General features: G+C 48.3%; 1 long non-coding RNA gene across 1 annotated transcript; it reads right to left on the reverse strand.

Annotated features, from left to right (window-relative positions):
* Positions 1–11,237: 11,237 nt before the first annotated feature.
* Positions 11,238–118,229, reverse strand: LOC140409609 (uncharacterized). Its single transcript, XR_011940426.1, has 3 exons — positions 118,121–118,229; positions 98,476–98,567; positions 11,238–11,713 (listed from the first exon to the last, which is right to left on the reverse strand). It is a non-coding gene; the product is annotated as an uncharacterized lncRNA (long non-coding RNA).
* Between the last annotated feature and the right edge of the window lie 25,950 nt (positions 118,230–144,179).

Here is a 144,179-nt window from a genome sequence, read left to right on the forward strand (position 1 = left end):
TGCACCACAGGCGTGGAGTTCTGTTTGAGTAGGATCTTGTAAGTATATGGGAGCGTGCCCATGCCTTCGAAGACATCGCGGTGCTGGTCGATGATGGCGTCGAGCTGCGCCCTGAAGTCAGCGTCCTGGAAGGCAGACGTGTCATCAGGAGAGAGACAATGCACTCTCTGAATGAGGTTCAACAGTTTGCATGCCTGTGCGCCAAGCAGGGAGTCTTTCGAGGAGCCCACGATCTCGAAAGGGAGGATGGCTTTGCGTGACCTGTGCGTCACTTCAAGTTGGCATGAGCCGCTAGCAGGAATGACGTTGCCATTATAATCCAATAGCTGGCAGGCTGATGGAAGGATGGCTGGTTTGACACAAAGGCTTTGGAAGTCAGACCACGCCATGAGATTGGCGGAGGCACCAGTGTCCAGGCGGAATCGTATTTGGGACTGGTTGACCGTCAGGGTGGCACACCACTCATCGTCTGGATCGATGCTGTATACCGACAGCGGCTGGTGTCTTTGCTTCGGGGACAGCCTGTTTTCGTTACGACACCGACTCAAAAAGGCGCTTTCGGGTCCTCGCTGTCACTGCCGTGTGGGAGGTCCGCATCGGACTCGGTGACCATGGGATGAATTGCCCGAACATTCCTGCGAGGCTGGCTGAAGCGATATGAAGTAGCAGGCTGAGCTGCTCTGCAGAAGGCAGCATAGTGTCCAAGTCTGCCACATCGTAGGCATTGTCGAGATTTTGTGGGGCTTTGCCGCTTTAAATGGGCGGAGCCACAGTTGCCACATGTCGGGACGTCAGCACGTTCGCTGCGCCACCGCGCATGTGCGGTGCGGTCGTGCATGGTGCTCGCCTGCGCATTACGTTCCTCAACGTCGCCGTCCCCTCGTTTGGTGCACACAGGCACGGGAGTCCGCGAAAAGCGCCCGAAATGGCTGCCCTCATCCAGGCTGAGGCCCTGGAGTTGCTCAGTCACTTGGACCCGTTCCGCCTCGTGGGGACCTTGCCGTGCCGTTTCAGCCGCTTGTATATGGGAGTACCGACTCGTGGCGTTTTCATGTAAGACACAGGTCTCGATGGCGGTCACTCGGGTGAGTTGCTTTACTTTGAAGAGCTGCTGGTGTAGGGGGTCCGACTGAACACCGAAAACGATCTGGTCGCGTATCATGGAGTCGGAGGTGGGCCCGTAGCTGCAAGATTGCGCAAGGATGCGGAGGTGCGTGAAAAAGTATTGGAAAGGTTCATCCTTACCCTGCAAACGCTGCTGGAACACATAGCGCTCAAAACTTTCATTCACTTCTACGCTGCAGTGAGTGTCAAACTTGAGGAGGACCGTCTTGAACTTCGTTTTATCTTCATCATCCGCAAAGGTGAGAGAGTTGAAAATGTGGATGGCATGGTCCCCGGCCGTGGAGAGGAGAAGGGCAATCTTTCTGGTATCCGAGGCACCCTCCCTGTCTGTGGCTTCGAGGAAGAGCTGGAAGCGCTGTTTGAATATCTTCCAGTTGGCCCCGAGGTTCCCGGTGATGCGGAGCGGCGGCGGCGGGCTGATGTTGTCCATGTTGCAGGATGACGGAATGCTGGCGGAAGGCAGATCACTTGCAGATAGGTCTTAAGAAGTGCTAATATCCCTCAACTCCTGGTATCATGATGTGTTGGGTGTTCTGGATCACATACAGGTCACCAACACTTGAAATAGTGCAACACTACTTTATTGAATCATTAACTGTTTAAACATACTCAGACTGTGGGTTAATACGATACTAGCTTTAACTAAAGACCTTTGCCTTGTCCTAACCAGTCGATGCACTCAGCACATGGTGAATGTCTGTGTCACAGGCTGTGATCTCTGTGCTCCTAGCTAGCTGCAACTTGAATGAGCGGGAACTCTGATGCCCCCTGTCTTTATAGTGTGTGTACTCTCACTGGTGATTGGCTGCGGTGTTGTGTGTGTTGATTGGTCCCACTGTGTGTCCATCAGTGTGTGTTTGCACCATGATATACTGGTGTATATTATGACAACGTTTATTGCAGACTGGCCGTTTAATAAGCAGTCAGAGAGGATATAATCAGAGGGTCCATGCTTTTAAACTGCCATTGAGCATTTCTACTTACATTGGAAAGATATTGGCAGAAGTTTGGAGACCGGGGGGATGGGGGGGGGGGGGGGGGGGGCTATGTGGGGGCGGGGGGGGGGGGGGGGGAAGAAGCATAAAATGTAACAGAAAAGTTGTCAAAAAATGCTTCTGAAGAGTTTATCAAAATGTTATTTGTTTTTTCAAAAATTTACCACATTGGCATAACATAATCTTGTCATCTTTAGCTGCATGTGGCAATAGTTTGGAAGTTAAGGTGTCGGAATAATAGTGACTAGGTTACAGGAACATTGGGGTTGAATGTCTGCTCCTGCACACGTAAGGCATGGATGTGTCTTGGGGACATTGCGGACAGAAATTGCAGAGGACAGAGCTTCTGTGAGATTGCCGTGGAAGTGTCAATTGGAGTTTTCCAAACAGATAGTACTTGGAGTGTTGAATTGTTATTAACCTCTAAAAAGTACTGAAATAAAGTCGGGACCTGCTTGTCCTGCAAATCCTGGTGGTTTGTGTGAGCAATATGGGTCATGGCCACGCACCTGCAAAAGCAGCACTGGCATGATTGGGTGTTGGTGGTTCTATGCCTTCTATACCACTCAGCAGGTGCAAAGCTAATGGTACTATCTCTGCAATTCTTAAATTATTCCTCCCAGGGATATTTCAAGTTGTGTTCCTTTGGGTCAAGAGTACACATAGAACAGGCAACATTGAGCAGGAAGGGATCATTTGATCCCATGAGATGAATGGTGCAGCTGGGTAACGTTCCATTATTACCATTGGATGCTGGTTGGAGTGGGATAGGGTCTGAGAGAAAGAGAATATTTGGATTATTAAATGAATAACAGACTAAAAGACTAACACAGGCTTGTGGAAAAGTACTGCTTGGACAGGGAAACAGATGCACATGAGGAAGTGGAAATAATGAAGAAGTAGGTATAGCTTTAACAGAAGAGAGAATAATAGGTCTGAATATTGAGCAAGATAGATTGGGGAATGCTTAGCAAAATAGATGAGTGGACAGTCTTAAAGACATAAACAAGTCACTGAGGCTGCGCAAATGTCCAGGGGGACCACCCACTGGACAGAAAGAGTACGTAAACGTGAACATATAATGTATGATGAAGCATGAATACTGATATGTAATGTATGATGAAGGCGTATAAGGAAGAATGTGAACCTCAGTGAAACCTGATCCAATCAGGAGGAGAGGGCAGGAGAATGATAAACGAACAAAGTGTATATACACAGACGAAAAAAGCTATTTGGTGTGCTCCTGTCTAGGAGGCACCCGACTCTGCAGACTTGTATAAGGATAAATAAAACTCTAACTTGCTTCTAGTATTTTTGTCCTCAGTGTCAGTGATTGTGAGCACACATTCAAATCTCACAGGGTCGCAGTGTTCAAATCTCTGAATGAGATGAGGACATATTTTGATATTTTGTAGCCTGTGAGTAAAGGAATTTGTGCTTTTTAAAGGAGAAGGTAAGATTTCGAGGAAATGCTGTTTGCACCATGTTTTACCATTTAGTGGCATATCATTGGCCTGGGAGGTACAGTTTAAGAGTTGCGGGAAGAGAGGGCCATTGGCTTTGCACCTGCTCAGTGGTATAGATTGCACAGAACCACCAATCATGGTGATGACATTGCTCACTCTAAGAGTGGCACCTTTGGCAAAAGGAAAACATTGCTATGGTGCAACAACTGACCTTTCTGAGTTTGGGGTCAGAGCATGTGTTTGTTCAGAAGAGGGAGAATCTTATATTATTTCAGTAACTCATTTAATTGCTTTTCCTGATATATATTAATGATCTAGATCAGGGGCCAGTTTCAAAGTTTGCAGATGATACAAATGTTGGAAGTATCGAAAGCTGTGAGGTGGACAGTGTAAAACTTTGAAAGGACATAGACATGTTTTTGGGGTGGGCAGATCGGTGACAGGTGAAATTCAATGCGGAGAAGAGAAACATGACACATTTTGGTAGGAACAACATGGAGAGACAATGGCCTGGATTCTTCGCTCTGGAGGCTGAGTGCTGTCGCTGGTGGAGATTCATGGTAACTGCACGCTGCCGCTTGGAGCTCTGGCGAGGAGCGATTCATGTCATGTAAATGGGCCAACGAGCAGCCCGTGTGCAACCCGCCTGAGTCCTGGTCCCACAGGTGTGGATTAGCTGGGGCCGGGAATTGCGTTCAGAGTCTGACAAGCTGAACAGATTTTAAGTGTTCCACTCACACAGACTGTCATTCCAGCCAAGAAGATGGCAGCTAAAAGATCTGTACCAAGGTTCCTAGAATGATGACATTGACCGACTACTGGATACGTTTGAGGAAAGGGACACCCAGGGTGGGGGTGGAGACTCAAGCTCGCGATGATGAATGAGGCCTCTGGAGTTCACTCCGGCCTCCCCTCCATCCCATAGAGTAATCCAGGGGACAAAGAGCACCCCGAGGGAGGAGGAAGTGATGGGGCCCACCGAATCCCCACCACCTGATACAGGTGTATCTGCTGGGCAGCGGGCAGAACTGGGTGACACGTCGCCCCTGTGACACCAAAGGACGGCCGGGCCCATAACCCCAGGCCATCCAGAGGATGAACACCAAGGGCACCACAGGGCAGAGGGCGAGACAAGCAGCAGGTCACCTCCATTCCTGATGTACTGTCTGGGGAAACACACAGAAGAAGCAGTAGAGCACGAAAGATAGATAATGCTTAAGTTGGCTCGGACGTAGTAGAGAGTAGATGGTAAGGGCACACATGTTGTAAGCAGTCACCATTAAACACTTTTGCACCAGCAGTGTGATCTGCCTCTAACCTCTGTCTACTGGTGTGGAGGATGGGCTTGGGCTGGTGTTGTGTGGTGGCCAGGTGGGGTGGAGCGGTGGTGGGTGGGGGGGGGGGGGGGGCCAGAGGCGCCGGTGGTGGTTCAGGGCGCCGATGACACATGAACACCCCACATGTTGACACCCTCATCAGGAAGTGGCAGGAAATGGGAGCAGCAGTGTGAGCCTGTCTTGTATAACATCATCCCCAGTGAGTGACCCTAACCATTCATCATCCCCCGCTAACCACTCCCCCACCCGCACCCCCACCCAACACATCTGGCCCCATGAGAAAGAATCACGGTCACACGTACAGGGATCACCCAGGACAGTGCTATGTTATCTTAGAGACGGAGTCAGTCTTTGTCAGACAATGAGGAGTGTCTGAGCTCATGTCACAGTGAGTCACCATCATCCTCTGTCCTGCAGGCAAGACCCGCTGATTCTGCCCAACCAGGTCCAACAGCCTGTGGTGATGCTGGTTGGACCCGCAGAGGGGGGAGGGGCGTGGTCGTGGTAACGAGTGGAAGGTTAGGGGGATGATGGGGTGGAAGTGCTAAGGGAGAGAGAAGGGTTGAGAGGCTCAGAGAGGCTCAGGCGGCATGGTGGCACAGTGGTTAGCACTGCAGCCTCACTGAGTCAGGAACCCAGGTTCAATTCCGGCCTTGGGTGACTGTGTGGAGTTTGCATGTTTTCCCAGTGTCTGCATGAGTTTCCTCCAGCTGCTCCAGTTTCCTCCCACAGTCCAGGTTAGGTGGATTGACTATGTTAAATTTCCCCTTAGTGTCCAAAAGGTTAGGTGGGGTTACTGGGTTACAGGGATAGGGTGGAGGTGTGGGTCTAGGTACGTTACTCCATTAGAAGGCCTGTGCAGACTCGATGGCTGAATGGCCTCCTTCTGCACTGTAGGGATTCTATGCTTCTATGAAGATGTAGTTTGGGTGGGGTGGGGGAGATGGGGGGGGGGGGGGAGGGGGGGGAGAGGTGGGACAGACCGGTGAAGCTGCTGGTGGCCTAGCCGCCTAGTTGGTAAAGCAGGAGGTGGTGAAGTTGTCCCATGTGTGGTGGCCTTGGATCACACGTTGAGCGGCCTGCCTTGCCAGCTCTGGAGCCTCACCTGGTTCCTCCGGGACACCATCAGCATCCTCCTCGTCAGATGAGGACTTCTGTTCTTCCTCCTCCTCCAGCGTATCGCTCTGCTGCTCTGCAATGTTATGGAGGCCACCACAATGCTCAAGACCTTCTCCAGGCTATATTGGAGAGCCCCACCAGAGTGGTCCAGGCATCAGAAGCCCATCTTCAGAACGCTGCTGCATTACCCGAATGCCGCTCCTAGTTGCTGTGTGAGTGTCGTTATAATCATAGAATCATAGAAGTTACAGTGCAAAAGGAGGCCATTCGGCCCATTGAGTCTGCACTGGCCCCTGGAAAGAGCACCTCACCCAAGCCCAATGGGAGGAAACCAGAGCACCCGGAGGAAACCCACGTAGACTCGGGGAGAATGTGCAGACTACACACAGACAGTGACCCAAGTCGGGAATCGAACCTGGGACCCTGAAGCTGTGAAGTGACTGTGCTAACCACTGTGCTACTGTGCTGCCCAAATGGTTCTACCCCTCGGTCTGTGGCTCTGCACAGGTGTCATTTGCCATTACCTCAGTGGGTAAGCCTTGTCACCTACTAGTCAACCCCTCATCTGAGGGAGCACCTTGAAGGTGCTGAGAACCGACGAATTTGCTAGGATGTGCATGATGGTGGTTGCATACCAACTGCACATTCATGGAGTTGAAGCCCTTCCTATTGATGAAATGTACTCCTTGTCGATCCAGTACTCGGAGGGCAACATTTGTGCCATCGATTGACCCCCTGGATCTGGGGCATGCCAGCGATGGGGGAAAATACAGCAGCCCAGGGATCCTGTTGGACCCTGAATCACGTTGAAGGTGATGTATGTAGATGACCAAGCACACAGGACATCTGTCACAGCGCAGATACACCTGTGCATGGAAATTTGCGAGATCAGGCGCAGATACCTGCTCAAGCCCTGGAATGAGCCAGTTGAATAGATGTTGAGGACCACCATCACCTTGACGGCCAGTGGGAGCAGGTATCCTCCTCCAAAGCCCCTCCCCCCCCGCAGTGCCAGGTGTGTCACCATTTGGCATAGATGACACATGGAGCGGGATTCTCCAACTCCCCGCCGGGTGGGAGAATCGCCGGGGGTTGTCGTGAATCCCGGCCCTGCCGTCCTCCCAATTCTCCCACCCCCCAAACACCAGTGTGGCGTGAGTCGCTCCGCCCGCCTCGGAGAATGGCGGGGTCCGGCGCGACTCAATGGGCCGCAGGGCTGTCCGGATTCTCCGGCCCGCGATGGGCCGAAGTCCGCCCGTTCTATGCCAGTCCCGCCGGCGTAAATTGGAGATGGTCCCTTACTGGCGGGACCTGGCAGCATGGGCGGGCTCCGGGGTTCTTGGAGGGTCGCGGGGGATCTGGCCCCGGGAGGTGCGGGCCTGGCCCATGGTCGGGGCCCACCGATCCGCGAGCGGGCCTGTGCCGTGGGGGCACTCTATTCCTTCCGCACCGGAGGCCGTGTACATCCGCCATTCTCGGAGCGGAAGTGATTCCTTGTGCGCATGCACGGGGATGACGCCAGCATGGGCTGGTGCTCCAGCGCATGCGCCGACTTGCGCCGGCCGGCGGTGGCCCTTCGCCGCTAGTTGGCGTGGCGCCAGGCCCCTATCCCGCCAGCCGGCGGGCCGCCAACCACTCCAGGGCGGGCCTAGCCCCTGAAGGTACGGAGGATTCCACACCTTTAGGGTGGCCCGATGCCGGAGTGGTTCACGCCACTCCGTCCCGGGTTGGACCCACCCATGGTCTCTCCGCTGAGCGGGAGTCAGCAGTGGCACATTCATCAGCTCCTCGAATGACAAGTGCCGATGTGGCGCCGCCTTCACACCTCCTCCTAGGCCTGGTGATGAGCCTCATTTTCTGCTGTTCTGGGGCAGGCGTCTCTTGTGCAGAGTCCTCCTTGGGATGGACGGTCGCTCTTGCATCTGCGGCGCCAGCAGCGGCCAGGTAGGGAGCATTTCTGGCTGTATCCAAAATCCATGACTCAGTGGGTGGAGAGATAGAGAATGTTAGCAAGATGAGGATTCCTTTGGCCATCCAATGCCACCGGATAACATGGTCACCCTGATTTGTACAGCTGCGCCACCCTCAACATGGTCCCCCAACCTCCAGCCCCTTCAATATTACATAGTCCGCACTGCATCCCTGTCCCCATGAGTGACTGGCGCCTGGCCTGTGATGTGGGGAGCCTCTACCCTCACCACCCATGCCTGCCAACTGCTGCAACTGGTGTTAATAATAGGCTCTATGGCCCCTGTCCTGTTTCTCCGAGTGGGGTGTATTGTGGGTCACCTCACTGGGTGAGCCTTGTGCTCTCCCACCGGAAAGGTGGCAACTGGTTGTATGGTGGACACAGTCATACTGTGGAGGCATGTGGGTCTAACCTAAGAGACTGGTGTGCGGACAGATCCTACAGATGGGGCTGAGCAAGGGATGTGTGCCTTTTGCTGGGAGCTTGGCTGCAGTGCGATGTGGAGCCTTAGTTCTACAAATAGGTTGAGGCAGGGTGCTGGTCATGTTTCCTGGCTGGGGATGGGATGGACGGGATTGGGACACAGTGGACAGGCAAGGCTTGGAGACAGCTTATGATCCTCAGGGATGGGCTAGCTGATAGTGTCATTAGTGAGGCTTATACTCTGGGAGGGGCGATGTGCCAGGGAGGGCTCCAGTGGCAGCGGTGCATGTGTCCTTTGTTTGGGGAGAGCTCTGCTAATCGCTTGCGTCCTCTGTGATTGAGAATGGCCACACCCATCCCTTTTATAATACTGCTGGGATATGAGGGTGTCCAGATGGGTGGCTGGGTGGGTTGCCACATGACCAGTAACCCTCAGAGCATTTGTTTTTTCACATAATAATAATAATAACCTTTATTATTGTCACAAGTAGGTTTACATTTGCACTGCAATGAGGTTACTGTGAAAATCCCCTAGTCGCCACACCTGTTCGGGTACACTGAGTGAGAATTCAGAATGTCCAATTCGCCTAACAAGCATGTCTTTCGGGACTTGTGGGAGGAAACCAGTGTACCCGGAGGAAACCCATGGAGCCACGGGGAGGACGTACAGACTCCACACAGACAGCGACCCGAGCCGGAATCGAACCTGGGACCCTGGCTAACCACTGTGCTATTGTGCTGCCCACATAGCGAACGGTTCGGGTCTGGAATCCACTGCCTGGAAGTGTGGTGGAGGCAGATTCAATTGAGGCATTCAAGAGATCATTAGATGATTATTTGAATGGAGACAACATGCTAGGGTATGGGGAAAAGGCAGGGGAGTGGTACTAAGTGATAATTGTCATGTGAGAGTACCTTTAAGAAATGGGTGTTTAAGAAAGGTACCTTTAAGAAATGTTTGGCTGCTCATGTTACTGCAGTGATGTCAGAGTGTGGGTGGAGCTGAGCTCTGGTTCTGCTTTTTAGTTTCACTTTGAGAAAAGCTTGGGTGTGTCTGTCTTTTTGGTTTCGTTTTTCAGCGTGTTGCAGCTGAAGTCAGCCAAAGCAGCTGTATTGTTGAGCTCTCTGCCATGAAGGACTATCTCTTAATCATTTGGTGAATTCAGAATTATAAATGTTTTCAGTATTGAATGTAAACCCCGATGTGCTTCTGTTTAAAGGTTTGTTAAGTCTTTTGGGTGTAAAAGGACAGCATACAGGTCACTTAGTGTTGAATTCTTTGGGGGTTATCTGTGAATTAATGGTTGCTAAGATATTCACTGTTTGTTTTAAAAAGGTTAACTTGAGTTCATAGAATAAACATTGTTTTGTTTTAAAAAATATTGTTCCATACCTGTAGAGTGAGCCGTGTGCTCCCCATACCACAATCTATTAAAAGTTGTGGGTCAGGTGAACTCCATGATACATTTTGGGATTCTCTAAACCCTGACCCATAACATAATGATCATTTGGAGATCCAGTGCAGAAATGATGGGACTATTGGCCTCCTTCTGCGCAGTAACAATTGTGTGAAACTGCAATTTAAATCCTTCATCCATTCAATTACCAACAGCTCATTTTTTCACTTTTCCCCTCTCACATCATTCATGACTTTCCTTCTGATTCCAGCACACTAAAACTAAAAGCAAGGAACATGAAATATTTCTCCAGAACATATGCACACATAAATAATTCTCATATTCCTTTAATTTTAGTCTGCTAGCAGGAAATTACCGGGGACAGGAATCCACTTGCTCCGAATGGCCGAAGGGATAAAATACAACGAATGCTCCACCTCGCACCACTGGTAGCAGAGTTACCGATGAGACAGAGAATCCAGCAGCGGTGATCCATTTCCAATGCCTAGGTCACCTGCATTGCCAGCGGGAGGATGCAAGTTAGTCATTGAGACCTATTTGCATCGACTTAACGGGCCAGTCACCATATTCTCCAGGCCCGGGTGATTCTCCGGTCCTCCAGGCTGGGAATCATATGGGTGAGAATTACGTCTGGTCCTGACAAATGTGGCCCTGACGTGGTGGACCTTGCAGTGGGCCAAGGGGGTAACGCTTTAAGGTAGTCTCTTTATTTAGGGGTCTCTGGTGGGCGGAGGGGGGGCGGTCTGGTAGGGGTGGGATGGACAGCTCTTGCGTTGTGGGGGTGGGGGGTGGGGAGAGGATGGCCCTCCGATGGACTTCGGGGGAAACTCCCTTAAAGAGTTACCTCCTTGACCCACCGCAAGGTAAATTTATAAATTTTTCCTCCAGTGTTTAGTAAATAGCCCCTGATGTTTATAACCTGGGAGCATATCACACTTGAACATGTTCCATGGACCTGACAACCTTCACTTCGATTGACGGAAACTTTAGTCTTTCACTCTTCCCAAAAATGAAAAGAAGATAACAAAAGGAGATTTATTTCCTATTTGCTTACATCCTAATTAGTAGCTTAATGCACCAAAAGAAAATGCCTTTGAAACTGGGCTGTGCACATCAGAGGATACCACTTGCCCTCAGGAAGTTTGCTGGAAGAATGCACTGATAAGTTGGGCTGTTTAACATCAGAGGATGCTTCACTGCTTCAGGGGGACTCTAAGTTTTGTGGAGCAGAAAGAGACCATAATCATACAACCTTTATATGGCTTTGAATCCTACTTTAAATCCTCATAAAACAAAAATCTGAAATAATGCAAAATAAATTGAAATGGAGATTGACAAGAGAAGCATACACGTGTACAATTTATTCAGTGTTCTTCCTTCCCCGTTTACCATTACCTCTCTGAAGGCACTAATTTATGTTGAGATATAGTTACATCAATGCCAGCAACCCCTAGTGACTATTCTTTGTATGTGAGTCTGGATGAGTGTCATTGAGGAAGTGCCAATATTTATTTATTTTTAATAACATTTGTTTAAACTTGAAGCATGCATACAATTTTTAAAAACAAATATTGTTATTATCCTAATACTGCTCTACCAAAGGTGTGCAATCTCCACAACACATTAAATACATGTTTTTATTTGTAGCAGAATTCACACTGCGTACATGTTACACAGTCAAGGAGACTGCTTGTGTCTAACAGCAGGAACAATCATATCCTCCAGAAGGTTGTATTTTCTTTGTCCCGTTTAGATAATCATTTAATCTTTATTCTTCTTGCTTTATCACCTCCACTAGTTGCCTTCTTCTCCCTGGAAATCACCACAGTTTGAACTGGGAATATCTTCCTGCTTGCCAACCCTGCTTAAGGGAAAGAGATTGTTTTGTGATGAGGTCACATTTACTGGAGGGGAGATGGGTTGATGTCCTGATAAATTAACAATACAAAGTGTGTACGTGCCAGAGAAAGTAACACTTTTCAATTTTTTTCTCACACAGTGGACAACTCAACCAAAACATAAATTATAATCGCCATTTATTTTTGCCCCAAATGAGCAACTTCTGCAAAGTTTCAGTGAAGTTTTACATTTTAATTCCTTATCTCGTTAAAATGATTAACCTCACAAAGTTGTACTTGAAATGTTGATGTTTGAGGGTTAATTCCCCATGGCTCTTTGATCCATTCTCAAAGGTACGCCTGCGAAACCCATTGTGGGTGAGCATATCTTAACTTCTCCACTTTGTGCTGTGGCAGTACAACGTAACATTTACCTCATTTGCAGATGGGCCGTCAGGGAAGGCGCAGAGTGGATGTGAGGCATTTCCCCGAGGAGGGGAAGCGGAGTTACAGAAGGGCAGTCACATGGTCTCCCTTGCAAATCTCTGAGTAGCCAGTGACACGGTAATAAGCCAATTTGGCAGTGCTAGCCCCTGACCTCCCTTTACTGAGAGGGCCAAAATAAAATGGTGCCTAAATACATGTTCAACCTAAAATATACACAGTTTTAACATGAACAAGTGTGAATACTAATTTCAATCCTTTGTGTCATAAAAACATGCCTGCATAGAATTATGTACTTTTTTGCCTGAGGTCATATGCAGCCTTAAGGTAGATATTTTCTTTATTTTGAATATGTAAAAATCTAGGAATTTAATAAATTGTTTCAGGTCATCTGGAGACAAGAAAGGCAAAGATGTTTTTCAATATTTCTTTGGAGAGAGTGGCAGGTGCATGTCAAGGGGCATGCCCCTCAGGAGGGCCCAAGGGTAGGCCAAAATAGTGCCAGTTAATCATCCAACAAAATGCATATGACAGATGGGAATAGAAGCTTAACGTTATTTTCTCATGATTGCTCTGCTAATTTTGCCTTTTAAATTTGCTAACAACATGTCACACCATAGCTCATCTCCCTAAGGTTCATAACATTACTGACATCCAACATTCAAGAAACATTTAGTGGCAAAATGTGTGTTTTTTTTTGGATTGTTGTAAATTGCATTCAATTAACTATAGTAGATATGTAAATTAAGAGATTAAATTCTCCTGACAAGCAGCAGAAAATGTATAAAATAGAGTCAGTTGTCCCGGCTGAATTATTTGACAATTTGGAAGTGTGTTTAATGATTAGGTCAGACCTCTCCCTTCAGAGGGTAATTTGTGCTGGTTTTTCATTCATGCACTCTAATGCTGAAATGACCGCGACTATTTATTCACTTGTTCCTTCCTCCCCAATCTCTTTTTACAAAAAATTTGACTTACTTTCCCACTTCTGAATCAGACCATCCTGACTTTAAAAAAAAAAGATTTTTCCTAAAAAGATTTATCAGTAACATTTTGTGAATAAACATGTAAAGAGTTTGCATTGAATTAGAATCTGGGCCTCAAAACAGAACAGCAGCTTTAAAGAACCAGTTTTCCAGCAAATGAAATATCTAGACATTCAAGATTTACCTGCTTATGACCAACAAACCGATTGCTAAAGAGTCGTGTGTACAAGTTGGTCCTCAGTTTGTAAGAGACTTTGAGGTGAGTGCAACAAAACATTTCTGCAATAGTGCTGCACTGCTCCTGACCCACTGTTCAGCATTCTGCTGGGGCAGATTGGTTCTTTCCCTCCATCTCGATGCTGAGCTGTTCTTCATGGGCAGCACCGTGCTATTGGACCCATGGACACCCCGAGTCACCGTCTTGGTTCAGTACCTGATAGAGGTCTACAAAATTATGAGGGGCATAGACAAAGTGGATAGTCAGAGGCTTTTCCCCGGGGTAGAGGGGTCAATTACTAGGGGGCATAGGTTTAAGGTGCGAGGGGCAAGGTTTAGAGTAGATGTACGAGGCAAGTTTTTTACGCAGAGGGTAGTGGGTGCCTGGAACTCGCTACCGGAGGAGGTGGTGGAAGCAGGGACGATAGTGACATTTAAGGGGCATCTTGACAAATACATGAATAGGATGGGAATAGAGGGATACGGACCCAGGAAGTGTAGAAGATTGTAGTTTAGTCGGGCAGCATGGTCGGCACGGGCTTGGAGGGCCGAAGGGCCTGTTCCTGTGCTGTACATTTCTTTGTTCTTTGTTCTTTGTACTGTACCTGGAGTTAGGAATACAGGGCTCTCCTTCCCCACTGGTGCTACTGCAACAAAGGTCCAAGTTCAACCACGGGGCACGGGGGTGGGAGGTGGGGGGGGGGAATGGAGGAGGAGAGTGCAGGGTAAGAGGGAGAGGGTTGCAGTGGTGGCATGGTAAGGGTACTTCCTGATGATTCCCTTATTTCACCTCTCTTTATTTTTACTGTTATCATTTGGATCCATGGGTGCTTAATGGACATGTACCGTTAAGTCAGGCAGCAGAGAGAATGAGGAATTAAAAAAATTGCAACATAGTATTTGATACTAGTGTTCAAACAGGAGCACTCAGGCTTTGTGGCACCCGCGAGGTGGGGTGGGACTCAGTTTGATTGGTTGCCTGGTAACAGGTGGTGATTGGGTTCTACTCGAGTGGAACTATTTTGAGTCCTGAACACTGAGAGATAAGGACCTGCTCCCTCGTCTCTCTCTCTTCCCAGAAAGGCTGTGAGTGACTGTATTTCTGAAACTGCAGAGACCTGAATGAGTCTACAGTGAAAAACATCTGCTGGGAAGGAAAGGAACATAGGAATTAAGCGCAGAAGTAGGCAATTCAGCCCTTCGAATCTGCTGCTCCATTTAATCAGATCATGGTGGATCAGAATAAGGAGCCGACAATTAGTTTATCCATTTAGGGGTGAAATTACGAAACACTTCTTTACATGAGGGACCTGTAATTCCTGAAAAACACTGTTGAGGCTACGAAAATGTTGAAATTCAAATTGTTAGATTTTCATTAGCTAAGAGTAGTATAAGATATGGAACCAAGGGACCGGGTGCTGATTTTTAAATGCCTAAATGCTCCTCTCACCCACCCCAAATCTTCCCAATTGATGCCAGTCCTTGTGTGCCCCCAAACTAAATTTCCTATCTCTTTCTTAAAAGGTCTATATTCTGCACAACCTACAGAAGGAGCATTTGATTCCTGTTCCCCCAATTATTGGCTGCGCGCTGGTGCCCACTGTAACTGTTCTAACTAATGGCAACCACAAAAATGGTTTGGGTCTTTCACTGGTGTAATTGGACAGGCAGTGCCATCCGTCTGCCAAGCTTAACCTGATACGCTACCAAATTGAAAGTCAGCTCCTGTGAGTCCTAATTTTGTCAACAAGTCTCCTTCATCCTATCTTAATCTATGGGTAGATCTTTCTCCTTCCTACTTCTATATGGTGGCTTTACTGCAGATTTAATGCAGACTGAAAAGAGACACTGGGGGAGATTTCCATTTCTGTTTTCAGGGGACGGACTCAACGGTGGGGGAGCAGGAAATCCCACTGGAGTCCTAAACCATATTTTGTGCCTGCAGGATTTCCCATAGCTATTGTCCCTGCCCCCTGCTTTTATGGTTAATAATCAGGGGCAGCACGGTAGCCTTGTGGATAGCACAATTGCTTCACAGCTTCAGGGTCCCAGGTTCGATTCCAGCTTGGGTCACTGTCTGTGCAGAGTCTGCACATCCTCCCCGTGTGTGCGTGGGTTTCCTCCGGGTGCTCCGATTTCCTCCCACAGTCCAAAGATGTGCGGGTTAGGTGGATTGGCCATGATAAATTGCCCTTAGTGTCCAAAATTGCCCTTAGTGTTGGATGGGGTTACTGGGTTATGGGGATAGGGTGGCAGTGTTGACCTTGGGTAGGGTGCTCTTTCCAAGAGCCGGTGCAGACCCGATGGGCCGAATGGCCTCCTTCTGCACTGTAAATTCTATGATCATCCCCCCAAGTGCAGCCCCCGTCCAACATGCTCCCTCCCCACCATTAGATTCCCGCCATGAATCATGGCATGTACCTGTATTTGTATTGTGTATTTGTGTGTGTGGGGGGGGGGGGGGTTCAGTGGGGTCCTGGGGTGTTCGGGAGATGGGGTGGCATTTGGTGGGGGGGGAGGAGGGGTTCTATGTTTAATATTTTGCATCAGGGTGCCCTTTCAAACAGGCACCCCCGAACATTTAGAACCTAAGTTCTGGTGCCAGCATCACATTGTGGGACCTGTCCCATGGAATTTTCCTTTCACTGTTCCTAACAATATAGCGGAGAGAGGTACAGTTGGGACTGGCGGCTTCCATGACATTTTCCCCACCTGCTGCCACGCTCTGCAAAAAAAAAGCCCACTGAAACTAGTTCCAGAGCTGTCCCTGAACCTATTCTTGTGACTGCACATGACTGCACCTGTAGAGGGCGCAAGAATGTAAATTACATGCAAATGAGCTGAATGAATGCATCAGATCACCTTTAACAGCACCAGGTGTTGATGAAAGGCAGGCTGCCCCCCAGAAAAACCGAGCATGATTAAATCCTGGGTGACTGTCTAGGTGCTTTCCATCTTAAAAAGACAGTTAGCATTCCCAAGAATCATGATGCACTGAAGGAACCCATTATAATCCAGTGTGCCTGTGCTGAGCTCAGCAACATGCACAGCAACGTCAAGATTTCTGCGATTGAGTCAAAATGTGCGGACATCAGAAGTTGCAGCCTGATTTAATATAACTGTGAATGCTGATAGCCTACCCGTTATTCCTGTTGCAAATTCCGGGCCCAAATATCCAATTTGCTTCTGAAAGTTATGATTGAATCTGCTTCCACAGCCCTTTAAGAAGTGCATTCCAGTTGAGAAAAATTTACTGTCCATTAAAAAGTTTGATTATCTAACAACCAAAATACTTCCCCTCCCCACCGTGATACTGTTATAACCTGCTTGCTTACCACTGGCTGGGGACTAATGGCAATCCCACAATCCTTTGGGAGTATGAGCTTCCCCAATGAGGGGGGGAGAAATCATTAGCAGATTCCCTGCATAAATAAAGCTGGCCAGTTTGAAACGGGCTAGAGGAGAGTGAGCAGCAAGGAGTTGCATATATATATATATGTACGTTATTGTAAATAAATGTTATTTCTTTCTATCCTTCAACTCGTGCTGGATTCTTCGTGGCTCTGACAAAACTGGCGATGAGGATTAAAGTGAATAGCTGTCTACACTGCTGAAGCCACCTCCCTGGATTTTTGTTGGATACAGGTTGGAAGTTGTTTTCTATTACACCATGCCCTCTGTACGGACGTTTGGATGTTTTTGATGCTGCGCTGGATATCTGGAACCAGTACACACAACGGATGCGTTACTATTTCCAGGCAAACAACATCACCGAAAACGAGTGCCAAGTGGTCATATTGCTCACCGCCTGTGGCCCGCATACGTTTGGGGTGATTAGGAGCCTTAGGTACCCAGCTGCGCCGGACACCAAAACGTTTGATGAACTTGTGAACTTAGTGGGGCAACATTTTAACCCAACTCCGTCCACGATAGTCCAGCGTTACTGGTTTAATACCGGGGAGAGGACTCCAGGAGAATCCCTTGCTGATTTTCTATCCAGGCTACGCAGGATTGCAGAGTACTGTGACTATGGTGAGACCTTGTCAGAAATGTTACGTGACCGTTTAGTTTGCGGTATTAACAATGCGGCTACCCAGAGAAAGTTGTTAGCTGAGCCAAAATTGACTTTTCAGCAGGCCATTCAAATAGTATTGTCCTGAGATAGCGCAGAACGGGGAGTGCAGGAGCTACAGGGAATGGAGGTGCATTGCTTGGGGCGCGTCTCCCCGCACCCCTGCGGTACGTTGGGCGAGGCGACGTCCGGATCGACGCCAGTGGCCGTCGGACATTCCTCCCCGAAGGGAGCCTTCTCCAGAACCAACGGATGAGGAGCCATGTCCATGTCAGACTTGTGGGCGCCGACCCCGTAGCGGATGCCGGTCCAGGGGGTGCCAGAGGCGCCATCGTTCCGACAGAAACTGGGGCCAGCCCAGAGGCCGAACCTTACATTTGGATGAACCTGCGGCGACTACTCCTGAGGATGACTGCCTGCAGCTGCATTGTGTGGCAGCTCCCCCTGTGGCCCCCATTAGGATGACAGTACGGTCACCCGCTTGAGATGGAGTTGGACTCTGGCGCAGTGGTCTCCGGGATTGCCCAGAGGACATTCGATCTCATCAAGCAGGGTATACAGACCCTTACAATAACAGACACACAGGCCAGGTTGGCCACCTATACGGGGGAACCATTGGACATTGCAGGAACTACGATGACCCTTGCTGTTTATGGGCACCAGGAGGGGCGTTTCCCACTTACCGTGATGCGCGGCCGCGGGCCCAGCCTGTTGGGTCGGGACTGGTTGCGCCATTTGTGGCTGCAGTGGCAGCACATCCTCCATACAGTTTCTGGAGGGTTAACTGAGTTGCTAGGATGGTACCCAGATGTATTCCAGCCCGGTTTGGGGAAAATAAAGGGGCCGTAGCCCATATCCAAATTGAATCAGGAGCCACGCCACGCTATTTCCAGGCGCGCCCGGTGCCTTACGCCTTGCTCGAGAAGGTAGAAGGGGAGCTCACTCGTTTGGAGAGTTTGGGTATTATCAGGACTGTCCGTTTCACTGACTGGGCAGCACCAATTGTACCTGTAATGAAGCAAGATGCCACAGTTCACTTGTGCGGCGACTATAAACTTACAGTGAACACGGCTTCCCGGCTCGACCGATATGCAATGCCTCGCATAGAGGATCTCTACGCGAAGCTTGCAGGCGGACACTCGTTCACAAAATTAGATATCAGTCACGCCTACCTGCAGTTGGAGCTGGACCCTGCCTCCCGCCCATATGTAATGATTAATACACACCGGGGCCTGTATGAATGTACACGGTTGCCCTTTGGGTATCCTCTGCCTGCGCTATTTTTTAATGCGTCATGGAGGGCATTTTGAGAGGTTTACCACGTGTCGCAGTCTACTTAGACGACGTTTTAATACAGGGATGTTGGAGCAGGAATATTTGGAAAATTTGGAGGCTGTCCTTAGACGCTTTTCAGAGGCTGGAGTCCGTTTACGTCGCACAAAGTGCGTCTTTCAGGCGAAGGAAGTAGTCTACCTGGGTTATCGGGTGGACCGCGAAGGTTTGCACCCCGTCGCAGAGAAGGTACGCGCAATTCAACAGGCCCCTGCCCACATCGTCTGGGTTACTAACCCACTATGATCCTGGAAAGCCTTTGCTCATCACATGTGATGCATCCCCGTATGGTATTGAGGCCGTCCTGTCCCACAAGATGGAGAACGGGGCCGAGCGGCCGATAGCTTTCGCCTCCCGCACATTGACTGCAGCGGAAAAGAAATACGTGCAGATCGAGAAGGAGGGCCTGGCGGTGGTCTTTGCGGTGAAACGCTTCCACCAGTACATGTATGGCCACCACTTCACTATAGTGACTGATCATAGCCTCTGCTGGGACTTTTCCAAGAGGATAAGCCAATACCGCCCATTGCTTCCGCACGGATCCAGCGCTGGGCTTTGTTGCTCGCTGCCTATGAGTATTCTCTGGAGCACAAACCAGGAACCCAGATAACGAATACCGACGCACTGAGCCGACCCCCATGACCGGTGAGGTGGTTGCAACCCTAAATTTTATGGACACCTTGCCTGTCATAGGATCGCAGATCCGTGAGTGGACCCAGACGGAGCCAGTCCTGTCAAAGGTTCGGCACATAGTCCTGTATGGTGGGCAGCATAGACAGCTCCTCGGCGAGCTGCGGTCATTTTCCTCCAAGCTGTCAGAATTTAGCGTGGAAGACGGTATCCTCTTGTGGGGTATGCGTGTGATTGTCCCGGAAAAAGGACAGGGGCTGATACTAAGAGACTTGCACAATGGGCATCCGGGTGTGACCAAAATGAAAATGTTAGTCCGGAGTTGTGTCTGGTGGCCAGGTCTCGACACCGACATTGGGAAGGTGGCCCAAAACTGCTCCATTTGCCACGAGCATCAGAAGCTTCCCCCTACATCACTGTGAATGGCCAGGGCGGCCTTGGGCGCGCTTGCATGCGGATTTCAAGGATCCATGTTCCTTCTATTAATCGATGCCCAGTCTAAATGGTTAAAGGCGCATAAGATGGTAGGCACAACATCCTGCGCATCAATCGAGAAGATGCCTTTGTCTTTCAGTACGCATGGCCTCCCCGAGGTCTTGGTCACGGACAACGGCACTCCGTTCACAAGTGAGGAGTTTGTGAGGTTCATGAAGATGAACGGCATAAGCCATATCCGCACCGCCCCATACCACCCGGCTTCAAATGGGTTGGCGGAGCGCGCAGTGCAGTCATTCAAACAATGCCTAAAAAAGCAGTCTTCCTGGTCGATGGACACGAGACTAGCTCATTTTTTGTTTTCATATAGGACCACCCCACATGCGGTGACTGGGGTAACTCCCGTGGTACTCCTAATGGGCCGGAGACTTTGCACCCGCCTTAGAATGGTTTTCCTGGACATTGGCGCAAAAGTACGCCGCACACAAGAACGGCAGGAACATGGTTTTTCTCGCATTGGCCGATTCGGCAGTTTGCGCCCGGTGACTCAGTGTTCGTTCGGAATTTTGCTGTTGGTGCCCAGTGGGTCCCTGGCGTAATCTTTCGCAAAACGGGCCCTATCTCTTACCAGGTGCAAGCCCAGGGTCGTCTCCAGCGCAAGCATGTAGACCACGTTCGGTCCAAAGATTCCCAACCCCCGGAGCTCATTTCTACAGCCACAGAGACCAGACACAGTGGAAAGTATTCCTCACAACCTTCCTCTGGTGCCGCACTCAAAGCCTGTGCAGGTCGTTGCAGAACCGCGTTGAGATAGAGACGCTGAGATGACGGAGGCAGCGGACTCCCACTCCGAGATGGAGACACAGGCTGCCTCAGAGGGGGAATCCTCGGGCCCACGGGCCGTGGGTGTACAACCATTACGCCATTCATCACGGAAGCACCGTTCTCCGTCTCGTTACATGCTGCCCAACCCAGCGCCTCGTGCAAATAGTGACCGGCCTGCGGCAAAATGAGTCCGACGCCCTTCACCAGGGTCTTCGATGGATTCCTTGGACTTTGGGGGGGAGGGATATTATAACCTGCCTGCTTACCACTGGCTGGGAACTAATGGCAATCCCACAATCCTTTGGGAGTATGAGCTTCCCCAATGAGGGGGGCGGAGAAATCATTAGCAGATTCCCTGCATAAATAAAGCTGGCCAGTTTGGAACCAGCTTGAGAAGAGTGAGCAGCAAGGAGTTGCTGCTGCTGTTGTATATAGATGTTATTGTAAATAAATGTCATTTCTTTCTATCCTTCAACGTGTGCTGGATTCTTCGTGGCCCTCACAAAAGATACTTTCACCATTTATCTTAAATCTCTTTCCTGTGGTTACCAACTCATCTGCCAGTGGGATTGATTTTTGTTTCTAGAAACAGTATAAAAGGGAGAACTATATATTTGTCTTCAGCACATCAATAATGGTTTGATGCTTCTAAACGTGCTGCTGAAAGCTGCTCATGTTTCTTACATCTAATGAAGGAGATAGTGTTCACCAATAATTGCTTATTGTCACAAGTAGGCTTCAATGAAGTTACTGTGAAAAGCCCCTAGTCGCCACATCCGGTGCCTGTTCGGGGAGGCCGGTACAGGAATTGAACCCGCGCTGCTGGCGTTGTTCTGCATTACAAGCCAGCTGTTTAGCCCACTGTGCTAAACCAGCCTCTATCATCATTATGCTGCCTCCTTTGGTAATATGGCTTAGTCATAACCATAGGGTTATAGTCATTGGGCTGGATTCTCTGGTGTCGGGATTCTCCGTTACACCGACAGCGCACCCACGCCCTGGGATTTCCTGACGGCGTAGGGCTCCCCACAATGGGAAACCCCATTGTCCGGCTGGCGGGACGAAGAATCCCGTTGCCTGCGGGGGTGCATCACACCAGAAAACTGGTGCAGTGGGATGGAGAATCCGTCCCATGGAGTTTTAAGCACAGAAAGAGGAAAGTCAACCACAAGCTCCCTTGAAGAGGTTCCCTTTCTTGAGTTACGCATGAAGCAGGAATCCTCCCTTTCCTGACCATATGACTATTCATGATCATATGACCAGATGACCAAGTTGGAGTCACAGACTAGCGATACAGACTCTCGTTGGTTGGGGCAAGGCTGAAGCAACATAACGGGCTACAAAGCGAAGCTGAGCCGAATCTCCGTCCGCAGCGCACCCCTCCCTGATGAACTCAATGCATTCTATGCTCGGTTCGAGCAGGAAACCATTAAACCTCTGTCAACTACCCCAGCAGCCTCGGACACACCCAGACCCACCGACACAGCTTCCGAAGTCAGATCGGCCTTTTGTAATGTAAACCCTGGAAGGCGACGGGTCCGGATGGTGTCCCTGGTCGTGCACTCAGATCTTAAGCGGACCAGCTGGCAGATGTATTCGTGGACGTCTTCAACCTCTCCCTACTCTGTTTCGATGCCCCCATCTGCTTTAAGAAGATCACCTTCGTACCTGTGCCAAAGAACAACCAGGAAACGTGCCTCAATGACTATCGTACGGAGGCCTTGACACCGATCGTTATGAAATGTTTCGAGAGGTTGGTCATGAGGCACATCACCCCATACTCCCAGAATGCCTAGGTTCACTGCAATTCGCATACCGCCACAACCGGTCCACACCAGGCACCATCTCCCTGGCCCGACACTCATCCCTGGAACATCTTGACAACAAGGACTCCTACATCAGACTTCCATTTAGTGACTACAGCTCCGCCTTCAACACCATAATCCCAGCCAAGCTCATATCAAAGCTCCAAAACCCAAGATTTGGCTCCTCACTCTGCAACTGGATCCTTGACTTCCTGACCCGTATACCACAATCAGTAAGAATAAACAACAACACCTCCTCCACGATAGTCCTCAACACCAGGGCCCAGCAAGGCTGCGTACTTAGCCCCCTACTATACTCCCTATACACACACGACTGCGTGGCAAAATTTGGCTCCAACTCCATCTGCAGGTTTGCTGACGACACGACCGTAGTGGGTCAGATCTCAAACAACGAGGAGTCAGAACACAGGAGGGAGATTGAGAACCTAGTGGGGAGTGGTGTAACGACAATACTCTCTCCCTCGATGTCAACAAAACTAAAGAGGTGGTTAAGCTGTAGTGAAAATATTGCAACCGGCTTCCGGGAGTGAGTAAATATTTTGCCAAAGAAAATTAAATGGGTGCAAGCAAAGGAATGGGGCTTTTGGGTTACTTCATTCAGAGAGCTAGGACATGGTGATGGGCTGGATAGCTTCTTTCTTTTTTAAAAATAAATTTGGAGTACCCAATTCATTTTTTCCAATAATCAGAGTATCCACCCCCCCTCCCCGTACAATGGTACTGATGAGAGGGCACACTGTTTCTCCAACACAAAATTAGTGTTTGTACCGTTTGGCCTTGTATATATTTTTTACTGTTTTGATAAAAAGATATGGCCAATCCACCTACCCTGCACATATTTAGGTTGTGGGAGCGAAACCCACGCAAACACGTGTAGAATCTGCAAACTCCACACGGACAGTGACCCAGAGCCGGGATCAAACCTGGAACCTCGGCCCCGTGAGGCAGCAGTGCTACCACTGCGCCATCATGCTGCCCGTGAATGGATTCATTCAATGATGCAAAATTCCATGATGCTATCATTTGTAACGACTGGCTTCTAATTTAAAGCCAATGATGAAGCACTTTTGATGAGATGCAGACTTGCAGCAATATCTAAATCCAGTGCTGTCTTAGAGTTTCCTATGCCTAATTTTAGATCATTAAACATAAACCTGAACTAATCACAGATCCTCCAGCTAAGTCACAAAGGCCAACTTATTTTCTGACAATCAGGGAGATTGCACTCATCAAAATCAATTGTAAAACCCTTGCACATTTCAGAGGTCTTGACATCTGTCTCTGTTTTCTTCAAGCCTGATTCAGTTATTCTGTAAATTTCTCTGAGATGAAAACTGATGTGTCGTGTGTCAAATTTAGGCCAGTTTGTAAGCAGAGTCAAGTCCACTGGAACCGGCGTTCAATTGTTTAAGCTGAGATTTACTGTGGACTTTCAACACAAGCAGTATCAGCATACGAAGTGCAAAGAACAATACATCACAGGATCAGACCCTTCGGCCCTCCAAGCCTGCACCAGTCATGATACTACCCTTGGCCTGAACCCTCAGCACTTCCTAGTACCGTATCCCTCTCTACCCATTCTATCTATGCATTTGTCGAGATGTCATTTGAACGCTGTTAATGTATCTACTTCCACAACCTCCCCTGGCAACGCATTCCAGGCACTCACCACCCTCTGTATAAACAAAATCTGCCTTGCACATCTCCTCTAATCGTTGCCCCATAGACCTTAAACCTATGCCCCCTGGTAACTGATCCCTCCACCCTGGGAAAGAGTGCCTGCCCATCCACTCTATCAATGGCCCTGATAATCTTGTATCAGGTCACCCCTCAACCCCTGTCGTTATAATGAAAACAGTCCGAGTCTATTCAGCCTCTCCACATAGCGATAACCCTCCAGACCAAGCAACATCTTGGTAAACCTCCTCTGCATTTCATATGCTTTCTGACTACCTTGTCCACTTGGGTTGCCACTTTCAAAGATCTGTGTACCTGCACGCCCAGATCTCTCTGACTTTCTATATTCCTATGAGTTTTGCCATTTACGGTATATTTCCCCTCTATGTTAGACCGACCAAAATGCATTACTTCACATTTGTCTGGATTAAACTCCATTTGCCATTTATCTGCCCAAATCTCCAACCTATCTATGTCCTGTTGTATCACCTGACAGTCCTCAACCTTATCTTCCACTCCACCAACGTTTGTGTCATCCACAAGTTTACTAATCAGACCAGCTGCACTTTCCTCCAATTAGTTTATGTACACTACAAACAACAGAGGCCCAAGCACAGATGCCTGTGGAACACCGCTAGTCACAACCTTCCATTCAGAAAAACACCCTTCTACTGCTACCCTCTGCCTTCTGTGACTGAACCAGTTCTGTATCCATCTTTCCACCTCAGCTCGGATACTGTGTGACTTCACCTTTTGTACCAGTCTGCCATGAGACACCTTGTCAAAGGCTTTACCGAAGTCCATCTAAGCAACATCCATCCCTCATCAATCATCTTTGTCACCTCCTCAAAAGACGCGATCAGGTTAGTGAGACATGACCTCCCCTTCACAAAACCATGCTGTCTAGCAATAATGGCTGGGATTCTAACCACTGTGCTACCGTGCTGCCCATGGAAGGGCTAAAGCGTCATTGTCCCAAAAAGTTTCTTCTTCTGCTGGAAACAGAAGATCTCGGAACATGGACCACTAAAATGCACAAAGTAAATTGTCCTGAAGGATCAATTCTAACTGTTGCAGTCATAGGCCTCCATTGGAATAAATTCCTGGAATCACATTCTGCATGTTCACATTGAAAACATTACACACAAGGGGCAATTTTAATCCTGACCCTGACAGTTCTGATGATGAGTCATACACCTGAAATGTTAACTCTGTTTCCATTTCCACAGATGCCATCAGACCTGCAGAACATTTTCAACATATTCTGTTTTTATCATTGAGTTCAACAATTTCATACAATAATTTCAGACACCATTTCAATTCCTTTATGTTTGCAAGTCTTTGTTTTACTTCAGTATTTCTCTTTGTTTTGCTTCTGGATGGCTTTTGGATGGCAACTATTGTCATGATAGGTAAATATCAGGAACTTGGTCCAGAAATGGAGTCCGAGGGGCAATTTAGGGGTTATAAAGACTGCTAGCAACAGACTCAGAGGGATACGCCCACACCTGTCTGAGTCACATGGTCCCATTCAGACTTAAACTCATGAGGGAATGCATAAGGTTGTTCACCTGAGATCCATCCTGCATGATCAGCCATTACCCTATTACAAAGCCTGGTGACCCATTTGTCCGTTAATGGAAGGTTAGGTGCATGTGGATGGCGCAGCTCTGGTCATAGCTACCGTGCTGCCTTTGTGTAAACGGGAGTGGGCAATCAAGCAGCCCAATTACAGTTGATAAATTCCAGTCTGGACATTGAAGCGGAGGACCTTTGTTTGAAGGGCTGGATGGAACTCAGTGAGAGAGAAAGAGAATCAATTTGGAACAAGCAAAGAAAGAAAGGATGTAAGCAGCTATCAAAGAGGTCATGAAAGAGAGAAGGCTTTCGCAAATGGTTCTGAATGAATGTCCCTGGCAGAAGAAAAATTGCTTCCTAAATGTAATGTTGCCTTTGCCTGAATGTGTAAGTGGAATGAGAGCTGTATTTTCATGCAAATTGTTGTTTGATGGGAACTAGTGTTAAGATTAAGAAACTGCATGTAATCTGTTAGTGTTAGAACTGTGAAGTAAAAGTTTAAATATTGTTTTCTTTGCTTTTCTTTTAATAAATTTTGTTTATAATTTTTAAAAAAATGATTTATGGGATGTGGGCGTCGCTGGTTAGGCCAGCATTTAGTGCCCATCCCTAATTGCCCTTCAGAAAGTGGTGATGAGTTGCCTTTTTGAACCGCTGCAGTCCTGAAGGTGTAGGTACACCCACAATGTTGTTAGGGAGAGAGTTCCAGGATTTTGCCCCAGCGACAGTGAAGGAGCGGTGATATATTTCTAAGACCGGGTTGTGAGTGACTTGGAGGGGAACGTATAGATGGTGGGGCTACATAGAACATAGAACATAGAACATAGAAAAATACAGCACAGAACAGGCCCTTCGGCCCATGATGTTGTGCCGAACCTTTGTCCTAGATTAATCATAGATTATCATTGAATTTACAGTGCAGAAGGAGGCCATTCGGCCCATTGAGTCTGCACCAGCTCTTGGAAAGAGCACCCTACCCATAGTCAACACCTCCACCCAACACAAAGGGCAATTTTGGACACTAAGGGCAATTTATCATGGCCAATCCACCTAACCTGCACATCTTTGGACTGTGGGAGGAAACCGGAGCACCCGGAGGAAACCCACGCAGACACGGGGAGGATGTGCAGACTCCACACAGACAGTGACCCAAGCCGGAATCAAACCTGGGACCCTGGAGCTGTGAAGCATTGTGCTATCCACAATGCTACCGTGCTGTCCTTAAGAACAAATAAATCTACACTATATCATTTTACCGTAATCCATGTACCTATCCAATAGCTGCTTGAAGGTCCCTAATGTTTCCGACTCAACTACTTCCACAGGCAGTGCATTCCATGCCCCCACTACTCTCTGGGTAAAGAACCTACCTCTGACATCCCCCCTATATCTTCCACCATTCACCTTAAATTTATGTCCCCTTGTAATGGTTTGTTCCACCGGGGGAAAAAGTCTCTGACTGTCTACTCTATCTATTCCCCTGATCATCTTAGAAACCTCTATCAAGTCGCCCCTCAAACCTTGAAGTAGTTGCTAGGGAGAGAGTTCCAGGATTTTGCCCCAGTGTCTTGTTCCCAAGTATCTGCTGCTCTTGTCGTTTTAAATGGTAGTGGTCGTGTGTTTGGAATGTGCTGACTACGTAACGTTAGTGGGGAGTTACTGCAGTGCATCCTGTAGCTGTTACACACGGCTGCCACTGTTCATCAGTGGTGGAGGGTTTGAATGTTTGTGGAAGGGGGAGCAATCAACAGGCTGCTTTGTCCTTGATGATGTTGAGCTTCTTGAATGTTGTTGGAGCTCCACTCCTCCAGGCAAGTGGAGACTATTCCATTACACTCCTGACTTGTGCCTTGTAGATGGCGGACAGGCTTTGGGGCAGGGGGAGGCAGGGGGAGGGGTGTCAAGAGGTGAATTACTCGCCGTAGGATTCCTAGTCTTTGACCTGCCCTGGTAGCCACAGCATTAATGTGGCTAGTCCAGTTCAGTTTATGATTAATGGTAACCCCCAAGATGTTAATTGTTGGGGATTCAGTGATGGTAATGCCATTGAATGTTGAGGGGCGGTGGTTAGATCCTCTCTTGTGTTATGGGCCAGGGTTTACAGAACCCCAAAGTGTATCATGGAGTTCACCTGACCCACAACTTTTAACAGATTGTGGTATGGGGAGCACACGGCCCACTCTACAGATGTGGTACAGCAGAAATGGAAAAGTATTTTTTAAAGCAAGCCAATGTTTATTCTATGAACTCAAGTTCACCTTTTTAAAACTTACAGTGAACATCTTAGCAACCATTAATTCAAATACAACCCCCAAAGACTACAACACTAAGTAAACCTTTAAGCTTTCCTTTTAACATCCATACGAGTTAAAAACAAAACCTTTATCAGAAGCACATCAGGTGAAAGTCACTACCGAAAACATCTATAATTCTGAATTCACCAAATGATCAAGAGATAGCCTTTTGATGGCAGAGAGAACAGCAGCACACCTGCTTGGTCTGGCTTCAGCTCCAACACTGAAAATGAAACTAAAACACACCCTGCAGCCTGCTCAAAATCGAAAGTAAAAAGCTGACAGACAGCCCAGCTCCACCCACTCTCTGACATCACTGCAGTAGTAAACACTCATTTCTTCAAGGTACTCTCACTACAGATATTTATATACACACCCATTTATAAACACCCATTTCTTAAAGGTACTCTCACATGACACTTGTAGGAGATGGTCATTGCCTGGCACCTATATAGCGTAAATGTAACTTGCCATTTGTCAGCCCAAGCCTGGATATTGTCCATGTCTTACTGCATTTGATTTGGAGATGCCGCTGTTGGACTGGGGTGGGCACAGTAAGAAGTCTTACAACACCAGGTTAAAGTTCAACAGGTTTGTTTCGAATCACTGGCTTTCAGAGCGCAGCTGGTCAATGCCAGCCAGAGTGCAGAGATGAGGGAGGCATGGTGAGGGTCTTTGCGGAGGTGATCAGATTTGCAGATATGGGGGTGGTGGGCAGTTGGGAGGGTTGGGGGTTCTCTGATTGCTGACCCACAGGTAGCGTTGTGAAAACCACCTGTTAGGCCTGGCATTTCTTGGCTCTCTTCAGCTGTCCAGTTTCCCATCCCTGCTAAACATAGGGTGCGATTAACCTGCCGTGTCCCACCAGAATCAGGATTGGACACAGCCGATAAATCCCACGACAGGACTCTTCCGGGATTCCTGATGGTCGTTACGCCCTGTGATATCTCTCGAGACGTTGCAATCTGGATCCTGCGCACAGTGGGTGGGATTGGGATTTGAGTAGTTAAGTGAGCTTAACTACTCAATTAACTATGCTTACACCAGAACTAACCAGCCGCCGGATCTATTGGTCTCGCCGAGGAGACTCCAGCCGTGCACCATTTAGCACTGGTCTCCACAAACAGTGATAAGGTGCGATGGGCGTTTTGGGGGGGGTCTCCCAGGTGATTGTTGTACCCTGGCACTGCTAATGCCACCCAGGTGCTGTGACACTGCCAGCCTGGCACCCTGGCAGTGCCAGCTGGGCACCCTGGCAATGCCACCTCGATTTCAGCCTGGTACTGCCAGGGTGCCCGGGTAGCACTGTCAACTTGGCTGAGGCACTGTCAGGGTGCCAGGATGGCAGTGCCAAGGTGCCCGGCTGGCATGTTGCAGATGCTGGGGATCAGGCCCGGGGGGTGGCCCTGCCCTTATGAGGTGAGGTGCATGGGGTGCTCGAGGATACCCCAACAGGTGAACATAGAACATAGAACATAGAACAATACAGCGCAGTACAGGCCCTTCGGCCCACGATGTTGCACCGAAACAAAAGCCATCTAACCTACACTATACCATTATCATCCATATGTTTATCCAATAAACTTTTAAATGCCCTTAATGTTGGCGAGTTCACTACTGTAGCAGGTAGGGCATTCCACGGCCTCACTACTCTTTGCGTAAAGAACCTACCCCTGACCTCTGTCCTATATCTATTACCCCTCAGTTTAAGGCTATGTCCCCTCGTGCTAGCCATTTCCATCCGCGGGAGAAGGCTCTCACTGTCCACCCTATCTAACCCTCTGATCATTTTGTATGCCTCTATCAAGTCTCCTCTTAACCTTCTTCTCTCTAACGAAAACAACCTCAAGTCCATCAGCCTTTCCTCATAAGATTTTCCCTCCATTCCAGGCAACATCCTGGTAAATCTCCTCTGCACCCGTTCCAAAGCCTCCACGTCCTTCCTATAATGCGGTGACCAGAACTGTACGCAATACTCCAAATGCGGCCGTACCAGAGTTCTGTACAGCTGCAACATGACCTCCTGACTCCGGAACTCAATCCCTCTACCAATAAAGGCCAACACTCCATAGGCCTTCTTCACCACCCTATCAACCTGGGTGGCAACTTTCAGGGATCTATGTACATGGACACCTAGATCCCTCTGCTCATCCACACTTTCAAGAACTTTTCCATTAGCCACATATTCCACATTCCTGTTTTTCCTTCCAAAGTGAATCACCTCACACTTCTCTACATTAAACTCCATTTGCCACCTCTCAGCCCAGCACTGCAGCTTATCTATATCCCTCTGTAACCTGCTACTTCCTTCCTCACTATCGACAACACCACCGACTTTAGTATCGTCTGCAAATTTACTCACCCACCCTTCTGCGCCTTCCTCTAGGTCATTGATAAAAATGACAAACAGCAACGGCCCCAGAACAGATCCTTGTGGTACTCCACTTGTGACAGAACTCCATTCTGAACATTTCCCATCAACCACCACCCTCTGTCTTCTTTCAGCTAGCCAATTTCTGATCCACATCTCTAAATCACCCTCAATCCCCAGCCTCCGTATTTTCTGCAATAGCCTACCGTGGGGAACCTTATCAAAGACTTTGCTGAAATCCATATACACCACATCAACTGCTCTACCCTCGTCTACCTGTTCAGTCACCTTCTCAAAGAACTCGATAAGGTTTGTGAGGCATGACCTACCCTTCACAAAGCCATGCTGACTATCCCTGATCATATTATTCCTATCTAGATGATTATAAATCTTGTCTCTTATAATGCCCTCCAAGACTTTACCCACTACAGACGTGAGGCTCACCGGTCTATAGTTGCCGGGGTTGTCTCTGCTCCCCTTTTTGAACAAAGGGACCACATTTGCTATCCTCCAGTCCTCTGGCACTATTCCTGTATCCAATGATGACATAAAAATCAAAGCCAATGGTCCAGCAATCTCTTCCCTGGCCTCCCAGAGAATCCTAGGATAAATCCCATCAGGCCCCGGGGACTTATCTATTTTCAGCCTGTCCAGAATTGCCAACACCTCTTCCCTACTTACCTCAATGCCATCTAATCTATTTACCTGGAGCTCAGCATTCTCCTCCACAACATTATCTTTTTCCTGAGTGAATACTGACGAAAAATATTCATTTAGTATCTCGCCTATCTCTTCAGACTCTACACACAACTTCCCATCCCTGTCCTTGACTGGTCCTACTCTGTCCCTAGTCATTCGCTTATTCCTGACATACCTATAGAAAGCTTTTGGGTTTTCCTTGATCCTTCCTGCCAAATACTTCTCCTTGCTCGTCTTAGCTCTCTCTTTAGATCCTTCCTCGCTACCTTGTAACTATCCATCGCCCCAACTGAAACTTCACACCTCATCTTCACATAGGCCTCCTTCTTCCTCTTAACAAGAGATTCCACTTCTTTGGTAAACCACGGTTCCCTCGCTTGGCACCTTCCTCCCTGCCTGACCGGTACATACTTATCAAGAACACGCAATAGCTGATCCTTGAACAAGCTCCACTTATCCAGTGTGTCCAAAACTTGCAGCCTACTTCTCCACCTTATCCCCCCCAAGTCACGTCTAATGGCATCATAATTTCCCTTCCCCCAGCTATAACTCTTGCCCTGCGGTGTATACTTATCCCTTTCCATCCTTAACGTAAACGTCACCGAATTGTGGTCACTGTCCCCAAAGTGCTCACCTACCTCCAAATCCAACACCTGGCCTGGTTCATTACCCAAAACCAAATCCAATGTGGCCTCACCTCTTGTTGGCCTGTCAACAAACTGTGTCAGGAAACCCTCCTGCACACACTGAACAAAAAACGACCCATCTAATGTACTCGAACTATATCTTTTCCAGTCAATATTTGGAAAGTTAAAGTCTCCCATAATAACTACCCTGTTACTTTCGCTCATATCCAGGATCATCTTCGCCATCCTTTCCTCTACATCCCTAGAACTATTTGGAGGCCTATAGAAAACTCCCAACAGGGTGACCTCTCCTTTCCTGTTTCTAACCTCAGCCCATACTACCTCGGAAGATGAGTCCCCATCTAGCATCCTCTCCGCCACCGTAATACTGCTCTTGACTAGCAGCGCCACACCTCCCCCTCTTTTGCCTCCTTCCCTGAGCTTACTAAAACACCTAAACCCCGGAACCTGCAACATCCATTCCTGTCCCTGCTCTATCCACGTCTCCGAAATGGCCACAACATCGAAGTCCCAGGTACCAACCCATGCTGCCAGTTCCCCTACCTTATTTCGTATACTCCTGGCATTGAAGTAGACACACTTCAAACCACCTACCTGAACACTGGCCCCCTCCTCCGACGTCAAATCTGAGCTCCTGACCTCTATACTCTCATTCTCCCTTACCCTAAAACTACAATCCAGGTTCCCATGCCCCTGCTGCATGGTGAGTTGAGGGGTTGGGGGTATCCAGGGGTCATGTTGAGGGGTCGTGAGATCAGGGCACCATTTAAGAAAGGCTTAAAGAATCTCTTCCTGCACTGGCGAGTGGAGCCCTTCAATGCAGTAAATGCACCAAGGCCCGAAAAAATAAGAGACCTGTTCGATAGCGGGACTGTAGAGCCGGGAGCAATCCGCTAAACCCGCCCAAAATGGGACATTACATCGCGCCCATACTCTGCAGTCTTAAGTCTAACTAGCAATGATAATTTGCAACATTTGACATTTTCATATTACAGACCCTGCATTGAAGATTAGGTTAGGCAGCAATCCATTACCAATAAAATCGAACTTGGAGGCACTCCTCACTTCATTTCTGCCTGTCCTGGAGTTTTAAAACATCCCTCGCTCACCACCCTACTATCCCACCATCAATCAAAGCTTGGATAGCTTTCTGCACACTATTGAAGATGTGGAGATGCCAGCGTTGGACTGGGGTGAGCACAGTAAGAAGTCTTACAACACCAGGTTAAAGTCCAACAGGCTTGTTTCGATATCACTAGCATTCGGAGCACTGCTCCTTCCTCAAGGTGCCCGGCTGGCATGTTGCAGATGCTGGGGATCAGGCCTGGGGGGTGGCCCTGCCCGGCCACCAGAAACATATATATAGACAAATTCAAAGATGCCAGACAATGCTTGGAATGCGAGCATTAGAAGGTGATTAAATCTTTACAGATCCAGAGATGGGGTAACCCCAGGTTAAAGAGGTGCGAATTGTGTCAAGCCAGGACAGTTGGTAGGATTTCGCAGGCCAGATGGTGGGGGATGAATGTAATGCGACATGAATCCCAGGTCCCGGTTGAGGCCGCACTCATGTGTGCGGAACTTGGCTATAAGCTTCTGCTCGGCGATTCTGCGTTGTCGCGCGTCCTGAAGGCCGCCTTGGAGAACGCTTACCCGGAGATCAGAGGCTGAATGCCCTTGACTGCTGAAGTGTTCCCTGACTGGAAGGGAACATTCCTGCCTGGTGATTGCCGCGCGATGTCCGTTCATTCGTTGTCGCAGCGTCTGCATGATCTCGCCAATGTACCACGCTTCGGGACATCCTTTCCTGCAGCGTATGAGGTAGACAACGTTGGCCGAGTCACACGAGTATGTACCGCGTACCTGGTGGGTGGTGTTCTCATGTGTAATGGTGGTATCCATGTCGATGATCTGGCACGTCTTGAAGAGATTGCCATGGCAGGGTTGTGTGGTGTTGTGGTCACTGTTCTGAAGGCTGGGTAGTTTGCTGCAAACAATGGTTTGTTTGAGGTTGCGCGGTACATTGGAGAGACCATGCAGACGCTGCGACAACGAATGAACGGACATCGCGTGACAATCGCCAGGCAGGAATGTTCCCTTCCAGTCGGGGAACACTTCAGCAGTCAAGGGCATTCAGCATCTGATCTCCAGGTAAGCGTTCTCCAAGGCGGCCTTCAGGACACGCGACAACGCAGAATCGCCGGGCAGAAACTTATAGCCAAGTTCCGCACACATGAGTGCGGCCTCAACCGGGACCTGGGATTCATGTCACATTACATTCATCCCCCACCATCTGGCCTGCAAAATCCTACCAACTGTCCTGGCTTGATACAATTCACACCTCTTTAAAAACCATCTCTGGATCTGTAAAGATTTAATCACCTACTAATGCTCGCATTCCAAGCATTGTCTGGCATCTTTGAATTTGTCTATATATATGTTTCTGGAACATACCTCTTCATTCACCTGAGGAAGGAGCAGCGCTCCGAAAGCTAGTGACATCGAAACAAACCTGTTGGACTTTAACCTGGTGTTGTAAGACTTCTTACTGTGCTCACTATTGAAGGTCAAGTTTCATTTAGTAAAGATGATCATTCTGCTTAATTTATTTTCGGATTTACTTCGAACTTTGGCTTATGTACAGATTTCTTCATTTACTTTTCATTCTGCTTTCAGTAAAAACCTATTAACTGGCACCACCCTTCAAATAAATATTTAAACACTGAGATTTGGTCCCCTATGCTAAATATTTCCATAGATCCCACACGTTAGCTGCATACCTACCTGATCGCCGGTGACATGGGGTGAAATTCTCCCCAAACGGCGCGATGTCCGCCGACTGGCGCCCAAAACGGCGCCATTCAGACGGGCATCGCGCCGCCCCAAAGGTGCGGAATGCTCCGCATCTTTGGGGGCCGAGCCCCAACATTGAGGGGCTAGGCCGGCACCGGAGGGATTTCCGCCCCGCCAGCTGGCGGAAACGGCCTTTGTTGCCCCGCCAGCTGGCGCGGAAATGACATGTCGGGGCGGTGCATGCGCGGGAGCGTCAGCGGCCGCTGACAGTTTCCCGCGCATGCGCAGTGGGGAGAGTCTCTTCTGCCTCCGCCATGGTGAAGACCGTTGCGGAGGCGGAAGGGAAAGAGTGCCCCCATGGCACAGGCCCGCCCGCGGATCGGTGGGCCCCGATCGCGTGCCTGGCCACCGTGGGGGCACCCCCGGGGTCAGATCGCCCTGCGCCCCCCCCCCCCCCCCAGGACCCCGGAGCTCGCCTACGCCGCCTTGTCCCGCCGGTAAATAGGTACTCTAATTTACGCCGGCGGGACAGGCAATTTATCGGTGGGGCTTCGGCCCATCCGGGCCGGAGAATCGAGCGGGGGGGCCTGCCAACCGGCGAGGCCCGATTCCCGCCCCCGCCGAATATCCGGTACCGGAGACTTCGACAACCGGCGGGGGCGGGATTCACGGCGGCCAAGGGCCATTCTCCGACCCGCTGGGGGGTCGGAGAATGGCGCCCAGGGTATCAGTCTGAAAAGTGTTTTGTACTGTTGACTTATATTTCTGAGTAATGACAAGGCAAATATGGTCAACACCTTGAAAAATGATCAGGGTCACGAACAGTTTCAAAGAGTTCAGAAATGGGACGACGTGTGGGGGTGGAGTATAAGTTGATTCAGGCGCTTTAAGCACAGATGCTCACTGATTCTAGGTCTGCCAACTCAACAACAGAAAAAATTCCAAAGTGAAAAACAGTCCCATTGGGATGTTCTAAAGGAGGGAATGTGTATTTCATCCCACAGACAAATGGGGCTGGATCCTCCGTTTTGGAGACTAAGTCTCCACACCAGCGTGAAAACAGTGTTGTTTTACGCCAGGAAAACTGGCGTCAAAAGGCCACCGAGTCCCTGTTTTGCTGAGGGCTAGCAGGGAGGCAGGCTAGAGCTCCCAGCTCTAGCTGCCGATGCGGCCGCCAGCACTTCCGGTTCAGGGGCCGCGCATGCACGCGATGGTGCCCATTTTCTGCTGGTGGCGCCCTCTTTTGGATGCAGTGTGGTCAAACAGGAAGAATCCGCACCCTGGAGCCTGCAGCCTTGCCTTGTGGATTGGGCACAGCACCCGCCATTCCCCCCCCCCGCCACCCAACGTTATGGTGGCCTTTAAGTGGTCATGTATTGCCCATTTAAGGGCCACAATTGGCCCAGGAACAGACAGGCCACTCAATACCTACCCCATTGTTACTAAAATACCAGGGGAGTCAGGGAGGCAAAAGGCATGATGCCCCTGCATCCCATCCGATTTTACATTCTCCCTACTTTCCAGGCTGCTTTCAGTGTGTGTGTGTGTGTGGTGTGGGGATGGCGGGAGAGAGGTTTGCAGCACGGGCATAATATTCTGGTCATTGTTTCTCTTCTGCATTGAATAAAATCATCTCAACCGGGAAGTAGTTGTAGCACAAGACTTGTCCTTCACTCTGCTGAGCTAAGGAAACTATTTCTCCCGGAAAATGTAGTGGAGATCTTGATGGAACCAGGATTTTCCACAGTAAAATGTCCAGAAATTCACTACACACACAAATGAAGAATGTCACTTGGTCAGAAACTAGAAGAACCTAGGGTGGCAATTTGCTCAGTGGTTAGCACTGCAGCCTACGGCACTGAGGACCCGCGTTTGAATCCCAGCCCTGGGTCACTGCCCATGTGATGTTTGCACATTCTCCCCTTGTCTGCATGGGTTTCACTCCCACAACCCAAAGATGTGCAGGTTCTGTGGATTGGCCTCGCTAAATTGCCCCTTAATTGGAAAAAAAAATAATTGGGTACTGTAAATTTATTTAAAAAAAGAAACTAGAAGAATCTATAGGCTATGCATTTTTAATACATATTTTAAACAGGCAGTCAAGGTTGATGGATAGGACGTAGGATTTGAAGTTAGGGTTGAACCTGGATGTTAAATATTCATGTGGTTGGTTTAAACGAAGCTAATGTTCAGCAAGTAGGTCAAAGTGAAAGGCAATGGGAGTGGAGTTTGTGAAAAGGTTTTATTTTCATTTCTTCAAGGGACGTGAGCTTTTCTGGCAAGGCCAGCATTTGTGCCCATTTGTAATTGCTCTTGAGAGCAATTAAGAGACAACCGTCTTGCTGGCTGGAGCCACATGTAGGCCAGGCCAAGTAAGGATGGCAGATTTCTGTTCCAGCTGGGTTTTTCTGACAAGCAATGACAGTTTCATGGTTATCATTACTGAGACTCACTTTTAATTCCAGAGTTTAAAGTTTGAATTCCAGATCTTTCCAGTTTGAAAACATTGGCTTCAAACCTCCCAATGTTGAATTGGAGGGACCTGTGACAGTCGGGATTTGACGTAAGACACATAAAGGATAATTGCAGCATAAATGCCCACCTGTCCTCCCACCTCATAGGAATAATTTCTCCTCCTTCCCTATTTTTAGGTCAGACATAGGAGGTTAGCCCACATGCCCCAGAGAAGTGGGATCCTAATTGAAGAGTCATATTCAACTCAAACCCAACTCTGGTTCTCTCTCCATAGATGCTACCAGACATGCATTTACTGCTTTTGTTTCAGATTTTCAGCATCCACAACATTTTGCTTTTATTTTAATGGCAACATGTAATCCTGATTAGATCACCTGGCCGCACACGCCATTTTAGTTGCTCAGACATGTTGGGCGGGATTCTCCGATCCCCCGCCGGGTCAGAGAATCGCCGGTGGGCGGCGTGAATCCCGCCCCGCCACTCCCACACCGGCTGTCTAATTCTCCGGTGCCAGTTATCGGGCGGGGGCAGGGATTGCGCCGGCGCAGTGGCCCCCCCGGCAATTCTCCGGTCCCCGATGAGCCGAGCGGCCATCCGTTTTCAGCCAGTCCCGCCGGCGTGAAATGGACATGGTCCATCCTGGCGGGACCTGGCGTGGAGGGCGGTTAGCGGGGTCCTCAGGGGGGCGAGGGGTGTGCGGCCCCGCAGGGGGCCCCAACGGTGGCCTGGCCCGCGATCGGGGCCCACCAATCTCCGGGCGGGCCTATGCCGTGGGGGCACTCATTCCCTCCGCGCCGGCCTCTGTAAGGCTCCGCCATGGCTGGCGCGGAGAAGAAACCCCCTGCGCATGCGCATGAAACACGCCAGCAGTCCTGCGCATGCGGCAACTACCACCGGCCCGCAGCGGCCCTTCGACGCCGGTCGGCGCGGCGCTAACCCCTCCAGTGCCGGCCTAGCCCCCCGAAGTGCGGGGGATTCCGCAACCTCCGGGCGGCCCGACGTCCGAGTGGTCCGCGCCGCTCTTGGCGCCGGCACAGGCCGCCACGCCAATTGCGGGAGAATCCGTCGGTTATTTGTAAGTCTCGGACAGCACTAATGAAAGTTGATGGAAGGTAAAATCCTGGCCACAGAATGCCCCAGGTATGTTTACCTAAAAAGCTAGTCAAAAACATCAGCATGGTGTAACATCTAGCGTTTAAGGTTCACTGTTACTATATGGTTGGACACGGTATCCTATTAGTCAGACAGATTTGTAAAATTACCCTTTTAGTGGCTGGAATTTTCTGGGTGTTCACGCTGACGGGATCTTACAGTCCTGCCGACGGTGTACCCCCGCCATGGGTTTTCACAGCGGCGAGACGTCCATTCAACGGCAAACCCTGTTGACATCAGCAGGACCAGAAGACCCTGCCAGCCGATGGTGGGCCACCTCCTCCATCACAACAACCCCGTCCATTTTAATGTCTTACAATATAGGATCGATATAGGACCTTGGATTCATGTCGCATTACATTCAGCCCCCACCATCTGGCCTGGGCTTGCGAAATCCTACCAACTGTCCTGGCTTGAGACAATTCACACCTCTTTAACCTGTGATTATCCCTCTCTCCAGTTGCTCCGCCTGGACCTGTAGACTTAATTACTTGCAAAGACTCGCATTCAAAGTATTGTCTTGCATCTTCAACTTTGTCTATATATGTTTCTGGAACCCACCTCTTCATTCACCTGAGGAAGGAGCAGTGCTCCGAAAGCTAGTGATTCGAAACAAACCTATTGAACTTTAACCTGGTGACTTTAACTTCTTACTGTTACAATATAGAAGTATTAGTAGTTAAAGATCACAATGATTTGGACATCAACAGGTGAGCAAACATCAAAGGACTGAAATTCCATGAGGACTGCTCCCCCGCCCTGATCTAATTGCCAGGAATCCTCCATGCCTCACACCACCCTGCTGAGCCGGGCAGGCTTTCTCAGGTTGGGCAGGAGACCCTCCTTTGTCCACCAATGATGTTTTGCCGTGCCACTTGGGGTACGTTTTAATGACTGCCAAGGAAGATCCCAATCTGTAGCTTAAGTGTGCCAAATTGGAATGTCACCAACCCTCCATCTCGAGAATCACACACCAAAACCCTGCTGGCAATCTGACAAGTATCTGCTCAGCTTCTGTGAGGCAAAGGGCATTGACACAGGGAATCAATGCTCTCACTGCACTCCATCTCTTCCCACACCTTTGTTCAGAGAAGAGTAAGGCTTTTCCCCTTGCATGGCTATAAAGAAATGGCCACATGGCTCGGACCTGGATACGGCTTATTTGCAGTAATTCTGGGGGTGATTCTCCGAGCCCCGCGCCGGGCCGGAGAATTGCCGCAACCGTGCCACGATGCCCCGAGGCCGGGGCGCGATTCTCCGAGATGCGGAGAATCGCCGCCAATTGCGCTGGCGCGTTTGACGCGGTGCCGGCCGCAGGCCGCTGGAATTGGCGGGGCCGCCTATTCGCCAGCCCGGCTGATCTGAGCGGCCGCGCAGATACGACAGAGTCCCACCGGCGCCGTTCACCCCTGGTTGCTGCCGGCGGGAACTCTGCGCGAAGGGTCAGGGGACGGCCTGTGGGGGGGGGGTCCTCCGGTGGGGTCTGGCCCGCGATCGGGGCCCACCGATCGGCGGGTCGGCCTCTCCCCCCCCCCCCCCCCCCCCGACTGCCCCCTCTCCCCCCTCCCCGGGCCTACTTTCCTGCGCGGCCGGCCCCTGAACAGCGACGCCATGTTGAGTCGGGGCCGGCGCATGTCAGAAGTCCCCCGCGCATGCGCAGATTGGCGCAGTGCCCATTTGGCACCGGGAAGGGAGGCTGGAGCAGCGTGAACCGCTCCAGTGCCGTGCTGGCCCCCTATGGTGGCCAGAATCGGTCAGCCCCGTGCCCGTTTCGCGCCATCGTGAAACGCGACAGTGTTCACGACGGTGCGAACACTTGGGCACCATTTGGGAGAATCACCCCTCTATTTCTCTGTTCTACCATCTGTCCAATTTAGAGCTTGACAACAAGTAGCAACCTAAACTGGAAATACCTCTTGATAGACGGATAGGAACCTCGAAGCTGTCTGTCATTTCAGAAACAAAACCACAACTGAGAAACATTGTGTATTTGATTCAGACTGCCAATCTCCCCAGTTCCTATAACATTTTGGTATTCCTGTATCCAGCAGGAATAATCCCCATGAAGGGAACCTTTCTGTGTACCATATTCCTTCTTATTTTCTCATTTGTGAAAAGCAGTGAATGTGCTTCTCTGTTATCACATTACTGACAAGACTATGATTACTTTCTCTGTTTTATATTAAACCTGGGAAGAACAGCTGATGCTGAAAAAACTAGACTGCTGTCTCCCACAACAATATTCAAAGTGATTAGTTTACTGTGCTGTCACGAGTCCTAGGTCACCACCTCTCTTGGAGATCAGAAAGAACATTTAATTTTCAAACATGAATTCCATCAGTCCCTTCTCCTTTCCGCTGTCTGTCTGAGTGTCTGTCTGTGTCTGTCTGTCTGTCTCTCACTCCTTCGACCCCCACCTGGTAGTGCATTACAATATATGTTCTTTCACACTGTTACCAATTGAAGTACACTGTAACCTCTCCAGTCTGGAAATTCAGAAATGGCTTAGTTCCAGAGCAGCACGGTGGCGCAGTGGTTAGCACGGCTGCCTGACAGCGTCGAGGTCCCAGGTTCGATCCCGGCTCTGGGTCACCGTCCATGTGGAGTTTTCACATTCTCCCCGTGTTTGCGTGGGTTTCGCCCCCACAACCCAAAGATGTGCAGGGTAGGTGGATTAGCCACGCTAAATTTCCCTTAATTGGATAAAAATTGGGTACTCTAAATTTATAAAAAGGAAAAGGAATGGCTTAGTTCCGATATTGAAGACTGGCGAGGTTACGATGTATTGCCGCAAGCAGATATGGAGGGCATGAACAAAGTCCCCTAGCGAGCGCGTTTGGCCGCATGTTTCCCGGCGCTCGCAATGTTGAGAAGCGCATGGCTGTTCAACGCGATTTGTGTTGTGTAAGGGGCATCCAAGGGGAAGGCGTGACTGAGGCCGCACATAGCTCTGTTTTGTACAGCGGGGAGCTCCGCTCGCCATAACTCCCCAGTGTAGCGAGAGATCACAACACCAATTTTAAATGGGGTCCCAATCCCCGACCTGCTCCTCCAGCCCAAATGCATCCAAACCCACCCCCAAACACCCATGCAGGGCACCCCCAGTCCAATCATGTGCCTGCAAGAAATGCCAGCTTGCTAGTGCCCTTGCCAGCTGGCAATGCCATCTGGGCACCTTGGCAGTGCCAAGCTGGCACCAAGGTGGCACAGCCAGGGTGCCAGGCTGACACCAGCAGTGCCAGAAAACCATCCTGCCCAAAGGGCATGCAGCCGAGGGCCTCCAATCCCTTGGGAGACCCCCCCATCAGCACCATTCCATCAGGAGACCAGTATTCAACAGCGCTCACCTAAGGTCTCATAGCTGAAGGATATGAATCCCAAAGCCTCAAGTAGCTCGGGAATCTACACATTCGAGTGAGGCTAGCTGTCTTGCTCTAATATGCAGATTTGTCAAAAGGTGATCCTGCCCATTGTGGGCGGGATTTACATCACAACGTCTCACGAGGTTGCATTAGATCTCGCAATGCGTTGCGAGCCGGGTAGATCCCGGGAGCAGGGTCTCCTGGCTTTTATCGGCCATGCTGCAGGTATTCGAGCGGAGTGTGGCCATTGGGTCACGCCCGGAATGTTTGAGGCGTATTTGACTTGAACAGATACTGAAGTGAATTTCAGCCTTATCATTATTATTGCTGAAAAGAGAGACACATTGCTGAATTATTTTGTCTTGCGATCATCAGGACAATTGTCAGAAGACCAAATTTTAAACAATCACAGTGATTTATGCTCCAGGAGAGAAGGAGGCTGATTGGTTAACAAGTTGGTTCTGATTGGCCAGGGCACGGCCATGGGGAAAACAACATGGAACTATAGGCTCCCCAAAATCCTGAGTATTTCAAAGAGGCACAAGGCTTGAGCCAGGAAAGGTCCCTGAATATGAGTGTATGTTATTTCTAACAAGTGTGATGGAGCTACATTACGAGCTCGACCTGTTAAGACTAGAGAAGAGCTTCCTAACATCTCAGTTAAGAAGAGGAAGCCACCAGCCACGCAAACAAGTCTATCTGCCTACCATTCTTTGTGATCAGTAAACTGTTCTCACTGATCACAGACCAAATATATTTTCTCTCTATTTAGTTTATGCATTATATTTAAACAGCTGCTTCTTAATAAACTATTTTAAAATCACTTATGGACTTGACCCTCATTTTTTGGGTAAGCTAGGACTCCAGAACTCAACCCTTACAAGTTGGTGTCAGGAATGGGATCACAGTGGCCAAGGTATCATAGGCTTGAGACTTGAGATGCAATAGTCCTAAGTCTTAGTTAAATGCGCATGGCGAGTAATTAAGTGAAGTCAGAAGTTACAGAGGCATTGGTATATGCTAGGAGATGACTGATAAGGGAGGTTGACAGAGAAAACGTGTGCATTGGGATTGAGAAATAAACTGGGGATTATAGAAGAGTGTGGTAGGGACCACAAGTGTCTCCTTGATAGGCTTTCTAAAGAGGTTCAGAAAGACAAAATTAAGTTGAAAAAGCCTCAAATAAGTTGGCCTACGGTGCATACACAAGTGCACTGTAGCCAAATAGAAATTACAAGAAGTTAAGGGAACAGGTAGATAAATTGCAAAAGGAAAACAATGTGACTAGTGCCTTGCATGTTGATTGATGGCATCCCCTAGAAAGAGCCCTAGAAAATAAAGTTCCTGCCACTGGCAGTGCTGTTACTTGCCCTGGAGTGTAGCTACAGGTCTCTTTGCCAGACGTTGCACAGCTGTCTAACTTTGCCGCATGAATCAAAGCCTGTAAATGCGTTGGCCCTCTTTGAGGTAAAATGGCAGGTGTGGGAAGGTATCTGCTTTATGTCAGGACGTTTAACTAGAAATTAAAATGTGGCACTCACTACCATGGGCAGTAATTGAGGTGAATAGCAGAGGGAAGTTATGTCAGCACACGAGGGAGAAAAGACCAGAAGAATATGTTGATGGTATTAGATGGTGCTCTGAATATCTTGTAATACTTTGTAAATTCTCTGATACCCAAACGTGCTTCTCCCTCCTCCTCCCCTTTCTTCAGTTAGCACAGTATGAAGATAGGCTGCGTGCTCTCCCGCCCAGCCTCCACATTGTGCTGAGGGAACGCCATTGCTGCAGTCAAGGGAACTCCCACCCAAGTGCAACTTCACCGTACAATTTACCTCAGTGACCACAAATTGATTTTCACTCGGATTCCCAACGTTTGTCACACCTGCCTCTTTAATTTCCAGGATCTGAAATGTAGCCGAGAGAACCTGACTAGCCAGTTTGTTTAGGAACAGCCTGCACATGACGAGCGCCCAGCGGAAATAAAGGAAACCAACACACAGGCCACAATGACATAATCTCTGCCTCATTAAAATAAAATGTATACAGCAACATCTGTTTCAGACACAGTGGAGCGGTCTCCATCCGACCAGCAGCCAGAAGTGCACATAAAGTGCAAGCAGGCAGAGGCCTAGTGGACTGGCTCTCTGCCCCTTTCACTTTGCGTGGTAGTCCAGGAAGAAGTAAACTATGGGTCACAATGCAGTAGAAAATCAGTCCCAATCAGATTCCAGCATCCGCAGTAATTTGCTTTAATCCAGTAGAAAATCAGCCCCATTTTCCTTTTACTGGGCTATATTATTCTTGGTTACATAATACGAAGATCAATATTAAATTTGTCTTATTGGTGAGTAATGAGTGCTGCCTTGATTCTAATAATATTGGGAGCTTGCTTCGTACAGATGTAGGTTTAATTCCCTCCATATCATTTTCCTGTGAACCACAATGTCTTTCTTTTAAATGTGTTTCATACTTTACTAAAAATATACAGGCAAGAATTCATGGAAGTGCCCTGCCGGGGTGCTAAACAACAACAGCCCAGGAGAATCTTGTGGTGTTCTTTGTGTAAAACTCAGGATGGATAAAGGTTGTAGTGTGCACAAAGAACCACAAAGCTATGTTGAATTAACAAAGCTAATTCTATTACACTCGTCTCAATACAGTTCGAACACTATTCCTAAAGCTAGCAACACTATATATAATACAATTACTATCTACACAATAACTAACTACTGTCTCTAACACACTCAGCGGGATTCTCCATTCCGGAGAGTAAGTCCCTACGCCGGCGGGAAAACCGGCGCCAACGACTCCGGCATCAATGGGCCCCCAAGGTGAGGAGTTCTCACCTGTCTAGGGGGCTAGGTGAACGCCAGAGAGGTTGGCGCCGCTCCAGCCGGCGGCGAAGGGACTGGGCGAGTTCGCGGTTGCGCGGAACGGCAGGGTTCTCTTCTCAGCGGCGGCCATGGCGGAGCCTTACAGGGGCCGACGCGGAAGGAAGAAGTGCCCTCACGGAACAGGCCTGCCCACAGATCGGTGGGCCCTGATCGCGGGCCAGGCCACCATGGGGCCCACCCCACCCCCCCCGGGGTCGATTCCCCCCCCCCCACCCCGAGGACCGCCCCCAACGACTTACATGCCAGGTCCCGCCATGTGGGACCATGCGTAACCCACGCCAGCGGGACGAGCCAAAAATGGACGGCCGCTCCGCCCATCGGGGCCCGGAGAATTACCGGCATGGCGTGAATCCCGCCCCCACCCGAAAAACGGCACAGGCAGCCGGCGGCGGGGCGGGATTCGCGTCGCCCCCAGGGATTCTCCGACCTGGCGGGGGGTCGGAGAATCCCGCCCACTGTCTCTTTAGCTATCTCTGGACGCTCTGTTCACCATCTGCTCTCCCACTACACTCTCCCAGAAGTCTGAAAGGCATTTCCTTTTTTAAGTCTGCTCCCCAGCTCCATTTGGTGGTAGAATAAAGTATCACATTAACTCTTAATGTGCCAGACATTACACATCATGTCACATCCGCTTTCTTTGAAAACATTTTCAAACATGCATACATCACTACAATGAAGTATGTAACTGAGAACAATATAACAAGACACTCAGCCAACAGTTCATAAGCTTGTTCTTGCCGATCTTCTTAATGCACGGGGTTCAGAATCAGATATGTCCTGTAGCTTGTCATTTTTTAGATCAGACATGAATGTCTCTGGAAATCTGACATTGTCGAATAGTGAGCCAGGTTGTGCTGGAGGTAGGTTTTGTGTATTACTTTCAGTAAGGCTCTACGATTTTATCGCGATCTGGTCAGTAGTGCGAAGATTTTCTTCAATCCTGTTTGCTATATTCTGACCAGCTAAACTTTGCTAAGCTTTTAGAAATCACTCCTAGGTACCATGGGCGGGATTCTCTCATCCCACGGCAGAGTGTCCACGCCGTCGTAAACGCCATCGTGTTTTACGACGATGTGAACTGACCGCTCCCAGGACTAATTCTGGCCCCTACAGGAGGCCAGTACGGTGCTGGAGCAGTTTACGGCCCTCCAGCTACCGATACCGGTGCAAACTGGGCGCCGCGGGATCCGTACATGTGCAGTGGCGCCGGCGGCAACGCGCATGTACAGTGGCCTCCTTTAACGCGCCGGCCCCGACGCAACATGGCGCAGGGCTAAAGGGGCTGGCGCGTAGGAAAGGAGTGCCCCAGCCAGAGAGGCCAGCCCGCTGATCAGTGGGCCCAGATCACGGGCCAGGCCAAATCGAAGCCCCCCCCCCCTCCCCCGGGATCGGACCCCCCCTCCCCCCACAGGCCGCAACACGACCCTTCAACGCCGAGGTCCTGCCGGCTCAGAGCAGGTTAGAACTGCGCCGGCGGGACTCTTTTTTTTTTACGGCCGTCTAGGCCGGAGAATCGCGGGAAGACCGCATAGTTCGGCCGCCGACCGGCGCCGCGTTGACCACGCCAGCCCCAATGACGCTGATTCTCTGCTCTACATCCCGCCGCCCCATGTAGTGTTCTTTGTGTTTGTAAAACTCAGGGTGGATAACGGTTGTAGTGTGCACAAAGGTGTGCACATTTTATTACACTACTCTCAATACAGTTCGAACATTGGACTGGATTCTCTGTCCCGCCACGCCACATTTCTGCCTCAAACCGCAGGCAGGATTCTCCATTGTGGGGCAGGCCCATCTCCGTCGGCAAAACAGAGAATCCCGCCGGTGGGGAATCCCGCCCAAGCTAGCAACACTATATAATACAATTACTATCTCCAGTACAACTAACTACTGTCTCTAACACACTGGGCGGGATTCTCCGACCCTGCACCAGGTTGGACAATCGCCGAGGGGGCCCACCGAATAATGCCAGGCTGCCCCGACACCGGGACGCGATTGTCCGCAGAGCGGAGTGTCGGCACCATTGGGGCCAGCGTGGGCGGCCGGTCTACGCAGCCACCCCGCAATTCTCCGGCCCGGATGGGCCGAGCAGCCGTAATTAAAAAACGGGTGGATTTCTCCGACCCCGTTCTGGGTCGGAGAATCACTGGGGGGCCGCACGAACTGTGCCATGCCGCCCCGACACCGGGACGCGATTGTCCGCAGAGCGGAGTGTTGGTACCATTGGGGCCGGCGTGGTCGGCGCGGTGCCAGTCGGAGGGCCGGTCTACTCGCCCCCCCCCCCCCCCCCCCGCGATTCTCCAGCCTGGATGGGTCGAGTGGCCATTTTTAAAAAACGAGTCCCGCCGGCACAGTTCTAAACTGCTCTGAGCCGGCGGGACCTCGGCGTTGAAGGGTCGGGTGGCGGCCTGTGGGGGGGGGGGTTCCGACCCCAGGAGGGGCCTCCAATGTGGCCTGGCACGCATTAGGGGCCTGTCTGCCTGGGGCCTCCTTTCCTACGCGCCGTCCCCTGTAGCCCTGCACCATGTTGCGTCGGAACCGGTGCGTTGAAGGAGGCCACTGCGCACGCATCTGCTTTTTTACCTTCAACACAACTTCCAAGTTCATTTCCGTGTTCCCACAAATGTCACATTCACTGATGCTGCACTGAAAATCATGTTGTATGAACTAAAATGAAGCAGATCTGTCTTCAGAAGGACATCCTCCATGAAAAAGAACTGGCTCAACAAACCTGGTAGCAGATAGTTGCCAGAGTGAATGTTGTCTAGGGCGCCTTGAAATCTTGGATGTATAAGTATAACTGGCGCCCAATTTTTGCAGCAATAATGTTGAGGGTAACAGCGCTCGCTGTTATTAAAGTGTAAATCCGACCGACAGCAGTGGCCACACATGTGCAATTAAACAGACATTAGGAAGTTGCAAGCAGTTATTTTATACATCCAGAAGTTTTACAGTAGCTCTCTGAAGTTTGTTTACTTTTGCGAGAAGTGCCACAAATACCAGATAAAGTAAGGGCTTGTTCATTCCAGTGCATTGAAACTTAAGGATGTGTTAAGTCTTAATTATTGCCAAACAACCTCTCCAGCATTAAAATGTGACTTAAGTGTGGAGTCACTTTCTTTTAGACTTTTCCCTCCCTTCATTTTGTTTTCTGCCTATGAATTGGCATTGGATTCCTTTTCTAATTTACTCTTTGTTGTTCAGACTCGGTGCTGCTCAGTAATAAATCTGATTAGTAGCTAGCTCAGTTCACAGTGGAACCAGGTCTTTTGTGGAGGGTATTGTGTTGAAATGGCTTGTATCACTGCAAGTTCCAGCCCAAAACATTAGAGAAAGTCTTTGGACAAGTGTAAGGGCAGTAAACAGATGGTACCAGGATTCTCCATTTCTGACAAAGTGTTGATGATGACGCAGAATTCGTGGACTTTCTCGACAGCAAAATTGGCGCTGCACCTGACCGATTCCATTACTATTAAGGGGCTAGCACCGGCGCCACGTGGAATACAATCGATTCTAATGAGAAACGATGCCAGATTCGCCGTTTTCGCGATTGACACTCAGGGGGCTGACAAGCTGCATATACACACTTCACTCCCCACACACACCAACCCAGCCGACAAGATGGCAGCGAGGAGAGCAGCCCCAAGGTTCATGGATGCAGAGCTTCAGACCCTCCTGGATGCCGTGAAGGAGAGGAGGATGAACCTATACCCCAGCCCGGGAAGGAGGCTGCCAGCTGCCACCATTCGCCTGGGCCATGAGCAACGTTGTCCAGACCAGCTACCAGTGCCGCAAAAAACTGCACAACCCCCTCGGGGCAGCCAGGGTGAGTAGACAGCACTGTGCCCCTGGCACCAACCCCCATCCCACACACCTGTTGCGTATCTTCCCACACACCTGGTTGCTGTATGGCCATTGTTTTTGCGGTTGTCCACATTGTTCTGTGCCCTCCGGATAGGTGTCATCAACCTCGACTGCAGTAGGTGACCCCTGTTACCTAGGAGCCAACCCCCAGCTGAGGAGACATCTCGAACATGTCAGGAATCGTTAAGTGTACCAGGATGAAGGTACATCCTTCATCTGTACACTGCCCGGGTATCGGGCACAGACGTGTATGATGCACAGTTGATGGTCACATATCAGCTGCATGATCATAGAGTGGTTCCCCTTTTGGTTGGTGTAATGTGGCCTGTCATCTACAAGTGCTCGTAGGGGATTGCATCCCGTCGATCACCCCCTGGAACCAGGGCATTTCAGTGAACCCTGATGGCCGGGCAGCCTGGTGGGCCCTGTCCACATTAAAGTGGATGTATTGAGCCGTCTGGGCATATTGGGTGTCCGTGATGGTACGGATGGACCTGTGCACCATGTTCTGTGAATCCCAGACACCACTCGGCACCTGGAAGGAGCCTGTTGCATTAACGTTCAGGGCAGCCATCACCTTGATGGCCACCGGGAACGGGTGTCCCCCCCAATGCCCCCATGCTGCCAGGTGTGACATCATCCGGCAGATATGTCGCACTGTCTCTCTGCTCAGCTGGTGTACTCGACTGCATGCCCGGTCTGCCAGGTCCTTGAATGACAGGTGGTGCTGGTACATACGAGGCTTCATGTGGCGCCTCCTTGGCACGTCCTCCTCCTCAGCCTGTTGAGTGGCTCACTCACTATCCTGGGCGGCTGCCTCCTGTCCCTCTGCAGCATGCTCCACTGTGGCACGCTCTGCTGCTGCAGGTTCCTCCTTGAGCAGCACAGTTCATGCGGCCGCAGGGCATCCCCCAGGGCTGCGGCGACTAGCAGGAAGGACACCAAACTGGTTGAATTACAATATCCATTGTCTGCAGGGGGTTAAAGGCCGACATGTTAGCATGGTGTGTACCCCTGTGCCCAACCAGGTCCAACGGGCTACATGTTGGCCCCGGTTGGCAGTGCGGGCTCTGCCCTGCATGTTCCCCACTCTCCCATCCTCGCACTCCTGGCACCATTGGTGACTGGCACCGTGGAGGTCTCTGGCACCTGTCCCTTCTGCCAGCGGTAGCATCGGTTGGCATTGCCCTTGCCAGTGGTATGCTCCGCGGGCCCCGCCCAGCAACATCATACGGGGTTGCCCTTGGTGGGCCACTGGCGGGTGGCGGCCAGGTTGGGGATGTATGGCAGAGGGTGGTGTTGGGTGGGGCAGTCTGTATCCGAGTGCATTGAGGATAAACTTCATGGCGGGTTAATTTTGGCTTTGAGTGAGAGTGTAAGACAGGCGGTTTGGTTCCATTCACTGATTGTACATCTCTCCTCATTTCAATGACCTTGATAAGCAACGATTTATGATGCTAACATTGGGCGAGATTCTCCGGTCCGCCAGCCACGTGTTCCTCGGCTGCGCGCCGTTCGCAGGCGCCGGGATTCTATCTTCCCGGCAATTGTCAACGGGATTTTCTATTGTAACCACCCTATTCCGCCGTGAAACCCACTGGCGGGGCTGCGGTGCCGGCGAGGAAATTGAATCGCAACGTCCGGAGAATTCCGGCCAGTATCTGAAAGCTTCCACAGAATAAATGGATGACTGTGGAAGACCAGACCAGGGCCGTCCTCTGAAACTAAGAACCCATGGCCAGATTGAGTAATCCTGAACAGTGGAGGAACAAGCATGCAATGGGTTGCCTGCCTCACCTGGAATTGTTGGCAGGTAAAAGTTAAAGATTTTGCAGTTTCAACATTCAAGCAAAGCATTCTTTCCAGCCAGCAAAGAATTATTCCCAATTGTCATTTTTGCTGCATGCTGCTGCACTTTGTAATTCAAGGAGGATTCAGGGTGCAGCAAGATGAGAAAGAAGTTTACCGGTCCGAAAATTAAAGTTGAAATTAAGGCAATGCATATGTTGAAACATAGGAACAGCTTCCTAGCTGAGTACTATAATCGTATTAGAATCCTCCAGAACGTGAATGGGCAGAAGTTCAACCTGGGCCTAAGATAATGTCAAACCCGCACCAATGTATTTCTATTTTGAGTCCTAACATTAAATTTCAACTCATTTAACCATCAGTCATGCACATCAGGCACAGCATGTATAAGAACCTAAAATCAGGGAAGCTTTTCCATTTTTAATGAGGCTTATATTTATGCCTTAAAAATACACTAAAAGAATCAGAAAATATGGAACAGTGAGGAAAAGGTTTTGGAAGGAATAAATCGAAAAGTTGCAGCCAAAGGAATATAAAAACATTTGTTTTCTGCTGCACCTGACAATCTGTAATGTGAAGAGTCCCTGTGAAGACGCACTGATGGAGGATACTCATTTTTGCTAGTTAAGGATGGATACTCACTCAGACCGAAGTGGCCGGATGGAAAAAGTCAAGGGGGCCTTGGATGTATTGTAGTTACGTGGATAATTAACTTACGTCCCAAATTCAAACCTTTTGCACCACATCATTTGTTTACTTCCATATGAGGCTCAAGATAACTGAGGAGATGAAGGAATTATTTTTAAGCATGAGTTGTAACCTGGAATTCCCTGTCTGAGAGGGTGGTGGAAGCTGATGCAACAATAACTTTGAAAAGGGGATTGGATGTAAAAATATAAAAACATAAGAAATATGAGCAGGAGTAGGCAGTTCAGGTTTTTGGCCCTGCTCTGCTATTTCACAAAAATCATGGCTGATGTTCCAGCTTAACTCCACTTTCCTGTCTTGTCGCCATATCCCTTGATTCCCTTCACATATGCAAATCCGTCAATCTTCGTCTTGACTATACACAACAACTGAGCATCCGCAGCCTATTGAGGGAGAGAATTGCAAAGTGAAGACATTTCTCCTCATCTTAGTCCTAAACAACCGACCCCTTATCCCAAGACACTGACAATTCAAGACTCTCCAACTGAAGGAAATAGCCTTTCAGCAAATACCCTTAAAGTACTATATATATATATACTTGGAAAGGTAAAAAAAGGAATTGGGGAAAAAGGAGGAGAATGGGACTAATTGCAAAGTTATTTCAAAAGCTACAGGGGGATGATGGGCTGAATGACACCCTCCATGCTGAAGGATTCTATGGTTGTCAGGTGCTACTGGTTGTACAAATTTAGTTGGCTGAATAGGAAGCACAATTTATATTTCACAGTATTTCCATTTTCTCCAATTCGTAAAGACGACATTGAAATTTAGATTAAATCAGATTCCCTTTCTTAAAACAAACAACTTGTATTACTTTGCAACGATACTTTGCATGTTAAAACATTTGAGAGAGTAATCCCTGTAGTGTCGTTATACAAATCCATTCCATGTTTCCTGCCATGTAAGGTTTATTAAATGATTGGCTGGGGTTTATTAAGTGATTGGTACAGCCATGGTGTGAGCTCGGAGTACATGACTAAAGAAGAACATGTAATGAATGGTATATGCAAAACAGGTTCACTTCCTGAGAATTATTGTATTCCAGCAATAAATTAGTTGAGATCACTTCATGTCAGCTCTATTCTTAGCTCTACCAATGAGCCCCTGGGAATGGCCAGAAGTGGGGAACAAAGATGCCCACATGTAGGTTGTGGGTGGTGAACAGTCCACTGTATCTGAAGATGTATCTATATCTGCCATTTCCCAATCGAGTCAGATCAGGGTACAAGCTCAGGCCTCCAAAACAGAGACCCTGGATAACCATTTGCACATGTAGGAATCCTTCTCGCTATGATCTGCACCCAGGCTCATATATCTCGGCAGAACTCTATCATTCAAACATGCAGCTAAACAATTATCCATGCTCTTTCTAACAAACGTCACTCGCATCCACCCCAAGAGGAGCCAACACAGTGAAGGTGAACATATTCCTCATCACTTAGGCCTCTAGGAGATGCTGTTCACCGTGCTTCCAAAGAAGTGCAGGTCAGGTGGATTGGCCATGCTAAATTGCTCCTTAGTGTCCAAAAGGTTAGGTGGTGCTACTGGGTTACAGGGATAGGGTGGAGGCATGGGCTTGGATAGAGCAGGCGGAGACTCGATGGGCCGAGTGGCTTCTTTCTGCACGGTTAATTCTAAGATTCAATGATTCTATGCTGAAAGAAATTAAGGAATTTGCTTTCAAATTATAATTTGCTGAGTTACAAAGGTAATATGAACCTTCATTTTCAAAAACAACTTTCAAGAAAACAAAAAAAAACTACAATTATATGACAAAAAGTTAAAAATTCAATTATAAAATGGCACTTGAAAATATGAATTTTATATATTATACTTGAATAAAATTAAAAGTGGATGTTTAAACAGTTAATGCATCCATAATTATAAGCATAAAGAAGCACAACTGAATTGAATTAACAAATATCAATGCATTCATTGGCAAGTATAATGAGTCTACTGAACACTTGCATTTAAGAGGTTAAAAGTTTGAGGTGCGAAAAAAGAATCTAACCAAAACCTGCCAGCTAGTTTGGACCAAAGTCCCGAATCAGTGAACTGCTCTTCTTGGATGCACTGGGTAATCAATTTGACAGATTGGTGTTGATGTAAACACTCTAAGCCTATGGCACAGCACTGGAACAGATCTTCTCCTACATTCCTCCGAAAGCATTCTCTGGGGGTTGAGCGAACTCCTAACACTGCCTATCAAAGACAATCGTTAATTACTGAAGGATAAAAGGTACAAATTCATTAAAACAATGCACTGACCTGTGAGCCTGACATCCTTCTCCAGAGAACATTACAGTAACTGACAGACAATTTGCTTTTAGACACTTAAAAATAATATGAGCTAACATCTTGACAAACATTTACCCCCTAAAGAACTAGTGGAAGCATTTTAGAAGCCCTGTCATAACAACATGAATCAAGTAAGTCACTAAGACGTGGCTTTAGGGGGGGAGGAAAAGGAGGCTGCCATGGAGGGAGGTTAAGAATAAAGAGGCGTGCAGCCCGAATTGGACCACAATGAAATGGAATAAGAACATTTTAAAAAGTGAATTTTCTTTTAAAATCAGCTTATGTGGACTAAGTGGTTCATGAATGGGGTATGGGCTGTTGAACCCAACGATGTTTACTGACATGTCAAAGACCTTCGGCTGGATTCTCCCGTCGCCGACGCTGAAATCGCGGTTGGCGAACGGCCGGAGAATCCAAATTCCCGCCGAAATCGGGGGCAGCGCCGCTTTCGCGATGCTCCGCCTCCTCCAAAGTGGCGTACTCGCGCCACGTATCGACAGCCTCAGGCCATTGCCTGAGGCCCGCCCCCCCCCCAATGCTCCGTCCCTGACTGGCCGAGTCACCGGTGGCGTGGGTCCCTCATGGTCTCACCCGTCGGGAACTCAGCGTGAGGGCTGCGGACTCAGTCCAGCGTCGCCCAAGTCGGGGGAGGGCCGATCCGCGGGCAGGGAGCACTGTGGGGGAGTGGTCCGGGGCGCGTCAGCCAGCCAAAAGGGGGGCTATTTCACGGGCCAGGTCCGCGAGCGGCCTCCGCCATGAAGCACGGCGAGGCCGTTGCAGGCCGCCGCCATGCGCATGTGCAGCCACAAACCCAGCAATTCTCCGGCCCGTATCGGCAGCCAGAGCCGGGTGCTCTATGCTGCCGCCCTGCTAGCCCCCAGCAAAACGGGGAATGGGTGCCCGTTTGGCGCCAATTTACCTGGGGTAAAACACCACCCTTCTCATGCCGGCGTGGGGACACAGCCCCAGAATTGGAGAATCCAGCCCCTTAGGTTCCAATTGACACAAGGGGCGGGATGCCCCGGCCGTGCCCGCCCGGCGACCGGAAATTCCAGCCTGAGGTCAAGGATCTTTACACAGTCCGCGTCCCAACCGTGTCGATCTTGCGGCAGGCAGGGCAGAAAAATCCAGCCCAAGGCCTTCACTGATTCTGCAGTGCAAATTCAGCAGGACACTTGAGGAAACCAAAGGAAACAAGGAAGAGTCAGTTACAAAACTTCGAATCACCCAATGCAAATCAAACAACTGATTAGGGAGGGAGGGGCAAGAGGCAGGAACTCTCTAATCCGATCAGAACTAGTAGAGATTGACCGGCAACTAACCTGAAAATTGTTAATGATCCCTTTAACAGTACTAGTGGGGGATTCTTCCTGCTGTTGCATGCATGTTCAGCTGTGCGTGTTTAAGAAAGGCCGTCAGCTGGAATGTGAGTTTAAAAATGGCAGGGCTGACATCATAGAAACATAGAAAATAGGAGCAGTATTAGGCCATTTGGTCCATCGAGCCTACTCTGCCATTTAATGTGATCATGGCTGTTCCTGTCTCAACACTATTGTGGTAATACCAGGTATTGCGGTACCAGAGAGAGGAATAACCATTGGCTAGACCGCGGGGTCTACCATTGGGCAATGTACATAGCCCCGCCCTGAGAGGCGGGGTATAAGAACATGTGCCGTACCCAGCAGCCTTCACTTCTGTAACTTCGCTGATGGGTACAGTTCTATCTGATTAAAGCTGAATCGATATGACTCCACGTGGACTCAAGCGTATTGATTGTGCATCAACTATACTCCTGCCTTTTCCCCATACTACTTGACACCTTTAGTGTCTAGAAATCTATCTATTTCTTTCTTAAATACATTCAGTGGTTTGGGCTCCACAACATTCTGTGGTAGAGAATTCTACAGGTTGCCCTCCTACTGAAGAAAATTCTCCTCATCTCAGTCCTAAATGGCCTATCCTGATCCTGAGGTCATGACCCCTTGTTCTAGACACCCCCTAGTCCAGGGAAACATCATCCCTGCATCCAGTCTGACCAGACCCGTCAGAATTTCATACGTTCCAATGAGATACCCTCTTATTCTTCGAAACTGCAGTGAATGCAGGCCGAGTCGACCCAATCTCTCCTCATATCACAACCCTGTCATCCCGGGAATCAGTCCGATAAACCTTCGCTGCAGTCCCTCAATGGCAAGAATACCTTTTCTCAGGTAAAGAGACCAAAACTGCACACAATACTCCAGGTGTCTTCTCACCAAGGCCCTGTATAGCTGTAGTAAATTAGTGTTACACGCTGACTAACATCACAAACTGCCTATACTCTGCATACTTTTGATGCACACTAATAATGCCCATGCTAACAGCCTCGCCAAGGTAGCAATTAGTATGTGTCATGCTGCAAGAGAAAGAGTGCAGCACAGACACCATTTTGATTCCAAAATGGCACCTCAAGTGTTGATTGCAGGTGCCACACAGCAAATTTTGAGGCCAATGATTTTTGGTCTTTTCAATGTTAACGATAGGAAATCTTAACTCATTTAATATTAGACAAGCAGTCTGACAACACGAGGAGCTTAGTGGGCAGGTCAAGAGAGATGATGGAGAGATATAGATGGTAGAATAAGTCAGGAGGCTGACCCTGTGTCTGCAGTTGACGAGGCCAAGGGACAGTTAGGAGATAGGTCACAAACCAGCCCATGATCACAATGAATAGCAGAATATGCTCAAGGGACTAATGTTCTACTCCTGTTCCTCTGTTTTCATGCTGCTTGGGGGAAGCATATAGATGAGAAAAAGAAGGCAAACCAAGGTTAGATCTTTAGGGGACTGCAGAACTAATGATGTGGGGACAAGAAAAAAGGCGATTTTGATTGCTCCATTATTTATATTCATGTTTTAGCTCAGATGTGCATGGTAGCACAGTGGTTGGCACTGTTGCTTCACAATGCCAGGGTCCCAGGTTTGATTCCCAGCTTGGGTCACTGTCTGTGCACGTTCTCCCTGTGTCTGTGTGGGTTTCTTCTGGGTGCTCCGGTTTCCTCCCACAAGTCCTGAAATGAAATGAAAATGAAAATCGCTTATTGTCACAAGTAGGCTTCAACAAAGTTACTGTGAAAAGCCCCTAGTCGCCACATTCCGGCACCTGTTCGGGAATTGAACCATGCTGCTGGCCTGCTTGGTCTGCTTTAAAAGCCAGCGATTTAGCCCAGTGTGCTAAACCAGCCCCTGACTTGCTGTTAGATAATTTGGACATTCCAAATTCTCCCTCCATGTACCCGAACAGGCACCAGAATGTGGCGACTCGGGGCTTTTCACAGTAACTTCATTGCAGTGTTAATGTAAGCCTACTTGTGACAATAAAGGTTGTTATAAGATTTTTTTTTGAATTATAAAGCGTGTTTTCCATTCCATTTACAAAAGCAGCTTTACTTTCAGTTGCTGGTCAGATGCAAATTCAGATGCTGGAAGAACCTGACCTGCGTTGGGTCGGTTCGCCTGATGGTTACTTCCAACCAGCACAGTGTCTAGTGCTGATTCACTCATTCGCTCATTCACATTGGTCATCAACAGTGCAAAGAATATGAGATGGAACTTCTGTAAAGCAGATGGGCCAAAATATAGCGAGGCCTTGGACCGCACCAATGTAACTCTACCTATTCATAATATATCTGTGGGGGGATATAAGTGCTTTTGTAGTACCATGCGTAATGATGCTTGCACAGCCACCTCAAGTCTCTTGACCCATCTACATCCCAGGCCTTGATCCAGAGAGTGCAGCAGTTCGAAAGGAATATCAATCAACTGTTGACCTTGATATAGCAGGCCATCTCATTGAATCTCTCAAAGCTGCACATTACACCAGGTGGGAGGAAATGACAGCAGGAGTCAATTTCACTTATTCCAGCCAGAAGTGCGGGACCTAATTCACTGTCTTGGAGCAGCTCGACAATCACTGAGACTAAATCGCCTGTTAGTCACCCTGAACCAGGTTGCCAGTCACCTGCTCTATGTAATGAGGACGTCACTGGAAAATAAAATAAAAAGCTTCACCTCTAACAAACTGAAAAAGACACGCCAGCATCATGCTGAACACAACACTTCAGATCCCAGAACTGGAGAAAGCATTAAGCGTTCTGAAATGTGGCTAAGTAGCAGGATATGACAGAATTCTTGAGACATCTTGGTTCCTGTGCTCATGCCTTTTTGATTCAGTTCTGCACAAGAATCATCATCTCAAATGCACTCCCAAAAGTGTGACGTATGGCAAGAATCATTGCCATACCAAATCCAGGAAAAGATCTCACATCAATGGCCAGCTATTGACCGATTTTGTTGTTTACTGTATGCTTTTACTCTTTGAGTGGTTTATCCTGCAATGCATATCTCCGGAAGTCAGACCATCCTTAATTTTGACAAAGCTGGTTTCCTTAAGGGACACAGCATGTGCGATTACGTTTTGGCACTCACTAGCTACATCAAAAGTGGCTTTCATAAAACCTGAAGACAGGCATAGTACTACTGGACTTCCCAGCTGCCGAGGATAGAGCATGGCACATTGTGTGGCTCTTAAAGCTGCCCAGTGTGCTTCCAATCTGGGTCAGGACAGCTGTTGAAACAATCCTTTGCAACAGATGACTCAGAGTCCAGATTCAGAATACGTGGAGGAGACAAGCCAATGGACTTCTACAGGTCTCAGTGCTATAGCCCCAACACTGTTCAACATATATACAAATAACCTGCCAGCCACCACATCCCACAAGTTCATCTATGTTGATAACACCTGTTGTGCCACCCAAACTCCATCCTCTGCACTCTCAACCAGATCCTTAACAAAGATGTTACAAAGTTTTTTAAATTTTATTTTATTTTCCCAATTAAGGGACAATTTAGCGTGGCCAATCCACCTACCCTGCACATCTTTTGGGTTGTGGGGGTGAGACCCACGGGGCGAAGGTACAAATTCCACATGGACTGTGACCCGGGGCCGAGATCAAACCTGGGTCCTCGGCGCCGTGAAGCAGCAGTGCTAACCATTGCGCCACCGTGCCACCCTTACAAAGTTGATAGATTACTCTCATGTTACATCCCTCTAAAACTATATCCAATGTATTCCACAATGCCAAAAAAGAGGTGCGTATCTACATGAATGGCCAGAGACTAAAGCATAATCCCAACCCAACAGACTTGGGAGTAACTCTGGATAGGACACTGCCCTTCCAGGGACAATTGAAGAAACTGCAGTAAAGGTCAAAACCAGAAACAACCTACTAACAAAGCTTGCTGGATCTACATGGAGCATGACTGCCATAACGCTTCAAAGAACAGCACTTAGAACCATAGAATTCCAACAGTACAGGAGGAGGCTATTTTGCCCGACATGTCTGCACTGACCCCCTGAAAGAGCACCCAACCTCGGCCCACTCCTCTGCCCTAGCCCTGTAACCCCATAACCCCACCTAATCTGCCCATTTTTGGACTGTGGGAGGAAACCGGAGCACCCGGAAGAAACACAGACAGTCACCCAAGGCTGGAATTGAACTCGGGTACCTGGCGCTATGAGGCAGCAGTGCTAACCACTGTGCCACTGTCCGCCCATACTTTCCCTATCATACTCCGCAGGAAACTGTTGTGCACCTAGCAAGCAAAAGGTCATCACATATACACACACAGACAGTCAATTGAATGCAACAATGCCCGTCAGAACTGGAACTCTCCGCTCAACAGCCCTCCCCCAGCTCCCTGTCCTCGCAAACGTCACTCCCCCACAAGCTAGCTAAAACTATCTGCTGCACCTCACTTACCAACTCCATGATGACCTGTTCACAGACCTATCTTCCATCTCAGCACCATGTATAGTGCACCCTTGCTGAGCAACATCTACCAGCAGACATACTTTGGATCACGGAATGGGAACCATGGATCCCTTGTGATAAGCCCCATCAGTTGAATGGCAGGATTTAAACTATCAAGGCGACAGTAGTCATTGCTAAATAGGTTCAGGACAGCCAGCACTTTGTGCAGCCAACAGGGAAACAGAAAAGTGAGGAGTAATTATACTTACAACGTTCAGCACCTAGGAGACAAATGTATAACCTAATCATACTTATGCACTTAAGTGTTGTTGCCTCCTCCAACCCATTCACAAGCATCTTACATCATGAAGGCAGTACCTCTTATTGACTGTGAAGGTAACCACCCAATTATATACTCCGACAATACAGGATCTTTTCAACTCCCCGGTGGAGACATTTGCCAAAGTTCTCAGTTGGCTATTGTAGCCACCTGGGATGGCCACGTCCCGATTACAAAATGGACACTTGCAAAGAATGCAGGGAAAATTGGACAATACCGAAAAAGCAAGCAGGTGCAAGGTCTATCTGTTGATTAGAGCTATAGCTCTCAGACAGGACCGGTACTGCAGAACCATCTACATACTAATGAGCCATCCCCAGGAACAAAAGGCAACATTTAGGTAAACAATGCTAAGACAGATATCCCGGCGGCGCCAGAGGAGACTAAAACAAAGCAAACCAACGGCCACCTAGGACACACCCAGCAACCAGGGAACCCACCCTCTATTGGAGGAAAATCGATAGGACGATTGGGAAATGGCCCAATTAATTGGGGCCAAGTTCAAGGCCTGCCCAAAAGCTCGCAAAGCCCTTTTTGGGTATAAAAAGGATTTCCCAAGAGAGAATCGCTCTCTTGGCCTTGGCTCTCAGCGAGGAGAGACCTGCCAAAGCTACGCCAGACCAAGTATGTTCTAAGTCAATGCATGCTATGAGATAGACGCTCCTAGTTGCTATCCTGTAAACAGCTCAACCCAGCAGCCTCAGAACCGAGCAACGGCCATTGTTCCTCTGACTGAGTGGGCACCCGAAGCTAAGTATAGACTTTTAGTGATAGTGATAGCTAAGGTTGTCGAGTTTTATGCATGAGTAGATTTGACTGTGTGTAAATAAATGAGCATTGCTTTTGAACTTACTAACTGATGTATCGAGTCTTTGATCAGTATTCGGTTTTGAACCTTGTGGCAGTATCGAAAGATACCTGGCGACTCTTGAGCAAATGTAATTAAACAGAGCCAAATTAAGAGACAACAGCAAGTTAGCAACATTTACTGGCAACATCTGACGAGACTCGACTTAGAAGTGGCCTAACCACTCCAAGAGAACCCAAATTTGAATTGAGAATCCAATTGGAAACAGAAAAACCACAAGCGTAAGAACAATACTGTTCAAGCCTCCGAGATTCGGAAGTGTGTTAATGCATGCGTACTAACAGGGATATAAGGTAAACCTGAGAGATTTTGTTGTGTAAAACTGTCGGGGGTTTTGTAGGCCGGAAATTAGCGTAAGCCGTACCCGTGTTTACATCACCGCTTTATCACCCCCTGTTCCCAAATTCAGTAGAGAACCTAGATAGACAAAATGGCAATGAAGGCAATGGAACGCCTTATGAACCCCAGGAATTCGAGGTCGCAGCGACCAGTAGAGGAGGACAGTGTCCCGTTTGGGAAGATGAGATCAGGAAATATCTCAAAGGGAAAGGATGGCCCCTTTGGAGTGAATTCTGCGCTAATGAGAAAACAGGTCCCGGGAGTATAGGACATACTTGGTGGGAGAACCTGTCAGAGATCCACAAGAAGAGCTTGGGGAAAGCTCGCAAGCCGATGGCAATCATGTCGTGTTCGTCTCAATTGCGAGGCACAGAGGAGGCTGTTAGGACGCTCTGTAGAGAGATAGAGGAGAGAGACAGAAGTAGTGAGGTAGTCGTGAGCGAAGTAGAGAAGGAGAATAGAGATTTAAAAGAGCAGCTAGCGGCGAGGGACAGAGAGGTGGATGATGCCAAGTGGGCACACCAGTCTTGTCTCGCGCAGTTGAGTAGTTTCCAAACGCAATACGATAAGGCCTACCAGGACACACAACATGCGGTCTTGTTGTTGAGACCGAGCAACAAGTTGAGAAATTGCAGAAACAGTGCAATGATTTGAAAGCAGCCCTACGAGCACTCCATACTTCCACGATGGAACAAAGGCAGAGTTCAGTAGACCACGCAAAGTGCTGGAAGGAAATTGCAGAATTGCAATCTCTGCTTTCCGTTCAGAACGGGTTTCAAAGCACATTCGGACCCCAGTTAGATCAGGAAAACGGCCCCGATTGGCAGGAATTGAACAAGACTGCCCATAGGTACATACATGGGACATGTACGCAGGAGAAACCCCAGAAAAGGAAAGCACCCCAACCCCCAACCGAACAGGCAGAACAACCCCCCCCCCCCCCCCATGAATCCTGTAACCACACACCGCAGGGCCACAGCAGAAGGAGATGCAGATTTCCTTTACACAACCCCATTAACCGTGACCCAATTACGGGACGCGTGTGGAAAAATTACACCGTTCCTTCCCACATCAGACCCCCACCAATTTTTTGCGAAAGTCAAACAGCAGGCTACCATGTACGGCCTGAACGAAAAGGAGCAAATGAAGCTCACAGTTTTAAGCCTCGACCTTTCAGTCATGGCAGCCCTTCCCGACCCACAGAATGTAGGAAGAGGCACACTCCAAGAGATGCAGACAGCGATCCTTGATGCGATCGGCTATAACAGAGGAGACTCCGTAGAAGGCCGAACTAACTGTAGGCAAAAGAAGACAGAGCACCCCACAGCGTTTGCTGGACGCTTGTGGATACATTTCACAGCAGTTTTCGGAGAGTTAGCCCGCGCCCATTTATCCCCAGATAATATGGCCAAATGGACTCGAATCCTAGTCTCTCACGCGACAGACGCAGGACAGAAAGCTTGTGTAAATTATGACCCCTTTGACGAGGCCCACAATGAGGGTTTTGAAGAGATTGTCCCGCACTTGGGAGCTATCAGTCCAAAGCAAAACAACATTTATAAAACCCGATGAAGAGCAGGCAGACATGAATCCAGCTAAAGCGCACCAGAACCCCGCATGGGGCTAAATAAAGAGATGTAAACCTCTGTGTCTGACTGCCAGGCCAGAGAAATCTGTTTGCTACTATTTTGTACATTTAAAATGTTGTAGATTATTTTTGATTGTTTGAATGAGGATAGTTTATTGAGGATAGTTAGAGGTTCCAGTTTTTTAATTTTTCTGTAATGCATGCATTAATGTCATAGCGCCCGTAGTTTTATAATAATGTATGTATTTAAAATGATTTAGGTAAAATTGTGTTTCATAGGATAGGGCAGAGTAGAGTCTGATTATGGGTGCCCCGTTTGGTCAGAGGACGAAGACGACGCAGTAATGTGATCCTTCACGCTTCGCGTTGAGGATCACAAGGAGGGAGTGTAGCCATCTGGGATGGCCACGTCCCGATTACAAAATGGACACTTGCAAAGAATGCAGGGAAAATTGGACAATACTAAAAAAGCAAGCAGGTGCAAGGTCTGTCTGATGATTAGAGCTGTAGCTCACAGACAGGACCGGTACTGCAGAACTATCTACATACTAATGAGCCATCCCCGGGAACAAAAGGCAACATTTAGGTAAACAATGCTAAGACAGACATCCCGACGCCAGAGGAGACTAAAACAAAGCAGACCAAGGCCACCTAGGACACGCCCAGCAACCAGGGAACCCACCACTCCATTGGAGGAAAATCGATAGGAACGTTTGGGAAATGGCCCAATTAATTGGGGCCAAGTTCAAGGCCTGCCCAAAAGCGCACAAAGCCCTTTTGGGTATAAAAAGGATTCTCCAAGAGAGAATCGCTCACTTGGCCTTGGCTCTCAGTGAGGAGTGACCAGCCAAAGCTACGCCAGACCAAGTAATTTCTAAGTGAACGCACGTTACGAGATAGACGCTCCTAGTTGCTATCCTGTAAACAGCTCAACCCAGCAGCCTCAGAACTGAGCAATGGCCATTGTTCCTCTGACTGAGTGGGCACCTGAAGCTAAGTATAGGCTTTTAGTGAGAGTGATAGTTTAGGCTGTAGAGTTTTATGCATGAGCAGATTTGACTGTGGGTAAATAAATGAGCATTGCTTTTGAACTTACTAACTGGTGTATCGAGTCTTTGATCAGTATTCGGTTTTGAACCTTGTGGCAGTATCGAAAGTGACTCTTGAGCAAACGTAATTAAACAGAGCCAAATTAAGAGACAACAGCAAGTTAGCAACAGTATGCATTGGTGCCTAAAACAAGTGACAGAAGACTTTAGTCCCAGGGAAGTGCTTTCACCTCTTTCCAATGAAATGGAAGCACACAAACAAGAGGACACGATGGGGCGATGTTGAGCTCGCACTAACTCTGCGCCGGATCGGCGACTTTGGCACAAAATCCAGAGAGATTCGTGTTTTCTGATTTTCACCGTCTTTCATTGGCGAGTTCACGAAGTTCACTCCCACAAAGGGAGGGAACCTCATGCAAATAGGGTTGAATGCAGTTAAATATTATTATTATTTTAAAAAATATATATTTTTATTCTCCATTTTCACATTTTCTTCAGAATTTACACCCCACCAACAAACAGTAAACGGTAACGAATACAATGTCAATCCCCTTATTAACAACAATGATCCCATCCTCCCACCAACCCCCAAACAACAGCCCGCATGACAATATAAGCATCAAAAAAAAAACTCCCAAGGTGGAAGAAAAAGGAAAAAAGAAAAAGGAACCAGGAACCAGGAATCGCCTATGGTCATCATTGACATATATAGTCCACCCCTCAACCCTCCCTAATATTCAACGTCATCTAATCTCCGAAAGAGTACCGTGAATGACACCCATGAATTGTAGACAACCCCCCACCGCCCCCCCCAGACTCCTCCCCTCCACTTCCTCTTGTAAACTCCTCCCCCCAACCTTGGTTCCTTCCCCCAACATTTTACCCGGCTTGACTCACCGAAACCTGTTCTGCCAGGCTCCGATGGCCGCAGCCCCTCCCCCCACCTCACTCTCGATCACTGGCCAGCTTAAACCGGCCAGCGTGGAGGCCCCCGCTGGGGTCTCCTTCCCCCTTGCCTGGTCCCAGGAAAACCAAGAAATCCCCTTTAGCACACAACCCTGGCAAACACACCCAAGCCCCAAAGAACCATCATTGCAAATGAAAGTCATCTCTTCCCTTGTCCAAATATATACAGCATCGACTCATTTAGTACATACACCAACACGCAGTGAACAAATAAAGTTACATGAGGCTACATCTGTACACAACCATTTCTTAATTCAGCCACAGTCCTTCTGTCTTCGCAAACTCCTCCGCTGTTTCCGCCGTCCCAAAATAAAAGTCGTTGGACTTGGAGGTCACCCTCAACTTAGCTGGATATACTATGCCGCACTGCACCTTGCTGATGTACAGTGCCTTCTTCACCCGGCTGAAGGCAGCCCGCCTCCTCGCCAGCTCCACCGTAAAGTCCTGGTATACCAGCTCCAGCCCACAGCACCCCCCGCTTCTGCTTTGCCCAGCACAGGACCTTCTCCTTCACGCTATACCTACGGAAACACACAGTTACTTCTCTTGGCGGCTCACTCGCCTTTGGTATAGGCCTCCACGACCGATGAGCCCGATCCAGTTCATATCGGGAGGGATTGTTCCCCAACCCCAATAGCTTCGCCAACATCGTGGCAAAATATATGTCATGTGTGTTCATAGGTTATCCTGTGTGTCAGTCACTGCCTGTCTGCATCCCATTTTATACTGAGTGGATATTATGACATCTCCCCTTTTTGAAGTAAATTTTGGAACGTGGCGATATATATACATGCATGATATATACAGGTGGTGAGTGAATGAGCATATGTAAATGGGAAGGTGTCTATCTGTGCAAATACAGAGCAAACTGAACAAAATTTACAAGATTTAAGTCTACAGATTCAGTCTTTGTGGCGGGTGACAAATTCTTGTTGATTACCTCAGAGGTGGAGGGGGGGACGCCGGCACTTGGACAGGCGGGATTGCTGCCATGTCGGTGGCCTCATGGAGAGGCGGGATTGCTGCCAGATCGGTGGCCTCGTGGTGTGAGATGTCCGGAGGAGGCATGATGGCATGCGGAGAAGTGCGGCCAGGCGGTGGGCAGGGAACTTTTCGTAGCGCCCTCATGTTGCGCCATAGAATGGAGCCATCAGCCATTTGGACAACGAAGGACCTGGGGGCAGCCTGCCTGATGACAATAGCTGGGGCTGACCAACCTCCCTCAGGCAACTGGATGCGAACAACATCGTCTGGAGCCAGCGCAGGTAGATCCTTGGCATGAGCATCATACGTGATATTCTGCTGGTCCCTGGATCGCTGCACTTTCTGCAGCACCGTGAGGCGGTCAAGGTCTGGAACATGGATGGCTGGAACAGTCGTCCTCCGGTTGCGGTTCATGAGCAGCAGTGCCGGAGACAAACCAGTCGACAGAGGGGTTGCCCTGTATGTCAACAGCGCCAGGTTGAAGTCCGAGGCTGAGCCTGCAGCCTTGCATAGCAACCGCTTGACAATATGGACCCCTTTTTTGGCCTTCCCGTTCGATTGCGGGTAATGGGGACGGGATGTGATGTGACTGAAGTGGTAGGATCGTGCAAAGTCAGACCACTCTTGGTTGTAGAAACATGGGCCGTTGTCACTCATTACTGTGAGTGGTATGCCGTGCCTGGCAAATGTCTCTTTGCAGGCTTTAATCACTGACTTGGATGTGAGGTACGACAGTTTCACCACTTCCGGGTAGCTGGAGACGTAGTCGACCAAGAGCACGTAATCACGCCCATTTGCGTGAAAGAGGTCTATCCCCATCTTGGACCACGGAGAAGTCACAAGCTCGTGCTATTGCAGTGTTTCCTTGGGCTGAGCTGGTTGAAACCTCTGGCATGTTATGCAGTCGAGGACCATGTTGGCAATGTCCTGGCTGATGCCAGGCCAGTAGACTGCCTGCCGAGCTCTGCGTCGACATTTTTCGACCCCAAGGTGACCCTCATGGATCTGTCTGAGCACCATGGCTTGCATGCTTTGGGGAATGACGATTCTATCTAGTTTAAGAAGGATCCCCTCAACAACCGTTAACTCATCCTTAACGTTGAAGAACTGGGGGCACTGCCCCTTTTGCCAGACATGGGCAAGCTGTTGCATCACGCGCTGCAGTAGAGGATCTTTGGCAGTTTCTTCGCGTATCTGGACAACTCGTTCATCAGTGGCTGGGAGGTTGCTGGGACACAACTGCACCTGTGCCTCGATGTGGCGAATGAAGTCGCCTTGTTCACGCGGCATGGTGATGGATTGGGATAGGGCATCTGCGACGATCAGCTCCTTGCCCAGTGTGTAAACGAGTTTGAAGTCATATCGGCGGAGACGAAGAAGAATTCGCTGCAGCCGAGGTGTCATGTCATTTAAATCTTTCTGGATTATGTGGACTAAAGGCCTGGGGTCTGTTTCCACCATGAACTTCAGCAGACCGTATACGTAGTCATGAAACTTGACTATTCCTGTCAGGAGACCCAGACACTCCTTTTTGATCTGGGTATACCGTTGTTCGGTCGGAGTCTTGGCCCTGGAGGCATATGCCACTGGAGCCCAGGACGAGGAATCGTCTCGCTGGAGGAGCACCGTCCCAATGCCGTCCTGGCTTGTGTCTGTGGATATCTTGGTATCCTTGATTGGGTCAAAAGACGCCAGTACTGGGGCTGTGGTGTGATTTGCCTTCAGCTCAAGCCACTCCACTTGATGTGCGATAAGTCACTGGAACACTGTTGACTTTTTAACAAGATGCCGGAGGGCCGTGGTGTGGGATGCCATGTTGGGAATGAATTTTCCAAGACAATTTACCATCCCGAGGAAGCGGAGGACCACCATTTTGTCAAGGAGCTGGCAGGCTGATGGAAGAAGGCTAGGTTGGTGTCGGATGCTGTCGAGGTCCGACTGTGATGTGAGGTTCGCAGACGCACCAGTGTCCAATTTAAATCGGATGCGAGACTGGTTGACCGTGATGACGGCACACCACTCGTCGTCATGATCCACACTGAGGACCAAAAGGTGGCTGGCAGGCCCGGTAGAGACCAACTCGGGATATGGAGACTCGAGGCAGTCAGCATCGGGATCCGTTGGGCTCCCTGGATCAGAATCCTGCATGCCTTGTTGTGAGCAGCGGACACATCTGCGCTGCAGCTGGGATCGTTGGCTGTTGTTCGGTGGAGCGGACCTGCAGAAGGCCGCGTAGTGGCCAGGCTTTCCACACTGTAGACATCGCCTGCCTTTGGCTGGACATTGCCGCTTTAAATGGGCAGAGCCACAATTCGGACACGTCATGACGCTGACGTCAGCACGTTCTGTGCGCCATCGCGCATGCGCAGTGCGGTCGGCAGACGTTCGCGCATGCGCCTCAGGGTCTTCGGCCTCATCGTCCACCCGGTCGCGGCACGCGAAACAGCCGCTCTCCACGATGCCCAGGCCTTACGTTTTTGCTATGGCCTGCACCCTTTCTGCCTCGTGGGAAGACAGTTTTGCAGTTTCTGCGGCCCTGATGCGGGAGTAGCGATTTCTGGCATGCTCATGGACAACGCATGTTTCGATGGTGACGGAGAAGGTCAGCTGTTTGATTTTGAGGAGCTGCTCCCACAGGGAGTCGGACTGGACCCTGAAAACTATCTGATCCCGGATCATGGAATCAGTTATCGAGTCATAATTACATGACTGCGCTAGGATGCAGAGATGGGTCAAGAAGGACTGAAAAGGTTCATCCTTACCCTGAAGCCTCTGTTGGAAGATGTACCGTTCAAAGCTCTCATTCACCTCAATGTCGCAGTGGCTGTCGAATTTCAGCAGAACTGTCCTGAACTTTGTATTGTCTTCGCCATCGGCAAACGTAAGCGAGTTATAGATGTGGATGGCGTGATCCCCCGCAGTCGACAGGAACAGCGCGATCTTTCTGGCATCCGATGCTGCCTCAAGGTCGGCGCCTTCGATGTACAGGAGGAACTTCTGTTTGAAGACTTTCCAGTTGGCGCCAAGGTTGCCGGAGATCCGGAGTTGCGAAGGAGGCTGGATCTTCTCCATGCCGCTGGATGGCTGCTTGCTGGTCGTTGCAGATGCACTCGAGGTAGGTTCATTAAGATTAATAACACTCTGGTAACATGATGTGTTAAGTAAGTTGGTTCAACATTGACTGCAACTGGATGCAGTGAAACTAGAAACAGGCTTCTGACACAGGAGATGGTCCAACACTGTTTTATTGAACTTCCTGATTGCTGTACATAGTCTGCTGTGAGTTGACACTCTATCAATCTAACTGATAACCTCCAACTGGCTTGACCAGACTAACTCTCTACCTCATGGTGATAGTGCTCACTGGCTTGTGCACTCTTACTATCTCAGTAGCTGTGTCCTGTAGAGAGAGAGAGAGTCTTAATGCCCTGTGTGCTTTATAGTGGTGGTGTCCTGTCTGGTGATTGATTGTCATGTGTCATGTGTGTTCATTGGTTATCCTGTGTGTCAATCACTGCCTACCTGCATCTCATTATATACATGAGTGATTATTATGACAGGGGGCCCTTACATAAGAACTAGGAGCAGGAGAAGGCCATCTGGCCCCTCGAGCCTGCTCCCCCATTCAATGAGATCATGGCTGATCTTTTGTGGACTCAGCTCCACTTTCCGGATTGAACACCATATCCCTTTATTCTTCAAAAAACTATCGATCTTTATCTTAAAAACATTTAATGAAGGAGCCTCAACTGCTTCACTGGGCAAGGAATTCCATAGATTCACAACTCTTTGGGTGAAGAAGTTCCTCCAAAGCTCAGTCCTAAATCTACTTCCCCTTATTTTGAGGCTATGCCCCCTAGTTCTGCTTTTACCCGCCAGTGGAAATAACCTGCCCGCATCTATCCTATCTATTCCCTTCATAATTTTATATGTTTCTATAAGATCCCCCCTCATCCTTCTAAATTCCAACGAGTACAGTCCCAGTCTACTCAACCTCTCCTCGTAATCCAACTCCCTCAACTCTGGGATTAACCTAGTGGATCTCCTCTGCACACCCTCCAGCGCCAGTACGTCCTTTCTCAGGTAAGGGGACCAAAACTGAACACAATACTCCAGGTGTGGCCTCACTAACACCTTATACAATTGCAGCATAACCTCGCTAGTCTTAAATTCCATCCCTCTAGCATTGAAGGACAAAACTCCATTTGCCTTCTTAATCACCTGTTGCACCCGTAAACCAACTTTGTGCAACTCATGCACTAGCACACCCAGGTCTCTCTGCACAGCAGCATGTTTTAATATTTTATCATTTAAATAATAATCCCTTTTGCTGTTTTTCCTACCAAAATGGATAACCTCACATTTGTCAACATTGTGTTCCATCTGCCAGACACTAGCCCATTCACTTAGCCTATCCAAATCCCTCTGCAGACTTCCGGTATCCTCTGCTTTACCACTCGTCTTAGTGTCATCTGCAAACTTAGACACATTGCACTTGGTCCCCAACTACAAATCATCTATGTAAATTGGGAACAATTGTGGGCCCAACACTGATCCCTGAGGGACATCACTAACTACTGATTACCAACCAGAGAAACACACATTAATCCCCACTCTTTGCTTTCTATTAATTAACCAATCCTATATCCATGCTACTACTTTATCCTTAATGCCATGCTTATTTATCTTATGCAGCAACCTTTTGTGTGGCACCTTGTCAAAAGCTTTCTGGAAATCCTGATATACCACATCCATTGGCTCCCCGTTATCTAGTGCACTGGTAATGTCCTCACAAAATTCCACTAAATTAGTTAGACACGACCTGCCCTTTATGAACACATGCTGCGTCTGCCCAATGGGACAATTTCCATCCAGATGCCTCGCTATTTCTTCCTTGATGATAGATTCCAGCATCTTCCCTACTACCGAAGTTCAGCTTACTGGCCTATAATTACCTGCTTTCGGCCTACCTCCTTTTTTAAACAGTTTGCTAATTTCCAATCCGCCGGGACCACCCCAGAGTCTAGTGAATTTTGGTAAATTATGACTAGTGCTTTTGCAATTTCCCTAGCCATCTCTTTTAGCACTCTGGGATGCATTCCATCAGGGCCAGGAGACTTGTCTACCTTTAGCCCCATTAGCTTGCCCATCACTACCTCCTTAGTGATAACAATCAACTCAAGGTCCTCACCTGTCATAGCCTCATTTCCATCAGTCACTGGCATGTTATTTGTGTCTTCCACTGTGAAGACCGACCCCAAAAACCTGTCCAGTTCCTCAGCCATTTCCTCATCTCCCATTATTAAATCTCCCTTCTCATCCTCTAAAGGACATATTTACCTTAGCCACTCTTTTTTGTTTTATATATTTGTAGAAACTTTTACTGTCTGTTTTTATATTCTGAGCAAGTTTACTCTCATAATCTATCTTACTCTTCTTTATAACTTTTTTAGTTAGCTTTCTGTTTCCCCCCTAAAGATTTCCCAGTCCTCTAGTCTCCCACTAATCTTTGCCACTTTGTATGCTTTTTCCTTCAATTTGATACTCTCCCTTATTTCCTTAGATATCCATGGTCGATTTTCCCTCATTCTACCGTCATTCCTTTTTGTTGGTATAAACCTTTGCTGAGCACTGTGAAAAATCACTTGGAAGGTTCTCCACTGTTCCTCAACTTTTTCACCATAAAGTCTTTGCTCCCAGTCTACCTTAGCTAGCTCTTCTCTCATCCCATTGTAATCTCCTTTGTTTAAGCACAAAACACTAGTGTTTGATTTTACCTTCTCACCCTCCATCTGTCTCAATCCTGTCTCATTGCACAGGACCAGATCTAGGACCGCTTGTTCCCTCGTAGGTTCCATTACATACTGTTCTAGGAAATTATCGCGGATACATTCTATAAACTCCTCCTCAAAGCTTCCTTGACCGACCTGGTTAAACCAATCGACATATAGATTAAAATCCCCCATGATAACTGCTATACCATTTCTACATGCATCCGTTATTTCTTTGTTTATTGCCTGCCCCACCATAATGTTACTATTTGGTGGCCTATAGACTACTCCTATCAGTGACGTTTTTGCCTTACTATTCCTGATTTCCACCCAAATCGATTCAACATTATCCTCCATAGCACCAATGTTATCCCTTACTATTGCCCGGATGTCATCCTTAAATAACAGAGCTACACCACCTCCCTTACCATCTACTCTGTCCTTCCGTACAGTTTGATACCCTTGTATATTTAACTCCCAGTCGTGACCATCCTTTAACCATGTTTCAGTAATGGCCACTAAATCATAGTCATTCACGATGATTTGCGCCATCAACTCATTTACCTTATTCCAAATACTACGAGCATTCAGGTAAAGTACACTTACGTTAGCCTTTATACCTCTGTTTTGAATCTTATCCTCTTGATCAGTAACCTCTCGTAAGTTATTTTCCCTCTTAACTTTTCTCCTAATTTTCCTAGTCGTTGAACCCATATCTTCATGTAACAACCTGCCAAGTCGCTTTCCATTTATGTTTTTACTTCCCGTTTTATTCCTTTTAGTATTACTGGGCCTATTCACTGAGCTCCCCTCAGTCACTGTACCTTGTACTGTCGCCCTTTTTGATTTTTGAGTATGGCCTCTCTGCCTTACACTTTCCCCCTTACTGCCTTTTATTTCTGTCCCTGTTTTACTACCTTCCGACTTCCTGCATTGGTTCCCATCCCCCTGCTATATTAGTTTAAACACTCCCCAACTGCTCTAGCAACTAGCCTCCCTAGGACATCAGTTCCAGTCCTGCCGAGGTGTAACCCGTCCAGTTTGTACAGGTCCCACCTCTCCCAGAACCAGTCCCAATGCCCCAGGAATCTGAAACCCTCCCCCTGACACCATCCCTTCATCCTTTATATCCTGTTATTTCTACTCTGACTAGCACGTGGCACTGGTAGTAATCCTGAGATCATTACCTTCGAGGTCCGATTTCTCAACTTCCTTCCTCGCGCCCTGTATTCTGCTTTTAGGACCTCATCCCTTTTTTTACCTTTGTCGTTTGTACCGATGTGTACCACGATCACTGGCTGTTCACCCTCCCCCTCCAGAATATCCTGTACCCGCTCCGAGACATCTTTGACCCTAGCACCAGGGAGGCAACATACCATCCTGGTGTCTCGTTTACGGCCACAGAAACGCCTGTCTATTCCTCTTACAATTGAATCCACTATAACTATTGCACTGTCACACTTATCACCCCTCCCCTCTGCAGCAGAACCAACCGTGGTGCGACAAGTTTGGCTGTTGCTGTTTTCCCCTGAGAGGCCATTCCCCTCAACAGTATCCAAGGTGGTATATCTGTTCTGCAGGGGAATGGCCACAGGAGATTCCTGCACTACCTGCCTCGCTCTCTTGCTCTGTCTGGTGGTCACCCATTTCCTTCCTGCCTGCGGAGCCTGAGCCTGCGGTGTGACCACCTCTCTATACGTTTTATCCACGATACTCTCCGACTCGCGGATGCTCCACAGTGCCTCGAGCAGCCGCTCCAGCTCTGAAACTTGAGCTTCCAGGAGCTGAAACTGGAGACACTTCGATCACACATGTTGACCCTGGGGACTGGAACTGTCCCTAGCCTGCCACACGACTCAGTGCTGGACGAGGAACCGTTTAAAGGTGGCGCCTCAATCTCTGTGGAGCCAGCTGCCAGCTCTATGGGACCCCGTCCCGCCAGAGCGTCGACAAATTTTAAGAAGAGGCTCAAGATCTGGAGCCAAAACTGATTTGTGCAACTGGAGAGTTATTAGCCAGTTTCCAAGCAGAGCCTGACAAAATATGGCAACATTCCTCCCAGTATTTATCTTTTAAGGCGTTTCAGAAGATAATAGATGAAACACAGTTGGTTCTCCAGGATGTACCGATCATGTCATATACTTTAGGAACAAGATGGTGTTTATTAAATTAATGTGCAGGAGTTCTCTCACCGCCAGAAGCAAAGCAACCAGAATGCTAATAACATCCCTCGGTTGGCATTCCTCCGTCTGCGGGAGATGATGAGAATGAGGGGTGGGATCGGAGAATCGCCAGGGGACGGCGTGAATCCCACCCCCACTGGCTGGCGAATTCCCTGGCAACAGAGATTCGGCGGGGGTGGGAATTGCGCCGTGCCGGACGGCGAGCCCCCCCCCCCCACCGCCCCCCCCCCCCCACACCCCCCCCCCCCCCCCCCCCCCACCCCTCCCCCCCGGCGATTCTCCGGCCCTCAATGGGCCGAAGTCCCGCTGCTGTAATGCTGGTCCCACGGCGTGAATTAAACCACCTCCCTTACCGGCGGGACCAGGGAAACAAACTGGTTAATTCTTCTTTTGGGACTATTGTCCACTTAGCCAATGTTTAAGCCAGAGGTTTACACCAAATTTGGTCTTGGTGGCAGAATTGGCCTTTCTGCGCTGTCATATGCAGTCACCCTGACTTGGTGAGATGCAGGGTAGAAACTGAATGTTGCCAAATTTGGAAAAATATAAATGCAAAAGAAGGGCTCATTTTCAGTATGTCACGAGCAAGGTCTTGTACACAGAGGGCGGCGGGAGAGGGAGCAGTTGACCGGTGGAGGGATCTTCTGGTCCCACCGCTCTCAACGCGGTTTCCTGTTGTTCACACCCACTACAACAGGAAACCCGCAGCAGGGGTTCACCGCCGCCGGGACCAGAAGATCCTTCTGGAACTGCCCATCGGTGCCCAACAAGTTAAAATGAATGGATGGAAAATCACAGATAAAGCTGCTGGAATTTTCCAGTAAACCACATGCTGCATGCAAGCTCATTCTAACGTCATGATGTACTGGAAAATTTTGCTTTCATACTTCTGCTGCCAACTGAAATGTTTATCTCCCTTTAAAGAAAACTTCTTGAGCAGGCTGGGTCCCAGAATTTCCATGGATTCATGTGGTGCTTACCTTGAGTATTTAATAGCAGCAGCAGGGCCTCTCATCAGCTACGTTATTCATTTATAGAAGGTCAATTTACTTATCTGCACTCAGTAAAATTGCAGCCTTGCAAAATTGACTCACAGATGTGCAAAATTCAGACAAAATGGCTGGCTTTTGCCATGCCTGGAAGGTCCTCATGACATAAACATTGAACATAACAGCACAATAATAGGAGTAAACGTAGGCCGTTGAGCTCCTCAAGCATGCTCCATCACCCAATAAGATCATGGCTGATCTGATTGTAGCCTCAACTCCACCTTCCTGCCTGCTCCATAATTCTTATCAAACATATGTCCAATTCAGCCTTGAATATATTCAATGAACCAGCCTCCGCCGCTCTCTGAAGAATTAAATTCCACAGTGTACAAACCTTAAAAAAAAAGAGTTCACCTCTTAAATGGGAGGCCGCTTATCCTGAAACTGTTTCCTCTAGTTCTAAATTCTTTTAAATTAAATTTCTAATTGAGGACATTAGTGACCATCATTCTTAATTAAAATGCCTGGCAGATGGTTAACTCTTCTAAAAAATAAATCATGATTTGACTGGTGCATGTCATTCACAGCCTCCCTGATCAGAGGAAGTCTTTCTGCTTCTGTATCATACCCTGTCAGCCAACTCTGTTGTGGTAAACCTGATTGTCCTGGTTAGTACCCAGGTCACCTCATCCTGGGCTTTCCTCTTCTTTCCCTTTTTTCATTGCACTGTGATATATCTACCCAACAGCCACTCGATGTCTAGACTATGTCCTTAGTAAAAAAGCTCTTCAGGGTGGCACAGCGGCACAGTGGGTAGCACCACTGCCTCTCAGCACTAGGGACCGGGTTCGATTCCAGCCTTGGGTGAATGTCTATATATAGTTTGCCTGTTCTCCCCGTGTCTGTGTGTTTTTTTCCGGGTGTTTCGGTTTCCTCCCATGGTCCAAAGATATGCATGTTAGGTGGGGTTACGGGGTTAGGGAAAGGGAGTGGGCCGAGGTTGAATGTCCCTTCAGAGAGTGGGTGCGGACTCGATGGGCAGAATGGTCTTCCCCTGCACTGTCGGGTTTCTATGATTCTGTGATAATTAATTATTTTCCATCAATTTATTATTAATCTCCAGCTCTGTCCTGGAGTAAAGTGTGTACTTTTCAATGTGATTGTGCAGTTAATGACAAGCTGCTTACAGAACAGTATTAAATAGAGGTTAATGCTCTGTTAACATTCTCTGCTAACTATTTTTTGTTCACCTCTGCTTTCCATTAAAATTAGCAAAAAGCAAAATATATGGGCCTCAAATATTTGGTATTGTTGCTCCAAAAGTTCTGCTTTGATGGTGGGAAAGGTGTTTCAATAAAGGATTTACCTGTTTCAGCAAGTGAGAAATAAAACTCATCTCAAGCACAACTGAGGTTCAATTCAATAGTGCACCTAATATACCATTACTGTTGTAGCTCATTTGTCATTAAGCCCGTTGTGCCTAAACAAACTCTGCCAGCAAAGCTAACTAAAAACATGTAAGACGAAAGACAAGGAAAGTAAGGATTTAATATTTCTTCCCTAAAGGTTCAATCAATTTAGCAAATGCAGAATCCTTTCCAAAACTTTCTCGTCAGTTGTTTGAAACTAGCTGTGGGACTCAGCTGCCCTGATTTGAGGATTACAGTGAAATTGAATGAGGTAGGCCAGTGTAGGACGTCTGACTACTGAGCCAGATTAGAACTGGAACCCTAGAGGATATGGCTTTAATGAGTGGAAATGTGGGTATTTATATCTCGTCGGTTTTAATCCAAATGATAAACCATTTGGGGATTGATGCAACGCAAACTGCTCAAGTATCACCATCAGGCCAACTTTGAGTTTATTACCATTTTTATTTTGCGAGTACTTTAGAAAATAATTTCAGTGTTTTTCATAATAAGGGGGCTGTAGCTTCGCTAGCACAATATGTACACAGATCTGCATTATTGCAGTGGGTGGAATCTTACCTCTGGGGGGGAAATCCTCTTGACTGAATCTAATTTTTCAAAGCCCGTTGTAAACGTCAGCAAGGTTTAAATATTCAGCAAAGGGGATCATAAAGTTAGAACCCTGGCCAGAGTGAAGGCCATAGCGTGTGAAGAACTGCGTCAACTCCTACCTTAGTTGTAATTGTTCTTAAAGGTGTAGCATCCAGAAATCAGGTGGTCATATCTATGACCGTGAGAACGTACTGATGCCCTGCCTTGTTTTAGACAACGGTCCTATTCAATCTCCTGACACCCGACTAAAAGATTCTTCAAACACTGGTATTGATAGTAAAGGCATGGGTTTAATCCCATGTTGTGGTTCGCCTATTACCTTTCAAGTATGACAGGTTCTACAGAATCGCACTACATCCTTATGCAGTTCTGGCCAGGAAAAATATTTGTTGACTGATGCCTGGGTTTTCCGAATTCCCACATGTTCTGCCTTGGGTAGTTCATATGCTACCCGCAGTATTTTGCTGTGATATTTGCCGATACGGCTATCACGAGAAACTGTACCCTTCTCGTCTCCAGGTTTCTAAGGATGTCTCCATTTCCTCATTCAAAATTTGTTCTTAACGTAATAGCACTCTGGAACCCCTTCAGCCTTACCGTCTGTGGGAGCTGACTGTGCTAATCTATGTAACTCTGAGTTTGCCTCCTGAGCCTCAATTAATGATGTCTCACCAAACACTGCCTCGGAATTATGCTCATCCTCAAGGATAGGTTTGGCTACTCTAACATCCGATTGTGGTGTGACTTTAATCTCTGCTGGTGGACTTTGTTTAGCCATTGACCTGGTCACCACACACAATGGAAAAATATCTGGAAACTGTTCCATCTCCTTATCTTCCCTCGGACTCTCTGTCATCATGGATGAAGCTTCAACCTTCACTCCTACAAATGATTCCCCCAAAGTAAGTCAAATCTGTCCACTCGTAACTTCTTAATCACTCCGACAACTACTGGACCCAACAATAAATCATACAAATTTAAGGAGGAGACAGATACATTTTTTATTAGTAATGGGATGAAGGGTTATGGGGAGCGGGCACGAAGGTGGAAATGAGGTAAATATGAGATCAACTATGGGGCGGGATCTACCAGTCGAGTTGGGTCCGAAAAGCAGTGCCATGCAACATGACAGGTAGTTGCCGGGAGATCCCACATTTTTGACCTACCCGGCTCGCCACGCTTTGCGAGATCTACCGTGATCTCATGCGACATAGCGATGTGAATCATAAGACCATAGGACCATAAGACATAGGAGCAGAATTAGGCCACTTGGCCCATCGGGTCTGCTCCGCCATTCAATCATGGCTGATATTTTCTCATCCCCATTCTCCTGCCTTCTCCCCATAACCCCTGATCCCCTTATTAATCAAGAACCTATCTATCTCTGCCTCAAAGACACTCAGTGAATTGGCCTCCACAGCCTTCTGCGGCAAAGAGTTCCACAGATTCACCACCCTCTGGCTGAAATAATTCCTCCTCATATCTGTTTTAAAGGATCATCCCTTTACTCTGAGATTGTGTCCTCTGGTTCTAGTTTTTCCTACAAGTGGAAACATCCTTCCACGTCCACTCTATCCAGGCCTTGCAGTATCTTGTAAGTTTCAATAATATCCCCCCTCATCCTTCTAAACTCCAACGAGTACAGACCCAGAGTACTCAACCGTTCCTCATATGACAAGCTCTTCATTCCAGGGATCATTCTTGTGAACCTCCTCTGGACCCTTGCCAAGGCCAGCATATCCTTCCTCAGATACGGTGCCCAAAACTGCTCACAATACTCCAAATGGGGTCTGACCAGAGCCTTATATAGCCTCAGAAGTGCATCCCTGGTCTTGGATTCCAGCCCTCTCGACATGATTGCGAACATTGTATTTGACTTCCGAGCTGCCTACTGAACCTTAAAAGAATCGTGAACAAAGACTTCCAAGTCCCTTTGTACTTCTGATTTCCTAAGCATCTTCCCATATAGAAAATATTCTATGCCTCCATTTCTCCTTCCAAAGTGCAAAACGTCACACTTTTCCACATTGTAGTCCATCTGCCACTTCTTTGCCCACTCTCCTAGCTTGACCAAGTCCTTCTGAAGTCCGCCTGCTTCCTCAATGCTTCCTGCCCCTCTACAGATCTTTGTATCATCTGTAAACTTAGCAACAGTGTCTTCAGTTCATTCCTACAGATCATTAATGTATATTGTGAAAAGTATATTGTGAATCCTGCCCATTGTGGGCAGAATCACTTTCTGGAAAATCTGCATATTAGAGTGAGACAGTTAGACAGTTAGTCTCACTCTGATATGTATTCCCAAGATCTAACCAAGGCATGGGATCTAACCCCCTCACCTTGGAGACCTCGGGTGAGCACCATTCGGTGCTGGTCTCCACAAACGGGGACCAGATGGTACGGCACTCGTGGGGTTCTCCCAGGGGATTGCAGTCCCCCAGGTACTTGTCATCCAGGCAAGGTGCTACCCTGGCATTGCTGATGCCACTTGGGAACCCTGGCACTGCCAGCCTGGCACCCTGGAAGTACCACATGGCACTGCCAAGGTGTTCATGTGGCATTGCCAGCTGGCAGGGACACTGCCGTGATTGGTCGGGGTGCCCTGTGGGAGGTGTGCGGGGAGGGTCTGGGACCCTCTTATAGTGAGTTGGGGGTTGGGGAGACGTTTGGGGGTCCAGTCAGGGTCTCAAGCGATTGGGATGCCATTTTAAAAAGGTGTCCCAATCTCTTGCGGCACTAAGGAATTCCGGCAAGCAGAAAACGGGCTTTAAGTGCGGCCTCATCGCCTAGGTCCCTGCTGAGGCCCCTGATCTACTTGGATGGGCGTTAGATAGTGGGGTGTTTCTCGATGCTCTGAGCGCCAAGAAACACCCGGCTAGTCTTGTGCACCACAGGACTCTGATCCCATTCAAGGAGATCGCGTCCATGAACGCATTGAATGGCAGAGCAGGCTCGAGAGACTGAATCCTGCTCCTGGTTCTTTTGTTCTTAACACATTAGGATGCTTCAGCTCCTTTAAGTGCTCAACATGAAAAAAATAAGTGACTAGAAATATGATGAGAAGATAGTCAAAATGAAAATTAATTTAAACAGAAAGGACCAAAGAAAATGTAAATTAGCTTGTTTGTGAAACAATCCAACAGAAAGTAAAAAAAAATACTTGAACATTGACCACATACTGCAAACCTTAGACTCACAGGTCAAAGATTTCTGAGTTAAATGAAACCTCACCTGCTGTCATTGAGAGCATTTAACAATCCCAATTCTACTTGGCCATGATCAAGCTGCAAGTCCCACTTTGATGATTTTCCATGTCCTCTACCCTCGCCACTACCCTAAAATACACTCTAGGTTCTGGTCACACCCATACAATACGTATTAGTGAGAGGCAGCACGGTTTTGTGAAGGGGAGGTCGTGTCTCGCTAACTTGATAGAGTTTTTCGAGGAGGCCACGAAGATGATTGATGCAGGTAGGGCAGTGGATGTTGTCTATATAGACTTCAGTAAGGCTTTTGACAAGGTCCCTCATGGCAGACTGGTACAAAAGGTGAAGTCACACGGGATCAGAGGTGAGCTGGCAAGATGGATACAGAACTGGCTAGGTCATAAAAGGCAGAGAGTAGCAATGGAAGGGTGCTTTTCTGATTGGAGGGCTGTGACTAGTGGTGTTCCGCAGGGTTCAGTGATGGGACCTTTGCTGTTTGTAGTATATATAAATGATTTGGAGGAAAATGTAACTGGTCTGATTAGTAAGTTTGCAGACGACACAAAGGTTGGTGGAATTGCGAATAGCGATGAGGACTGTCAGAGGATACAGCAGGATTTAGATCGTTTGGAGACTTGGGCGGAGAGATGGCAGATGGAGTTTAATCCGGACAAATGTGAGGTAATGCATTTTGGAAGGTCTAATACAGGTAGGGAACATATAGTGAATGGTAGAACCCTCAAGAGTATTGACAGTCAGGGAGATCTAGGTGTACAGGTCCACAGGTCACTGAAAGGGGCAACACAGATGGAGAAGGTAGTCAAGAAGGCATACGGCATGCTTGCCTTCATTGGCCGGGGCATTGAGTATAAAAATTGGCAAGTCATGTTGCAGCTGTATAGAACCTTAGTTAGGCCACACTTGGAGTATAGTGTTCAATTCTGGTCGCCGCACTACCAGAAGGATGTGGAGGCTTTAGAGAGGGTGCAGAAGAGATTTACCAGGATATTGCCTGGTATGGATGGCAGCACGGTAGCATAGTGGTTAGCACAATTGCTTCACAGCTCCAGGGTCCCAGGTTCGATTCCCCACTGGGTCACTGTCTGTGCGGAGTCTGCACGTTCTCCCCGTGTGTGCGTGGGTTTCCTCCGGGTGCTCCGGTTTCCTTCCACAGTCCAAAGATGGGCACGTTAGGTAGATTGGCCATGCTAAAATTGCCTTTAGTGTCCAAAATTGCCTTTAGTGTTGGGTGGGGTTGCTGGGTTATGGGGATGGGGTGGGAGTGTGGGCTTGGGTGGGGTGCTCTTTCCAAGAACCGGTGCAGACTCGATGGGCCGAATGGCCTCCTTCTGCACTTGTAAACTCTATGATAATCTTGGTTTGTTCTCACTGGAATGAAGGAGGTTGAGGGGTGACCTGATTGAGGCATGCAAAATTATGAGGGGCATAGACAGAGTGGATAGTCACAGACTTTTTCCCAGAGTAGTGGTGTCAATTACTAGGGGGCATAGGTTTAAGGTGCGGGGGGCAAGGTTTAGAGGAGATATACGAGGCATGTTTTTTACACAGAGGGTAGTGGGTGCCTGGAACTCGCTGCCCGAGGAGGTGGTGGAAGCAGGGACGATAGTGACGTTTAAGGGGCATCTTGACAAATGCATGAATAGGATGGGAATAGAGGGATACGGACCCCGGAAGTGCAGAAGATTTTAGTATGGTTGACGCAGGCTTGGCAGGGCCAAAGGGCCTGTTCCTGTGCTGTACTTTTCTTTGTTCTTTGTTCTTTGTAATACAGAAATTACTTGAACAATTCTTTCATCACATTTGCACACTGCAATAATTTACGTTAAAATATTCAGAATTGAAACAAAAAATAAATAGTGCATGTGATAAAACAGGAGCAGAACCAGTCAGCATATCTAAAACATATTCCAATGTCTTGTTTACAAAACCTCAGACAGCAGTAACACGGCTGGAAATACGGTATACCTTTAAGCTCTGGAGACTCTACTGTAATTGTAAGATCACTCAGGTCCTGATATTACAGGCCATTGCTCTGCTACCACATGGAATTAGTCAGTATAAACATTTTCAGTGGTGATTCATATTAGGGATCATAGTTTGAGGATGAGGGGTAAACCATTTAGGACTGAGGTGAGGAGAAATGTCTTCATCCAGAGAGTGTTGAATCTGTGGAATTCACTGCCACAAAAAGTAGCTGAGGCGAAAACATTGTGTAATTGCAAGAAGAAATTAAATATGGCAATGAACTTGATGATCAGCCATGATCACAATGAATGACGGAACAGACTCGAAGGGCTGAATGGCCTTCTCTTGCTTCTATTTTCTGTGTATGTTTCTATACCTATGCAATGTCTTTTTTTACATTAGCCTAGGAAACCTAGGTAACCCAAGGAAAAAAAATTTCTGCCTCTTTCATGAACCCTGGTACCAATCAGAAATAATGAGTCAACTTCCTAACAATAACAATTCTTCATATGAACATATCTCTTCCTTTACATTTCATTACAATTGGGTCTTGCTATAATGAAACGGTATTAGCTTGTTGATTAGTTTTCACTGTGTGAGACAACTTAATTGAATAGTTTGCCTCATAATTACATTGCAAATTAATAACATGATCTTACATTATGCGTTTTGCTGATAGCCTGTTCAATGTATTATGTGCTTACTGCAGCTTAACTAAGATATACTGATGGAGGAGAAGGTAAAGCAACATGCAACACTATTAGGTTCCCTGCACAAATAACTAGTGACTGATAAGTTGAGGGGTACAATAAATGTCCATCATTCTGTGCACATTCATGCGATGTTTTCAAATTGATTATGGCTGCATATTTTATTTTTGAACTGATATTGTGTGAGTTTTTACAACCTGGACCTCAGGAACAATTTATACATCAGGGCACATTAGCATTGATTAGGGTAAAGTTTACAGTTGTATAGCAGCAGCAATTTACTTAGTGCAAATAATATAGTATAAACAACAGAGAGGCGCGGTGGCACAGTGGTTAGCACTGCTGCTTCACAGTGCCATGGACCCAGGTTCGATTCTGGCCTTGGGCAATAGTCTGTGTGGAGTTTGAACGTTCTCCCCGTGTCTGCGTGGGTTTCTTCCTGGTGCTCCAGTTTCCTCCCACGGAGAGAATTTACAAACTCCACACAGGCAGTCAACCAAGGCCGGATTCGAACTGGGGTTTCTTGCACTGTGAGGCAGCAGTGATAACCACCGTGCCGCCTTCAAGCTGTGGTGTGTCACAGAGTGCTCTGACATAGACTATGGAAACCTCCACCTGAGTTCGGAATCACTAAAATAATGGAAATTTCAACTTTTTCCCTCCTGTCGTGCTGTCAGAAACGTCTTCAAAAGTTACATTTTGTGAGGGGTTGGCGGTGGCAGTCTGGTCTCTGGATTCAGAGACCCAGGGTAATGCTCTGGGGTCCCGGGGTAATGCTCAAACACCACCATGATAGACGGTGAAATTCAAAGATAAATGAAATGAAAATCGCTTATTGTCACAAGTAGGCTTCAAATGAAGTTACTGTGAAAAGCCCCTAGTCGCCACATTCCGGCGCCTGTTTGGGGAGGCTGGTACAGGAATTGAACCGTGCTGCTGGCCTGGTCTACTTTCAAAGCCAGCGATTTAGCCCTGTGCTAAACAGCCCCTTCTGGAATTAAGAGTCAAATGATGACCATGAAACCATTGTCGATTGTTGTAAAAATTCACCTGGCCTGGCCTACATGCGACTCCAAATCCTGCAGCAATGTGGCCTCGCAAGACACTCAGGTCAAGGGCAATGAGGGGAGGGATGGGCAATGAATGCTGGCCCAGCCAGCAATGCCCTTTATGAATGAAAAAAATCTTTTGTTCAGAATTTTGTTGTGTTGCAGAACAGAACTAGCTCTGAAAAAATAATTTCAGAATAGTGGAGCACTGTTAAATGATTCATTAGTTCTGTTTAATTTAAACTCTGTTTTCTTTTATTTAAGAATTTCCAAATATTTTAGTTATTAACTTCACCCGATGTGTATATCCCGAGCTTCCGAGCTCCCGAGGATGTAAAAATAAAATATTTTGATGCATTTATTTTCTATTTGTGTGTCTGAATCACCTTTAATGTGATTGGCTAGTTGGACAGCCTGTTGACATCGCAGCTACTCCATCCTGGGGGTGCCCAGCAATGAACACTGCAATGAGTTGCTGCTGAGCAGTGAAACAGGTTAAATTCTCACCAAAAATATCACTAGGTGTAGTAGTCACCACTGTATATATTGTATATAATGATACGGTAAGGCTCCTGTACTCCAGGTACGGGGTAGATCCCTGCCTGCTGGCTCCACCCAGTAGGGGGAGTCTAAATGTGTGTGATCTCCGAGCTGCAGCCATTTCGGCAGCAGCTGTAGGAGGCAACACATCTCTGCGTAATAAAGCCTTGATTACTCTCTACTCTCGTCTTGTCGTAATTGATAGTGCATCAATTTATTACGCAGAGATTTTACAGCAATGGACCTATGCATCAAGCCAGATCGCCTGCAGCTGCACCCTCAAGCAGACAACGCCACATCAGCCTTCGACCACTGGCTAGCTTGCTTTGAAGCCTACATCGGATCAGCGACAGAACCACCCTCAGAAGCACAGAAACTACAGATCCTGTACAAACGGTTGAGCTCCGATATTTTTCCTCCTTATCCGGGACGCGCCCTACTACATGGAGGCCATGGTGCTTCCGAAAGAGAACTACACTCGGCCGGTCAACACACTCTACGCCAGGCACCTCCTGTCCACGCGGCATCAACTCCCCGGTGAGTCATTGGAAGATTTCTGGCGTGCTCGGCACGCCCTGGCGAGGAACTGCGCTTGCCAGGTAGTCTCGGCCGTTGAACATTCCAAACTTCAAATCAGGGACGCTTTCGTTACGGGCATAGTGTCGGCGTACATCCGCCAGCGCCTCTTAGAAGGGGGTACTCTCGACCTCGCGGCAATCAAGAAACACGCGACCTCGCTAACGGTAGCCTCCCGCAATGTACAAGCAATGGATTGCACTGTGCCCCCATCGTGGACCCCACCAGCGACCGCCCGCAGCCAACCGCAAGCCTGCGCCGTGCGGCAGCCAGCCAATCCCGGGGGTCCAAGTGCTCTTTCTGCGTACAGACAAAACACTCCCGGCAGCGATGCCCGGCATGGAGCGCACTCAGCAAGGCCTGCGGGAAGAAAGGACATTGCGGTGTGCCAGGCCCGGTCGATCGCCGTTGTAATCAGCCCCATTATTCCTGCAACCCCCACGTGCGACCCGTGGGCGCCGCCATTTTCGTCCCCGCAATCCACGTGCGGCCCGTTGTCGCCGCCATCTTCCTCCCACCAGACCACGTGCGGCCCGTGGGCGCCACCATCTTTAACGCCACCCGCCACGTGCACCCCGTGGGCACCGCCACCTTCGGCGCCATTTTGGACGCGCCTCAAGATTCCTGCTCAGCGGGCACCTCATCTGGCTGCTCATCGCCCGCAGCCGACGACGACCTACCCGGGGACCACCAACAACCAACCGCAGCTGGCCTCCATCACGCTCGACCAGTCCCGGCCACACAACATCGCAACCGCGACAACAACGGTGAAAGTCGATGGCCACAAGACATCTTGCATTCTCAACTCCGGGAGCACGGAGAGCTTCATCCACCCTGAGATGGTAAGGCGCTGCTCCCTCGCGGTACATCCCATTACCCAACGAATCTCCCTGGCCTCCAGATCCCACTCCATGGAGATCCGGGGGTACTGCATCGCCACCCTCACCGTCCAGGGTGTAACGTTCAGCAACTTCCGGCTCTACATCCTCCCCAACCTCTGCGCTGCCTTGCTACTCGGCCTGGACTTCCAGTGCAACCTCCAAAGTCTAACTCTGAAATTCGGTGGGCCCCTACCACCCCTTACCGTATGCGGCCTCACGACCCTTAAGGTCGACCCACCTTCCCTGTTTGCAAACCTCACCCCGGATTGCAAACCCATTGTCACCAGGAGCAGACGGTACAGTGCCCAGGACAGGACCTTCATCAGGTCGGAGGTCCAGCGGCTATTGCGGGAAGGCATCATCGAGGCCAGCAACAGTCACTGGAGAGCCCAAGTGGTAGTAGTAAAGACTGGGGAGAAACACAGGATGGTTATTGACTACAGTCAGACCATCAATCGGTACACGCAGCTCGACGCGTACCCCCTCCCACGCATATCTGATATGGTCAATCAGATTGCACAGTACCGGGTCTTCTCTACAGTGGACCTGAAATCTACCTACCACTAGCTCCCCATCCGCAAGGCGGACTGCCAATACACAGCTCTTGAAGCAGACGGCCGCCTTTACCATTTACTTAGGGTTCCCTTCGGCGTCACTAATGGGGTCTCGGTCTTCCAACAGGAGATGGACCGAATGGTTGACCGGTACGGACTGCGGGCCACCTTCCCGTACCTCGATAACGTCACCATCTGCGGCCACGACCAGCAGGACCACAACGCCAACCTTTCCAAATTTTTCCACACCGCCAAACTCCTGGGCGGAATTCTCCAACCCCCACGCCAGGTGGGAGAATCGCCCGGGCGCGAGTCCTGCCACGCCACCGCGACGCCCGCACGCGATTCTCCCACTCCCCCCCAAACCGGCGCGGCGCGAATCACGGCTGGCCGTTGGGAGAATCGCCGCTTGCCGTTGGTAATGGGCGAGCGGCGATTCTCCGGCCCGGATGGGCCGAGCATGACATGACAGGTTCCTGTTGGCGCCATCCACACCTGGTCGCTGCCGGCAGGAACAGCGTGGGAACGCTGGGGGGGGCGGCCTGCGGGGGGGGGGCGAGGGGGGTTCCTGCACCGGGAGGGGGCTCAAAAGGGGTCTGGCCCGCGATCGGTGCCCACCGATCGGCGGGCTGGCCTCTCTGAAGGTGTACCTCCTTTCCTTCGCTGCCCCTCAAGATCCATTGGACACCTTCTTGCGGGGCGGCCGCAGGGAGGATGGCAACCGCGCATGCGCGGGTGACGTCATTTACGCAGCGCCGGTCGCGTCATTTACGAGGCGATGCTTTTACGCGCCGCCAAGGTCCAGCGCGTGTAAATGACGCGGCGCCGCTCCTAGCCCCCCGGGGGCGGGAGAGTAGGGGGCTGGGAACGGCCTCCAACGCCGGAAGGAAACACTCCGGGCGAGATTCTCCGACCCCCCGCTGGGTCGGAGAATCGCCGGGGGCTGGCGTGAATCCCGCCCCCGCCGGTTGCCGAAGTCTCCGGCACCAGAGATTCGGCGGGGGCGGGAATCGCGCCACGCCGGTTTGCGGGCCCCCCTGCTCGATTCTCCGGCCCTTATGGGCCGAAGTCCCGCCGCTAAAATGCCTGGCCCGCTGGCGTATATTAAACCACCTACCTTGCCGGCGGGACAAGGCGGCGCGGGCGGGCTCCGATCGGGGCCCACCGATCCGCGGGCGGGCCTGTGCCGTGGGGGCACTCTTTCCCTTCCGCCTCCGCCACGGTCTCCACCATGGCGGAGGCAAAAGAGACTCCCTCCACTGCGCATGCGTGGGAAGCTGTCAGCGGCCGCTGACGCTCCCGCGCATGCGCCGCCCGGAGATGTCATTTCTGCGCCAGCTGGCGGGGCACCAAAGGCCTATTCCGCCAGCTGGCGGGGCGGAAATTCGTCCGGCGTGGGCCTAGCCCCTTAAGGTTGGGCCTCGGCCCCCAAAGATGCGGAGCATTCCGCACCTTTGGTGCGGCGCGATGCCCGTCTGATTTGCGCCGTTTTGGGCGCCAGCCGGCGGACATCGTGTTTTCCGGAGAATTTCGCCCACCGTTTTTCACTCCGGCTTCGGGACTTAGTCTCCCGATGGGAGAATTGCGCCCCCTGAACCTTACGTATAACAAGGAGAAGTGCATGTTCAGCACCAACCGCTTCGCCATTCTTGGCTATGTGGTGCAAAATGGAGTTTGAAGGCCCGACCCTGACCGCATGCGCCCCCGCATGGAACTCCCCCCCCCCCCCCCCCCCCCCCCACTGCCCCAAGGCCCTCAAACGATGCCTGGGGTTCTTCTCATTCTATGCCCAGTGGGTCCCTAACTATGCGGACAAGGCCCGCCCACTCATTCAGTCCACCGTTTTCCCCCTGACGGCCGAGGCTCACCAGTCCTTCAACTGTATCAAGGCCGACATCGCCAAGGCCGCGATGCATGCGGTCGACGAGACCCTCCCATTTCAAGTCGAGAGCGATACATCAGACGTTGCTCTGGCCGCCATCCTCAACCAGGCAGGCAGATCCGTGGTATTCTTTTCCCGCACCCTCCATGCCTCCGAAATTCGGCACTCCTCCGTCAAAAAGAAAGCCCAAGTCATCATTGAAGCTGTGCGTCATTGAAGGCATTACCTGGCTGGCAGGAGATTCACTCTCCTCACTTACCAATGGTCGGTTGCCTTCATGTTCAATAACACACAGCGGGGCAAGATCAAAAATGATAAAATCTTGTGGTGGAGGATCGAGCTCTCCACCAAAATTACGAGATTTTGTATCACCCCAGGAAGCTCAACGAGCCCCCCGATGCCCTATCCCGAGGTACATGTGCCAGCACACAAGTGGACCGGCTCCGGGCCCTACACGATGGTCTCTGTCACCCAGGGATCACCCGGTTCTTTCATTTCATAAAGGCCCGTAACCTACCCTACTCCATTGCGGAGGTCAGGGCGGTCACCAAAGACTGCCAGGTCTGCGCGGAGTGCAAACCGCACTTCTACCGGCCAGACCGGGCGCACCTGGTGAAGGCCTCCCGTCCCTTTGAACGCCTCAGCGTGGACTTCAAAGGGCCCCTCCCTCCTCCAACCGAAACACGTATTTCCTTAACGTGGTCGACGAATACTCCAGATTCCCCTTCGCCATTCCATGCCCCGATATGACATCTGCCAGTCATCAAAGCCCTCAATAGCATCTTCACTCTGTTCGGTTTCCCCGCTTACGTCCACAGCGACCGGGGATCCTCCTTTATGAGTGATGAGCTGCGTCAGTTCCTGCTCAGCAAGGGCATTGCCTCGAGCAGGACGACCAGCTACAACCCCCGGGGAAACGGGCAGGTGGAGAGGGAGAATGGGACGGTCTGGAAGGCCGTTCTGCTGGCCCTACAGTCTAAAAATCTCCCGGTCTCCTGCTGGCAGGATGTCCTCCCCGACACCCTCCACTCCATCCGATCGCTACTGTGCACTGCGACTAATGCAAGCCCCCATGAATGTCTCCTTGCCTTCCCTACGAAGTCCATCTCCGGGGTTTCGCTCCCGACGTGGCTGGCAGCCCCAGGGCCCGTCCTCCTCCGCAAGCACGTGCGGATCCACAAGGCGGACCCGTTGGTCGAGAAGGTACAGCTCCATGCAAACCCGCAGTACGCTTACATGGCGTACCCCGACGGCCGCCAAGACACAGTCTCCCTCAGGGACCTGGCACCAGCTGGGTCTCGTCCCTCCCCCAACTGCCCTGGCGTCACCCATCCTCCCCCCCAGCGCACCTCGTCACAGCCCCCGCTCCAGGATGATCCGTCCTCCCATTGGTTCCACCTGGGGATGAAGATGAGAATCACACGCTCCCGGAGCCACCGGGACTGCGGCGCTCACAACGAAGGATCAAGGCACCCGACCGGCTAAATTTGTGACCTTTTTCTCAAACTGTACACTTTAAAAATGCTCACATACATGGAAATATTTTTCAACCACTCCCGCTGGACTCTTTTCTAACAGGGCAGCACGGTAGCATTGTGGATAGCACAATCGCTTCACAGCTCCAGGGTCCCAGGTTCGATTCCCGGCTTGGGTCACTGTCTGTGCGGAGTCTGCACATCCTCCCCGTGTATGCGTGGGTTTCCTCCGGGTGCTCCAGTTTCCTCCCACAGTCCAAAGATGTGCAGGTTAGGTGGATTGGCCATGATAAATTGCCCTTAGTGTCCAAAATTGTGCTCAGTGTTGGGTGGGGTTACTGGGTTATGGGGATAGGCTTGAGGTGATGACCTTGGGTAGGGTGCTCTTTCCAAGAGCCAGTGCAGGCTCGATGGGCCGAATGGCCTCCTTCTGCATTGTAAATTCTATGAAACAAGTATCTAGGGGGTGAATGTGGTAGTCACCACTGTTTATATATATTGCACATATGAGAAGTAATACGGTAAGAACATAGAACATTACAGCGCAGTACAGGCCCTTCGGCCCTCAATGTTGCACCGACCTGTGAAACCACTCTAAAGCCCATCTATACTAGTCCCTTATCGTCCATATGTCTATCCAATGACCATTTGAATGCCCTTAGTGTTGGCGAGTCCACTACTGTTGCAGGCAGGGCATTCCACGCCCTTACTACTCTCTGAGTAAAGAACCTACCTCTGACATCTGTCTTACATCTATCTCCCCTCAATTTAAAGCTATGTCCCCTCGTGCTAGACATCACCATCCGAGGAAAAAGGCTCTCACTGTCCACCCTATCCAATCCTCTGATCATCTTGTATGCCTCAATTAAGTCACCACTTAATCTTCTTCTCTCTAACGAAAACAGCCTCAAGTCCCTCAGCCTTTCCTCATAAGATCTTAACTCCATACCAGGAAACATTCTGGTAAATCTCCTCTGCACCCTTTCCAATGCTTCCACATCCTTCCTATAATGCGGCGACCAGAATTGCACGCAATACTCTAAATGTGGCCGCACCAGAGTTTTGTACAGCAGCAACATGACCTCATGGCTCTGAAACTCAATCCCTCTACCAATAAAAGCTAACACACCGTACGCCTTCTTAACAACCCTCTCAACCTGGGTGGCAACTTTCAGGGATCTGTGTACATGCACACCGAGATCTCTCTGCTCATCCACACTGCCAAGAATCTTACCATTAGCCCAGTACTCTGTCTTCCTGTTATTCCTTCCAAAATGAATCACCTCACACTTTTCTGCATTAAACTCCATTTGCCACCTCTCAGCCCAGCGCTGCAGCTTATCTATGTCCCTCTGTAACTTGTAACATCCTTCCGCACTGTCCACAACTCCACCGACTTTAGTGTCATCTGCAAATTTACTCACCCATCCTTCTACGCCCTCCTCCAGGTCATTTATAAAAATGACAAACAGCAGTGGCCCCAAAACAGATCCTTGTGGTACACCACTAGTAACTGGACTCCAGTCTGAACACTTCCCATCAACCACCACCCTTTGTTTTCTTCCAGCTAGCCAATTTCTGATCCAAACTGCTAAATCTCCCTGAATCCCATGCTTCCGTATTTTCTGCAGTAGCCTACCGTGGGGAACATTATCAACCGCGTTATTGAAATCCATATACACCACATCAACTGCTTTATCCTCATCCACCTGTTTGGTCACCTTCTCAAAGAACTCAATAAGGTTTGTGAGGCACGACCTACCCTTCACAAAACCATGTTGACTATGTCTAATCAAATTATTCCTTTCCAGATGATTATACACCCTATCTCTTATAAACCTTTCCAAGATTTTGCCCACAACAGAAGTAAGGCTCACTGGTCTATAGTTACCGGGGTTGTCTCTACTCCCCTTCTTGAAAAAGGGGACAACATTTGCTATCTTCCAGTCTTATGGCACTATTCCTGTAGACAAAGATGATTTAAAGATCAAAGCCAAAGGCTCAGCAATCTCCTCCCTGGCTTCCCAGAGAATCCTAGGATAAATCGCATCCGGCCCAGGAGACTTATCTATTTTCACATTTTCCAGAATTGTTACACCTCCTCCTTATGAACCTCAAGCCTTTCTAGTCTGGTAGCCTGAATCTCAGTATTCTCCTCAACAACATTGTCTTTTTCTGTGTGAATACTGACGAAAAATATTCATTTCGCACCTCTCCTATCTCCTCGGACTCCAAGCACAACTTCCCAAGATCGGGTAAGACTCCTGTACTACAGATACGAGGGTAGATCCCTGCCTGCTGGTTTCGCCCAGGAGGCGGAGTATAAATGTGTGTGCTCTCCGAGCTGCAGCCATTTCGGCAGCAGCTGTAGGAGGCAACACATCTCTGCGTAATAAAGCCTCGATTACTCTCTACTCTCGTCTCGCCGTATTTGATAGTGCATCACTAGGCCCCTCAGCAAGACTTACTTCGAGGTCAGCAGTGCATGCCCTTGCTTTGCCACTGGCCACAAATTGTGAGCCAACAAAGATTGTTTGAAATGTAGCCAGTGTTTTAACACAGAGAACCACAATCAATATTGCTTGCGGCAAAGTGCCATAAACAGCAATTAAATAAACAAGCAGAGCATTTATTTTAATAAGGCTGGTTAAATAATAAATGCTGTCATCAGGCAGGGAAAGGGAGAGCGGAGGTCGATGGCAGGGTATATTGGGATCCGATTGGCCTCTTGTTTTACAGCCCACTTCGTTTTCCTCTCTGTTGATGTCAATGGCCTGTCAAAATTTCATCTTTCCTGTCTGCAATTTCAGAGGAGCTTAGTTGATGTGGACAACTTCCTTTGTTGAGAAATAAATGGGAAATAAATCATTGTATAAGAAACAATAACTGGGAATTTCCTGCAACCATTCAGCAGGACTAGATATTGTTTTATTTTATTAGTTTGTGGGACGTAGGCGTCACAGGCTGAGCCAGCATTTATTGCCCATCCCTAATTGCGCTCGGGGGGGTCAGTTAGGAGCCAACATTGTTGATATGGATCTGGAGTCACATGTAGGCCAGACCAGGTAAGATTGGCAGATTTCCTTCCCTAAAGGACATTCGTGAACCAGATGGGTTTTTACGACAATTGACAATGGTTCATCATTAGACTCTTAAATCCAGATATTTTACTCATTTCAAATTGCACCATCTTCCATTACTCTGGGTCTCTGGTTTACTAGTCCAGTGACAATATCACTACGCCACCGCCTCCTGTAGTCTTGCTGTATTTTTATCAGAGGAAATTTGGACTGGTTATACGCCAAAAGATCGGGTGACATGGGTTACCTTGATTCTTTGCAAAATATATCTGCCAAACGGTCTACTCATTTACATAGAACCTTTGTCATGCAGAAGCCAGCCAGCAAGCGGGCCTGCATAGATTTACACCCATATCTCCAGTGCAGTACTCCCCAAAGTCATCTGAATTCAGCTCAACTCCAAGATCCAGAGTTTGAAAATGACTGTGTTATGTAGACCGGTTACTTTAATCCTGTTAGTCTGACTGAATTAGAAATATTTCTGGTCTCTGTTCCCCCCCCCCCCCCCCCCCCCCCCCAACCAGCATATATACAGACGGACCAGACAGCTTGAATGGAATAGACAGCAGCCCACTTGTTATTTATTACCCCTATTTGTGGCTGTCCACTTACATCGGTTTTTACCTACTAGCGCAGAGAGATAGGGTTGGATTTTCAAAGGGCCGTGGGGCCGGGACTCAGTGCGGGCGGGCTTTAAAAATCACAGCTTTGGAGGTCCTCTCAGGGTCCTGGCACCTCTGCGCAGGTTTGAATTTACAAAGGGCCAGGTTCTGGAAGGGAAAAGGAAACTCGCTCACTGTCAATTAATGGTCCCATCAACTCCATAAGGAGCTTTTTAAGGAGCGTATTGGGTTCAGAATTGAGGTTTTAGACTTTACTTTGACAAATGCGAACAGTCGGTGCATGTTTGTGAGTGAGTGGTTGGCAGCTTTGTCATGGAGCCAATTCAAGTTGATCTGCATTTGGCTTTTTCTTGTTTTTTCTGGAACATCAGTGCAAGTGTTGGACTTTAATTTTCCCTCATGGCCCACCACAGCCCTTTGATGCTGCTGGCCCTGTAAGGAGCAGCCTCTCTCATCAGAAAGGCAAGAGCAAGTCACAACTTAGGTGCTGCCTGTGTTTGCCAGTGGCACCAGCAGGCAGCTCCTGTTGTGTTATGTACTCTGGAATAACACGGGCTGCAACTGGATGCAGCTTTAACCAAAAGACACTCCAGGCGTTGAAGTTAGTTCAATCTGATTTATTGAACCAGTAGCACAGTTCTCTATGAGTTCGACTCTCTGCTAACCTAAGTGTGGTTACTCTGTCTGACTGAACTAGACTAGCTCTTAGCCACGTGCTGGAGGTGTGTGTCGTATTATAGGTATTGCGGTACCTGAGAGGCTGAAGTACCATTGGTAGAACCTATATGCTTGCTATTGGCTAGAGTGTATAATAGCTCCGCCCTGATAGGCGGGGTATAAGAATCCGTGCCGTCCCAGCAGCCCTCATTCTGTACCTGAGCTGCTGGGGGAAACATCTAGCTTATTAAAGCCTTCAGTTGGACTACAACCTCATTTTAGTGGTCATTGATCGTGCATCAGTGTGATACTGTAAATACACCCTGACTCACTCTGTAGATGTTCATCAGTGGAAAGAGGCGGAGTGTGAGAGCCTCGTGCCTTTTATAGTGAGATACCACCCCTGAGTGTCCTGCCTGCTCATTGGTCATGTCATGTTCTCTGTGTTCATTAGCTGCCTGTCTGTGCCTGTCTGTATATCATTATCTGCATGTCTGCATATCATGACATCTCCCCTTGTTTTTAATGTTTTGTTGGCACATGGAAACGGTGGCAAATATTAACATATTTACAAGCGGTGGCATATGTGAATGTATTTACATGTGAAGACAGCTGTCTAATGTGAGAAAACAGAACATAGCAAACAAAACAAATGTTCATAAGTCCAGTCTTATGTCTGATATGGGGCTTGCGTCTGATCCTTGTCGACCGCCGGAGAGGTGGTGGTGGGGATGACGTCGCCTTGACAGGCGGGATGGAAGCCTGACAGGTGGCCTAGTAGTTCGAGGTATCAGGAGGTGGCAAAACAACGGACGGAAACAGAGAAGAAAGCGGTTGCGGGCAGGCAACTTTGCACAGTGCCCGTCTGTTTCTTCGCACAACAGAACCATCAGCCATACGTACAACATATGAGCGGGGCGCAGCCTGTCGAACAACGACAGCTGGAGCAGACCAGCCACCATCCGGTATCTTGATCCTGATAGTGTCTGCCGGGGTTAACACCGGCAAATCGGTGGCATGATAGCCCTGGGTTTTTTTGCTGGTTTCGGAGCTGCTGCACCTTCTGCAGCACCGGGAGGTGATCCAGGTTGGGCAAGTGTATGGCTGGAAGTGTCGTCCGCAGGTCCCTGTTCATCAGGAGTTGAGCCGGCGACATGCCAGTGGACAGTGGGATGGCCCTGTACGCAAGCAGCGCGATGTAGATGTCAGAAGCAGAATCCGCGGCCTTGCAGATGAGCTGTTTCACAATGTGCACCCCTTTTTCAACCTTCCCATTGGACTGCGGATAGTGTGGGCTGGAAGTGACATGTTCAAAATGGTATTACTTGGCAAACATAGACCACTGGTGGCTGTTGAAGCACGGGCCATTGTCACTCATGACAGTGAGTGTGATACCATGCCTGGAGAACATCTCCTTACAGGCCTTGATGACGGTCTGAGATGTGAGGTCTGAGAGCTTCACGACTTCAGGGTAATTGGAGAAATAGTCAATAATCAACACATAGCCACGACCATTCGCATGAAAGAGGTTGATGCCAACCTTGGACCACGGGGAGGTCTCGATTTCATGCTGCTGGAGCATCTCCTTGCTCTGCGCTGACTGGAAGTGTTGACAGGTCGCACGGTTGAGGACCATGTTTGAGATGTCCTGGCAAATACCGGGCCAGTAGACAGCCTGTCTGGCTCTGCGTCTGCACTTCTCGACACCCAGGTGACCCTCATGGATTTGGCGGAGCACCAAGCTCTGGAGACTGAGTGGAATGACAATCCAGTCCAGCTTGAGGAGGATACCATCAATCACCGTCAGGTCGTCCTTTACATTGTAAAATTGAGGGCACTGCCCTTTCTGCCAGCCATTGGCGAGGTGGTGCATGACACGCTGCAAGAGGGGGTCTTTGGCTGTCTCCTCGCGGATACAAACCACCTTCTCATCAGACGCCGGGAGGGTGCTAGCACACAGCTGCACCTGTGATTCAATCTGCCGGATGATTTCCAGCGGTTCACTAGGCAATGTGATGGAGCGGGACAATGCATCAGCGATGATAAGCTCCTTGCCAGGCGTATACACTAAGTCAAAGTCGTACCTTCTGAGTTTGAGGAGGATGCGCTGCAACCGAGGCGACATGTCTTTCAGGTCCTTGTGGATAATGTGGACCAGAGGCCTATGATCCGTCTCGACAGTTAATGTCTGCAGGCCGTAGACATAGTCGTGAAACTTGAGAATGCCAGTGAGAAGACCCAGGCATTCCTTCTCTGTTTGCGCATACCTTGTTTTGGTGGACGTCATGGCCATCGATGCGTAGGATACCGGTGCCCCGGATGAAGTGTCAGTCGGTTCGGTTACCTTGGAAATTATGCCCTGTTGCTGAAGATCGTTGAGCTGTGCCTTCAGGCGCTCCCTCATCGGTGCCGGGACCCGGCATGGTGCGTGGACCACTGGCTTGGCATCAGGTCATAGCAGAATCTTGTATCGATATGGCAGCGTGCCCATCCTGTCAAACACATCTGGATACTGAGCGAGGATGGCTTCCCTGAATTTATCTTCAGGTTGCCTGGAAAACCTTAAAGATCATCCAACACATTTCTTCAGGTAGATTTCTGTTTGGATACCCAGCAGGCCAAAGAGATTGAAGTCAGGTTGGAAAGCAGCCCCTTCCCACCTAATTGCACCTGATCTAGTGTAGGCCCAAACATGTTTTGTGAGGCAAGTGTGGAAAATTCCTTTGATAATATGATGGAGACACAGACCTATGTAATGGGCCTCCAACCAAAGGAAAACCTACCAATCTTTATTACAGTCTTCAGCTTTGTCTGTCAGTGCAAATTTATATTATTTACTACCATATGAGATGCAAACTTACAAATGTATGAATTAGGAGCAGGATTAGGCTATTTGACCCCTTGAGCCTCTTCCGACATTCAGTAATATCATTGCTAGCCTGATTGTGGCCTCAAATCCACAGTCCTGCAATCCACAATAATCTCTGACTCCCTTACCTACCTCTCCCTTAAAAATATTCATTGATCCTGCCTCTACCGTTCTCTGGGGAAGAGAGTTGCAAAGGTTCATGGCCCTCTTAGAGAAAAGGTTCTTTCTCATCTCCCCCTTAAATGGGAGACTCCTTATTTTTAAACTGTGTCCCCAGATTCTAGCCTCTCCCACAAGCTGTTTCCTAGGGTGGAAGAGTCAATTACTAGGGGACTTAGGTTTGAGGTGCGAGGGGCAAAGTTTAGAGGAGATGTCCGGCAAGGCAAGTTTTTACACAGAGGGTAGTGGGTGCCTGGAACCAGCTCCCGGAGGAGGTGGTGGAAGCAGATGTGATAGTGAAGTTTAAGGGCCGTCTTGACAAATACATGAATAGGATGGGAATAGAGGGATATGGATGCCGGAAGTGCAGAAGGTTTTAGGTTAGGCGGGCAGCATGATCGACACAGGCTTGGGGGGGCCTAAGGGCCTGGTACTGTGCAGTACTTTTCTTTGTTCTTTGTTCTTAAGGGCCAATATCTTTTTGGCATTCACTCTGTGAAGTCCCCTCAGGATTTCATATGGTTCAGTGATATCACCTCACATTCTTCTAAACTCCAATGAATACAGGCCCAGCCTGCCTAACCTTTCTTCGTAAGATAACCACGCCACCCTATCGTCCCCCATCCCAGGTTAACTACTCATGTAGATAACTTTTGTTACCGTCGCTACTTGCTTTTTATTTACTGCTTAATAGATTTATTCACAGTTTAAGACCTATAACTAATGCTAGTAATATATTATATTACTGCTTTCAAAGACTATAATATTACACTTAGCTATAAGGCAAACTGAAAACAATCTGGATGATCCAGGAGCGAGGGTCTGCCAATGACATTAACCTAAATATTGAATCCAAGATCGAGAGTAAGAAGGTTATATGAAGCCAGAAACAGAATGATCACTTAAGATTCACTGGGTTTCAGTAATGCCTACTGCCTTACTGTAGTGATCTCAGTAGCATCAATATCCTGCTCCTGCACATACTGCAGCCTGAAAGGAGGCCCAGCAGGATATTACACCCATATCCATACAGTTGTCAAACTGTGTCGGCTCGCAGTTCTGCCAGATATTTCTTCATCCTCTCTCTCACCATCTACACTTGTTCCTCTTTTGTGTTATGCTTTGCCCAGTGATGGCTCCACAAACCCTCCTGGGTTACCAGTATCTGGGTTGCTACTTGGGATAGGAGGAGCGTTTGAGGTGTGCCTGGAGCTGTGTCATCTCTTTCTCGGTGCTGTACAAATGCAAGTTATTTCATTCTTTTTTGTTGTGTGACTTTATTTTTAACGTTGCCTTTAGAGTTTTGCTTTGGGGTAGGAAGAAATGTTGCAGAACCTTTCTTCATGAGATTAAGTAGGTAGTGTCAACCATATGGCAGATTGTAATTAGCTTGTGGAAGGGATGAACACTGAAAAATCTATGCTTTCCCATATTCTCAGGGGTTCGTGCTATAAAAGTCTGAATTCCCTTGTCTATCATAATAGACCTTGTGCAGGAACCAGGTGAAGGCATGCTCAAATAAGAATTAACAAAGTTTGTTATACTGATGTTTGAATGCACAGAGCTATACAGACTTGAAAGAGTAAAATGTTCATTAAAAGCTCATCACCAGTCCATGTAAGTGACAAGTTGCCCAATATTTGTACCATTAAAATCTATGGTTACCGAAGGCACCTATACTTTGATTAGGTAGCCAATTTTAAAGCCTGTAATTAGTATAACAAAGATCTTCAAATTGTGCAATTAGTTTCATTAAGGCATATATATCAGAATAATAAACTAAAACAAATGATTTCAACGTGTCTTCCTAATTAGTGGGATATGATTGATAGAACCCTGCACAAGTTATTTGATCTTCAACAAATGCAGTTGCTTGTTGAGACGGTTTTTAATTGATGCCAAAAGTGGTATTAGCTGATGTTGAAAATAATTGCTCCAAAATTATTCATGCATTCAGAGGAACATAACAAATGGAAGTCCAACATCGTATCTGGTAGTGTGGACGTGAGCTAATTAATAAAGAAGAAAAAGGTCTTTCACAAAAATTTAACTCAGTGTTTGCTAGGGGATATCAGAGTAATTAGAAGCTGTAATAGGCTTATTAGCCAATCACAATGAATGCCAATCAGAATACAGCAACACCTCACCAGTCAAGAAAGACGTTTTAATCCTTGGGGCACTGAATATCATTTTTAACTGGACAGAAGTCTCAGGAGAAGGTAGGAATGAAGAAAAGAAAGACATTCAGTCGATCTTCTTACCAAGCAGTTAGGCAGATGTAGAGAATCATTTTCTTCTCTTTTTGCAGCTAAATTATTGAATGCTTCCACGGTCACAATCATGTCTGAGGGCTCTATTTTTAAAACAAAACATACAAAGGAGTTTTCATCAACACATACATTTTTCCTCGATCATGGTAAACCAGTCTCCATGGACCTGCAAACCCTCCTGCCGAAGGAAAAATTAAATATTTTCATTTATACAGAACCTTTTATGACCACCATATACTCCAAAGTGCTTTGCAGCCAAGCAAAGTACATTTGAAGTGTCGTCACTGTCATAATGTAGGACACACGACAGACAATTTGCAGTCAGCAAACTCCCTCAAACCGAAATGTGGTAACGACCAGATAATCGTTTTTGTGCTGTCAGTTGAAGGATAAATATTGGAAATGACACAGTAGCTATCTCCTCTGCACTTCTTCGAAACAGTAACATATCCCGGAATATTCTCTCGGTTTTCCCACGACGGAGGCGGCAAGTTCTTGGCTGCCGGTGGGATCTTCCAATCCCATCAAATTTAATGGTAATTGGCATGGCTCATCAGCCCTGCCACTGGGGAGATAGAATGGACGTTCAGAGACTATTTCCTCGGGTGGATGTAGCTGTTACAAGGGGGCATAAGTATAAGATTCAAGATGGGAGATATAGGAGGGATGTCCGAGGTAGGTTCTTTACTCAGAGAGTGGTTCGAGTGTGGAATGGACTGCCTGCTGGGAAAGTGGAGTCGGACACTTTAGGAACTTTCAAGTGGTTATTGGATAGACAAATGGAGCACACCAGAATGACACGGAGTGGGATAGCTTGATCTTGGTTTCGGACAATGCTCGGCACAACATCGAGGGCCGAAGGGCCTGTTCTGTGCTGTACTGTTCTATGTAACCCACCACAGGAGGGATTGATTTGGCAGAACTGGAATATCTTGCTGGATGGAAGAGAATATAATCCCATGCATCGATCTTTTACGCCCAATCAATCAGGCAGGTGGGGGTCTCAGTTTAACATTTCATCTAAAAGGCAGCATAGAATCCCGACAGTACAGAAGGACTTCATTTGGCCCATCGGGTCTGCACCGACCCTCTGAAAGAGCACCTATCCCCATAACTCCACCTAACCTGCACGTTCCTGCACACTTAAGGATAAATTTTTATCATGGCTATTGGAGGGAAGAAAAACCTCAAAGTCTGTTCTTGACCGCGTGGTATTGGTAAAACTTTGTTTATTTCGGAAAAACTGTGTGCACACAGGAGAGATAGTTTGTGCGACTATCCTACTATCCTGTAGCTCGCAAAAGTCAGCTCTGCCTGTCCTCAGAATTACATGCATATATATTTAAAGTTCTTCGGAGTCACAAGCAGGTATTGACGTCACTGAATCATTCGGAACAATACAAAGTGATCAGTATGCATATTTTCTGGTCGCTGTAATGGGAAAACGATTAAAGAATACAATGTTTCCTGACAATCTCATGGGTTTGTGCTTCACATATTTAACTTCTAGAAGAGGTGTGAATGTGTTGGACAATGGATCCTTTAGGCTTACTGGCACCTCCTGTGTTTCCCTTTTCATATTCAAATGCTCTGTGAGATGATTAAATCATTTCCAATGTGGGTGACTTTAACCCCTTGCTTGCTGGTTTTCCCTTGGTATATGTTTGACCCCTTGGCTGCTGGTTTGCCCTTGACCTGTGCTATTACAATACTTTGAGATATCTTTATTATACCAATCCTGACACATATAGCAATTTCTTCCGCTAACTCTCCCCCCTAATGGCTCTTGGTAATATACATACCCAAGAAAGCCATATAAACACTCCCTTCTCTCTGTGTGCTTCCTTTGGTTGAAAACATATTTTATAGCTATCTTGTGGATTTATCATGCCTGCTCGCCCATGGGTCCTACCGTTGTACTTATTTGTTGAAGACACCGACCGCACTGATCCCTTCGGATGGCCAGCCCTCCAGTTCCACGGAACGTGTCCTAAACAACATGGCTGTAAATTCCAGCCACTCCTTTCTCCTCCCCTCCCCCATTTCGGACGAATGCCATTGGGATGTACTGAGTGGCAATTGGTCTTTCCCCTGCCTGTCTGAAATGAAATGAAATGAAATGAAATGAAAATCGCTTATTGTCACAAGTAGACTTCAAATGAAGTTAATGTGAAAAGCCCCTAGTCGCCACATTCCGGCGCCTGTTCGGGGAGGCTTGTACGGGAATTGACCCGTGCTGCTGGCCTGCCTTGGTCTGCTTTAAAAGCCAGCGCTTTAGCCCTGTGCTAAACCATCTTTGCTTGCAGCACATAACTGTTGCCCATATCAGTACAGCACATGTCCCCAGGGTTATCCCTAACCTCACTGTCTCCCATACGCCTGCTGAACGACCTCCTCTGAATATGTCCCACCAATGGTGTGCCCCAGAGAGTCCTATCATGATGGTGGGCTGAAGCCAGATTATACCAGACTGCCTGGTATAATCCTGGGCTAATTCTGTGGTGTGTTTCATTGCCTCACGAATTATACTGCCCGGTGTCTTGTCAATGTACAGGGAATCGTCCCACCAGGCTCTGAATAAATACCCTGATGTGCTCCCTGGCAGGTGAAATTCTCCCACTGTCAATGAGTCTGTGACTTGCAAACAGAAGCTATGGCTGCTACCACAGAGTAAACCCCCTGAGATGATCTCTGTCTCCGGCGTTGTGAAGCACTGTGTCGGCCGCACCTGTATAGCCCTGAAGGCTTCCCGTAAAGGCAGTATGTTGACCACCACTTTGCTGGTATTAGACAGGGGCTCGAGGGTTTTACATGCACACACGATATAATGTATTGAATCTGAACAGCACTGCGCGGTGCTTATGGAGCCAAACCTTTGCTGTGTGCAATGTACCCCCTGGATCCAGTTCGATCGACCCAGCCCTCATGTACTGTCCCCAGGGATACTGCGTTTGCTGCGCCTGTATAACTTTGATTCTGGAGCGATCCTGTAGGTATAGTCGTCAATGGCTTCCTGCAATCTGGTCTCTGCCCAAATTATAGCACTAATGTGATCAGAGCATTTGGAGCGCAAAACGTCCAATAACCTTGTAACGTTATATGTGACTTCTGGCGACACCGTGGTGACATCATGTCGTAGTAATTTTGGCTGCCCATTCCTAACTAACCCGTCCGGGGGAAGTTCAACCATATGGGGCATTTTGTGGGCTTTTGATATCCACAAGTGCTGAGATTGTAGCATCTTACATCTTTACATCCTAATCTGTCTATCACATGTGTGCAATATTCCTGACAGTACATCCCTCCAAGGCCAGGCTCCCACACAAAGGGGGCCAGACTGGCCCACACAGCTGTTATATTTAAATACGGACCAAATACCCAAACTTCCCCTTGTGATCCTGTTACATTGCATGTATATGCCCACATTCCCAAACCCGTGTGTGCATCATAAATCCCCTTTATGAGCAAATGTCCTTCAGTGTCCAGTTCAGTTTTTAGTCTCAAGTCAGAAGGGGTGGCAAACCATCCTCCTCTCGCCTGTCTTCAGAAAGTGCCATCCTGTGAGTCGCTTAATGCTGTTTGTCCCCAAGTTTGCATTGGCCAAGTCGCAGCCTGGATCCTTGAGTCAGATGGGTGTACCGGGTCTTTCAAGGGGCACCGAAACTGTGCGCTCTGCCACCGTCTTTCCCCATACGGTCGTGATCACTTGGGTTCGATGGCTGTCTGGTGTGACCCTCTCCGAGATACACGTGGTCGGTTTCTTTATCCATTCCCCAGTTCCTTCGGTGGGGAGTTGCACATATTGCCCCGGGTGCAAGCATGTGTGGTCGCTGATGAATACCACCCTAGGCGTATCCACGGAAGCAGGAATCTGCAACAAAAGATGGTATGAACCCTTCATAACCGGGGGAAGTTAGACCTCCTTTGGTTCCTTGTACATTTTAATTTGAGTATAATGCTTCCACTTCGGCGTGCCTTTCATTTCAATTAAGGCACATGTGTCCCCTGCAGCAATCACTCCATGCGGTCCCACCCAAGTGGGCTGTAAGCCTGCCCTCTCTGGAAGTATCTTAATCAAGACTCTGTCCCCAGCCTTTGGGGTCTGGCTGCGGATGTGATGCACGATCAATTACACAAAGACGAGAGTTGGATACAATCGAGGCTTTATTACACTAAGATGTGTGGCCTCCTACAGCAGCTGGCGAAATGGCAGCTGTAAGAGGAGCACGCATATTTATACTCTGCCTACTGGGCAGAGCCAGCAGGCAGGGAACTACCCCCGTACCTGTAGTACAGGGGCCTTACCGTAAAGCACCTACACCGACATCCTCTATATATACAATATATACATCAGTGGTGACTACCACAGGATGCAATCCCTTTCTTTCTCCCAATCTCTCACTCTGTGTGCCTATCACTTCTCCCTTTAAACTGTACAGCTGCTCCGGTAGGAGCCTGATAAATTTAAACACTCTCTCCCTTGCATTACAACTCTCTGCGCTCCCTATTATTATGTCCTCTGGGAGAGCCATAGCACTCCCAGTCATTAATTCAAATGGTTTCAGTCCTGTCCCCCTTGCTCTTGTGGCTCGCATTTTTATGAGTATGGTGGGTAAAATCTTTACCCAAACCTGTCCTGTGTCTACTCAAGCTTTTGTCAGACCGTTCTTAAGGGTACGGTTTGTCCTTTCAATCATGCCGGAACTCTGGGGGTGATGTGGGACGTGAAATCGCTGTTTGACTCCTAGCAGGGCACAAGCCTGCTTCATTATCTTGCCCGTGGAATGCGTGCCCTGATCTGAATCTAGCTGCAGTGGGACTCCCCACCACGGAATTATTGCTACGGCCAATATCCTGGCCACTGTCCCTGCTGTCTAATCCCTGCAGGGGAATGCCTCCACCCACCGGGTGAATCTATGTATAATAACTAAGCAGTATTGTGGTGAATGTATTCACCATAATGCATGACACTGTAACCATTGTATCCACCTAATATAACCTTTGACCTGGAAGTGGTGATACGAGCTGCTTCCAGATATGGTACTGTAACCCGGTGGGCTCCGCCTCTGGCTCCGCCCTCACTGGGGCCATATATAACCTGGCCACCTGCGGGTGGCACTCATCTGCACAACCGACTCTGGCTAGGTAAGTTCACGGCTAATAAAGCCTTATGTTCACTCGCTCTCTCGGCCTTTTGGTGAATTGAAGGTATATCAATTTATTAGTCGTCGACAACACCCCCGGCAGCATTGCCCAGCCCGCTCAGTGACGTGCAGCGACTGCGGGAAAAAGGGGCACTTTGTGAGAGTCTGTCTGGGCCGACCTAAGGCCCAGAAATCGAAAACACACCAGGCCCGACCTATGGACTCGCAGCCCCACAGACCCCGCAATGTGGCTGCATGCCTGCCCGGAACGCCCCCCCTCCAGATGCGTCATCGGCATCGTGCGAATCGTGGAGGCCACCATCTTGGCTGCCGGCCCAAAGACCGACCGACACGTGGGACTCATGGGGGCTGCCATCTTGGCCGCCGGCACCGGCACCGACCGACACGTGCGACCGATGGGGCGGCCATCTTGGTCGCCATCTTCGATCCCGTCCGACACGTGCGACACATGGGGGCCGCCATCTTATGACTCCACTGACCATGCAGGTTACCCGCAGCTGGGGGCGGTGACCCTCGACCAGTCGCAGCCGAAACCGCTAAAGTACTCCATGATGGTCGTCCGGGTCAATGGGCACGAGACCCCCTGCCTCTTCGACTCCGGGAGCACGGAGAACTTTGTCCACCCCAACACAGTAAGGCGCTGGTCCCTCCACACCTACCCCGCCTCACAAACAATCACCCTTGCCTCCACGTCTCATTTGGTCCAGATCCGGGGGTACTGTATCGACAATCTCGCGATGCAGGGCGCGGAATATACCCGCTTTAAGGTCTACATCCTCCCCCACCTTTGCGCCCCCCTACTGCACGGATTGGATTTTCAGTGTAATCACCAAAGCTTGACCCTACAGTTCGGCGGGCCCTTGCCCCCCCTCACAGTATGCAGCCTCGCGGCCCTCAAGGTTTCCCCCCTTCACTCTTTGCGAATCTCACTCCTGACTGTAAGCCCATTGCCACCAGGAGCAGGCGGTACAGCTCGCTAGACATGGTATTTATCAAATCGGAGGTCCAACGACTGTTGCGTGAAGGGATACTCGAGGCCAGCAACAGCCCCTGGAGAGTGCAAGTGGTGGTCGTCCGGACAGGGGAAAAGAATCAGATGGTTGTGGACTACAGCCAGACAATTAACCGGTTCACGCAACTGGATGCGTACCCCCTCCCCCGCATAGCGGAGATGGTCAACCAGATCGCGCAGTACCGTGTGTTCTCCACGGTCGATCTGAAGTCGGCCTACCACCAGCTCCCAATCCGCCCGGAAGAGCACCACTTTGAAGTAGCCGGCCGACTCTTACACTTCCTCAGAGTTCCCTTCGGCGTCACTAATGGGGTCTCGGTCTTTCAGAGAACGATGGACCGAATGGTGGACTAGTACGGTTTGCGGGCGACATACCCGTACCTGGACAACGAGACCATCTGCGGCCATGATCAGCAGGACCATGACGTCAACCTTCAGATGTTCCTACAGGCCGCCCAATCCCTCAATCTTACATACAACCAAGAAAAGTGTGTCTTCCGTGCTACCCAACTGGCCATCCTCGGATATGTCATGGAGAACGGAGTCCTAAGGCCCGATCCCGACCGTATGCGCCCCTCACAGAACTCACCCCTCCCCACAGCCTCAAGGCCCTAAAACCGTGCTACTTGGGCAGCACGGTAGCACAAGTGGACAGCACTGTGGCTTCACAGCGCTAGGGTCCTGGGTTTGATTACCCGCTGGGTCACTGTCTGTGCAGAGTCTGCACGTTCTCCCCGCGTCTGCGTGGGTTTCCTCCGGGTGCTCCGGTTTCCTCCCAGAGTCCAAAGACGTGCAGGTTAGGTAGATTGGTCATGCTAAATTGCCCTTAGTGTCCAAAACAGGTTAAGAGGGGTTATTGGGTTACGGGGATAGGGTGGAAGTGAGGGCTTAAGTGGGTCGGTGCAGACTCGATGGGCCGAATGGCCTCCTTCTGCACTGTATGTTCTATGTTGTAAACCGATGCCTGGGGCTGTTCTCCTACTACGCCCAGTGGGTCCCCACCTATGCGGACAAAGCCCGCCCACTTATTCAAACCACCAGTTTCCCCCTGACGGGTGAGGCCCGCTCGGCCTTCAGCCGCATCAAGGCCGACGTCACCAAGGCCGCAATGCACGCGGTGGACGAGTCCATCCCCTTCCAGGTAGAGAGCGATGCATCAGACGTCACCCTGGCTGCCACCCTCAACCAGGCAGGCAGGCCAGTAGCATTCTTCTCTAGGACCCTCCACGCTTCCAAAATCCGACACTCATCGGTCGAGAAGGAAGCACAAGCCATAGTGGAAGCCGTGCGGCACTGGAGGCACTACCTAGCCGGTAGGAGGTTCACCCTCATCACCGACCAGCGGTCGGTCGCCTTCATGTTCGACAATGCACAACTGGGCAAAATAAAAAATGACAAAGTCCTGAGGTGGAAGATCGAACTCTCCACCTACAATTACGATATCAAGTATCGTCCTGTTAAGCTCAACGAGCCCCCAGATGCCCTGTCCTGCGGCACATGCGCCAGCGCGCAAGACGACCAATTTCGGGCTATCCACAATGACCTCTGTCACCCTGGAGTCACCCGGCTTACCCACTTCATTAAGGCCCACAATCTACCCTTCTCCACCGAGGAGGTCAAGGCAATGACCAGGGACTGCCAAGTCTGCGCGGAGTGCAAACTGCACTTCTACCGTCCAGACAAGGCCCGCCTGGTAAAGGCCTTTGAATGCCTAAGTATCGATTTCAAAGGGCCCCTCCCCTCCACCAACCGTAATATATATTTTCTCACCGTCATCGACGAGTACTCCCGCTTCCCCTTTGCTGTCCACTGCCCCGACATGACCTCGGCCACTGTAATAAAGGCACTGCACAGCATCTTCACACTGTTCGGTTTCCCTGCCTACATCCACAGCGACCGGGGTACATCGTTCATGAGCGATGAGTTGCGTCAGTACCTGCTCAGCAAAGGCATCGCCTCGAGCAGGACTACGAGCTATAACCCGCAGGGAAACTGGCAGGTGGAGAAGGAGAACACGATGGTATGGAAGGCCGTCCTTCTGACCCTCAGGTCTAGAAGTCTCCCAATCCCCCGCTGGCAGGAGGTCCTCCCCGACGCCCTCCACTCCATCAGATCACTCCCCTGCACAGCCACGAACGAGACCCCTCACAATCGTTTGTTTATCTTCCCCAGGAAGTCCATCTCCGGGGTCTCGCTTACACCTTGGCTGACGACTCCGGGACCTGTCCTTCTCCGGAGGCACATGAGGAGCCGTAAGACCGACCCGCTGGTCGAGAGGGTCCAGCTGTTCCATGCCAACTCCCAGTGTGCCTACATCGCGCACCAGGATGGACGGCAAGGTACGGTCTCCCTACAAGACCTGGCACCAGCTGGTTCCCCTGCCATCACACCCCCTCTGCTCCTTGCCCCCACCCCCAACGCCCCGTACGCCCCCCTGGGCCTCCTGTACTGTCCCGCGCTGACACTGCCACCCACCACCCCCCCTGTCTACCCCCACACCCCAACCGTCTCCGACTCGCTGGACTGAGGCTCCAGCTCCAGGCACAACACCCCTGGAGTCACCACCTGCAACAACCGTGCCCGCCGCATCGCCAGAGCTGAGGAGGTCAAAGTGAACGATCCGGCTTCCAGAGAAACTGAATATGTAATGACCCCACGTGACCCCCACTGGACTTGATTTTTTAACAGGGGGTGAATGTGGTGAATGTATTCACCATGATGCATGAAACTGTAACCATTGTATCCACCTAATGTAACCTTTGACCTGGACGTGGTGATACGAACTGCTTCCAGGTACTGTACTGTAACCTCGGTGGGCTCCGCCTCTGGCTCCGCCCTCACCGGGGCCATATATAACCTGACCACCTGCCGGTGGCACTCATCTGCACAACCGACTCTGGCTAGGTAAGTTCACGACTAATAAAGCTTTATGTTCACTCGCTCTCTCTGCTTCTTGGTGAATTGAAGGTATATCATCCGCGGAATTACTTCTCCGGCTAATATCCTGGCCACTGTCCCTGCTGTCTAAACCCTGCAGGGAAATGCCTCCACCCTCCGGGTGAATCTGTGTATAATAACTAAGCAGTATCTTTTATTGTGTGACTGTGGGAGTGGTCCGGTGAAATCTATCTGCGGTTGCTCCCATGGCCCCTGCGGTCTGAGCTGAAACCTCATTCTTATTTTTGGGGATTTCCCTGGTTCGCATTGGGCGCAGACTATACCTATCTCTCTACCCATCCCTTTCCACCACCAGCACCTATCCATTTGTTCGATCATTTTGTTCCTACCAATGTTAGCTATTCCATGGTAAACCTTTAATAATGTCTGCCTAATACACCTGGGTGCAACATCTGGATCGTGTTTTGCCCCCTCTCGCTTCCACTCCTCTTTCTCTTCCTCCTCCGCTGTTGCCTGTAACCTTCCCATGCTGTCTGGTTCTGGTTCAGGTGCCGCAATGGCTGACACTACTTCCCCTGTTCGCTCGGGGATCTGCTCGGTAAGGGCCTTTGCTGCCATGGCGGCATAATCATTGCCTTGCGGTTGCGGGTTTGTATCTTTTTATGGGCGGCTACTTTGATTACGGCGGGTTCTGCTGAGGCTCTGGCTGCTTCTACCAGGTCTCGTATGTGCTGTTCATGTTGCACATGTCCCCCTGATGAAGTTATGTAACCTCGCCTAGCCCAAGCTACCATATAGTCATGAATCACTCCGAAAGCATACCGGCTGTCTGTATATATGTTCACCCTCTTTCCTGCTGCTAATCTTAAGGCTCCTGTGAGGGCAATTAATTCTGTTACCTGAGCTGACCAAGTCCCCGGAATCTGGCTTCCCCTTAGTACCGTGTCTATTTTATTCACTACTGCCCATGCGGTACAGGGCACCCCCTCATGATACTTCCGGGACCCGTCCAGAAATAATTCCCATACATCTTCCCCTCCCAGGGGTTCCTCAGCTATCCTGCCACTCTTGCTCTCATCGACCTCCTCCACACAATTATGCTCCGTACCTTCTTTAACCATCATGGACGCAGCGTTAAGGGTTGAATCTTTAACTATCTGGATTATTTTGTCTGCCGGGAGTAAAATGCTTTCCCATTTAGCTCGGCGACTATCTGAAACGGTCCTTAATTTCCCTGCTTCTAATAGCTGTACTATGGAATGAGGGGAGTGAAGGATAACGGATTCTAAGAGAGTCACTGCTTCTGCTGCCTCTGTCATGATATGCACTCATGCACATAATGAGATTGTAGTACCCTCAATAACGACACGAGACTGTGGGATGGTAAATGAAGGCTTTAATAAGCAGAGAACTAGCCAGCTACAGAGACGTGTGCTTACTGAGTGCCGCCTACAGGGCGTCACCTTATATACGGCTCCCTGGTAGGCGGAGCTGGACGCGGAGTCCCCCAGAGTTCCAAACCCGGTTTTAAAGGGGCATCACCTACATGGTGTTAAGGGTACTGTAACCATTCATCACATTCACCCACTGTTTAAAAAAAAACGCAAAGTCTGTCGGGGGTGAAGTGGAATTACATATCTATACTTTTCGGTGACCTGATCATCCTCGTCGACCTTCTCAGCTCGGGCGGTGGTGCAGCGGACACGGACGTCTTTGGTGAGGGTACATCCGGGAGCACGGTGGTTGGAGCTTTCGTCCGGGTCGGGGTAGAGGGTCGGGGGGCAGGGGGATAGCTGGGGGAATAGCTGGGGCTGGGGGTAGTGGCACCGGCACCAGCGGGGAGTGTGGAGGGGGGGGGGGGGGGGGGGGGCTGGGGGGGGGTGCGGTCGGTGTCTACCGACGGAGTGGGGGTCCGGTGGGGGCAACAGTGGGGAAACCAGCGGGTGCCAGGTCTCGTAGGGAAACCGTGAGGGGGGTTGTCAGTGGGGGGACCAGCGGGTGCCTGATCCCGGAGGGAAACCGTGTCTTGCCTGCCATCGGGGTGTGCAACGTAAGCGTATCGGGGGTTCGCATGTAGTAGTTGGACCCTCTCGACCAGGGGGTCCGTTTTATGGCTCCTCACGTGCCTCCGGAGAAGAACAGGTCCCGGAGTCGTCAGCCAAGGTGGAAGCGAGACCCCAGAGGTGGACTTCCTGGGGAAGACAAACAAGCGGTTGTGAGGGGTCTCATTCGTGGCCGTGCAGAGGAGCGACCTAATGGAGTGGAGGGCATCGGGTAGGACCTCCTGCCAGCGGGTGGTTTGGAGACTTCTTGACCGTAGGGCCAGAAGGACAGCCTTTCAAACTGTCGCGTTCTCCCTCTCCACCTGCCCGTTTCCCCGCGGGTTTTAACTGGTCATTCTGATCGAGGCGATGCCCTTGCTGAGCAGATACTGACGCAACTCATCGCTCATGAACGATGTACCCCAGTCTCTGTGGATATAAGCGGGGAAACCAAACAGGGTGAAGATGCTGTGCAGTGCCTTTATCACGGTGGCCAAGGTCATGTCGGGACAGTGAACGGCGAATGGGAAGCGGGAGAACTCGTCGATGGCGGTTAGGAAGTAGATATTGCGGTTGGTGGACGGGAGGGGACCGTTGAAGTCCACGCTTAGTCGCTCAAAGGGCCCGGCCTTTACAAAGCGAGCCTTTTCTGGCCGGTAGAAGTGCGGTTTGCACTCCGCACAGGTCTGGCAAGCCCTGGTCATGGCCTTGACCTCCTTGGTGGATTAAGGTAGGTTGCGGGACTTGATAAAGTGGGCGAGCCGGGTAGCCCCGGGTGACAGAGGTCATTGTGGATGGCCCGTAGGGCAATCCTCCTGCGCATTGTTGCACGTGCCGCGGGACAGGGCATCTGGGGGCTCATTGAGCTCCCCTGGACGATACTTAATATCGTATGCGTAGATGGAGAGTTCGATCCTCCACCTCAAGATTTTATCACTTTTAATTTTGCCCCGTTGTGCGTTATCAAACATGAAGGCGTTGGTCGGTAACGAGGGTGAACCTCCTACCAGTTAGGTAGTGCCTCCAGTGACGCACAGCCTCCACAATGGCTTGTGCCTCCTTTTCGACTGCAGAGTGCCGAATCTCAGAGGCGGTGAGGGTCCGGGAGAAGAATGCTACTGGCCTGCCTGCCTGGTTGAGGGTAGCAGCCAAGGCGATATCTGATGCATCGCTCTCTACCTGGAAAGGGATGGTTTCGTCCACCGCGTGCATAGTGGCCTTGATGATGTCGGCCTTGATGCGACTGAAGGCCGACCGGGCCTCAGCCGTCAGGGGAAATGTCGTGGTCTTTATGAATGGGCGGGCTTTGTCCGCATATCTGGGGACCCACTGGGCGTAATAGGAGAAAAACCCCAAGCATCGTTTGAGGGCCTTGAGGCTATGCGGTCGGGGTCGGGACCTAGGACCCCGTTTTCCTCAACGTAGCCGAGGATGGCAAGTCGGGGTGTGTGGAAAACGCATTTTTCCTTGTTGTAGGTCAGGTTGAGGGCCCGGGTGGTCTGGAGGAACCTTTCAAGATTCGCGTCATGGTCCTGCTGATCATGGCTGCGGATGGTGAAATTGTCCAAGTACGGGTAAGTAGCCCATAGGCTATACTGGTCCACCATTTGGTCCATCGCCCTCTGGAAGACGTGTGATATGGTACGAATTAAGTAATGGCATGATGGGAAAACTGGTCAATGGGAAGACTGGTCAAAAGGTTTGATACAATACAAATAAGGCTGAAACTACTCATTCCAGCTCACCAGGCCCAGGTAAAGAATGCTGCCCTAACCATTTTCAGACTAGTATGGTCGTAGGCCAACTCTGCATAACTTGAAGTCTGAAAAGATCAGCGAAGGTCGAGCCATTCCAAAACACCGGACTTCGGCAACTCCTGATAAAACTAACTCGTCATAACCCAGGGCCGTAGGAATTAAAACAAAGATAAGTTCAGGAAGAAACAAATCTATTCCGACCTTTCAAGGTTTCCTCCGAGGACTAAATAATGGTATGAGTGATATGACCAAACATGGTCTGGTCTTTGCTTCCGTTTGTATTTCCGATCAAATTCCTGACCAAACTGTTGTCACATAATCTTGATAAAGATAAATGTATAAATATTGAGCTAATTCTCTTCAAAAGCGCGGAACTTGTGAAAGACTGAGCAGTTTTGTTGACTGCCCTCTTACTTCAAGTTTCAGCCATTACTGCATGCAGTTGTTTTCGATAATAAAGCTTGTTATTCTGTCTTAACGAGTGTGTTGAATTTTTCTACTACAGAAGCGGGAAAATATTGACTTTGACAGACGGAGACCCCATTTGTGACGCGGAAGGGGACCCTGAGGAAGTGGAAAAGCCGGCCGGCTTCTTCGAAAGCAGTATAGAGGCAGTCTTTTGGTCGGATAGGGAGCTGGTGGAAGGCGGATTTTAGGTCAACAGTGGAGATTACACGGTATTGAGTGATCCGATTGACCATCTCTGCTATGCGGGGAAGGGGGTACGCATCGAGCTGCGTGAAGCAGTTTATGGTCTGGGTAGTCCACGACCATCCGTTTCTTTTCCCCGGACCGTACTACCACCACTTGTGCTCTCCAGGGGCTGTTGCCAACCTCGATGACCCCCTCTCCCAGTAAATACTGGACCTCTGACTTGATAAAAGTCATATCTTGGGCACTCGCTGGACCTCTGACTTGATAAAAGTCATATCTTGGGCACTGTACCGCCGGCTCATGGTGGCGACGGGCTTACAGTCGGGGGTGAGGTTCGCGAATAGTGAGGGGGGTGCAACTTTCAGTGTTGCAAGGCTGCACACCGTGAGGGGGGAGCAAGGGTCAGCCTTCGGTGACTGCATTGGAAATCCAAACCGAGCAGCAGGAGGGCGCAGAGGTGAGGGAGGATATAGAGCTTGAAACAGCGCATTCGGCACCCTGGATCGCGAGATTCGCAATACAATACCCCTTGATTTGGACCGAGTGGGACCTGGAGGTGAGGGCTATGGTTTGGGAAGCGGGATAGGTGCACAAGGTGCAGCGCCTTACCGTTTCTGGGTGGACAAAGCTCTCCTTGCTCCCGGAGTCGAAGAGGCAGGGAGTGTCGCGTCTGTTGATCTGGACCTGCATCATGGAGTTCCGCAGGTGCTTTGGCCGCGATTAGTCGAGGGTGATTGCTCCCTGTTGCGGGTAGTCCGAGTCCTCAGCCGAGTCAGATTCACAAAATGGCCACCGCCGTCGGGCGCACGTGTCGGGTCTAGAAGATGGCCGCCGCCAAGATGACCACCCCCATGACTCGCACGAGGCCGATGACACGTCAGAAAGGGGATTGTCCGGCCGGTGCGCAGCCGCGTTGTGGGGCCTGCATGCCTGTGAGCTCGATTTTCGGGCCTGGCGAGCTTTTTGTTTCTGGGCCTTGGGCCTGGCCAGGCAGACCCTCGCGAAATGCCCCTTCTTTCCGCAGTCGCTGCAGATGGCGGAGCGGACTGGGCAGCGTTGACGTGGATGCTGGCCCTGCCCACAGAAATAGCACGGTGTGCCCCCGGTCTGGGCGGGTCGCCGCGTTGCACAGGCCCGTAGCGTGGCCGAGTCTGGGGAAGTCCGAGGGGGGCTCGCAGGATTCATGGGGTACGTGCCTAGGTTGTGGAGGGCCACTTCCAGTGAGGTGGCGAGCGTTACCGTGTCCTGAAGGTCTTTCGCTCCATTTTCGACGAGTCGCTGCCTGATATAGATCGAACGGTTGCCGGAAACGAAGGCGTCTCGGATGTGCAGGTTCATGTGGACTTCCCCCGTCACATTCTGATGGTTGCAGTTCCTGGCGAGCGCGGTGAGCTTTTCCACGTACTCGTCCAGCGCTTCCCCTGAGCGCTGCCGGCAGGTAGAGAGCAGGTGCCGTGCACGTACCTCATTTATGGGATTTACGAAACGCTTTCGCAGGATCTCGATCACCTCGTCGTAAGTGGTCGCCTTCTCGATCATTGCAGAGATTCTCTGGCTCACCTGGGCGTGGAGTAGGCGCAGCTTGCGAGGCCCTAGGATGGGAGCTTCCGAGGATTCCAGGTAGGCCTCGAAGCAGCGGAGCCAGTACTTAAAAGTTTCTTTGGCCTCCGGTGTCTGTGCTTCCAGGTTGAGCTTTTCTGGCTTGAGACTGGTGTCCATCCTAACGTAGTCTGCTTATTAAATTGTAGTACCCTCAATAATGACACGAGAGTGTGGAATGCTAAATGAAGGCTTTAATAAGCAGAGAACTAGCCAGCTGCAGAGACGTGTGCTTACTGAGTGCTGCCTACAGGGCGCCACCTTATATACGGCTCCCTGGTGGGTGGAGCCGGAGGCGGAGTCCCCCAGGGTTCCAAACCCGGTCTTAAAGGGGCATCACCTACATGGTGTTAAGGGTACAGTAACCATTCATCACATAGATACAAACAGGCAGTGCCAGACACCCAGTACAGCCAATCAGCACACAGGATAGAACACAACCAATCACCAGGCAGGACACTAGAGGGGGGTTTCCCACTATAAAACACACGAGGCAGCACGGTAGCCTTGTGGATAGCACAATTGCTTCACAGCTCCAGGGTCCCAGGTTCGATACCGGCTTGGGTCACTGTCTGTGCGGAGTCTGCACATCCTCCCCGTGGGTGCGTGGGTTTCCTCCGGGTGCTCCGGTTTCCTCCCACAGTCCAAAGATGTGCAGGTTAGGTGGATTGGCCATGATAAATTGCCCTTAGTGTCCAAAATTGCCCCTAGTGTTGGGTGGGGTTACTGGGTTATGGGGATAGGGTGGGTGTGGACCTTGGGTAGGGTGCTCTTTCCAAGAGCCGGTGCATACTCGATGGGCCGAATGGCCTCCTTCTGCACTGTAAATTCTATGAAACCAGACTCTATGAGGCATCAGCACTCTGCCTCTTTCCACTGGTGATAACTGTAGTGACAGTCAGGGTGCATATATCAGTTAGCACCTTCTACACATGGCTCAGAGCTAGTCTGGTCTAGTTAGTTATAGTTAGCACACTTAGATTAGTAGAGTGTCAACCCACAGTGAACTGTGTGCACTGCTCTAGATGTTCAATAAAACGTATTGTACTAACGTCTAAGTTTGGTGTCTACTTTACAGTACAATTGCATCCAGTTGGAGTCAGTGTTACCCCAGGGTGAATAACACGACAGCCTCTATAACCCACATGGCACAATCCAGGGCCTGCACACATCAATGTAAGCCTGCCACCACGGGACCCCATCTACATGAGTAATAGGCTACTGGCCGCATCATGTCCCCGTGTTTCTGACCTACCACTGCTGTATAATGTCCCCCCTGATTATCACTGTAGAGGTGAAAAGGTTTAGTTCAATTTGGCAACCCTAGGGCTGGGGCTAAAGTGAGGGTCTGCTTTAATTTGTTAAAGGCTGTGTCTTGCTATGGGCCCCACTCGACTCGCTCCCGGGACTGTCTCCCTCCCGGGACTGTCTCCCTCCCCTGGTCAATCCTTGCAATGGCTCCGTAAGCTCGGTGTAATTCTCGATAAAGTTCCTACAGTAGTTGAATAGCCCCAATGCCTGCCTAACTCCTCTTATGGTCTGGGGTTTTGGCATTTCTAAAATAGCTTTCTTCCGATCCCCTGGAATCTTTCTCTCCCCTTGTTTAATGTGGTATCCCATGTACAGCACCTCTCCCCGCCCTAACTGTGCCTTCCTGGGGTTGATCTTAAGGCCAACTCGCTGTATGGTTGCTAAAGTCCAGGTGAGGGCAATGATGTGGTCTTGCTCCTCTACTGAAGCTATTAGGATGTCGTCGACATACTGGAGTATGGTACTCTGTGTCCCGCTAAGATTCACTTAGGCGACCACCTCGGTCATGTGCCTATGAAAAATGGCTGGACTATTGTGAAAACCTTGGGGTAATCTAGTCCACATATACTGGTTTTTCCCCTACGGTAAAAGCTAATTTGTCCTGATGCTTTCCCCCCGCTGGAATAGACCAGAACCCGTTGGCTATATCTGAGACTGAGAACACATTCTGTTATGGGCGAAGGTTATTCCAAATAGTGGTCAGATTTGCCACAATGGGGTATTCCCTTACAGCGTGCTTGTTTAAGCTGGTGTAATCTACCGTCAGTCGGTACAAGCCGCCTGGGTTTCTCACCGGCCAAATTGGGGAGTTAGTGGATGAGTGGTCTCTTTTACTGTCCCCTGAGCTTCTAATTCTTGCACTATCTCCCTTACTGCCTCGGTCGCTTCCCGTTTTATGGGAGACTGCTTATGTGGTGAGTGTGGGTCTCCGGTGATGGTGACTGGAGTCACCTCCAGGCTCCGCAATCTTGCTCGTTTCTGACCCATACTGCTGGATATGCTTGTGCTATCATTCCCCACATCCCCTGCTGCCCCCAGTCAGTGGTGACTGAAGCCATGCTATGGATGCGATGCCAGGCTTTCCTTCCCCACCGACCTACATTGTATGGCCCTTTCCACTCAATGGCCTGTGTTTTAGTGTTATTACTGCTCCCAATCGCTCTAGCCAGTCTATTCCTAAGATAGTCCTCTCAACAGTCTTGCATACCCAGATTTGGATTCTAACCGTGAAATGCTTGATTTCTAGAAGGGTGGGTTCGCTTAATGTGGCTACACGGACTCCATCCCCCACCCCCCTGATCTGGGTTGTGTGACCGGTTAAGGGTAAATCTATATCGGTGATGGATATTGCGGCCCCGGTATCTATTAACATTGTGCACGGCTGGCCCCCTAACAGCGCATCAACTAATATCCGGGAGTCCCTTTCTTTACCAGTGAGGGCTGAAACGTGTCATTGCCTTAGGGCACTGAACATCTTCGCTAAATCCTTAGCTGAAACCTGTATTACCGATCCTGGGGCACTTGACCCCCCACTGCCGTTTAGGGCTGTGGGACCCTGACCTTCCTTGCCCCCTCCCTTTGCCCAACAATTTTCCTGCTCGTGTCCTGGTCTCCTGCAATTCAGACACCTCAGGAGTCCCTGCTTGGGTTCTTTCTTACTTTTACACTCCCTTGCGAAACGCCCTTCTTTCCCGCAGGTGTAGCACTGCCTTCCTCCTTCTAATTGTCCTACGGAGCTAATCTTGGACCCCTTTCCTATGTTAGCCTCTGCCTTCATAGCCCATGCTAAGACCCGATTAAAGCCGTTCCCTACCGGAAGTCCCATATCTCCGATCCTAGTTAGGTGCGGACCCATTCCATCCGTTAACATTTTAAAAAAGATTTCATCACCTCGACTGGGGGCTACTGCCCCTGAATGATGCTTAAACGCCTCAAATTTCTTCTCTGCATAATCCTCGACCCTTTCCTTTGGTCCCTGTTTAAGTAAGGTGATCAATGTCCAATTTGGGCTACCTCTCCTGTCGGCAGTTCGCACTGCTGTTCTAAAGGTTGCAATGCGGGCGTCTTTGTTTCCCCCACCCCTCTGCGTGACCCGCGTGCGATCCCTATATGGTTGTGGCATGCTTGCCCGGTGCGGGAATCTTTGCCTTTAACAATAAATGGATATCATCATTGGTTAACCCATGAGCCTCCCGTAATTCGTCCAGTTTATCCCAAAAAGGGCCATTATCATCCTGTTGTTTTAGAGAGGGCAGTTCGTTCAAGATCATTTGTTTTTCCCCAGCTGTGAAGGGTGTTTGAATATGCTGCTCAGTGGTTTGCCCCTCCACCGTTTTCCTCACTACACGCACTGGGGCTGCAGGCAACGTTTCCTCTTTTTCCTCATAAGGAGGGGGGTATGCATAATCCCCATGCATTCCCTCCTCGGTACTGTCCCAGTCATCCCCTAGTCACACTCCTCCGTGACACGTGGTGCGGTTGGGGTTGTAGTCCCCACAAATCTGCCCTGCGGCTTTCTCCTGTCCCCTTCCTGCATGTTTCTTACAGCTACTACTCTTGCCTCCTGCAATTCTTTGCTCCCTATGTTCCTTAAAATTGAAGTTGCAATTATTACCCCCTTCTCATACTTATTCTTGGTTTGGCCTGCCCACCAGGCCTTCTGCTCAGCCGCAGGTGCGTCTGGGTTGTATCTTTCTCCCTCATCTTTGTAATTAATTTACTATTGTGGGTTACAATCATCTGCACGATCGATCCCTCGGGCCACCATCTAACTTGCTCTACCTTGCCCTTGCTGCCTGTTTTATCTGATCTGGCCACCTCTGCCATTCACTCTCACACACACACACACACCACTCTTGCAGGGTTCTTCCTCCGCGACTCTACCCTCTCGCGGTTACTCCTGCGGCTACTCCTTTCTCACACTAGGTGAGATCCTTCTAACTCTTTCTCCGATGGTATTTTGTCCTACGGGTTTTTACTTTTAACCAGGCACTTCAATCTCCAAAGCAAGTTCCTTAGCAAGTTTTCCTGAACTTAACTACCCGATGCCACACCCCGGTTTCCCCCAACGATTTTTACTTCACCTCACGCGGTCAGACTCTTCCTCCATTTTGTTCTTTAAGATCGCAACTTACGGCCGGCCAACGACTAACGTGGAATCGCTCCCTAACTATGGGTGGGAGATTAAACAGCACTCACCCGATTTGGAGCCACATAATCGGCGGTCGTTCTGTGTTGATATCCTGCCGGGAAGTAAAGCTCAGAGTCTGTTCTCGACCACGTGGAGTTGTAAAAATTGCTTTTATTCGGAATAGCTGTGTGCACACAGGAGAGGCAAGTTCTGCTGCTATCCTGTAGCTCACAAAAGTCAGCTCTGCGTGTCCTCAAATTACATGCATATATATTTAAAGTTCTTCAGAGTCACAAGCAGTTATTGACATCACTGAATCATTCGGAACAATACAAAGTGATCAGTAAACATATTTTCTGGTCCTCATAATGGGAAAACGATTAAAGAATACAATGTTTCCTTACAATCTCATGGGTTTGTGCTTAACATATTTAACTTCTAGAAGAGGTGCGGATGTGTTGGACAATGGATCCTTTAGACTTACTGGGCCTCCTGTGTTTCCCTTTTCATATTCAAATGTTCTGTGAGATGATTAAATCATTTCCAATGTGGGTGACTTTAACCCTTGCTTGTTGGTTTTCCCTTGGTATATGTTTAACCCCTTGCCTGCTGGTTTGCCCTTGACCTGTGCTATTACAATAATTTGAAACATCTTTATTATACCAATCCTGACACATATAGCAATTTCTTCCCCTAACACTGGCCAATCCACCTAACCTGTGTGCTGATATACCTGTGCACAGTACTTTATATAGTTAACAATGTGACCTCCAACCAGCTGGTGGTGCTAGAGATATATCACGTGTCTCAAGACACCCACTAGTTGGTAGTAAGACGTACAAGAGGATAGTCGCGCTTAGAGTAGTTCCAGGAGAATTCACTGAATTCATTTAGTAGCCATCGTCTGTATTATAGTTTGTTAATTATCTTTCCACGTGTTTGTTAATAAATCATCTTTCTAGTTAAACAACTAGATGTTCTGTTCTGTGCACATCATTACAACATTTATAACACAGAATACAACAATCTGCACATCTTTAGACTTTGAAAGGAAACCGGACCACCCGGAAGAAAACCACGAAGACACGAGGAGAAAGTGAAAACTCCACACAGTCAACCAAGGCCGGAATTTAACCTGGGTCCCTGGCACTGTGAGGCAGCAGTGCTTATCAATGGGTCGCCCTCTGACAGTGCAACTCTCAGTACTACACTGGAGTGTCAATCTTGATTTTTTTTAATGGTGAATCCCTAGAGGGGGGTTGAACCCAGAATCTTATAATTCAGAGGCAAGACTGCGACCGACTGAGCCACAATTTAAGCCAAGTGAGGAAATGCTGCATGAGTACAGTGTAATGGTGATGGTACTACTTGTAGAAGCTTGACCTAAATCTAAATTCAAAACCCACATGCTGGTTTGAATATCAGTAACATTGATCATGAAGCTAGCAGATTTTGGTAAAAAAGATCATGTGGTTTACTGATGTCCTTTTGGGGGAGGGGAATCTTGTCTGTTCTGCTGTTGCCCATAAGTGACTCCAGCCCCAAACCAATGTGGATGACTCTAAATGTCAACTGAAATAATTCATTAAGACACAAACTTGATTCAAACTGACGCATAGAATAACCTGGTGGAAGTATCGTCATTAAATATGAGCTGCAAATATTTAAGAAGGCTCCAAAACATCATATTCTCAGGTCAACCAGAGATGGATAATAAATGCTGTCCTAGCCAGTGGTGCCCGCATCCTGGGAAGGAATATTTTTTAAATGATGGTGGAGCACTCCGTGAGACACTAACAGAGCCAATTCCACCCTGCAGAAGGGCCATTGCTTTGTGTCCTATGAAGTATCAGTGGCTCAGTCATGCAGGCAAGCAACCAAAAAAAGGAACCAAAGGCTTTCCCACATGATGCATGAGGCAGACAAAGCATGTGACTGTGCTGTTTCCATAGCTAGTTATCCTTGGAATAGGCAACCAGCCTGTCACCAGAGGCTATAGCTTGAGGGACATCACTCTACTTCAAGCATGACTGACCAGTAGATTCTCCACTCTTGCCACTTGCCGTAGGCAGATTGGAAGGATTTCAGATTGATAGCCACCCTGTTATGAACACACCTTCCTTGGGCATCAATTCCTGGAGTGAGACTTGAACCTTGAGCTTCTGGCTCAGTCTTACAGATGGTACCCACTGCAGCACAAGATCTCCAATGGAAACTCTGCAAAAACAAAAGATGGTCATGGTCTGGTACATTTCAAATAATTTTCCTTAATGTGACAATCCACCAAAGGTACTGTCACTCTTTCAGTATTGAACAAATCTTTTCTGATTCTTTGATAAATCTTGTCTATTAGATTAAACTAGAGTTCTTGTTTCAATTGGAATTTATTATTAGAATTTGATGAAGAAGCTTCTTGTTCAGTCATATGTCACAACCAAGGAAAGGGGAGCATCAGGAAAGAGAAAATAATTGCCCATAGCAATTTCTGCAAAGTATGAGTTCAATGGAAGACTTTCATTTGTATTGTCTATTGTTGCCTGTCGTTTTACCTGCCAGTGAAATATAGAAACACATTTTAATTCCTGTTCCTCCATTTCCCTTAATTGGTTTTGCGGTCTGCGTAGAAGTTAAGCAAGCTAACTATACTGACCATTATCAAAAGATTCAGGGGTGATATTTCAAATAATGAAAGGAAGATGGAGTTTGACAAAGTTATTATCGAAGCAACCAGAGGACATGATTACAAACTGGGTGATTCATCACCTGATGAAGGAACTACGCTCCGAAAGCTAGTGACTCCAAATAAACCTGTTGGACTTTAACCTGGTATTGTAAGACTTCTTACTGTGCCCACCCCAGTCCAACGCCGGCATCTCCACATCATAGTAAATAACACAAGAGCTAAATTGTTCAAAGGGAATTAGATCAATTACTGATTCAGCAGAGTGTGGTGAGGTGTGAATTTTTGGTATTTTCTTTTATTAAGATGATCAGTATGACCTGAGTGTTGAAGCAAACTCCTACATTCTTATAGTGTCGTAAATCACCTCTATGTTAAAGTTTAATTGTTTCCTCCTTTTTAATAAAAGTTGTGATTTAAGACATTCAAGAATGAGGCAACACCAGGCGATGCCTTTGATACTGGAAGTTTTCACATGTCTTTTATGCGACATGCGATTGAATGAAGCTAAAGAGATTAATTAATGTTGTATTTAGATATTCAAAAAATAAATTCCGACAAATATGTACTGCCCAATGTGCTTATTTACATTTTCTACACCTGCAATGCCAAGTGAGACTTCTGAAAATGTATCTGGAGTCAGAAATGCATAATCACATTTTGGGAATATCAAAATATCTTCAAAATATATAAAAATGACCTCTCCACTGTATCTTTGCTTTTTATTATCATAGTGTCACACAGTCAGAAATCATATTTTTTTAAAAACACCCTTGTAATTTTTATATTCTGATGTCACATCAAGCACTAACAATCTTGTAATTGATGCTCTCTGCTGTTATTCACCCATTTGTCCTTAATTACAAGCTGTATTAGTGTCTGCTCAGTCAGTACTGTGCAAATGTTTCATTATATGTAAATATTGATGAGCTATTCTTATGGATTGTATCATGCTGCCATTAAGCTAGTTTCTGATTCTATTTTTCATGTCCATCCAGTTGAGGTACACAGTTAAAAAACAAATCAATCTCACCCAGTGACTCAGTAAATAATGGCACAGTTTAGTGTGGTGCTATTCCTTGCACTTGTAGACACACAAACAATGCTGCACATTACTGAGGTGTCCCTCTGCAGACTAAAAGGTGGACGAATAACCTGAAACTTAGCAAATAAGAAGGTTATTGATTGGCTTTGGTGATTTGCATTGGCTAAATAATAATATATATTCCATGCAGTTCAGAAGATCCCAAATTGACTTAAACACAAAAGTTAAAATACTGTGGATATTGGAAATCTGAAATAAAAACAGATATTTCTGGAAATACACTGCTGGTCTGGCAGCATCAATGGAGCGATGACCCTTTGTCAAAGCTAAAAGACATAGAAAGTGGGAGATATTTATACTGTGGGGTGAGGGAATGAAAGACAAGTCATAGCCACAGAAATCAAAGGAAGAGTGCTAATGGCCACAGAAACCAAGGGAAAAGAGTGCTAAGGGCAGTCCAGAGAGAATAAAAGGTGTGAAAGGCCAAACAGCACAGAAACTAAAATCAGAAGGTAAGCTATCACAGATGTAATTGGAGATGGGGAAGCAAAGGGGAGAAAAGGAGAAAAGGGTCCCAACATTGAATTCAACAACAGCCTTCCTGTCTCAACATCGAATTCAACAATGCACCTCCCCTTCCATGCTTACCATCCCAGGCCCAAAACACTCATTCCTGGTTAAGCAGCGTTTCACTTGCACCTCTTTCAATTTGGTCTATTGCATTTGCTGCTCCCAATGTGGTCTTCGATATATCAGAGAAATCAAACCCAGACTGGGTGATCGCTTTGCTGAGCAACTTCAGTCTGTGCGCATTCAGGACATTGACCTTCCCGTTGCTTGCCATTTTAACACAAGACCCTGCTCCCATGCCCACCTATCTGTCCTTGGCCTGCTGCAATGTTCCAGTGAAGCTCAATGCAAACTGGAGGAATAACATCTCATCTTCCGGTTAGGCACGCTACAGCCTTCCGGTCTCAACATCGAATTCAACAACTTCAGATGATAACCTCTACCCCACCTCTACCCCTTTGTTTTCATTCCATTTCATTTTAACTGGCTTTTACATTTTATTTCTTTCTTGTCTTTCTTTATGTATATATATTTCCCCCCTATCCTATCACCCCTCTCTTTACCTTTTCACACACACAAGTATCAGATATAAAAGAAGTCAGAGTCCAATAAAACAAGTTTAAAGCATATGTGGTTAAGTGTTCTTCGATTGTTCTTGAGGTGTAAATCTTTAAATGTTGCAGCCAACACTGGGCTAAATCGCTGGCTTTTAAAGCAGACCAAGGCAGGCCAGCAGCACGGTTCGATCCCCGTACCAGCCTCCCCGAACAGGCGCCGGAATGTGGCGACGAGGGGCTTTTCACAGTAACTTCATTGAAGCCTACTCGTGACAATAAGTGATTTTCATTTCATTTCACATTGAATTTTCTGTTTCTTGTGGATTTGGTCTGATCTGGAAGATGCTGCAGTTATTAAAATATCTCAGTTTGCTAGTGGATTTCTAGTAAAGTTGACCTCCAAACCAGTTAATGTGCTTCATTGCAATGTTAATGAGAGCCTACTTGTGACATTAATAAATATTATTATTATATCTGTTCCAAAAGAGAGGAGAGGGAGAGATAGATGGTGAGACAGGGCTTTCAGCGTGCCTTTTCTGCTGATGTCTTTTCTTGCAAGCACCCTGCAGTAGCTGCAGCTTGGCTTGTTATACTTCACCCATTGTGTATTTCCAAGGGGTTTTAGGTTGGTCTGTCTGTGGTAGTTATTGCTTCAATATCCAACACTTTTCATCTATGGGTGCGATTCAACGGCCACGCTGCACCCAAATCTGCGAGGAGCCTTTGCTGCTGGGGAACTGAAATCCCCCTCAGTGTGGCCACAGTGGGGCAAAACTACCCGAGGCCAAAAAGTGCCATTGGCTTGCAGGATGTTTGTCTGCACTGCAGCCGCCGAGAAACACCTCGCTATCCGCGCCATTCAGTGGACTTTAACTGCTGTCCGCTGAATTGAGCCCGATAACTTTGTAATCCTGGACACGGACTTCAGTCTGCAATGTGGACTTGCCCAATTCTATATTTTGGTCTATGAAAAGAAAAAAGGGTTTACTCCTCTCCAAATGACCATGGACCACTACCATTATATTTTTCTTACATAATCACAGTCCATTTGTGTGCCCGATGTGAGTCCAAGAAATCTTTACTACAATTTATATTAATTGAGAGTGTGAAACCCATCCATCTGCACGTATTGCTGGAGATACCCACTTTCTCCAGTACCTTCGCGATTGTTGTCATTTTGAACATTGCAGTAGAACTATATTTTTTTGAAAATATCTCCGAAAGTGATGTTCCTCAAATTGAAAGTTACCAAAATATAATACTTTATTGCCAATCTTAAACAGTTCAGTGAAAGCCACTTTTCAAAATTGAGAAAATCCATAAACTACAGACAATGTAATGAAATTCTTCCATAATCCAAACTAAACTGATACCCAAGTGTGGAAGGAGTAGGAGAAATCAACCAATCTACATACTTTGGTTCTGATATACCATCAATGCAGGACATCAATAAATAATCAGTTAAATCAGACATTAGGAACTCACTTTTAATTCATTAAAATTAATAAAGGAATCCCTCTTACTGATCAACAATGGGAGAGGTTGTTACAAATAGCTGTTCCCCATACATATTTTATATTACAATTACCTAAAGTGTCAATGCGTTGTTTTAATTATATAAAAAATAAGCATTTCAGGATAAACTGCATGACTGTCTATAATTAGTTCATTGTACACAATACTTAATTGTATGCTTGCATTAGTCTGGGCTGTTGCATTTATTACAAAATTAAACTTTCAGAATGACAGGGCTGGGTATACATCATTTCAACTCACAGTATCCAAACATGTTATTTTCCCTTTTAATAGCTTTTATTTACGTTTTTGTTGATTTTGTATAGGTTGTGTATGTCCTGCCTCCACTACTTCTCAGAACAAACATAAGAAATAGGAGTAGGAATAAGCCTTTTGTCCCCTCGGGTCTGCACCGCCATTCAATAAGATCATGGCTGATCTAATTGTGGCCTTAACTCCACTTTCCTACCTGTCCCTCCGAGTCCTTAACTCGCTCGTTGACCAAAAGTCTTTGTTACTCAGTCTTGAAACATTCAATGACCCAGCTTCCACTGCTCTCTGTGGAAGAAAATTACAAAGACTAACAACCCTCGGAGAGAAAGAAAATTCCGCGTTAGCCGGCGAGATTGCGTTTCCCGATTTTCCACATCTCTCGCCAGTGACACAATGAGGTTCCCGCCCAGGAAGGTTGGGAACCTCTTTTGCATGATTTAGCATCTCATTAGTGAGTCCTGCTAGGACCTCCACCTCACTGAATATTAATTGCATGCAGATGTAATGACACACCAACATGATTTACAAAAGCTGTATAATAATGAAACCTTGTGACCTCACCTCAGAAGGGGATATCGGAGACGAGAGCTCAGGTTCCCATCATCCTCCAGGATGTCAATTGGAGAGAGGGCAGCAGGTTGCCCAGATAAGTTCAACTCAGGGCTGGGGGGAGGGTGGGGCTTCGGGGGGGGGGGCTCATTTTTCACTCTCTGGCTCTGTTTGATTCTGGCCCTTGATTTCTCTGCTCATCACTTTTCTTATTTCCCTTCCTCTCTTTTGTTCTTGTCCTTGATTTCCCCCACCTCTGACTCCTTCCATCAGTTCGCATCCTCCTGTCATTTTAGTTTACTTCTTCTTGAGCAGTTCCTTAGGGTCGATGTTGACTTGCTTTCACTCTGGGGAGGTGGGTTCTGCAGTGGCTGAACAGTCCAATCCTGGATCCACAGACTCTGCCACAGGTTTGGAAGGTGGTGCTTGATGACGTGGGTGGGTGGTACGCTCTAGATTCTGCACTCTCCTTCTGCTGTTTATGCTTGGCCTCCGTATTCTCCTACGATGCTCAAGATGATTGGCGCCATCACGGATGCCTTTTCTCCAGCTTGTGCATTCAAGGCAAGCGATTCACATGTTTCAATGAGGATGTTGCATTTATTCAAGAAGGCTTTCAGAGTGTCCTTGCAGTGGTTCCTCTGCCCTTCTTGTCATCTATAGCCATTGCAGAGCTCGGAATAGAGGACTTGTTTTGGGAGTCTTGTGTTTGGTATGTGGACAATATGGCCTGTCCATCACAGATGGTCAAGCGTGACCAGTACCTCGATACTGGGGATATTGGCTTGAAAGAGGATGCTCACATTGATATGCCTATCATGCCAGTGGATTTGGAGGATTTTGCAGAGGCAGCATTGGTGATTGCAATTGTATAAGGTGTTAGTGAGGCCACACCTGGAGTATTGTGTTCAGTTTTGGTCTCCTTACTTGAGAAAGGACGCACTGGCACTGGAGGGTGTTCAGAGGAGATTCACTAGGTTAATCCCAGAGCTGAAGGGGTTGGATTACGAGGAGAGGTTGAGTAGACTGGGACTGTACTCATTGGAATTTAGAAGGATGAGGGGGGATCTTATAGAAACATATAAGATTATGAAGGGAATAGATAAGATAGATGCGGGCAGGTTGTTTCCACTGGCGGGTGAAAGCAGAACTAGGGGGCATAGCCTCAAAATAAGGGGAAGTAGATTTAGGACTGAGTTTAGGAGGAACTTCTTCACCCAAAGGGTTGTGAATCTATGGAATTCCTTGCCCAGTGAAGCAGAAGAGGCTCCTTCATTAAATGTTTTTAAGATAAAGATTGATAGTTTTTTGAAGAATAAAGGGATTAAGGGTTATGGTGTTCGGGCCGGAAAGTGGAGCTGAGTACACAAAAGATCAGCCATGATCTCATTGAATGGTGGAGCAGGCTCGACAGGCCAGATGGCCTACTCCTGCTCCTAGTTCTTATGTTCTTATGGTGATATCTCTCAAGGGATTTGAGGTGTCTGCTGTACATTGTCCATGTTTCTGATATATACAGGAGGTAGCGACCAAGGCTGCTCTGTAGACCATGAGGTTAGTGCTGGGTTTGAGGTCTCGGTCTTCGAACACTCTGTTCCTCAGGCATCTGGAGACTGCACTAGCGCATTGGAGTCAATGTTGAATTTCATCATCAATGTCTGCTCTCACCGAAAGGAGGTTCCCGATAAATGGGTAATGATCCACACTGTCAAGGGGATCTTGATGGTTGGGGGGTAGTTTTGTGCGGCAGGAGCGGGCTGGTAGAAAATCTTTGTTTTCCAGATGTTTAGTCTGAGGCCCATTCTCTCATATGCCCTGGTGAATGCATCGACAATGGGTTGTAATTCGGCCTCTGAATGTGGGCACACACAGGTGTTGTCTGCATACAGCAGCACGATGACAGAAGTTGCGTCGTCTTGGTTCTGACCTGGAGGCATCAGAGGTTGAACAGCTTCCCACTTGTCCGGTAGGTTAACTCCACTTCAGGGTACCTGGGTGGAGTGTTGCTGCAAAGAAAATGGAGAACAGCGTTGGTGCGATGACAGCGCCCTGTTTGACTCCAGTTTGCACACGTATGAGGTCTGTTGGTGGTTCCATTCGTGAAGATCACAGTTTGCATGTCATCATGGAGCAGGCGGAGGATTGTGATGAATTTTTGTGGGCAGCCGTACTTGAGGAGGATGCTCCAGAATCCCTCACAGTTGATGAGTCGAAGCCCTTTGCAAGATCGAAGAAGGCCACGTACAGAGGTTGATGCTGCTCCCTGTACTTTTCTTCAATTTGTCGTACGCTGAAGATCACGTACATTGAGCCTCTTGATGGGTGGAGACTCAGGGAGGAGTTCTTCAGCCACTGGGAGGAGACGGTTGAGGAGCGTTCTCGCGATGACCTTTCTCGTGGCAGAGAGTAGGGAAATCCCTGTATAATTGTCGGACCTGTCTGCTTTCTTGAGGATGGTCACAATTAAGGCATCTCAGAGAACATCTGGCATGCTCTCTTCCTTCCAGCCAAGGGTGATGAGGTTGTGGATTCTTGTCAACAGTGCAGCTCCGCTGCATTTTGGTGCTTCTGCAGGGATTCCACCTGTGGTGATATGCATCACTGTAAATACACAAGGGGTTAATGTAAATACACTATGACTAAGTAAACACTAGAGGGAGCACCAGAGACATCATGACATGCAGACATACAGCTAATGAACACATAGAATAGGATACGACCAATGGGCAGTCAAGACACCCAGAGGTGACACTACCACAAGGGAGCATTACATAACCCATATATAAGGACAGGGCACACATGCTCTGTCTCTTTCCACAGGCAACACTTAGAGAGTAGGACAGGGGCAGATCAGACGTGGCTTAGAGCAGACTGGTTAGTTAGACTGAGTTACTATAGCAAGATTAGCAGGAGGGTCGAATTCATAGAGAACTGTGCTAATGGTTCAATAAATCACATTGAACTTACTTCAAAGTCTGGAGTATCTTTTGGTCAAAGCTGCATCGTGTTGCAGCATGTGTTATCCCAGAGTACATAACACAACATGATAGTGCATCAACAGTAGTGCCTGTTGAATTTTTATAGTTCAACTCAGCAAGATCCGTGACTACCAGCTACAGCACCCAGGCAAGTTGATCGAGATTCCGGTTCCTCAGCAGCTCAGGTACCACGGCAATCTCAGTGCCAACTGGCGTGCATTCAAGCAGAGATTGGTGATTTACATGGTAGCATCCGACCTAGATGGCGTGGTCGATGCTGAGAAGATAGATCTTCTACTTGCCATTGCGGGTGAAAGTGCAACAGAAATCTTCAACTCCTTCAAGTACTCCAAAGGGCAGGACAAGAGAGATTTCCAGACAGTCCTGGACAAGTTTGAAAACTACTGCGAGGTAAACACAACAGAAAACTGGTACCTATACTCACCACGAGGCAAAGGTAGGCTTGCCGCAGAGGCAAACGTCAATTTTAATTTGCAATCATCTTGCGCAAGGAGCCACACATGTCAGTTGCGAAAAGTGCGCACAGTGAAGGAAAAGCGATCTGCGCATGCGCAATCCATTCCTATGCTCTACGTCACAAGTGTCATGACGTCAGAGGTTCTGGACCACACCCACTTAAAGGGGAAATGTCCAAACATATGAAAAACAATTTTAAAGCCAGAAAACACAATTCTTTCACCTGGAACGACAGCACAATGCCTGAACTTCGACCAGTAGCTGAAAATAACCTCTGCAGAACCTTGCAATGAGCAGTTAGCACCGCCCTAAGAGATGATTTAGTCCTTGAAGACTACGACTTCATCATTGGACGTGGTAATCTCAGTACCAAATCCGAACCTCAACGAGATGTGTTGTGTATTGAAGTATCGGACACAGTCATGGACGGGTTCTTCGGATTTGAGGATCCTCAGCCCAGCATAGACGACATCCCGACCCATGAGTACAGGATTCTGCTGCGGCCTGACGCCAAGAGACACAGTGCGGTACAAGCCCACAGAGAATGGACTGACGCCAAGAGAGTTGTCCACGCACCACAAAGTGTCCCCGACTCAACACAGAGAGTGGTCCACACACCACGAAGAGTCCCCGTCTCCGCACAGAAAGCGATGACAGACTCCACAGCGAGACCACTGCACGTCTCCACACAGAGAACACAGAAAGACTCCACAGTGAGACCACTGCACGACTCCTTGAGAGCGCACAGATCGACTCCACAGCGAGACCACTGCACGACTCCACACAGGGAACGATACCAGACTCCACAGAGAGCGCAATTCAAACCTCCACAGCGAGCTCGTTGACAGACTCCACAATGGAAGCAACGCAAGACTCCAGAGCGCAGTCCTTGCATGAACAAGACCATGAAGGTCTAGCAACTTTATCTGAGCAACCAGCAGCAGTCAATGAAAGTGTGCCATGCTCAAGTGCACAGCAAGATGACTATGACAGTCTACCATGCTCACGTGAACAACAAAAAGACTATGACAGTTTACCCAGATTATTTGAGCCACCAGAAGAAGACTCTGACAGTCTACCCAGCTCATCTAACCGACAAGAAGCCACTGAAGGTCTACCACTGTATGTGAGACAAGTGACAAAGGTTTCACAATTCCCATACAAGATATGCGACATCTCAGTGAGACTGATAGATCTCAGCTAGTATGTACAGAGACACTCGAGGCTACTAGTGACTCCAGTGACACCACGTCAATTCAAACCTCATCTACTCGAGCCTCTCCACAAGAACCTGAAATTACTCCAGACGGGGAGCATCAAGAAACCAAAGGTGATTCAGGTGAACCAGAAAGGGCTCCAGAAGGGGAGCATCGACAAGCAAAAGATGATTCCAATGAACTGGACATGACTCCAGACGGGGAGCGCCGAGGAATCAGAGACGGCACACTCAATGAAACAGCAGATACCACAAAGGACACTGACACAAGTAACTTTGTGAAGGACTCGAATTCTCCACTCGGTGTGGTCATTGAGCGCAACAAACACAACAACAAAACCTACAACAAACACAACAACAAGAAGTGTACCAGAGGCAACACACACAATAAGCACGTCAATAGCAACAATGGCAACAACAATAGAACAACAACTGGTACGACATGGTACAACTCTGCCCATGAAGGACAATGTTACTGCTCAGCTCAGAACAATGGCGACAGTGCAAACACACCATGGCATGTCAACACATCTTACCAATTCATGTTTGCTACACTACGGACAAGCAAACCAGCTTTCAGGAAAGATGTCATCAAGAATTGCTACCACAAGCATGAAAAAAAAAGTGTCCACCTCAGACACTGAAGTGATTTGACCATTTGAACACCTCCTGATGACCTCTTGGTTATGTAAACACTAGGACACTGACGGCATTCACAAGGGAATGACAACATCTGCATCGACACTTCCATAACAGCACAAGAAAGCCACTCGACCCTGTAAATTCATGAACTTTGGACTCATAACTATTATTTGGTATTGTATAATCCTCAATGTCATCATAAAGATTCTTTGATCTTGTATCGTCATCACAGTCACCATAACTTGTACATGTCATCACTTATTTACCTGTTATTGGTCAATTTTTTCTTTAATACTGTACAGAAAATATGTGACATGAAAAAAGGGGGAATGTGGTGATATGCATCACTGTAAATACACAAGGGGTTAATGTAAATACACTACGACTAAGTAAACACTAGAGGGAGCACCAGAGACGTCATGACATGCAGACATACAGCTAATGAACACATAGAATAGGACACGACCAATGGGCAGTCAAGACACCCAGAGGTGACACTACCACAAGGGGGCATTACACAACCCATATATAAGGACAGGGCACACATGCTCTGTCTCTTTCAACAGGCGACACTTAGAGAGTAGGGCAGGGGCAGATCAGAAGCATCACACCCACCACGTGGCTTAGAGCAGATTGGTTAGTTAGACTGAGTTACTATAGCAAGATTAGCAGGAGAGTCAAATTCATAGAGAACTCTGCTAATGGTTCAATAAATCACATTGAACTTACTTCAAAGTCTGGAGTATCTTTTGGTCAAAGCTGCATCGAGTTGCAGCCTGTGTTATCCCAGAGTACATAACACAACATCACCCGCACCAGAGGCCTTGTCATTCTTCAGCTGTCGGGGGGCCTTTTCGACCTCATGGCGAGCTGGGATTGCGCTGAGATGGTGGCGGGTATCGTGGTGCAGGCTGGTGTCGAGGACGTTTGTGGCGAAGGCTGTGTTTTGGTTGAGGATGACCTCAAAACGCTCTCTCCAATGGGCTTCTCTGTCTTTGATGAGCGCCTCTCCATTTTTGACTCTCAGTTGGGTGGGCCCCTGGGTACTCAGACCGTAGATGGTTTCAATTGCGCTGAAGCCACACACATCGTGGTTGTCGGCGAGTTGTGGAGTGTCCTGAGCTCTTTCTACCCACCGTCTGTTCTTTAGGTTGCAAGTTCTTTGTTGCACCTCGGCCTTGAGTTGCTTGTAGGCTTGTTTCTACTCACTCGGGATTTGGTGGGGCTGCCAATTCAGGAACGCATTATGCTCACGGTCAGGTTAGCTGTGAGGCACTGGCTGAGTAGCTCTTTCTTCTCAGGGTCTTTGAGCCCAGTGACATGGAGTCTCCTGTGGCAAGGTTTCTTCTATCTGTGCCAGTTTGGGGCCAGAGTGATAGAGATGGTAGAGCAGATTAGTTGGTGGTCAGTCCAGCAGTCGTCGGTTCCGGTCGTGGCACGGACGATGTGGACGTCTTTGCGGTCCCTTGCCTGGACGATGATATAGTTTAAACCCTCCCCACCACGAGCAGATATCAGTCCCAGCCCTGTCAAGGTGTAACCCGTCCAGTTTGTAGATGCCCCACCTCCCCCAGAACTGGTCCCACTGTTCCAGGAATCTGAAACCCTCCCCCTCACACCATCTCTTCAGTCACATATTAATCTTGGTTTAGCTCAGTGGGCTAGACAGCTGGTTTGTGATGCAGAACAAGGCCAGCAGCGCGGGTTCAATCCCGTACCTGCTGAGAATTTTGAATTCTCCCTCTGTGTACCCGAACAGGTGCCGGAATGTGACGACTAGGGGCTTTTCACAGTAACTTCATTGCAGTGTTAATGCAAGCCTACTTGTGACAATAAAGATTATTTATTTATTTATCTGATATAGCCCGCTATTTCTACACTGACGTACACGTGGCACTGGAAGTAATCCTGATAGCGCTACTATTGATGTCCTACTTTTCAACTTACTTCCTAGCTCCTTTTATTCTGCTTTTAGGACCTCATCCCTTTTTTTTTTACCTCGTTCGTTTGTACCAATGTGTAGCACGACCACTGGCTGCTCACCCTCCCCCTCCAAAATGTCCTGCAGCTGTTCTGAGACATCATTGACCCAAGCATCAGAGAGGCAACATACCATTCTGGAGTCTCATTTGTGGCCACAGAAATGCCTATCCATTCCCCTTACAATTGAATCCCTATAACTATTGCATTCCCACACTCTGTACTCCTCACCTGTGCAGCAAAGCCAACCTTGGTGCAACAAAATTGTTTTTTGCTGCTTTTCCATGAGAGACCATTCTCCTCAACAGTATCCAAAGCGATATATCTGTTTTGTAGGGGAATAGCCCACAGGAGATTCATGCACTCCCTGCCTAGTCCTCCTGCTTTGCCTGGTGGTCACCCATTTCCTTCCTATTCTGAACTCTCAGCATGCAGTGTGTCCACCTCTCTTTACGTGCTATCCACAATACACTCCACCTCACGAATGCTCTCGAGTGTCTGTAGTCACCACTCCAACTCCAAAAGCTAGGCTTCCATGAGCAGCAGCTGGATACACTTCCTGCACACATGCTGGTCCCGGGCAATGGAAATGTGTCCTGCTTCCCACATAGTGCAGGAAGAGGGAACCATGGCTTTGAGCTCTTCTGCCATGACTCACCCCTTTAAAATGGTTGAAACCTTTTGGAAGATATTTAATATAAAATAATATCAATTACTCCAGGACCCTTCTTCCCTGTTCATTGTTACACAATGTAGCCTTACAAACAATGAACCACAAAATATGACCTTAAAAAGTATAATCGATAAAAGTAGTAAATACATATCTGACTGTACTCACCCAATCACTTCCACTTGCCCTGCGTCATGTTTAAATCCTGACGTCACTTCAGGAACTCCAAACTAGCACTCTACTCTCAGTCTCTGTCTTTCTGTTGCTCCTTTATCCTCCCGGTTCCGTTCTCTAACCTTAACTTATTTTGTTTACTTTATTACCTTTTATCACCTTAACTTGAATCAACTTTACTTCCCTATTGCTGGTGTTCCTTACTGAAGTTCAAGGAGCTACGTCTTTATAAATGATACATTTTTGCGAGTTAAAGCTATTTAAACACAATCCCGAACAGCAGCTTCTCACCAAACCAATGAGCTTACAGTTTTCCTGTGAAGTCCAAGTTGGATTTCTTTTTTAAACTTAGCCCGCTGCTATAAGATGTCCCTTGCAGGTCTGGTTGTCTCCCTAGTACAGGGTGTCTCTCGCAGGTAGAACATAGAACATAGAACATTACAGTGTAGTACAGGCCCTTCGGCCCTCGATGTTGCGCCGACCTGTGAAACCACTCTAAAGCCCCTAGACACTATTCCCTTATCGTCCATATGTCTATCCAATGACCATTTGAATGCCTTTAGTGTTGGTTAGTCCACTACTGTTGCAGGCAGGGCATTCCATGCCCTTACTACTCTCTGAGTAAAGAACCTACCTCTGACATCTGTCTTATATCTATCTCCCCTCAATTTAAAGGTATGTCCCCTCGTGCTAGACATCACCATCCGAGGAAAAAGGCTCTCACTGTCCACCCTATCCAATCCTCTGATCATCTTGTATGCCTCAATTAAGTCACCTCTTAACCTTCTTCTTTCTAACGAAAACAGTCTCAAGTCCCTCAGCCTTTCCTCATAAGATCTTCCCTCCATTACAGGCAACATTCTGGTAAATCTCCTCTGCACCCTTTCCAATGCTTCCACATCCTTCCTATAATTTGGCGACCATAATTGCACGCAATACTCTAAATGCGGCCGCACCAGAGTTTTGTACAGCTGCAACATGACCTCATGGCTCCGAAACTCAATCCCTCTACCAATAAAAGCTAACACACCGTACGCCTTCTTAACAACCCTCTCAACCTGGGTGGCAACTTTCAGGGATCTATGTACGTGGACACCGAGATCTCTCTGCTCATCCACACTGCCAAGAATCTTACCATTAGCCCAGGACTCTGTCCTCCTGTTATTCCTTCCAAAATGAATCACCTCACACTTTTCTCCATTAAACTCCATTTGCCACCTCTCAGCCCAGCGCTGCAGCTTATCTATGTCCCTCTGTAACTTGTAACATCCTTCCACACTGTCCACAACTCCACCGACTTTAGTGTCATCTGCAAATTTACTCACCCATCCTTCTACACCCTCCTCAAGGTCATTTATAAAAATGACAAACAGCAGTGGCCCCAAAACAGATCCTTGTGGTACACCACTAGTAACTGGACTCCAGTCTGAACACTTCCCATCAACCACCACCCTTTGTCTTCTTCCAGCTAGCCAATTTCTGATCCAAACTGCTAAATCACCCTGAATCCCATGCCTCCGTATTTTCTGCAGTAGCCTACCGTGGAGAACATTATCAAATGCTTTACTGAAATCCATATACACCACATCAACTGCTTTACCCTCATCCACCTGTTTGGTCACCTTCTCAAAGAACTCAATAAAGTTTGTGAGGCACGACCTACCCTTCACAAAACCGTGTTGACTATCTCTAATCAAATTATTCCTTTCCAGATGATTATACATCCTATCTCTTATAAACCTTTCCAAGATTTTGCTCACAACAGAAGTAAGGCTCTCTGGTCTATAGTTACCGGGGTTGTCTCTACTCCCCTTCTTGAACAAGGGGACAACATTTGCTATCCTCCAGTCTTCTGGATAAATCCCACCTGGCCCAGGGGACTTATCTATTTTCACACTTTCCAGAATTGCTAACACCTCCTCCTTATGAACCTCAAGCCCTTCTAGTCTAGTAGCCTGAATCTCAGTATTCTCCTCGACAACATTATCTTTTTCCTGTGTGAATACTGACGAAAAATATTCATTTAGCACCTCTCCTATCTCCTCGGACTCCAAGCACAACTTCCCACTACTGTCCTTGACTGGCCCTACTCTTACTCTAGTCATTTGTTTATTCCTGACATAGCTATAGAAAGCTTTAGAGTTATCCTTGATCCTACCTGCCAAAGACTTCTCATGTCCACTCAAACTTCTCTGCTCATGGAAGGTAAAAGCCTCAGATCTCAGTCTTGAAAATGTTCAAGGTCTTGTCCTCCTCAGCTTTCAGGTCCTACTTATCAAGGCCACTGCTTGCCTTTCTGAGGAAAGGTAGGAAATGAAAGGATCACCTTGTTCTCTGCTTAGCGAACTCCCTCAGTCACCAAACTCTAACTTAAGCACTTTACTGCAGCCCAAAGCAGCACTCCTGTGCAGACAAAAGCAATTATGATTAGTGCCATCAACTCCTCCCAACAAAAGGGATGGAGAACTACCAGGCATGGTTCAAAGGATAACAAAGGATCAGGACCCAACCTGAGTCCATATTCCAGTTGCGCACGTTCACCATCATTGATGAGAAAGAGAGAAAACAACTGCTGAATCAAATAAAAAAGCATCCGACCATAAGGGGGGCAACAGGATATCAACTAAAGTACAGAACTCGGCTAAACCCCAGGCCCCTGTGCTCAGAAGAGTCCTTTCAGGGTGTCCCTAATAAGTGCCTTTGAGAAGGGACATCCCAAGCTCTAGGGAACACCAGGATACCAACCACAGCACTGACCTGGCCTAGACAGCACATAGAAGTCAGCACCCCAGAACCTACACCCCAGCCGGCCTGTACCTCCTCAACCTCACCCAGGACAGTATACCCCCCCACAGCTACCAAGAAAAAAGAGATAGTGGCAGCCTCAACCGGGAGACACCACCACGAAAGAGAAGAAGAATCGTCAAGACACCCAACAATCGGGTGCCCTGGGAGGGGGGGAGTCGACTCCCTCCGCTCCAGTACAATAAGGAAACCACCCCAAGTGAGCCATCGAACCAGACCAGGATTTAGAACAGCAGAGTATTCACCCAGATGAAGCGAGGAAGAAAAAAGAAACGTTGGCCAAAGACCAATCATCAAATTAATCAAGGATTAACCAACCCTCCTTAGCGTGCACCACCACTCATTCCCTAAAAACGCCAGTTTCAAGGAGAAATCAGAAGGAGCCCAGTCCTTCCCAGGATACAAAATCTGCCCAGGCCATCGACGGAAATCAGCATGCATGCTGAACTTCAAAATAACAAAATGCTAAATAAAACCTGATATGGTTAGCTCTAACTAGGGGACTATCCTTAATACCTGTGAGGACCTAACTAACCCTATCACCCAACTCCACACCAACTATCCGCCCATCACACTGCAGTGGCTACACTCATCTTCATTATCAATAAGATAAGGGGCGTGATTCTTCCATCGTGTTGTGTCTGTGCATGCCGGGTGCATCATGAGAAAGGCCCAAATTGGGTGTCTCGTGGGCACGAAACCTGATGTGAGTAAACCGACCCGCTGTGCCAGGCGTGGTCTAGACCACGCCCTAGATCACGCGGACGACACCAAGTTTGGTGGAGTGACAGATAGTGTTGAGGATTATCAGAGGATACAGCAGGACATAGATAGGTTGGAGACTTGGGCAGAGAAATGGCAAATGGAGTTTAATCCGGATAAATGTGAAGTAATGCATTTTGGTAGGTCTAACATGGAGGGTAAATATACAGCAAATGGCAAAACTCTTAGGAATATTGAAAGCCAGAGAGTTCTGGGCGTACAGGTCCACAGATCTTTGAAAGTGGCAACACAAGTGGACAAGGTCGTCAAAAAAGCATATGGAATTCTTGCCTTCGTTTTCCACGGTCTACCTCAACAATGCCTTAATAACCAGCACCATCCCTGTAGAGCACATGTCTGGCCTGGAGGAGGTGTTAAGAGGGTTTTGAGAAGCGGGTGTCTGTCTCAAACGTGAAAAATGTACATTCTAGGCATCCAAAGTGAGGTATTGAGGGTTTTGCGTAGATGCAACAGGTTTACACCCCCTAAAGGAGAAGGTCAAGGTTGTCCAGCACCCAAGAATGTAAGTGAGCTCAATTCCTTCCTCGGCAGAGTAAATTATTATGGAAGATTCATTTCAAATTTAGCCACAACATTGGCTCCAGTACACCATCGATTAAAGAAACATCAACGGTGGTGATGGAGGGAGCCTCAGGCAAAAGCTTTTCGCTTGGTGAATCAAGCTTTGCAATCCTTGAACCTTTAAGTTCACTCCAACCCTGGGAAACAGATTGTGCTCATTTGTGATGCTTCTCCTCATGCTTTAGCAAGGCCTTTGACAAGGTACCGCATGGTAGGTTGTTGCAAATAGTTAAATTTCACAGAATCCAGGGCAAAGTAGCCAATTGGATACAAAATTAGCTTGGCGACCAAAGCCAAAGGGTGGTTGTGCAGGGTTGTTTTTCAAACTGGAGGCCTGTGACCAACAGTGTGCCTCAGGGATCAGTGCTGGGTTCACTGTTATTTGTTTTATATATATATATATATATAAATGATTTGGATGAGAATGTAGGATGCATGGTTAGTAAGTTTTCAGATGACACCAAGATTGGTAGCATAGTGGATAGTGAAGAAGGTTATATAAGATTGCAATAGGATCTTGGCCAATTGGGCCAGTGGGCCAATGAATGGCAGATGGAGTTTAATTTGGATAAATTTGAGGTGATGCATTTTGGGAGATCAAATCAGGGCAGCACCTACTCAGTTAATGGTAAGGAGTTGGGATGAGTTACAGAACAAAGAGATCTAGGAGTACAGGTTCATAGCTCCTTGAAGGTGGAGTCGCATGTGGACAGGGTGGTGAAGAAGACATTCAGCATGCTCGGTTTCATTGGTCAGTTTATTGAATACAGGAGTTGAGACGTCTTGTTGAAGTTGTTCAAGACATTGATAAGACCACACATGGAATACTGTGTTTAGTTCTGGTCACCCTATTATCGGAAGGATATTGTTAAACTAGAAAGAGTGCAGAAGAGATTTATGAGGATATTACCAGGATTTGATGGTCTGAGTTATAAGGAGAGGTTGGATAGGCTGAGACTTTTTTCTGTGGAGCATAGGAGGCTTAGGGGTGATCTTATAGAGGTTTATAAATTAATGAGGAGCATAGATAAAGTAGATAGTCGACATATTTTCCCAAAGGTAGAGGAGTCCAGAACTAGAGAACTATAGGTTTAAGGTGAGAGGGAGAGATACAAAAGAGACCAGAGGGGAAATTTCTTCACACAGAGGGTGATTAACATCTGGAACAGGCTGCCAGAGGCAGTGGTAGAGGTGGGTATGGTTTTGTCTTTTGAAATGCAGTTAGACAGTTACATGGGCAGGGTGGGTATAGAGGGATATGGGCCAAATGCGGGCAAGTGGGACTAGCTTAGTGATAGAAACTGGGCAGCATGGAAAAATTGGGCCAAAGGGCCTGTTTCCATGCTGTAAACATCTATGACTCTATTGGACGAGGCATCGAGTATAAAAACTGGCAAGTCATGCTGCGGTTGTATAGAACCTTGGTAAGGCCGCACTTGAAATATTGCGCACAATTCTGGTTGCCACACTACCAGAAGGATGTGGAAAGGGTGCAGAGGAGGTTTACAAGGATGTTGCCTGGTCTGGAGGGTGTTAGCTGTGTGGTGAGGCTGAATAGACTCAGACTGTTTTTATTAGAACAAATGAGGTTGAGGGTCTATCTTATAGAGTTCTGCAAGATAATGTGAGGCATGGTTAGAGCGGATGGGCAGGCACTCTTTCCCAGGGTGGAGGGGTCAGTCACCAGGGGGCATAGGTTTAAGGTCCATGGGGCAACGTTCAGAGATGTGTGGGCAGGTTTTTTACACAGAGGGTGGTGAGTGCCTGGAACGTGCTGCCAGGGGAGATTGTGGAAACAGATACATTAACCGCGTTCAAAAGGCATCTACATGGATAAATACATGATAAATACACAAATACATGGATAGGATGGGTGTAGAGGGATAGGGCACTAGGCAGTGCTGAGGAAGTGTAATTTGTTTTGACATTTTGGTAAGCATCCTCACAATCTGTTGTCCAGAGCCAAGCTTGTTTGTTATAAAGCAAAGTGCGTAAAGGCTTCAGCCTTGTTGCTCAGTGCGGTATGAACTTTCCACCGTCATTTGATAATCCTAGAAACGACCTGAACTGAGTCCCGTTCTGTAGCCATGGTGCATCCAGGATCTCTGACATCTCCTTAGGTTCTTTGTAAAGTCCATATTGGTCGATGATGTTTCCAAGATAGTGAATAGATGATTTTAAAAATTTGCACTTCTCTTTCTTGACCCTGAGATTATGTAGTTGCAGCCTTGGAAGAGTAGTTTCTAGGTTCTTTACATGCTCTACGTTCAAACCTGTAATCAAAATGTCATCCAGGCAGCATTGTACACCTGATAACCCACTCAAGATCTGATCCATAGATCGTTGGAAGAGAGCCGGTGCTGACACGATACCGAATGGAAGCCTGACACTGAATCAAATCGTTCTGTGTTACTATGATCAGTTAACGGTTGAGACTCAATAGTTATTTTCATTTGCAGGTAGGTTTGGGAGAGATCAATTTTGCTAAATTTGTGGCTGCTTGAGAGATCTGTAAAAAGATCTTCGATAAGTGGTAGAGAGGACTGATCAGCACACAATACGGGGTGATACTCATTTTGAACACCCTGCACATTTGTACTGAGCCATCCTTCTTTAAGACTGGGATGATTGGGGTTGCCCAATTGCTGGTGGTAACAGGCTCAATGACTCCTGTCATCAGGAACCTCTCAAGTTCTTTGTTTACTTTAGGTCAAATAGCAGAGGGTACGGTAGACGCTCTCAAACACTTAGGCACACCGTCTGCCTTTATCTTGAGTTTCACAGATCCCTGTCATGGATCCAAGTGACTCCTCGAATACCTGTGCATACTTTCTCAGATATGGTTGAAGATCGTTCATAGAATCAACAAGTTGGTTCACATCAGCCCAGTTTAGCTTAACCTTCCTCAACGAAGATCTCCCAAACAATGCTGGAAAGTTTCTTTGAACAATGTGAAGAGGCAGCTACACTTTCTACTCGTTAACTTCCACAGTCACATTGATTAAACATTTCTGCGACACAACCTGCTCGGTAAATGTCCTCAAGACCACATCAGACGGTTGCTATGGCAGATACATCAATTTCTGATGGCATATTGATTCAGGTATAAGTGGTACTCCAGTGCCCATATCCACTTCCATCTTAATAGTGTGCCTATTTACTTTTGGATAGACCCCAAATCATTGCTGGTCTCCTTGTACTGCTAGAATGCCGAGCTTTAATTCCTTAAGCTGACTTGACACTTTTGATACCGGTGAGTCTTCAATTGGATCACTTAGCTGGCAAACTCGCCCTGTAAACTTTGCAGTATTTTTCTTGGTACAGTTCTTTGGTGCTGTTGAAGGTTGGCGTGACCAACATGCCTTGGCATTGTGACCAACTTTACCACAATTTTTGCATTTGCTCTTCTTGCTCCACCAATCTCCAGCCACATGTCCCACTTGGTTGTAGCGATGACATGTTGGATTCTTGATGCACCTGCATCTCACAGACTCCATCATGTGGACTTCAGCTCAAACTCCAATCAGTGAAGCTTCTCTCACAGCACGTTTCATAGATTTTTATAGTAGATTTTAGGGTTAATGCACCTTCAGTCAAAAACAAATTGTGAAATGTTTTCCTCTTCTTCCTGTGCACGACGATGAAAGCAGAATCATTCAGGAGAGAAATGTTCTTGAAAGACGGTCATAAATTCATCATCTGACTTGTCCCCAGGTTTAGCTGAGTGTACTAAATTCTGTAGCAATATGAATGTTTTCGTCCCAACTGAGCTGAGAAAGGTCACAGTATGCAGGTCTGCTTGTGTCTGATTGGCTTTGAGGAATGACTGGAATCTTTCCTCATAAGAGTCCCATGGTGTCTCCTCCTCATCAAACTGGTCTGCGGTGCCTTTTCCTTCCGCCACTTTTGGCTCCTGAACTGTACTCCTCAGCCTTCAGCCTGCCTTTCCAGCTGTTTATTTACTGTCTGTTAAAAGCAAGCAAACTTACAGCGCACAAGCAGAATTGCTGTTGCTGTGTCTCACTATTGATTCCCAGACAGTAGGTTGCAGAATCGTAGCCCCATAGGTTTGCGTTCCCGTGGCCCGTTTTAGTGCCTTGTGTGCGGTTTCCTACAACAGAAAGTATACTGAAAACTTCGATCCTCCATTTGGAATAAGCCCCCAGTTGTCCGATAGCTTTTTTAAAAAAAACTTTTATTTGTACTTGTGGTTGCCGTGATCGACCAGGTGATTCGCCGATGCCCCGCTACAAACTGTACGATGTCCAAAAAATTACCTGAGAGTTGTTTTCACTTGCCACAATGATGAATGCACCTTGGAAGGATATTTCTCCCGACCTCATTCCCAATGGTGTGGGTCTGGATCTCCATCGACGACGGGGTGGCACGGTGGCACAGTGGTTAGCACTGCTGCCTCACAGCCGCAGGGACCCGGGTTCAATTTCAGCCTCGGCTGACTGTCTGTGTGGAGTTTGCACTTTCCCCCCGTGCCTGCGTGGGTTTCCTCCATTTGCTCCAGTTTCCTCCCACAGTCCAAAGATGTGGAGGTTAGGTGGATTGGCCATGCTAAATTGCCCGTTAGCGTCCAAAGATGTACAGGTTAGGTGTGGTTATGGGGATAGGGCGGGGGAGTGGGCCTGGGTAGGGAACTCTTTCAGAGAGTCAGTGCAGACCCGATGTCTTTGCACACTGGACACTCATTCAGCTATTCATCACAGCCAGCTCATTTCTGCTGTCAGTATCCTTCTTCAAGCTGTTTCCATTACTGAACCGAGCCCAAAGCATCACAGGCATCTTTCTTGGATCTTCTCGACATGTGCTGTTTCTGGTCAAAACCATATTCTCACTATACCATTAATGGGATTCTATGATTCTAGGATGATTCCTTCTTCTGGCTCATGTCGTTGAAAGTTGTTTTTATCCCATTTCTTTTTAACGTCCAAGATCCCGTCGCCAGATTCTCTTATGTTGTGTTCTTTGCTGTAGCCGCACAGTGAAAGAATCTGAGGTGGCACACGTCGAGTTCATATAACACGGTGCAAGAGATGTGTATAAGAGATGCTGTTCAAACAATGGTGAGCTCCACAAAAACCCGCAAAACGCTCCGATGATGCCACTGCATTACACGTAATATTACACCAGCCAACGGTGTTACTCTGGTACGTAACACCTAACATACTCATTTATTTATTTGTGTCATTAATGCATCCATCTTGTTATGAAGGCTGTATGCATTCAGATAAATATATTCTCACCGATCGCCTCAGCAGTTAATTGGGTTAATTTACTTTACTGTTGTTGTTTCTAACCTAACCTGGCTGCTTCAGTCAATTAATCCCTTTGTGTAACAAGTCACTGTTCTTCCTCAGCTTCTTGTTCCATGCACAGGGCCACAAAAGGTATATGAGCTGTTTCCATTTCTGAACTGAACCGAACCCAAAGCATCGCAGGCATCTTTCTGGGATCTTCTTTACATGTGCTGTTTCTGGTCAAAACCATATTCTCACTATACCATTCATGGCTCTTTGCACACTGGACACTCATTCAGCTATTCATCACAGCCAGCTAATTTCTGCTGTTTGTATCCTTTGTCCATTGACTTCTGTCATGTTCCTGCACTCAAATCGATATCACAATATTGATATCACCATAACTGTAAATGATTATCATCTTCACAACACCTGTCCTCTGCCCAACTCACCAAGATGTACACACTTTGAAATTTGTTCAACTGCATCCTGTCAATATCTTCCTGACGCTTCCCAGATAATATATTTGCCACCTTTGTGTTAATCTGTCATCACATCTTTTACTCTCCGTCTGCATTTTATCTATTAGTCTCTGCAAACCTCTTTTAGGTGTTACGATCAGGGCAAGATCACCAGCAAATCTGAGATTGTTTAAAGTCTTACCATGTAAGTAGACTCCTCCAATATCATCTTTTGCTGCAAGATTCATACTGCTTCCAGTATAAATCAAGAACAGAATGCACCCTTGTCTCTCTCCAAATATTGATCAAAATCATTCCGCCAGTTTCCAACCCACTCAGGCACTTGTTATGGAGGCTTTCTATTTGCCCGGTAGGTTTGATAGGAATACCGTTCGTGCTGAAGATCATATCCCTTCCTGCCATACATCCTCACAGCCCTGTTTAAAATTTATGAACCTAGAACTGTGAAGTTGCCCTAAAATTGCACAAACCTTTAAATGTTTCTCCAAGAAGCATGTGGCATTCATGTAGCCTGCTAATGTGTACAGGCTTGCAACCATTCTTATTCTTTGCCATCTATGCTACCAATCTAATTCATTGGCCGAATGTCTGCCCCTCTCTCCCATCAAACAGACGTGCAGTCAATGAATATACATCTAAGGATAGTGGGGCAAATAAGGGTGGATATTGTGGAAGTGCTGGCCATTATTTTCCAATCTTCCTTAGATACAGGATGCCAGAGGACTGGAGAATTGCAAATGCTCCTCCCTTGTTGGAATGGGTGGAAGGATAAGACCAGCATCTATGGGCCAAGTAGTTTAAAATTGGTGTTAGGAAAGCTCTTTGGAATGGTAACCTGGGACAAAATTAACAGTCACTTGGAGAGATGAATAAATTAAGGAAAGCTGGCATGAGTTTTCTGAAAATCATGGCCTGGATTTT

Source organism: Scyliorhinus torazame, chromosome 3 (genome assembly GCF_047496885.1).
Source record: "Scyliorhinus torazame isolate Kashiwa2021f chromosome 3, sScyTor2.1, whole genome shotgun sequence".
Taxonomy (NCBI): Eukaryota; Metazoa; Chordata; class Chondrichthyes; order Carcharhiniformes; family Scyliorhinidae; genus Scyliorhinus; species Scyliorhinus torazame.